Raw genomic sequence first — 144,179 nt, forward strand, 5'->3', positions numbered from 1 at the left:
AGTCCCTAAAAAGCGCCTGGTCCGTAAGGTACAAAACAGCCTGGTCCCTAAGGGCATCGGCGTATTCATAGGAGAAGCAGCGGTCGCGGTTGCGACCCGGCCCCTGAGCTGTGGGGGCCCACAGGTCCCCCTCACCAAAGTGTCGGCGCGCATTGGTGGCTCAGGGGAGCGGCTTCAATGAGGCAGCAAAAAAACCTGTGCTGCTTAGCAGGGAGCAGCGCTTCATTAGTGAAAGCGGCAAACAGTTACCAGGAGGAGAAGAGGGGGTGGGGTTAGGGGCGGGGCCAGCAGTGGGTTTCAGTTTGAACATGTGAAGACTTACCACCAGCACCGATCATCCCTCCCCCTCCTCCTTGGTAAAGGCAGTGGATGGATGAAGCACCAGGGAGGTACATGTATGGGACAGTATTCCTTTGTGTGCATGTATAAGCCTGCCTATATGTATATAGTCTATGTGGTAAACTGTGTTCTTTGTATACACTATATATGTGTATATATATTGTATGTGTACAGTGTTCTGTGTATACACTGTATATGTGTGTATATATACTTTATGCGTACAGTGCCTGTACACACTGTATATGTGCCTGTATATGTGTGTATATACTGTATGTGTAGTGTTCTGTGTATACACTGTATATGTCCCTGTATATGTGTGTGTATATATAGAGTATGTGTACAGTGCGTGTACACACTGTATATGTGTGTGTATATACTGTATGTGTACAGTGTTCTGTGTATACACTGTATATGTGCCTGTACATGTGTGTATATATACTGTATGTGTACAGTGCCTGTACACACTGTATATGTGCCTGTATATGTGTGTGTATATACTGTATGTGTACAGTATTCTGTGTATACAGTATATATGTGCCTGTATATGTGTGTATGTCTATAGGGCTAACAACACTGTCTTCTGCACCAGTCATGCTTATGATGCTCTGAGTTCAGCTCTGGAGACCCGCGGTCAGGCTGAGACACATTTCCAAACTCTGTACATAAAACAGATGGCGCAGAAGACAGCGTGGTTATTCTCTGCCAGAAGTTCATTCTGGTGTGTACCGGAACAGTGGCATCACCTGTGACAAACTCTTTTTAGTGATGGTACTGGGCCTGCAATGATTAGATACATTCTTGAGGATTTTAATGTTTGAGACTAGAGATGAGCGAGCGTACTCGTCCGAGCTTGATGCTCGTTCGATTATTAGGGAACTCGAGATGCTCGTTACTCGAGACAAGCACCACGCGATGTTCGAGTCACTTCCATTTTCTTCCCAGAAAATTTTGCGGCGTTTTCTGGCCAATAGAAACACAGGGAAGGCATTACAACTTCCTCCTGTGAAGTTCCAGCCCTATCCCACCCCCCTGCAGTGAGTGGCTGGGGAGATCAGGTGACACCGAGTATATAAACTGGGGCCGGCCTGGGCTCGCCACAGATGCACGCTGAGAGACATTAGGGAAAGTGCCGTCCTGCTGTAGCTGCTATAGGGAGAGTGTTAGGCTGTTATCTTCGTCTTCAAGAACCCCAACGGTCCTACTTAGGGCCACATCTGACCGTGTGTAGTACTGTTGAGGCTGCTTTTAGCAGTTTTGCAACTTTTTTTTTTTGTATATCGGGCATGCAGACCATAGCGTCCTCAGTAGAGATGAGCGAGCGTACTCGTCCGAGCTTGATGCTTGTTCGAGTATTAGGGTGTTCGAGATGCTCGTTACTCGAGACGAGCACCACGCGATGTTCGACTTACTTTCACTTTCATCTCTGAGACATTTGCGCGCTTTTCTGGCCAATAGAAAGACATGGAAGGCATTATAACTTCCTCCTGTGATGTTCCAGCCCTATACCACCCCTCTGCAGTGAGTGGCTGGGGAGATCATGTGACACCCGAGTATTAAAATCTGCCCCGCCCGCGGTTCGCCACAGATGCATGGTGACAGAGATCAGGGAAAGTGCTGTCTTGCTGTAGCTGCTATAGGGAGAGTGTTAGGTGTTATTTCAGTCTTCAAGAACCCCAACGGTCATTCTTAGGGCCACATCTGACCGTGTGCAGTACTGTTGAGGCTGCTGTGAGCAGTGTTGCACAATTTTTTTTTTTTTTGTATATCGGGCGTGCAGAGCATTGCGTCCTCAGTCTGCAGTCATTGTACAGAGTATAGGGGCAGTACTGGTGAGGCAGGGACAGTGGGAAAGGTGAAAGAGATATACTGTCTATATAGGCAGTGGGCTTTTTCAAAAAAATTGGGGAAAAATACTATCTTTGGGCTGCCTGTGACCGTCTTCAGTGTACTGCGTGTCTGCTGGGGGTAGTAGTCCTAATTAATACGCAGCAAAGCGTTACAGCAGGCTTGCGCAAAATTGTTTCCTGGCTCTGCTGTGCCCGTTACATCACCGCCATCATAGCGCCAGAGGGAAAGAGTATACAATATATACGCTGCATACAGTATCTGTCTGGTGTTTCAGCTCACCATTTAAACAAATTGAAGCAAAATACTTAAGGCCTTCCACTGCCCTTTGGCCACTTGACTGCTTCTGCGCTGTGAATTCCACTAGCTCAGTCATACGCACCTACGTCTCACTACAGGCGTGCGCAAAATTGTTTCCTGGCTCTGCTGTGCGTTCCATAAGCGAAGTCAGCCTCCAACCACAGGCCAATAAGCAGCACATTTAATTACAGCGTTCTGTTTCGGCTCTACTCGTAATACACCATGCTGAAGGGTAGGGGTAGGCCTAGAGGACATGGACGCGGGCGAGGACGCGGAGGCCCAAGTCAGGGTGTGGGCACAGGCCGAGCTCCTGGTCCAGGTGTATCGCAGCCGACTGCTGCGGGATTAGGAGAGAGGCAAGTTTCAGGGGTCCCCAAATTCATCTCACAATTAATGGGTCCACGCGGTAGACCTTTATTAGAAAATGAGCAGTGTGAGCAGGTCCTGTCGTGGATGGCAGAAAGTGCATCCAGCAATCTGTCGACCACCCAGTCTTCTACGCCGTCCACAGCTGCAACTCTGAATCCTCTGGCTGCTGCTCTTCCTTCCTCCCAGCCTCCTCACTCCATGAAAATGACACATTCTGAGGAGCAGGCAGACTCCCAGGAACTGTTCTCGGGGCCCTGCCCAGATTGGGCAGCAATGGTTCCTCTCCCACCAGAGGAGTTTATCGTGACCGATGCCCAACCTTTGGAAAGTTCCCGGGGTCTGGGGGATGATGCTGGGGACTTCCGGCAACTGTCTCAAGAGCTTTCAGTGGGTGAGGAGGACGATGAGACACAGTTGTCTATCAGTGAGGTAGTAGTAAGGGCAGTAAGTCCGAGGGAGGAGCGCACAGAGGATTCGGAGGAAGAGCAGCTGGACGATGAGGTGACTGACCCCACCTGGTTTGCGAAGCCTACTGAGGACAGGTCTTCAGAGGGGGAGGCAAGTGCAGCAGCAGGGCAGGTTGGAAGAGGCAGTGTGGTGGCCCGGGGTAGAGGCAGGCCCAGACCGAATAATCCACCAACTGTTTCCCAAAGCGCCCCCTCGCGCCATGCCACCCTGCAGAGGCCAAGGTGCTCAAAGGTGTGGCAGTTTTTCACTGAGAGTGCAGACGACCGACGAACTGTGGTGTGCAAGGTTTGTCGCGCCAAGATCAGCCGGGGAGCCACCACCACCAGCCTCACCACCACCAGCATGCACAGGCATATGATGGCCAAGCACCCCACAAGGTGGGACAAAGGCCGCTCACCGCCTCCGGTTTGCACCACTGCCTCTCCCCCTGTGCCCCAACCTGCCACTGAGATCCAACCCCCCTCTCAGGACACAGGCACGACCTTCTCCCGGCCTGCACCCACACGCTCACCTCCGCTGTACTCGGCCCCATCTAGCAATGTCTCTCAGCGCACCGTCCAGCCGTCGCTAGCGCAACTGTTTGAGAGCAAGTACGCCGCCACGCACCCGCACGCTCAAGCGTTAAACGTGCATATAGCCAAATTGATCAGCCTGGAGATGCTGCCGTATAGGCTTGTGGAAACGGAGGCTTTCAAAAACATGATGGCGGCGGCGGCCCCGCGCTACTCGGTTCCCAGTCGCCACTACTTTTCCCGATGTGCCGTCCCAGCCCTGCACGACCACGTCTCCCGCAACATTGTACGCTCCCTCACCAACGCGGTTACTGCCAAGGTCCACTTAACAACAGACACATGGACAAGCACAGGCGGGCAGGGCCACTATATCTCCCTGACGGCACATTGGGTGAATTTAGTGGAGGCTGGGACCGCTCACGTCCTACCCACCCCCAGAATTGCGGGCCCCAGCTCGGTGGTGGTATCTGCGGCGGTGTATGCTTCCTCCAATAAAATACCCTCCTCCTCCTCCTACGCAACCTCTGTCTCGCAATCAAGATGTGTCAGCAGCAGCACGTCGCCACCAGTCGATGTCGTGCGGCGTGGCAGCACAGCGGTGGGCAAGCACCAGCCGGCCGTGCTGAAACTACTCAGCTTAGGAGAGAAGAGGCACACGGCCCACATACTGCTGCAGGGTCTGACAGAGCAGACCGACCGCTGGCTTTCGCCGCTGAGCCTCCAACCGGGCATGGTCGTGTGTGACAACGGCCGTAACCTGGTGGCGGCTCTGCAGCTCGGCAGCCTCACGCACGTGCCATGCCTGGCCCACGTCTTTAATTTGGTGGTTCAGCGCTTTCTGAAAAGCTACCCACGCTTGTCAGACCTGCTTGGAAAGGTGCGTCGGCTCAGCGCACATCTCCGCAAGTCCAACACGGACGCTGCCACCCTGCGGACCCTGCAACATCGGTTTAATCTGCCAGTGCACCGACTGCTGTGCGACGTGCCCACACGGTGGAACTCTACGCTCCACATGTTGGCCAGGCTCTATGAGCAGCGTAGAGCTATAGTGGAATACCAACTCCAACATGGGCGGCGTAGTGGGAGTCGGTCTCCTCAATTCTTTACAGAAGAGTGGGCCTGGTTGGCAGACATCTGCCAGGTCCTTGGAAACTTTGAGGAGTCTACCCAGATGGTGAGCGGCGATGCTGCAATCATTAGCATCACCATTCCTCTGCTATGCCTCTTGAGAAGTTCCCTGCAAAGCATAAAGGCAGAGGCTTTGCGCTCGGAAACGGAGGCGGGGGAAGACAGTATGTCGCTGGATAGTCAGAGCACCCTCATGTCTATATCTCAGCGCGTTAAGGAGGAGGAGGAGGGGGAGGAGCATGAGGAGGAGGGGGAAGAGACAGCTTGGCCCACTGCTGAGGGTACCCATGCTGCTTGCCTGTCATCCTTTCAGCGTGTATGGCCTGAGGAGGAGGAGGAGGATCCTGAAAGTGATCTTCCTAGTGAGGACAGCCATGTGTTGCGTACAGGTACCCTGGCACACATGGCGAACTTCATGTTAGGATGCCTTTCTCATGACCCTCGCGTTACACGCATTCTGGCCAATACAGATTACTGGGTGTACACACTGCTCGACCCACGGTATAAGGAGAACCTTTCCACTCTCATACCCGAAGAGGAAAGGGGTTCGAGAGTGATGCTATACCACAGGACCCTGGCGGACAAACTGATGGTAAAATTCCCATCCGACAGCGCTAGTGGCAGAAGGCGCAGTTTCGAGGGCCAGGTAGCAGGGGAGGCGCGGAGATCAAGCAGCATGTACAGCGCAGGCAGGGGAGCACTCTCCAAGGCCTTTGCCAGCTTTATGGTTCACCAGCAAGACTGTGTCACCGCTCCCCAGTCAAGGCTGAGTCGGCGGGAGCACTGTAAAAGGATGGTGAGGGAGTACGTAGCCGATCGCACGACCGTCCTCCGTGACGCCTCTGCTCCTTACAACTACTGGGTGTCGAAGCTGGACACGTGGGCTGTATGCCCTGGAGGTGCTTGCTTGTCCTGCGGCTAGCGTCTTGTCAGAGAGGGTGTTTAGTGCGGCTGGGGGAATCATCACGGATAAGTGTAGCCGCCTGTCAACTGACAGTGCCGACAGGCTTACAATCATAAAGATGAACAAAGCCTGGATTTCCCCAGACTTCTCTTCTCCACCAGCGGACAGCAGCGATACCTAAACAATACGTAGCCTGCACCCGCGGATGGAAGCATCGTTCTCTATCACCATAAAAAACGGGGACCGTTTAGCTTCATCAATCTGTGTATTATACTCATCCTCCTCCTCCTGCTCCTCCTCCTGAAACCTCACGTAATCACGCCGAACTGGCAATTTTTCTTAGGCCCACAAGGCTCAGTCATATGACTTTAGTAAACAATGTTTATACGTTTCAATTCTCATTAAAGCGTTGAAACTTGCACCTGAACCAATTTTTATTTTAACTGGGCTGCCTCCAGGCCTAGTTACAAATTAAGCCACATTAACCAAAGCGATTAATGGGTTTCACCTGCCCTCTTGGTTGGGCATGGGCAATTTTTCTGAGGTACATTAGTACTGTTGGTACACCAATTTTTTTGGGCCCTCGCAGTGTAATCCTACTAATTTTTATGGGCTTCGCCTGTACTCATGCTACAGCAAGGTGTGTGGGGTTGGCCTACACTTTTGCTACATAAATGTAACTGGGGCCTTGTCTATACTGCAACTACTGAAATGTGAAAGAGACTGTTATCTCCCTAAACTGCTGCAACGGGAATGTTACTGTGGCCTGTCTTGACTGCTACTACTACTGAAATGGAACTAATACTGTGCTCCCCCTATACTGCTGCTTCGGAATTGTTACTGGGGCCTGTCTTGACTGCTACTATTACTGAAATGGAACTAAGACTGTGCTCCCCCTATACTGCTGCTTCGGAATTGTTACTGGGGCCTGTCTGGACTGCTCCTACTACTGAAATGGAACTAATACTGTGCTCCCCCTATAATGCTGCTAGTGATATGTTACTGGGGCCTGTCCCTAATGCTACCGCTGAAATGTTACCAATTCTGGGCTCTGCCTATACCGCTGCTAATGCTATGTCACTGGGGTGTGGAAACGGAGGCTTCCCAAAGACATGATGGTGGCGAGGCCATTTCCCACCAACGCGGTTACTGTTAAGGTGCATATAACCACGGACACGTGGAGAGGACACGTAGTGCCTCAAAAACATCCCCCTCCTCCTCCAACAATGAAAACATTGTTGGCAAATACCTTTGCATTGGTCCGTCTGGTGGCAGTCCAAGAATTTCACCTTTACCGACACAACAAGAGAGCCCCCCCACCGTCCCCCCGCCACGGCCCACTTACTCCTGGCCTCATTCCGAAAACCAACTAAATAAAACCGCGCTACTAGGTCCGCAGTCGCCACCACATTCCCACCAACGCGGTTACTGTTAAGGTACATATTACCAGTCTGACTGGGGCATGCACTGTGGGCCAAAGCACACCTGTATTGTATGTGACGTTAGCTCTGCTGAGCAGGGCACTGCAATGGGATTTATTTATGTACCGCCGGTGGGTTCCAGGGAGCCACCCATGCTGTGGGTCCACAGGGACTTCACATTAGGTATTTGTACCTGCCAGTGTCTATGTATTAAAAACCCCGGTCAGACTGGGGCATGCAGTGTGGGCCGAAGACCACCTGCATTTAGTCGGACGTTACCTCAGCTGTCATGGGCAATGCAATGGGATATATTTATGTACCGCCGGTGGCTTCCTGGGACCCACCCATGCTGTCGGTCCACACGGAGTTGTAACTGCATGTGTCTACTTATAAAGAACCCCAGTCTGACTGGGGCATGCAGTGTGGGCCAAAGCCCACCTGCATTAAACCTGACGTTATCTCAGCTGTGCTGGGCACTGCAATGGGAATTGTTTATGTACCGCCGGTGGCTTCCTGGGACCCACCCATGCTGTCGCTCCCCACGGAGTTGTAACTCCATGTGTCCACTTCTAAAGAACCCCAGTCTGACTGGGGCATGCAGTGTGGGCCAAAGCCCACCTGCATTAAACCTGATGTTACCTCAGCTGTGATGGGCAATGCAATGGGATATATTTATGTACCGCCGGTGGGTTCCAGGCAGCCACCCATGCTGTGGGTCCACAGGGACTTCACATTAGGGATTTGTACCTGCCAGTGTCTATGTACTAAAAACCCCGGTCAGACTGGGGCATGCAGTGTGGGCCAAAGACCACCTGCATTTAATCGGACATTACCTCAGCTGTGATGGGCAATGCAATGGGATATATTTATGTACCGCCAGTGGCTTCCTGGGACCCACCCATGCTGTCGGTCCACACGGAGTTGTAACTGCATGCGTCTACTTATAAAGAACCCCAGTCTGACTGGGGCATGCAGTGTGGGCCGAAGCCCACCTGCATTTAATCTGACGTTAGCTCTGCTGTCTTGGGCACTGCAATGGGATACACTTATGTACAGCCGGTGGGTTCCAGGGAGCCACCCATGCTGTGGGTGCACACGGAATTCCCATTGCGGAGTTGTACCTGCCTTTGACTATTTATAAAAAACCCCGGTCTGACTGGGGCATGCAGACCCTTGACAGAATGAATAGTGTGTGGCACATGGGTTCCCCATTGCTATGCCTACGTGTGCAGCTCCTGATGGAGGTGGCACAGGATTGGATTTCTCATTGCTTCTGTACAGCATTGTGGGCTATCACCCTGCCCCTTTTAAAGAGGGTCGCTGCCTGGCCCTGCCAACCCTCTGCAGTGTGTGCCTCCGGTTCCTCCTCATGGCAGACGCACTTATAAATAGACATGAGGGTGGTGTGGCTATGAGGCCAGCGTGTGGCATGAGGGGAGCTGAAGGCTGTGCAGGGACACTTTGGTGTGCGCTGTGGACACTGGGTCGTGCGGGGGGGGGGGGGGGTTGGGCAGCATGTAACCCAGGAGAAGTGGCAGCGGAGTGTCATGCAGGCAGTGCTTGTGCTTTGTTGGAGGTAGTGTGGTGCTTAGCTAAGGTATGCCTTGCTAATGAGGGTTTTTCAGAAGTAAAACTTGTTGGGAGGGGGGGCACTCTTGCCGCTATTGTGGCTTAATAGTGGGACCTGGGAACCTGAAATGCAGCCCAACATGTAGCCCCTCGCCTGCCCTATCCATTTCTGTGTCGTTTCCAGCACTTCCTTGGGTTTTGCAGATTTTCATAAATGAAAACCTTAGCGAGCATCAGCGATATACAAAAATGCTCGGGTCGCCCATTGACTTCAATGGGGTTCGTTACTCGAAATGAACCCTCGAGCATCGCGAAAAGTTCATCTCGAGTAACGAGCACCCGAGCATTTTGGTGCTCGCTCATCTCTAGTCCTCAGTCTGCAGTCATTTTACTGAGTATAGGTGCAGTGCTGGTGAGGCAGGGACAGTGGTACAGGGAAAGATATATACTGGCTATATAGGCAGTGGGCTTTTTCAAAAAAATTGGAAGAAAAATCTTTGGGCTGTCTGTGACCATGTTCAGTTTACAGCGTGTCTGCTGGGGGTAGTAGTCGCTCATTAATACCCAGCTAGGTGTTACTGCAGCCTTGGGCATAATTTTTTCTGGCTGCACTGTGCTTTCAATAACCACAGTCATCCTCCAACAGGGAACTCCATATACAGGCTATATAGGCAGTGGGCTTTTTCCCAAAAATTGGAAAAAAATACTATATTTGGGCTGCCTGTGACCGTCTTCAGTTTACTGCGCATCTGCTGGGGGTAGTAAGCGCTCATTAATACCCAGCCTTGCGCATAATTTTTTCTGGCTGCACTGTGCTTTCAATAACCACAGTCATCCTCCAACAGGGAAATCCATATACAGGCTTTATAGGCAGTGGGCTTTTATCCAAAAATTGGAAAAAATACTATATTTGGGCTGCCTGTGACCGTCTTCAGTTTACTGCGTGTCTGCTGGGGGTAGTAGTCGCTCATTAATACCCAGCCTTGCGCATAATCTTTTCTGGCTGCACTGTGCTTTCAATAACCACAGTCATCCTCCAACAGGGAAATCCATATACAGGCTTTATAGGCAGTGGGCTTTTTCCCAAAAATTGGAAAAAAATACTATATTTGGGCTGCCTGTGACCGTCTTCAGTTTACTGTGTGTCTGCTAGGGGTAGTAGTCGCTCATTAATACCCAGCTAAGCCTGTGACCATCTACAGTTTACTGCGTGTCTGCTGGGGGTAGTAGTCGCTCATTATTACCCAGCCAAGCCTGTGACCGTGTACAGTTTACTGCGTGTCTGCTGGGGGTAGTAGTTGCTCATTATTACCTAGCTAAGCGTTACAGCAGGCTTGCGCATAATTGTTTCCTGGCTCTGCTGTGTCCGTTACATGATCGCCGTCATCCCGCCAGAGGGAAAGAGTATACATATATACGCTGCATACGGTGTCTGTCTGGTTTTTCACCTCACCATTTTAAAAAATTGAAGCAAAATACTTAAGGCCTACCACTGGCCTTTGGCCACTTGACTGGTTCTGCGCTGTGAATTCCAGTAGCTCAGTCATACGCACCTAGGTCTCACTACAGGCTTGCGCATAATTGTTTCCTGGCTCTGCTGTGCGTTCCGTAAGCGAAGTCAGCCTCCAACCACAGGCCAATAAGTGGCACATTTAATTACAGCGTTCTGTTTCTGCTCTACTCGTAATACACCATGCTGAGGTGTAGGGGTAGGCCTAGAGGACGTAGAAGCGGGCGCGGACGCGGAGGCCCAAGTCAGGGTGTGGGCACAGGCCGAGCTCCTGGTCCAGGTGTATTGCAGCCGACTGCTGCGGGATTAGGAGAGAGGCAAGTTTCAGGGGTCCCCAGATTCATCTCACAATTAATGGGTCCACGCGGTAGACCTTTATTAGAAAATGAGCAGTGTGAGCAGGTCCTGTCGTGGATGGCAGAAAGTGCATCCAGCAATCTGTCGACCACCCAGTCTTCTATGCCGTCCACAGCTGCAACTCTGAATCCTCTGGCTGCTGCTCCTCCTTCCTCCCAGCCTCCTCACTCTATGAAAATGACACATTCTGAGGAGCAGGCAGACTCCCAGGAACTGTTCTCGGGCCCCTGCCCAGATTGGGCAGCAATAGTTCCTCTCCCGCCGGAGGAGTTTGTCGTGACCGATGCCCAACCTTTTGAAAGTTCCCGGGGTCCGGGGGATGAGGCTGGGGACTTCCGGCAACTGTCTCAAGAGCTTTCAGTGGGTGATGAGGACGATGACGATGAGACACAGTTGTCTATCAGTGAGGTAGTAGTAAGGGCAGTAAGTCCGAGGGAGGAGCGCACAGAGGATTCGGAGGAAGAGCAGCTGGACGATGAGGTGACTGACCCCACCTGGTTTGCGAAGCCTACTGAGGACAGGTCTTCAGAGGGGGAGGCAAGTGCAGCAGTAGGGCAGGTTGGAAGAGGCAGTGCGGTGGCCAGGGGTAGAGGCAGGGCCAGACCGAATAATCCACCAGCTGTTTCCCAAAGCGCCCCCTCGCGCCATGCCACCCTGCAGAGGCCGAGGTGCTCAAAGGTGTGGCAGTTTTTCACTGAGAGTGCAGACGACCGACAAACTGTGGTGCGCAAGGTTTGTCACGCCAAGATCAGCCGGGGAGCCACCACCACCAGCATGCGCAGGCATATGATGGCCAAGCACCTCACAAGGTGGGACGAAGGCCGTTCACCGCCTCCGGTTTGCACCACTGCCTCTCCCCCTGTGCCCCAACCTGCCACTGAGATCCAACCCCCCTCTCAGGACACAGGTACGACCGTCTCCTGGCCAGCACCCACACCCTCACCTCCGCTGTCCTCGGCCCCATCCAGCAATGTCTCTCAGCGCAGCGTCCAGCCGTCACTAGCGCAACTGTTTGAGTGCAAGCGCAAGTACACCGCCACGCACCCGCACGCTCAAGCGTTAAACGTGCACATAGCCAAATTGATCAGCCTGGAGATGCTGCCGTATAGGCTTGTGGAAACAGAGGCTTTCACAAACACGATGGTGGCGGCGGCCCCACGCTACTCGGTTCCCAGTCGCCACTACTTTTCCCGATGTGCCGTCCCAGCCCTGCACAGCCACGTCTCCCGCAACATTGTACGCGCCCTCACCAACGCGGTTACTGGCAATGTCCACTTAACAACGGACACGTGGACAAGCACAGGCGGGCAGGGCCACTATATCTCCCTGACGGCACATTGGGTGAATTTAGTGGAGGCTGGGACCGAGTCAGAGCCTGGGACCGCTCACGTCCTACCCACCCCCAGAATTGCGGGCCCCAGCTCGGTGCTGGTATCTGCGGCGGTGTATGCTTCCTCCTCTAAATCACCCTCCTCCTCCTCTTCCTCCTACGCAACCTCTGTCTCGCAATCAAGATTTGTCAGTAGCAGCATGTCGCCAGCAGTCGGTGTCGTGCGGCGTGGCAGCACAGCGGTGGGCAAGCGTCAGCAGGTCGTGCTGAAACTACTGAGCTTCCTACCGAAGGTTCACAAAAATAGCGAAACACCACCGGGACGACCAATTATATCAGGGATCAATTCAGTTACTAGCCCCTTATCCGAGTATATCGACAAGCACCTGCAAAGATATGTAGTACACGTACCTTCTTATGTGAAAGACACAGGCCACATCCTAACCCTTTTAAAAGATTTTATCTGGAGAGACACCTATGTGTGGTGCACTCTGGATGTTTGTTCCCTGTATACCAATATTCGACACGATTTGGGAATAGAAGCAATTTCATACTATTTAAATATGGACCCTTTAATGCCATTAAAACAAAAAAATTTTTTAATTGATGCTATAAATTTTATATTGAAAAATAACTATTTTTTATACAATGGGATTTTTTATTTACAGACCAATGGTACGGCGATGGGCACGAAATTCGCCCCGAGTTACGCTAACCTTTTTATGGGATTTTTTGAACGAATTATTTTTAATGACCCGAGAATTGTATTTTTTAGACGTTTTATCGACGATATTTTATTGATTTGGGAAGGTGAAATAGAGGATCTTAAAAAATTTGCTTTGGAGATAAACAACAATTCTTTTAATTTGAAATTTGAACATAGTTTGAGCAAGACGGAGGTAATATTTTTGGACCTAGTGATATCCTCTGAGAAGGGTCACATAGAAACCAAAACCCATTTTAAAAAGACTGATTGCAACAGTTTTTTAAAATTTTCAAGCTGCCATAAGAAGGAATGGAAGACGAACATTCCTTACGGACAGTTTAAAAGAATCCGCAGAAATTGTTCATCAACTGAAACATACTCCTCACAAGCTGAAATTTTAAAAGATCGTTTTAAACAAAAAGGCTACCCCGCTAATTTAATCAATGTAGCCTATACAAAAGCGCTTAATGAATCCACCGACCCAACTACATCGCTTCAGAAAATAAATAAAATAGATGCAGAAAGTAATGTGTTATTTATTACGAAATACAATTGTCAAGCAACAAAAATAGAAAAAATATTGAGAAACAATTGGAATATTTTATTGAAAGATTCTATTCTAAATAAAGAAATATATGACAGCCCTAAGATAATTTATCGTAGAAATAAAACAATACAAAATACATTAGCTCCATCCAACCCACAAAATAAACTTGCTATAGAAACAATATTAAAAAAACCTTTGGCAATAGGAGTTTACCGTTGTGGTAAGAGAAAATGTAAGTGCTGTGAAAATATCACGCAAGTGAGAAAATCAGTGTACTGTCCTAAAGAAAAAAAAAGACATAAAAATCAACCAATTTTTAAACTGTTGCTCAAAATTTATAATATATTTGATTGAGTGTCCGTGTGGACTGCATTACATAGGACGTACCACGAATGCTTTGAATATTAGGGCAAACCAACATAGATTTAATATTTCAACGGGTTATTTTAAGCATAGTGTTTCTCGTCATTTTTTAGAGAAACACAATAAAAATCCCAAGGTTATGAAAATTACACCATTGGAACACATCCACACTCTCTCGTTCGCACAATTGAGAACGAGAGAGATGTTTTGGATTTTTAGATTAAATACCCTAACCCCTTTCGGTTTGAACGAAGTTTTGGAGAAATTTTAATAGTCAAACCTGGTATTATCAATTTATATAATTTTTTTATATTTTTTTAGATTTTCCGATATATTTATAGTTATTATTTTCTTGATGTGTGGTTAATTGTGATATCCATCTGTATGTATATTTATTATATGTATTTATTGGCATTTTCCTATTTTTTGAATGTGGCTTTCACAAAATCTTTTTGAATTCGATGGTTGGTATAAGTTGATATTTATTTACATGTTTATTTATTATATATATCTATTAGTATGAATTTATCTTTGGGAGGGAGCTTTCGCAAAATCCTTTTTTTGAATTCAAATATTACTCTAAGTGTGTAAAATATATTTTTTCCATAGATTAACATACATAAGTTTCTCTATAATGGTCTATTATTTTATTTTATTTTATTATATCCTTTGTTTCGTTTTTTCATTTGAAATTAACCGAGATAATTGTAAATGGTTATGTTACACTCTTCCCTCTGGAGGTTGGAGTTCCCCTCGTTTTAATCCAGGAGATTGTGAGTTACGCATTTTGCGTGCCTCCTTCTCCACATTTACGGAGTTTACGTTCATATTGGCGTACATCTACGCCGGAACACCCTCTCCGTTACTCATTCATGACACTTTGTTACCGCGCCAGAGCGACACGGTATGGAGGCGCGCGCCAACTATCGGGAACTCCCACCTCCGGAAAGGTAAGACTTGCTATATAATGTGGGATTGTTTGCATGTTATTTATACTTGATAAAGGCGTTTTATAGAACGCTGAAACGCGTTGTAAAGATTATTGCTGCAGAGTTTTTCTTTGCAGCCTGTTTTGTACTTTTATCTTTGGAATTAAAACCAATGAAATGCATGTTTAATTACTGTCTGCCACGACAGTCTACATTCATTTTTTCACCTTAAGAGAGACTCCGATAGCAGCGCGGAAAGATTTTTTGTCTTTGAGCTTAGGAGAGAAGAGGCACACGGCTCACATACTGCTGCAGGGTCTGACAGAGCAGACTGAATGCTGGCTTTCGCCGCTGAGCCTCCAACCAGGCATGGTCGTGTGTGACAACGGCCGTAACCTGGTGGCGGCTCTTCAGCTCGGCAGCCTCATGCACGTGCCATGCCTGGCCCATGTCTTTAATTTGGTGGTTCAGTGGTTTCTGAAAAGCTACCCACACTTGTCAGACCTGCTCGGAAAGGTGCGCCGGGTCAGCGCACATTTCCGCAAGTCTAACACGGACGCTGCCACCCTGCGGATCCTGCAACATCAGTTTAATCTGCCAGTGCACCGACTGCTGTGCGACGTGCCCACACGGTGGAACTCTACGCTCCACATGTTGGCCAGGCTCTATGAGCAGCGTAGAGCTATAGTGGAATACCAACTCCAACATGGGCGGCGTAGTGGGAGTCAGCCTCCTCAATTCTTTACAGAAGAGTTGGCCTGGTTGGCAGACATCTGCCAGGTCCTTGGAAACTTTGAGGAGTCTACCCAGTTGGTGAGCGGCGCTGCTGCAATCATTAGCGTCACCATTCCTCTGCTATGCCTCTTGAGAAGTTCCCTGCAAAGCATAAAGGCAGATGCTTTGCGCTCGGAAACGGAGGCGGGGGAAGACAGTATGTCGCCGGTTAGTCAGAGCACCCTCATGTCTATATCTCAGCGCGTTGAGGAGGAGGAAGAGGAGGTGGAGGGGGAGGAGCCTGAGGAGGAGCAGGGGGAAGAGACAGCCGGGCCCACTGCTGAGGGTACCCATGCTGCTTGCCTGTCATCTTTTCATCGTGTATGGCCTGAGGAGGAAGAGGAGGATCCTAAAAGTGATCTTCCTAGTGAGGACAGCCATGTGTTGCGTACAGGTACCCTGGCACACATGGCTGACTTCATGTTAGGATGCCTTTCTCGTGACCCTCGAGTTAGACGCATTCTGGCCACTACAGATTACTGGGTGTACACACTGCTCAACCCACGGTATAAGGAGAACCTTTCCACTCTCATACCCGAAGAGGAAAGGGGTTCGAGATTGATGCTATACCACAGGACCCTGGCGGACAAACTGATGGTAAAATTCCCATCCGACAGCGCTAGTGGCCGAAGGCGCAGTTCCGAGGGCCAGGTAGCAGGGGAGGCGCAGAGATCAAGCAGCATGTACAGCACAGGCAGGGGAACACTCTCTAAGGCCTTTGACAGCTTTCTGGCTCCCCAGCAAGACTGTGTCACCGCTCCCCAGTCAAGGCTGAGTCGGCGGGAGCACTGTAAAAGGATGGTGAGAGAGTACGTAGCCGATCGCATGACCGTCCTCCGTGACGCCTCTGCTCCCTACAACTACTGGGTGTCGAAGCTGGACACGTGGCCTGAACTCACGCTGTATGCCCTGGAGGTGCTTGCTTGCCCTGCGGCTAGCGTCTTGTCAGAGAGGGTGTTTAGTGCAGCTGGGGGAATCATCACGGATAAGCGTAGCTGCCTGTCAACTGACAGTGCCGACAGGCTTACACTCATAAAGATGAGCAAAGCCTGGATTTCCCCAGACTGCTCTTCTCCACCAGCGGACAGCAGCGGTACCTAAACAATACGTAGGCTGCACCCGCGGATGGAAGCATCGTTCTCTATCACCATAAAAAACGGGGACCTTTTAGCTTCATCAATCTGTGTATTATATTCATCCTCCTGCTCCTCCTCCCGAAAACCTCACGTAATCACGCCGAACGGGCAATTTTTCTTAGGTCCACAAGGCTCAGTCATATTACTTTTGTAAACAATGTTTATGCGTTTCAATTCTCATTAAAGCGTTGAAACTTGGTTGGGCATGGGCAATTTTTCTGAGGTACATTAGTACTGTTGGTACACCAATTTTTTGGGCCCTCGCCTACAGTGTAATCCTAGTAATTTTTATGGGCTTCGCCTGCACTCATGGTACAGCAAGGTGTGTGGGGTTGGCCTACACTTTTGCTACATAAATGTAACTGGGGCCTTGTCTATACTGCAACTACTGAAATGTGAAAGAGACTGTTATCTCCCTAAACTGCTGCAACGGGAATGTTACTGTGGCCTGTCTTGACTGCTACTACTACTGAAATGGAACTAAGACTGTTCTCCCCCTATACTGCTGCTTCGGAATTGTTACTGGGGCCTGTCTTGACTGCTACTATTACTGAAATGGAACTAAGACTGTGCTCCCCCTATACTGCTGCCAATGATATGTTACTGGGGCCTGTCCAGACTGCTACTACTACTGAAATGGAACTAAGACTGTGCTCCCCCTATACTGCTGCTTCGGAATTGTTACTGGGGCCTGTCTTGACTGCTACTATTACTGAAATGGAACTAAGACTGTGCTCCCCCTATACTGCTGCCAATGATATGTTACTGGGGCCTGTCCAGACTGCTACTACTACTGAAATGGAACTAAGACTGTGCTCCCCCTATACTGCTGCCAATGATATGTTACTGGGGCCTGTCCAGACTGCTACTACTACTGAAATGGAACTAAGACTGTGCTCCCCCTATACTGCTGCTAGTGATATGTTACTGGGGCCTGTCTAGACTGCTACTACTACTGAAATGGAACTAATACTGTGCTCCCCCTATACTGCTGCTTCGGAATTGTTACCGGGGCCTGTCTTGACTGCTACTATTACTGAAATGGAATGAAGATTGTGCTCCCCCTATACTGCTGCTTCGGAATTGTTACGGGGGCCTGTCTTGACTGCTACTATTACTGAAATGGAACTAAGACTGTGCTCCCCCTATACTGCTGCTTCGGAATTGTTACTGGGGCCTGTCTTGACTGCTACTATTACTGAAATGGAACTAAGACTGTGCTCCCCCTAAACTGCTGCTAGTGATATGTTACTGGGGCCTGTCTAGACTGCTACTACTACTGAAATGGAACTAATACTGTGCTCCCCCTATACTGCTGCTTCGGAATTGTTACCGGGGCCTGTCTTGACTGCTACTATTACTGAAATGGAACTAAGACTGTGCTCCCCCTATACTGCTGCTTTAGTTTTAGTTTAGTTCCCATCACGGTGCTTTATCTGTCTGCCACTAAGACACTGAGTGACTTGGAAAGGGGGCATAGTGCAGATGGCTTTCCCCTTTCAGTGTCGATTGAGCCACCTGACACCTAGACAGAATGAACACTGTGTGGGCACATGGATTCCCCATCGCTACGTAACTCTTGGCGACATTTGCAGCTCCTGACGGAGGTGGCACAGGATTGGAATGAAGATCGAACGTCGATTTGTCAGTGATTCTCAACTGCATTGTGGGCTATCGCCCCGCCCCTTTTAAAGAGGGTCGCTACCTGACCCTGCCAACCCTCTGCAGTGTTTGCCTCCGGTTCCTCCTCATCACAGAGGCAATTATAAATTGACATGAGGGTGGTGTGGCTATGAAGTGAGCGTGTGGCATGGGGGCAGCTGAAGGGAGCGCAGTGACACTTTTGTGTGTGCAGCAGACGCTGGGTCGTGTGGGGCGGTTGGGCAGCATGTTACCTAGGAGAAGTGGCAGCGGAGTGTCATGCAGGCAGTGATTGTGCTTTGTTGGAGGTAGTGTGGTGCTTAGCTAAGGTATGCCTTGCTAATGAGGGTTTTTCAGAAGTAAAAATTGTTGGAGGGAGGCACTGTTGCCGCTATTGTGGCTTAATAGTGGGACCTGGGAACTTGAGATGCAGCCCAACATGTAGCCCCTCGCCTGCCCTATCCGTTGCTGTGTCGTTCCCATCACTTTCTTGAATTTCCCAGATTTTTACAAATGAAAACCTTAGCGGAGCATAGGTCCCATACAAAAATGTTCGGGTCGCCCATTGACTTCAATGGGGTTCGTTACTCGAAACGAACCCTCGAGGATCGCGGGAAGTTCGACTTGAGTAACGAGCACCCTAGCATTTTGGTGCTCGCTCATCTCTATTTGAGACCCATTATCACGATTTTTGGTACTAGCTTTATGACAATGCCATGAATGAAATGTCTAGCGTGTAATCTTCTCTGCAATGCAGATCACTCTAGTCTGCTACAAATGTTCAACTGGTTAATTCATTATACCCTTTATTGTATTACCCTAAGATATTGCTTAAAAGAGACATCAAAGAGGGTACAAAAGAAGGTCCTCTCTCGGGAACTTGGCATAAACATGTAGGATTTTATTTTCTATTAGAAAATAATACCAATGAATGCAAATACAGATAAACTACTGATGAGATATAGATGACATACAGAAGCATAAGCTCTGGGTAATAATTTGGCACTATACAAATAAAGATTATTACTATTATCCATATTTTAATTACTTTGCATAGACTGTAATATGCATATTTTTCAACAAAAACAGACACAAATAGTGCTTACTGTACTTTCAAAACACAGCCATGAACAATATGCCGAGGTAAATAAACACATAGATTTACATTAGTTCCGTAGTAGGCCACCTACACACAGCAGAGACAGATTTAGCATGCGGGAACATGTACCTGTCATTTCTGTTCTTCTTTACCGTTGATGGACCCGGCGGCTCGCCATTGGACATGCGCAGTACAGATTTTTTTCACATTTGTTAGACAATGGCGCAGAATCCGTGACCTGATCGCAATGTTAATTGAGGACGGGAAGTAAGTCAGGCGGCTTCCATTACAGTCTAAAAAGTATGGACTAATTGCAGAATAAAAATACGCTCATCTGAAAGTAGCCTAATAGATAATCTGATCGGTAGTGGTCAGACAAATGGGACCACCAGCAATCACAAGAATAAGGTTCCCCCATATGAATGGAGCATTAGTCAGTCCATTCATCTGAATGGGACTGCCAGAGATAGTTGAGCATTTGTACTCAGATACTGGCATCCCCACAGAAATGAGTGGAGCAGTAATGTATACATGTGAGCACCACTCAGCTTATACAGGGACACTCAGGACTCCCATTCTTGTCATCGCTGTGGGTCTCAGAAGTCAGACCTTCACCAATTATGCTTATCACCAATGATGAGGAGAGTTAGGCTTCTTCACACGGGCGTATTTTACATCAGTATTTTGTGAGCCAAAACCAGAAGCTGAACGTACAGAGAGAAAGCATAATGGAAAGATTTGCATTCATTCCGTATTTTGGGCCGGCTCCTGGTTTTGGCTCACGAAACACTTTGGGATTTCAATGCTTTCGTTTTCACCAGCTATTTTCCCTGCCCTATCTTTCCTGAATGTAGTAAACGCCACGTGCAGGAAAGATCAGGCGGACGCTAGCTTCCCGCCTTTTTCAAACTCCTACGCTCTGGAATGGAGTGTGAACTGCCGCCAAGGGAGAAGAAATCTCCCTCATTTAGGCGCAGCTGCGCTCTGTGCTGCCCAGCGTAGTTGCACCTACATCACTGTGAATAAGTCCTAACACAGCATTTTACTGCTGTGGAGCCGGCCTATTGCTACGTATGGCAGTATTTTTTGGCTGTGCATGACAGCATATCTCACGCACACCATCATGGGCAGTCTGACTTCTATTTTTTTTTTTATTTCCTATTCTGTTGGTTAGCGATGTTGCATATAAACGCTGCAAATACACAGTATAATTGCATATTTAATAGCATTTATTAGGTGCCCGTAGAGTGCAATAGAGCTCTATCGCACATAATACATGGTAAAATAGAACATGCTGGATTATTTTTTACGCACGCATCATACGCAATGTATAATGAAAAAGGTTTGGTACTGTGTTAGCCAGTAGAGCAAAAGGTGATTGTTTCCCACGCAATCTTGTAGATATGATACCTTTTAATGGCTTACAAAAATACATTATGTTATTGCGAGCTTTCAAACCTCTCGGGATTCTTCCTCAGGCTTAATGAAATAGATCCGAAGAGGTATATATATATATATATATATATATATATATATATATTGTGACAACACAGGGGTTAAATATTACCACGGTAGTTACATATCACGCCAAACGGTCGCTTTCCTTCTTGTTCACTTTATTCATACACAATCTTTAACCGAAACATAGATGACTGGGTCTCCAGGGCAAAAATAAACGTTTGGCAACAACGAAGTCTCTTAGAAACGTCCCTTCACAGTCCTTTTCAAAGTCCCCTCAGTACAATCCTCAACAGGGCTGAAGGCAACAGTAACAAGTCCACTTGATTTGCACAGAGCTGTGGATGTCCAGATTGCAGCTGGTCCTTAGTCTGTAGTGCCTTCAGACCCTTAGTCCAAGGGCAGGCGTACTCCAGGGGTCCTGCTGGAACCACGTAGTTCCTGGTCCATAACGTCTCTCTACTGCATACAACAGGAGTTTTCTTTCAACAGCAGTCTGGTCGCAATATAGCCTTAGTTGAAGTCTGGTCCTCCCAGACACACACCTCTCCTAGGTGTTGAGGTGAGGGGCATCTCCCTGTCCACCTCTGACCTTCTCAGCCACACACTCTGGGATAACAGCCCTGCAGGTCCACTGAGCTGTCTTCCTGGCCTTCTCAGCCAGGCACTCTCCTCCACTGCAGTAGGAACAACCCTTTTTATATCACTGACCACACCTGTGGGTGTTTTCCCTCTTACTTCAGGCACCAGACTGAATACTTATCTGTTGCCCCCTGCAGGCCATCCTCTGTAGCGCACCCCTACAATAATATACACACAAACACACACACATACATATGACGAATAATAATAATAAACTTTATTTGTATTGCGCCACCATATTTTCTGCAGCGCTTACATAGACAGGGGGAATACAAAAAGACAAAATACAAAAGTTACAGAACCACGGTTACATATAGTAATCAGTTGATTGATACAATAGGGGTGAGGGTCCTGCTCCAACGAGCTCACATACCAGGAATAGTGGGGTGATACAGAAGTTAAAGGGGCTGGAGATGTGCACGGTATGGCCAGGTGGAGAGTGAGCGATGTTATACACATAGACAATGGTCAGACATTTGGCCGTGTGACGGCAAAAACGGTATGACTGCAGGAGCGGTTTATGATGGCTAGCAGGAATGCAGTCAATAGGACAGAGAGCATGTTATCAGGTGGCGTACAGAGGGGTTTGTTTAGGGAATGCGGTATTCCTCCCTGAAGAGGTGCGTTTTTAGAGCACACCTGAAGTTCTGCGAGTCCTGGATTGCTTGGGTAGCCTTTGGTAGTGCATTCCAGAGGATTGGTGCTGCTCTGGAGAAGTCTTGGAAGCGGGAATGAGAAGTTCGAATTAAAGGGGCACTCAGTCTGGTTTCATTAGCAGAGCAGAGAGCCCGGGCTGGGTGATGGATTGAAATGAGGGAAGCAATATAGGGGGGCACTGCGCTGTGGAGGGCTTTGTGGATGAATGTAGCGAGTTTAAACTGAATTCTGCATTTAAAGGGCAGCCAGTGCAGTGACTGGCACAGGGCAGAGGCATCTGAGTAGCGGCTGGACAGGAAGATGAGCCTGGCTGCCGCATTCAGGATGGATTGGAGAGGGTAGAGTCTAGTGCAGGGGAGGCTGATCAACAACGAGTTGCAATAATCGAGCCGGGAGTGGATGAGCGCAACAATAAGCGTTTTTAGCGTGTCCACAATGAGAAAAGAGTGGATTCTTGCGATGTTCTTGAGGTGCAGCTGACATATTCGGGCGAGAGATTGGATGTAGGGGGTAATTGAGAGATCAGAGTCCAATATGACCCCAAGGCACCGGGCATGTTGTCTAGGAGTTATAGTGGCGCCACACACTGAGATGGAGATGTCAGGATAAGGTCGGTTAGTGGAGGGTGGAAATACCAGTAAGTCAGTTTTAGAGAGGTTTAGTTTTAGGTAGAGAGAGGACATAGTGTTAGAGACAGCGGACAGACAGTCGGTGATGTTTTGGAGGAAAGGTGCAGAGATGTCACGGGCAGAGGTGTATAGCTGGGTGTCGTCAGCATAGAGGTGGTATTGGAGGCCAAATCTCCTGATGGTTTGTCCAATAGGGGCTGTGTAGATAGAGAAAAGAAGGGGGCCAAGGACCGAGCCCTGGGGGACCCCAACAGCAAGAGGAAGAGGAGGGGAGGTAGAGCCAGCGAAGGAGACACTGAAAGAGCGGTCAGATAGGTAGGAGGAGAACCAGGAGAGAGCAATGTCCTTTAGGCCAATGGAGCGAAGCATACTGAGGAGGAGTTTGTGGTCAACAGTGTCAAATGCTGCGGAGAGGTCGAGGAGGATCAGTAGGGAGTAATCGCCCCTTGATTTGGCTGTCAGTAGGTCATTGGATACCCTTGTAAGGGCAGTTTTTGTCGAGTGTTGAGGTCGGAAGCCAGACTGTAAGGGGTCGAGGAGAGAGTTCTCTGATAGATAGCTTACAAGGCGGGAGTAAACTAGGCATTCTAGTAGTTTGGAGATGAAGGGGAGGTTTGAGATGGGTCGGTAGTTGACAGCATCGGTCGCGTCCAGAGTCGGCTTCTTTAGCAGTGGGGATATGATGGCATGTTTGAAAGAAGAGGGAAAGATGCCAGAGGTCAGAGAGAGGTTGAATATAGTGGTGAGATGGGAGATGACCATTGGGGAGAGGGATCGGAGGAGGTGTGAGGGGAGGGAGTCGCTAGCGCAGGTGGTGGGGCGAGCAGAGAAGAGCAATTTGAAGACTTCTTCCTCTGTCATTGGTCTGAGTACAGACAGTGAGCAGGAGCTAGATTAAGTATTGAAGAGACTAGGCTCAGGGCTGGTCTAGGATTGGGAAGTTATTTCCTGGCGGATGTCGTCAATTTTTTTTTTTGAAGTAGGCAGCCAGCTCTTCAGAACTGAGATTCGTCACAGGGGGCTGCGGTTTAGGGCTGAGAAGGGAGTGAAAACTATCTAAGAGCAGTTTAGGGTTGTGTGATTGTGAGGAGACTAGAGAGGTGAAATAGACTTGTTTGGCATGGTTGAGAGCGAGGTTGTAGGTTCTGAGCATGAATTTGTAGTGGAGGAAGTCTGCGGACGTTTGCGACTTCCTGCACAGCCATTCAGCACTTCTAGAGCACCGCCGGATGAAGCGCGTTTGAGGCCTGAGCCAGGGTTGCTGCATTCTACATCGGATGGCTTGGGTCCTGGGGGGTGCCACTTCATCCAGGGCATGTTTGAGAGCTGTGTTGTATTGAGCGGCAGCCAGGTTGGGGCAGGAGAGGAGAGAGATAGGGGATAGAGAAGACTGTAGGGACTCAGCAAAGTCCTGGGTGTGAATGGCCTTAAGGTTCCTGTAGGTACGGTAGTTAGGTGAGTCTGGAGAGATGTTAGGGAGCATGACAGAGAAAGAGAGGAAGTTATGATCTGAGAGCGGAGAGGGGAGTTAGTGAAGTTGGAAGCAGAGCAGAGACGGAGGAAGACCAGATCAAGAGTATTGCCATCCCTGTGAGTGGGAGAGGCTGTGAGTTGAGAGAGACCAAGGGAGGAGGTGAGCGAAAGAAGCTGAGCGGCAGATGGGGAGTTGGGGTCGTTAGTGAGGATGTTAAAATCACCTAAGATGACCAAGCACAGACATGGATGTGATTAATTTGCGCCTAAACAGAATGAGTAGATAAATAAAAACTTAAATAGTCCACTGATGATGGTTTTATGGTCCCCGAATTAGTGTTAGGAGGTCACCAGGCCAGTAGTGTTCTCTGCTATAGATTTCTCATACTTCCCAGTCATGCATGAATGCTCTTGAAGAATTTTGCCTTGTATTAAAAGTGTCAACAGTTGTTTTAAATTTATATTCCCAAATTCTTCTATGGCTTTGGGGTTTGAAATTGTCTTTAAGTATAATGACTTTCATGTGTTCTATGTTGTGTCTGTGACTAGAGTAGTGCTTGGCCATAGCTAAATCTGTCTTTCAATCCTGAATTGTGTGGCGGTGAGATCTCATTCTCGCTTTCAGTTTTTGTCCTGTTTCTCCAATAGACTGGATGATGGTGTGCTCAGGGCTTTGTGGGGGCCAAATCATCACTTCTATGACTGCTTGTTCTTCTATACATTGAAGATAACATTGACTGGATTTTTGGTATTGTTATCCCGCCGCAGAATAAATTTGGGGTCAATCAGATGTATTACATTTCTGAAAAAAAATTCTGACTTTGCAGCATTTCTGCCACACCTGCCTAAAACTTTTGCACAGTACTTTGTGTTACAGATAATATCACAACAAGATTAAGTGAATACATTGCCGTACTCAAACATTCCAGTGTATATTTTAATAATGATGTAATTCAATGGCAGCTCCTCTTAATTCTTATTTCCTTTATTTAAACTGCTCATTACATTTTGTGGGTCTACATAGATATTTGGGCAAACATTAAAAAAAGCCTGAAACTTTAATCAAAGGGAAGTTCTGGTAAAAGTGTAATTCCCCATTAGGCTTCCCTTTAGGCTTCGTTCACACGAGTGTGGTTTTAATGCAACATAGGCGCATAAAAAGATCGCGTCTAATAGAACCAATGGTTTCCTATAGAAATGTTCAGATGAAGAAATTTCAGATGCGCAAAAAGCTTGCACCTAACATAGATAGAACACGCAACTGCAATACACGCATCTAAGGTCCATTAGATATCACAGCCATGGCAGGAGATAGTGATCTTCTCCCATTGATTTCAATGGGGCCAGCAGCGCCAGCCCCACTGAAATCAATAGAACAAGATCGCGATCCTCTGCTACTGCTGTGACAGCAGTTGCAGGGGACTCTCCGCAACAAGGATTTTCGGTGGGGGGTTGAAATATAAGCCCAACCCCAAAAATAATCAATAACTGTAAAAAAAGATTAAAAAGAACAATACATCACCTGGGACGCGCTCTCATCTCTGGCACATCGTCTTGCAGGTCGCGGCACTCTTCTTCTGCTGCTCTTCCGGCCATGGATTTATAATCCCCGCCTCCAAAAGTGTTGCCTCTAATTGGTCAGAGCGCTCAGCCAATCAGAGGCAGCGCTTCAGGAGGCAGGAATTTTCAATGCACGGCCAGAAGAGCAGCGGAAGAAGAGTGTCAGGACCTGCAAGAAGACGCACCAGAGGTGACAGTGCTTCCTAGGTGATGTATTATTATTTTTTTTCTACAGATATTGATTATTTTCAGGGGGTGCTTATATTTCAAGCACCCCCAAAAATCCTTGTTGCAGAGAGTCCCCTGCCACTGCTGTCACAAAGCAGTGGCAGAGTATCGTGATCCTCACCCATTGATTTCAATGCGGCTGGCGCTGCTGCCGCTGGCCCCGTTGGATACAATCGGTGAGATTGCAAAAATAATGGACATGCCGCGATTTTGTTTTAACGCTGAATCGCAAGCGTTAAAACATCACAAATGTGCATGGAGCCATTGGAAGCCACTGGCTTCATAATTTTGCGATTTCTCAGCACTCGGAAATCGTGCAATTCCCTCACAAGTGTGAAGCCAACCTCATAGTGGAAAAACATCACCTGCTAAGATGAATTCAGATTTTTGTTGTACCATGCTGATAGGAGGGTCAGAATTTGTCAACTGGTCAGAGCAGGTCAGCACCACCATCTAATTTACAGCAACTGCAAGAAGCCTCCTGTCCACAGGGGCCAAAATTCCTGCGGAACGATATCGGTGCCTAGTGGGGTCTATGCCACAGCAAATTGCTGCAGTTGCAAAGGTCAAAGGAGGCCGAACGAGCTACTAGAGGAATATGTCTAATAAAGCAACAATTCAGTGTATAAACTCTTAGATGCTCAAGTAACAGCAGCTTAATTTACTATCCAACTGAATGTCAAAGGAAACATCACCACTAATCAGGTTTAATTACAACCCAGTAAAGCTATTCCATGCTTGAGATACAATTAAACTGTTGCTGAGTTTGTATCTCTAACTTTGAAATGTGAACATCTTGCAAATCCTTAAACCCAAATAAAATCAATCAACATTTTTCATCATCACGTATGAGAACTAGCGGCAGCACATTACTTAGTGATGACATGTATCTCTGGAAGTTGCCATCACTTTATTGAAGTTAGGAGTTTGTAATCTCTCTAGTGTTAGAGGAAATGATACGGGCATTCACATCAACTCCGTTTTGTGGAAAAAACAAAGATAATGAATATGTTAACATCTCTGTTGTGCAAGTTTTTACTCCTAGACATTAATCATTCTGTCAACCAGAAATCATTTCCCCTTTTATAGCTTAGACCAGTGTTTCTCAACCTTTTCAGCCCTGGGGCACCGCATGGAATTTTTTTTTACCATGGGGCACTCCTACTAAAAAGGGAATATGGTCAAGGCATGGTGTATCATGATGTTTGATTTTACCTCGAATATTCCGGGCACCCGGCAGCCTCTAGTGAGCGCAAGGTCATTGGCCACTTCCGCATTACCTGACCAGTTGTACTACGCTCATTAGAGGCTGCCTGGTGCCTGGAATATCCAAGATAAAATCATACATCATGATATGCCACGCTATGACCATACCCCGTTTTTGGTAGGAGTGCCCCACGGTAAAGAAAATTTCCAAAGTGTGCCCCAAGGATGCCCGGTAAAGGAGGAGCCAAGAGCGCAAAAACTTTGGAAGTGAGAGAGAGTCCTGTATCTTCTGAAATCAGTGCAGTTGATTTCAAAACAAAATCCACACTGATTCTGCGTATTTTGACTTTCTGTGGATTTTGCCGCAGAATTTTCCACAACATTTCTGCTACGTGTAAACGGGCTGGGTCCACATGGGGCTGATTAACTGTGGAATGTCTACACGCGGGTTTTATAGCATATTTTTCTGTGGAATTCACCCCCTCATTGAGAAGATGGGACTTCCACAGTGGGAACAGCAATAAAATTAACATCTTGCGGAATTTAATTCCACATGGCATGTCAATTTTCAAACAGGTTTTGTCCATATTTTTGCTTGGTTTATGGAGGAAACTTTCAAAATCCCATCCACTTTGCTGCTACTGTAAATGATGCGGAATTTCCATACGGAAATTCCACCCCATGAGGACTAAGCCTAAAGGGGTTTTCCAGACAGCACCTGCCAAAATACATCAGGGTCTAAGCAGAAGCGCTGCTCTGACCACTGAGTAGTGAGTAGTAAATGAGAGCTACACCTACAATTGGGAGCATAGGCCACTACACAGGGGTCAGAGCAGAGCTGCCGCTCCAACCCCGTTGTATCTGCGGCGTCCAAGCAGGGCACACCAATGTGGGTAAGACCATGGGAAAGCAAGATGGATGTCACGGGAGGCTCTGCGATCTCCGGCAATGGCAGCAAAGGTGCCTGACTCGGTCGTCGCACAGTGGCAAAAAGGGTTTTACTATCTATGAATACTAACAGTGGTTTGTCACGTGACGCCAGTACCTCATCCAGAACTCCAAGAGCTAATGATGAAATAACTGACACGAGTCCTGGTAGCTTTGATTAGTAAACTGGAGGTATGCAGTTTTACTTCAGCTCAATTTTATATTCACACTGTTGATAAGGAAGCTTGTAAATCCTGACTTTCCACTTCAGGGAAAAATAGTTTTTTTGACATACAGAACATACATACAGGACAAATGATTGTGTGGCTATACTGGAGGACCTTTCGGGCGACTACATATCCTGGTGGGAGCTGCCAGGAAAACCCATTTTTTGTCGGCTGAGTGAGTTCCAGTCTGGCAGCCGCGGCACCCTGGTTGGAAATCACTGGTATAGATACTTGTTCCTTGTTTTTTATATCTTATATAGACTAGTAGCATCATAAAGGAGCACTGAATTTCTTGAGGTGTAAAAAACAAAGAACAAGTGTCTATGCTATAAAAGAGCAAATCGATATGTGATTTATGGTTGACAGAATGATTAATGTCTTGAAGCAAAACCCTGCACAACTGAGATTTTACAATAATCATCTTCCTAGCTGTTCTCCATTTCATGGCACTGATGTGAAAACCAGTACGAGTTCCTGTAATATTGAGTAGGTTAGAGAATGATAACTTTAATAAAGTGATCACATCTGGCAGATATGCATTTCATCACTTAGACATGATATATGTCTCTTGTCAGTTCTCATACGTGATGTTGAATGAAAATGTTGAGCCATTGTTTTTGGTGTGAATGTTCACATATATGGTAATATACAGTATTTACAATTATAGCCCATTGATTAGTTGGAATCTGAAGCATGGAAAAGCTTTACTGGATTGTAATTACATCTGATTAGCAGTGACTCAGGTTGCATTCACATGGGCAACTGCGATATCAGTCCAAGAAATTTGTAAATCAGCAATTTCTCATGCTACTGTGATGCATTTTGCATCTTTCACACAAGGAGCTAAGCGCGCAAAAATCACACCCTTATAAAACACGCGGCTATTAGAACCAATGGTTTCCTATGGGAACTTTGGGATTAAGGAAACGTCCTCATAGGAAACAATTGGATCTAATAGCCACGTGTTTTTTAGGCGTGTGATTTTTGCGTGCCTAGCTCCCCGTGTGAATGAGCCCTAAGGCTTCATTCAGAGAGGTGCGACGATTTTCATCCGGCCGTGTCACGGCCATAGCACGTCTGAAGATCGCGTAAACGAGAGGCAGCCATGACCAAGTCACGGCTGCAAGTCCCCTTTCAACGCGCGCTCAGACAGCTTAGGCTTAGGGATACCGTCAACCGGGGTTGGGAGTTTAGCTTGACGGCTTACGACAAAGGGAAGCAGCGGGAGCTTAGCAGAGCTAGTCCCTCTTTCTCTCCACTCCAGCCTATGGGAGCTTCCGGCAAGGGGGAGTGGGTGGGACTTTAGCACAATAGCTCCCGCCTCCTCCCATCGCAGACAGGGCGGAGAGAACGGGGAGGGAGTTTGGCAGTCACACTGGTACCCTCCCTTCCATCTCCCTTCTCCGGCAGCTGCCATAGGCTCTCATAGGATTCTATGGCAGTGGCTGCCATATTCCGGCCAAAAATAGTTCCAGAACTATCTTTTCTGACCAGCATAAAAGCGTCCGTCCGCAATGCGCACCGTATGCGCTATCTTTGCCGATCGGATGTTTTTACGCAGTGGAATATGCCCATCTGAACAGATGCACTGAAAACCAATGCATCAGATGGGTAGCGCATATCGGCCGGTCATGAAAACGCAGCCGATATACATTCGTGTGAAAGAGCCCTAAAGAAGAAAATCACATCGCACACACATGAAACTCACATTCACGTGCAAGTGGGATGCGTTTTTTCTTTTTTTTCCCTCATCTTGAAAAGAATCACAAAAACAAGACATTCTGCAATATTCCTACAACTTTGTTGCACACTAAATGAAGCTTTTTGCGCGCGTATCGGCGTGTTTTACTATACGCAGTATGTCACGCACCTCCTTGCTTATTGCACGCTCATTTGCGTATGAGGACCTTCCTTTGGTGCACAAATGTACAAGAAAATAGAGCATGCTGTTTTTTTTTTTTTGCACGACCAAAATGGGTGTGCAAAATACGGAAATGTGAACCAACCCATTGAAAAAAATGGCTTCTATACATTCTCTGCGTTTTCTACATGTAAATTTTATCTATGCAAAATCGTGCACAAATACGTGAAGGAGCCCTAAAATACATAGAGGAGGTATGATATTCTAGAGAAACCAGAGCTCCGCGCTCATCATGCGGAGTCCTACATTGGGTATTAGTGCCCTTGGTTGATTAATATGGCTCACGTCTCATGATGTATTGTGTTCGTTCTGCTGCCATACTTGTGTTACAGTATGAAAACATGTATTTGCCTTATTTTTTTCTGAAGCCCTTGACACCATCATGAGACCTCTTCCAATATCACCTGATGCTGAGCTACAAGTGACTGTGGGGTTTGTGGTTGGAGGATAATTATTATGCTGTCATATTCATTTAGCAATGAATAATTCAGCCCAGTGTGACTCCCCGAGCTGCTGGAGCGAGGACGCCGTTGATAAGAAATGTGTGCGGTTGACTATTGCACCTATCTTCCAGCTCCCACTTCTGGACAGATGTGGTCGCTGCTATTCTGCATCTGCATGGCTAATTAACATGATGCATGCCATCATTTTCTATTGTGACCCGAATCTGGAGCAATCCTGCTGATAATGGCTCTCGCTGTTTGCCAGGGAAGCAGCAAGCATACAAGTGGTCCAGCTTGGGAGGCTGCCTGGGATTTTTCAGTTTTCACACTGACAAATCAGGCATGTGGAAAGGAAAGAAAGAGGAGGAGGGAGATGAAGAGGGTGTTGGGGAAGAAGGGAGGACGAGTCACACGAAGAAGCTGCTCTTGTAGAGTAAAAGTGATCTCTGAACCATTTTTCTCCTTTTCGTCTACTTTTTAGCGATAGTATTTTAGAATTCATTTCTCACTGAGTGCCTGCTACTACATCTGAATGAACTGCATTCTATCAGGGTTTTGCACATCCATATATATGGGATTTATTTAACCGAAATGTACTGAATTTTAATTTAACTTGTTACAGAAGATCAGATATCATCACTCTCGGTCAGCCTTCGAGAAACAAAAGGTTTATGTAAGTATTGCTATATTTCTAAAGATGTATGTATACATTTCACAGAATAGGTAGCTAGCTACACATTTCTAGGCTACTATGTTAGGCTTAATATTACATAGCTATACAATATTTTCTCATTGTATCAATATTTCTCAATGGAAACATTATGTACCTGTTCCTCCTCCTATTGAAAAATACTATGTGTAGGGTAATTGTTCACAACCAGGACACATGCAAGATCAATGAGGCTGTAAATGCTTCAGGTAATGAAGACCAATCTATGTATCTATCTATCTATCTATCTATCTCATATCTATGTTTCTTTCTATTATCTATCTATCTACCTATGTCATATCTATCTACCTATCTATCTAATATCTATCTGTCTCATATCTATCTATCTATCTATCTATCTATCTATCTATCTATCTATCTATCTATCTATCTATCTATCTATCTACCTGTATCATATCTATCTATCTATCTATCTATCTATCTATCTATCTATCTGTCTGTCTGTCTGTCTGTCTGTCTGTCTATCTATCTATCTATCTATCTATCTATCTATCTATCTATCTATCTATCTCATATCTACCTGTCTCATATCTATCTAATATTTATCTCATATCCATCCATCCTCTTATATCTACTGTATGTATCCATCTATAATCTTAGTTAATTTAAACACCTCTAATTACGAGACCTCACTACAATATGCTTATAATGATGCAAGTTATACCCATTTTCACACTATACGGAGGATGATCTGAGTCTATTTTCCGATTGCCCATGAGATAGTTCGTTGCTTGACTTCATAAAATGTTATCAGTTAAAAAGATTATAACCAATTCCCTAATGTTGATTCCCATTTTAGTTTAGAATATTTTAATGTTTGTATGAAGTGCAATTGACAACTATTTCCCATGAACGGCATCTGTTTTCCAGCACTTGTGAGCCACAGTCATTAGCTATGGATGCATTCATGAAAGGGCTTTCCAAAGCTAAAGAGGGAGTCGTAGCAGCTGCTGAAAAAACCAAACAGGGTGTGGCGGAAGCAGCAGGAAAGACAAAAGAGGGCGTCCTTTACGTGGGTAGGTAAAAATGGACCAAGAAACTGCCCACTATGAAATTTGGATTCTGATTTCCCTCAAGAGTAAGAGATGTTAAGAGCCCAAGGTGCATTCTGTTCTTCTGTAAGCTTGAGAAAGAGGTTTGTATTTTTCATGTCTGCACAGATAAGATTATTACCCATTTTTCATATTACTCATTGTAGCTAGATAGCATTCATTCTAGTGGACGGCTTCAATGGTATGGAACCTTGTTCAGGAATCATGATAGAATTTAATAGACCAGCTTTGATATTACTGGATGGATCATGAGTTCAGAAAATATATGTTGGTATATTGATGATAAAAATTTATTTAATTTAATAGATTTCGATTATTGGATTGCATAGATGTAAAAAAGTTGAAATTTGAAGCCTTGATTTAGGCACCCTTTCCTCGTCATGCTTTATTTGCCTAGAATGCTGGCTCTTCAAGGTTCCTCTTACACTGCGCCTGATGGTCTTGCCAATGACTATCACTCCTCTGCTTTAACACAGGACAAATAGTCATGAATGGAGGCGGAGCACTGGAGATCTCTTCCAGCCGCCTGCCTCCATTCACATTGAATAGGCGGTTTTTCAAAGATTGAACGACTCCTGTTTACACTGAGCAAGAAGTCGCTTGCTAGTGAGCTGAAATGACTAGCAACTATTCTGTTATTTCTCATTCAGTGCCCTGTGGGAGGCTGTGTGACTGAAAATCAATCTTTTAAGTGATTATTCCAGTGATAACTGCCCTGTGTAAAAGGCAGCGACACCAGTCAACATCAGCAAACCCTGCAATACGCTTAAATAAATGCTAAGAGGAACTTTCACAACCTCCCCCCCCCCCCACGCACACATACATACTCACATACACAATGCATACAGATTGCTTTCATACTTCATTCAGTTCTCTCAATGGCCCCCATAAGTCCCAATGCCAGAGTCTCCTGAAGGCCCCCTTCACACGTGTGTATTTGCGCAGACAATACGCAGAGAATATAATCTATTGATTTTAATGGGTTAATTTAAATGCACATAATTTTCCTGCGCGCAAAGAAAACACAGCGTGCTCTATTTTCCTGTGCACTTGCACTTCCAACGTCCCCATAGAAGTCAATGGGGATTTGCAAATGCGCGCACAATAAGCTGGGAGATGCGTGAAACATTACGTAACACTACATAATTGCGCAGGGAGAGGAACATATCTGGAACTCATTAGATTAATTAGCCATTTCAATTGGTGCGTCTTTGTTTGCCGCACGCAAATGAACATGCCTTGTGGACAAAAAAAGTACAGTAAAATACACCAATACGCATGCAAAAAAGCCTTGTCAGTGTGCAAAAAAGTGTGCATATACACGTGTGAAGGGGACCCAAGTGTACAGAAAGGTAATGGAATTAAATAATGTGGCACAGTTAATGCAGTTGTCTGTGATTTGAACACTTCAGATCAATCAAAATTGGAACTTGAAACTCCGGGGTCCCAGGAACAGCGCCCCCACCTGCCATGTGAGAATTTTAATAATGGTGTCTTCTTTTCTGTCTAAGAGACTTTTGGGCCCCCTCTGGCACCGGGGCCCGGGTCAGTCTGCTACCTCTGCGTCCCTTGCAGCTTTACCCAGTCCAGCATCTGAGCAGATTAAGCAACTTATAAAACCTTTGCATAATTCCCCTCCTTATTAATGTTTTCTCCATACAAATCTTCTATATTTATTGATTTTAATGATCCGCTTGCCTTGGGCAATGTGTAGTCAGACAGCAATCAGGCTGCCTGTCTGAGTATGTACCCTGCAGCGACAACGCTTGTACATCCTTTATTCTATAAAACATGAAATTAGTTATACAGTATTCAATGCCATGCGCAATATTACAAGTCAGCAAGAAACTGAAAGGTTACAATTATACAGAACACAGTTGAACTACACACTTTATTTTCTCTCTACTAAGCAATTATTACTATTCCTACCTGTTTCATCACAGCTGTCTCCTAGCACAAATTGACTTTTCTAAATTCTCTTTTTATACCATACAGGGGGGGGGGGGGGGGGGGCAAAAATATGGAAACACCATACGAAATGCATGGGATTTTAACCATCAGCATGGAGCTGCTATTTTGGCCCCTGCTTGTTTCAGAGCTTTCCAGACAAATTTGTGATTACTTCACCTCTTGCCCTGCTCTGGGTGCTTTTGGCAGCTAGCTGGCAACAGCAGTTTAGTGGCTCAAACCCCTGACTGATGGAAGCTTGTTGCTCGGGCAGATCTTGACTTCTGCCCGGGACCATCTGTGTCATATTACCTCCACTTAAAATTGGTCTCTACATGTCTTATTTGAATATGATTTATAATCCCATGTAACTTAAGGCATGCATTTCGTATGTGTTTCCATATTTTTCTCCATCCACTGTATGTACATTATTAAAGTGTAGAGCTTATAAATGTCCAGCAAAAAATGGCCGAAATATCTGCTCTTACACATTTTATCTACTGTATATCACAAAAAGGCTTTCCCAACATAGTAGCATAAGGCTAGAATTTGCCACTACTATTTGACCAGTTGTTTTCCAACCTGTAGGATCCCCAATTAAGGGCTCCTTCACACGGGCGTATGCGCATTTGCACTCACCTCAGCACATGCTCTTTAGTGCGCATTTTACTATACTTTTTCTGCCCAGAGGGCATGTTCATTTGCGAGCGCCTGACAAAACGCACCACTTGAAATAGATAATTTGTCTAATGAGTCCCGGATGTATTCTTTTTCCAGTGTAATTATGCAGTTCATTACGCATCTCCTTGCATATTGACTTCTATTTTTTGGCGCGAATCAAATGTACACGCAAAATACGGAAATGTGAACGAGCCCATTAAAAGCAGCACTGGGTCAGAAATGAAGCTGAAAGAAATCTGAATAAAATTCTATTCTTTTCCCAGTTCAAGTTAATAATATGGCTTACTTACTGTAATGGACAAGAACCGATTATAGTGAGAGAAAAATGTATACATTTTTAAAAATGGGAAACTATTGACGATGGGCCATACAAGCCAGAAGAGGTTTTTATTTTTTGTATATATTTCTTTACCATCTCTAGGCACACATAACAGGGTACGTCAGGTTTAGAAATAAGTTAAAGAGATATTCCAATCTCGGGAACCGCATTCCAGTGTACTACAAATAGGAAAGTACAGCACTTACCAATAACATGGCTGTTGCCAAAATGCCCAGTTTTCTTAAAAAAGCTGTAACATAGTTTGTAAGGCCGAATAAAGACAATGTCCATCTAGTTCAGCCTGTTTATCCTTCTGTGTTGTTGATCCAGGGGAAGGCAAAAAACCCCAAGAGCAGAAGTCAATTAGCCCTTTTGGGGAAAAAATTCCTTCCCGACTCCCTAATGGCAATTAGACTATTCCCTGGATCAACCCCTAATAGTTCCTACTTGCCTGTATACCCGGATTAACAATTAACCTAAGATTTATATCCTGTAATATCCTTCCGCTCCAGGAGGAGCAAAGTTGTTTGCTGTTTGTTCCTGGGGAAATCAAGCATCTCCGCTCTGGAGAGGAGATTGCCAGCGCTTGTGCACTGCTAACTCACTGTGCAATGATCCACTAGGTGACTGGCATCTCTGGAGCACAGGCGCAATATCTCCAGGCCAGCCACCAGCTATCACTGCTCTCTGCAGAGTAGGGCTTCTGAGCAGCGCAAACAACGAGGAATTGTTCAGGCTGCTCAGAAGCCCATAGCAGAGATGGACCGTTCCTGTAGCAACAAGGAGTAAAAAACTTTAACCTAATAAGGACCAAGTGCCATAAATTTACGGCATTTGGTCCTGGGTTTTAATCCTAGCCAGTTGGATAAATACAATACGGAATTAAAGGGGTTGTCCCGCGCCGAAACGTTTTTTTTTTTTAACCCCCCCCCCCCCCCCCCGTTCGGCGCGAGACAACCCCGATGCAGGGGTTAAAAAAACAAACCGGGTAGTACTTACCCGAATCCCGGCGGTCCGGCGTCTTCATACTCACCTGCTGAAGATGGCCGCCGGGATCCTCTCCCTCTGTGGACCGCAGGGCTTCTGTGTGGTCCATTGCCGATTCCAGCCTCCTGATTGGCTGGAATCGGCACGTGACGGGGCGGAGCTACACGGAGCCAGCATTCTGCACGAGTGGCCCCATTGAAGACAGCAGAAGACCCGGACTGCGCAAGCGCGGCTAATTTGGCCATTAGAGGCCGAAAATTAGTCGGCACCATGGAGACGAGGACGCCAGCAGCGGAGCAGGTAAGTATAAAACTTTTGATAACTTCTGTATGGCTCATAATTAATGCACAATGTACATTACAAAGTGCATTAATATGGCCATACAGAAGTGTATAGACCCACTTGCTGCCGCGGGACAACCCCTTTAAAGCTTCTGCTGTTGCAATGCCTCAGGAACATGCTGGGTCCTCAGCTGTTAGTCAGAGCTGATGACATGGAGGAGAAGGCAGAAGCAGTTTTAGAACGACTTCTGCCTTGTCTCTTGCTGGCTACATAGCACTCAATGAGCACTATGTGGTGAAGACAGTGTCACTTCTGCTCTTTGAACCAGCAATCATGTGATCACCAGGCATCCCCTGCCATTGCAGAGCTGCAGGGTCTTAGCAGACTCAGATCAGCTCTGCCAGTGACTATTGTCACTACAGGGAAATGTTTTTCCCTGTAACTGGGGCTCCTATGGATGCCCCAGTTACAGTGGAGAAGTAAGAAATAAAAAAAAAAGACCATGTGAATGACCCCCAGAGATCTTAGAAGATGTCATGGTGGATACAGATGTTAAAAAAGTAATTACAAATATAAATTTTAAAAAATATAGAATTAAATAAAAATATGTATATAAAAAAGAAAACGACCCACCGCTGATGCAGCAAAAATAATTTTGGTAGTTGAAGAAAAAAAATGTGGCCATAACACCACCACATGGGTAAAATCACTAAAGAGTGCAGGTCCTTTTGGAGCAAAACATCCTAGTCCTTAAGGGGTTAAAGAAAACTACAGCTTTTCAAGAAAATAGGGCATTTTTGCATACATGGCATTGGTGAGTGCTTTACTTTCCTATTTGCACCATATCTATAGGTCGCTCCACCACTCAACTCTCCACCGATACAATGTTTTTTTTTTTCATTAGGGGCCTCTACCAACCTTGATTCAGCTTTGAAAGTGGAAAATGGCTTTAAATATTTGTCCCCATAATGTAATACAGTCTTGGATTTATTGGTGACTATGTAGAGTCCTCTTAACCATAGTGGGATACTACTACAATGTTTTTGAACAGTTGCCCCCAACTAGGGGCTTGGGACTACTGTGTGGCTCTCCATGGGAGCTCTGAGTTATGACTATATGCACTTGTCACATCCACATTAATATTATTACATATCTATCTGTGTCTAAAATTTCAAACAGAAAAATGTATCAGCAAATTGAAATGTCATGATTATGTAGCTTTCCATATTTAATATGTTAACATTTTTGAAATGAATATGGCTCTCGAACCAACAACTCAAAGTTGAATGTGGGTCACAAGGTCTAAGAAGTTGGGACTTCTGTTTTAGAATGATGATTTCTTTTGAAATGTATCCTTGCCAGGAAGCAAAGATTGAATACAGCGCAATTCTAGCACCACAGATGGACAGCACTTGTGCTTGTTAATCTAATTCCGTACAAAAAAGTGAGAATGACAAATGAGTCATGAAATGAGATGTGAAGTGTAATACTGAGAGCTAATACAGAATTCCTGGCATCAAGCTGAGAAGTGAGAGCACGGCTAAAACATCATTTTCTCAAAGATTACAGAACTTTACTATAAAGTAGCAACTGCTGATCATTATTTCCATGACCTTTCTCAATGATCAATGAAAAGCAAATCGCTCATAAAGAGATGTGAAGTATTTCATGTTTTCCAATTACCAAGCAGAATAATTGAAATGTGTGTTTCTTCTATGTTTTATAGGCTCAAAAACAAAAGAAGGGGTTGTACATGGAGTGACTACAGGTATGGCATATGTGATTTTTCAAGGAAAACATATTTGTAATATTCATTAACTAAAGTGTGACAACAGAAAAAAAGACGAGGAAGTCTAATATTTATATGGGTTATGATGGGTCTTATGATTGGGGGATCTCAAAGATTCTCCTCATCTGCTTACATTGGTTCAATACAATACTCCAAACATGAGTAAAAAAAGATACTATAGCTCACTATGAATGAGAATGCTCATAGAATATATAAAAACCTATAACTAAAAGAGTGCGCCATATCCCAATAAAATTGCTTCTTTATTACATCAACCTACAAGATATTGTGGATATTTTGGAAATAGATGGAACCCCCAACCCTCAAATGCCCATGACCATCATCCTTGAAATGTGCATAGTGGGCCATCAGCACATTCATCATTATTAGATTGACACGATGTTCGCTACCCGAACATAAAATGTTTCAAAAGTGGAGGTTGTAAACTTCTAAATCTGCTTGGTTAGGTGATTATTTAGAGTGTCACTTTGTATTTGGAGCAGATATCTAATATAAAAAAGCCTACAGGTCTCTCTCTGTTTGTCTGTCTTTCTCTCTGTCTGTCTGTCTCTCACTCTGTCTCTTTAGCTCTGTTTGTCTCTCTCCCTTATTGTCTGTCTCTCTGCCTTTGTCTCTTTCTCTCTGTCTGCCTCTCTCTCTCTCTGTGTCTGTTTCTGTCTTTCTCTCTCTCTCTCTCGCTCTCTGTCTCTACCTCTTTCTGTCTTGGTAGTGCTCTTTCTCTCTGTCTGTCTCTTTAGTTCTCTTTCTGTCTCTCTCTGTCTGTCTCTCGCTCTCTTTTTCTGTCTCTCTATCGCTCACTCTATGTCTTTCTATCGCTTTTACTATGTCTCTCTATCACTCTCTCAGTCTTTCTATTGCACTCTCTCTGTCTATCGCTCTTTCTTTGTCTGTTTCTCTCTGTCTCTCTATCGTTCTCTCTTTCTGTCTGTCTCCCAATTGGTCTCTCTCTCTATTGCTTTCTCTCAGTTTCTCTATCACTCTCCATCTGTCTATTTCTCTATCGCTCTCTCTCTTTCTATCTGTTTCTCTATTGTTTTATTTCTGTCTGTTTCTCTATTGCTCTCTCTCTGTCTCTTTCTCTATTGCTCTCTCTGTCTGTCTCTCTATCACTCTCACTTTCTGTCTATCATTCTCTCTCTGCTTCTCTATTGCTTTCTCTCTTTGTTTCTATTGCTGTTTCTCGCACTGTCTCTCTCTATTGCTCTGTCACTCTTTCTCTAGTGCTCTCTCTCTGTCTGTTTCTCTATCATTGTCTCATGCTATTGCTCTTTCTCTAACTGTCTCTCTCTCTATTGCTCTCTGTCTCTATCACTCTCTCTCTCTGTCTGTCAATTGATCTTTCTCTCACTGTCTCTCTATCGCTCTCTCACTGTCTCTCAATTGTCTCTCTCTATTACTGTCTCTCTCTCTGTCTTGCTATTGCTCTCTGTCTCTATCACTCACTCTGTCTCTCTATCGCTGTCTCTATTGCTCTCTCTCTGTCTGTCTATCGCTGTCTCTCTCTGTCTCTAATGCTCTTGGTAGGGCCGTGTATGGTGCAGCTTAGCAGTGTATGCTGTGTTCCTTAGCAATGCTTCACTTTCTCCAGTGCATGTCTGAAGCACAGCGGCGCATGCCCATAGACTTAATATTGTAACTTTCAACCCGCCTGCCAGGTCCCTGAATGTATTAAACTCACATTTTATGATTTTACGGCACTGGTGAGCATATGTGTCATCTAATAGCACCAACATCATACACCAAATTTATAGCAAAGGGGTCAAAGTGTAGTGAAAGAAAAAGCATGTAGGCTTATTTATATTCGACTAGCTTACCCGTCGCGCGTTGCTGCGAAGACAGACAGACATACATTCATTCGTTTTTATATATCTAGATAACAACCAATCACAGCGCAGCTTTCATGTTACCTCAGTGGTATAATATATAACAACCAATCACAGCGCAGCTTTCATGTTACCTTAGCAGTATAAAATATAACAACCAATCACAGCGCAGCTTTCATGTTACCTCAGCAGTAAGAGAAATAACAACCAATCACAGCGCAACTTTTATTCTGCCTCAGCAATATAAAAAATAGCAACCAATCACAGCGCAGCTTTCATGTTACCTCTGCGGTATTATATATAGAAACCAATCACAGCACAGCTTTCATGTTACCTCAGTGGTATAATATATAACAACGAATCGCAGCGCAGCTTTCATGCAACCTCAGTAGTATAAGAAGTAGCCACCAATCACAGCACAGCTTTCATGTTACCTCAGCAGTATAAGAAATAGCAACCAATCACAGCACAGCTTTCATTTTACCTCAGCATTCTCAATATCCAGCAATTGTCTTGCGAAACGTTCGGCGGATGCATCATTTTCTGGTTGAACACTCATCCCGTTGCTCGTAATGCCTTTTGGTTTCGTGCTTGAGATGGAAATCAAACGATCTTTGTCTGGGAGGCATAACTGTCGACGATGCTCGTACGCGCGGCACCTATCGTAGGATAGTTGTACTATGCCAGTAATCTTCCCAGGAGTGTATTCAGCAACTTCCCAAAGTCTCATGGCAATTGGATGAATGGTGTAGTAAAGCATAAAGGACAGACAGACAGACATACATTCATTTATATATATCAGGAAGTGAGAGAATTAGATTCTGTACGTAAAATTTGGACGCTAATTGTTTTGCGCTTAGAATTGAATAATGGAGTTGGGACCCATTAGCTTTTCCTATTTATGACATATTCAATGCCCGTGCCAAATTTTAAGTTTCTATGTGAGAAAATTACATTCCGTACGTAAAATTTGGACGCTAATTCTTTTGCGCATAGAATTGAATAATCGAGGTGGGACCCATTAGCGTTTACTATTTATGACATATTCAATGCCCGTGCCAAATTTCAAGTTTCTATGTGAGAAAATTACATTCCGTACGTAAAATTTGGACGCTAATTCTTTTGCGCATAGAATTGAATAATCGAGTTGGGACCCATTAGCTTTTCCTATTTATGACATATTCAATGCGCATGCCAAATTTCAAGTTTCTATGTGAGAAAATTACATTCCGTACGTAAAATTTGGACGCTAATTCTTTTGCGCATAGAATTGAATAATCGAGTTGGGACCCATTAGCTTTTCCTATTTATGACATAATCAATGCTCGTGCCAAATTTCAAGTTTCTATGACATTGGGAAGCGAGAAAATTAGATTCCGTACGTAAAATTTTGACGCTAATTCTTTTGCGCTTAGAATTGAATAATCGAGTTGGGACCCATTAACTTTTCCTATTTATGACATAATCAATGCTTGTGCCAAATTTCAAGTTTCCATGACATTGGGAAGCGAGAAAATTAGATTCCGTACGTAAAATTTGGACGCTAATTCTTTGGCGCTTACAATTGAATAATCGAGTTGGGACCCATTAACTTTTCCTATTTATGACATACTCAATGCTCGTGCCAAATTTCATGTTTCTACAACATCGGGAAGTGAGAGAATTAGTGGCAATGATGGAAATCGAACGATCTACGTGGGGGGGGTCGTAACTGTCGATGACGCTCGCGCATGCGCCATTTATCATAGAATATTTGTACTATGCCTATAATCTTCCCAGGAGTGTACTCAACAACTTCCCAAAGTTTCATGGCGATCGGATGAATGGTGTAGTAGCGCATAAAGGACAAACAGACAGACAGACAGACACGCACGCATACAGACATACATTCAATTTTATATATAGGTCAAGAGAGACAACACCCCCTCTTGACCCACCACAGGCCTCTCACCAGCCAAGGCAGAAACCTACTGCACACTGGTACGGTTTGCCACCCGGACGGTAATTTACCGGCCTGGCCGGTATTTTTCCGGCCTGTCAAGTGCCGTTTTTTTTTTTTTTTACCGTCCAATATTGTGGTCGGGCTGCCGTGTCCCCCGCAGGGATGAAGAACATATCTGCCACATGCGGCAGATGTTTTCTTCATCCCCACGGCGAATAAAGAATTCCCTACCGCAGCTGTCACAGATGACGCTGCGGTGGAGGATCCAGCCGCCAGCACCCCTTAATTGTTTTTCAGGGAAGGGCTTTAAATAGAAGCCCTTCCATGAAAAACAACCCAAACTGGTGTAAAAAATGAAAAAAAAATCACACTCACTTTTCTTCAGCTGCCGGGGCTCAGTCACATCCTGTCTCCACAGTCCCCGGCTCTACAGACTGCAGCGTGTTCTCGCAAGCAGATTACATTTAGTGTGATTTACACTAAATGTCATCTACTCACGAGAACATGCTGGCCTGGATCCGACACATGCGCACACCCGCTGGACTGGATCCAGGAGATAAAGGGAAAAAAAATGCTGCAATAAGCCACGCCCCAAGACCCCCTCCCCCGACCCCTTTTTTTTACCATAGCCTGTATTTTTTTGTGACAAGGGTGACAACCTTACACACTGATGAAGGGCAAACACCCCGAAACTGCTGTCTGTGTATGGTTTTCTGACTTAGTTTCCTATTCCCAATCAATGTTATAAAGACCAGTATAAAAGAGTCTGACATAGATTTGAAGGAATGCTGCCATCCAATAGGTGGCAGGGGTACTGTTCCATCTTCCTTATTTGCACTCATATATATATTGCACCGTTGATGATGTCCTTGCTGTTCTAAAATGCACCTTATTCACAGTTTATAAGCGGATAAAAGTATATTGTACATTGTAATAGTGATTGTACACTTAAACTTTAAGGTATTGAACATTCTCGGTCTTTGGTTGCACCTGTGGACACACTAAGAGTCCGTTTACACGGGACAATTGTATCTCTACATAAAGTGATCATGGAGCCAGCCGGAATCACAGTGCTGCACTGCGCATGTGCAAGCGCAAGAATTGAGCCATTCTATCGCGCGACCCTGTACAGATACCCACAAATGTCATGGAAGCGTCTCGCCTCCCGAATCTATACTACACATGCGTGAGAGTGAACCTATCTCTCGCATGACTAATGGCACCACTCTATGTTCACAGAGCTGATCAGTGCCCTCATATTCAAGTGCATGTGCAGAGAACTCCACCACCGCTGCTCCTTGCTATCCGAAAGACTCTTCCACTGATCTGCCCGTAGGTGGTAACAAAGGGCAGTTGGGACCTCTCCTTACTTCGTGATACACGCTGTAGTAATCTCTCACGTTCACGGGCATGAGCTTTGACCCTGAGGTCTGCAATCAGATTCCTGGTGTAACCCCTCTCAAGAAATCTGTCGCAAATCTCACACAGACAATTATCTACAAAATCGTTATCCACAATCCTCCTAATCCACAGGAGCTGGCTCCACGGAAGCAAAGCCAGCATCCTGGGTGGGTGGCAGCTGCTGTAATTCAACAGACCATTATGGTTCATAGGTTTCGCAAAGAGGTCAGTTTTAAGCATGCCTTCTGATCTTAAGACTATAACTTCCAAGAACTGGATTTGGTGTGTAGAACAAGTCAGGGTGAAGCTTAGGCCTGGGAGTATATGGTTGATTTTATTATGGAAGGCACGTAGACTGGCCTCAGTGCCTCTCCATATGATGAAGATGTTGTCTATATACCTTCACCATGCCTGGACCAAAGTCCAGGTTAGGGAGGTATTTATCGGCATCTCCTCCACCTGATCCATGAAGATGTTTGCGTAGGTTGGGGCCACACTGAACCCTATGGCAGTCCTACGCCTTTATCTGTAAAATTTACCATCATATAGGAAATAGTTATTAAACAGAATGCACTTGAGGAGGGTCATAATAAACTGCATCTTGTTATTAAGCATATCAGATCTCACCAAATGATCCCTCATGGCCTGAAGGCCCCGCATGTGATCAATATTTATGTACAATGATACAATGTCAAAAGATCCCAGGATCATCTCCTCCGTGATCCTGACCTCACGGATCTTCAATAGAAAATCCGTGGTATCCCTGATATAGGATTTAGTACTCAATACAAAATGTCTTGAGACGTTATCCAGGAACTTTGAGGTATTGGTATAAAGAGAGCCTCTCCCTGATATGATGGAGCGTCCAGGGGGGTTCTCTAGGTTTTTGTAAATCTTTGGGAGGGTATAGAGTATTGGAACAGCTAAATGTTTTGGTAGCAGAAATTTTTTTAATTGGCTATCAATTATGCCTTGATGTAATGCATCCTCCAATATGAGGTTTAGTTCATTCTGAAATATTGATGTGGGGTCCGATGTTAATGCCTTGTAGACTTCCCTAACACCAAGCTGGGAAAGAATCTCCTCATGGTATGAGGACGTGTCCATCACCACTATAGCACCCCCACTTGTCCACTGCGCGTATAGTGATAGAGACATCCCCCCAAGTTCCCTGAATGCAGCCAATTCAACTCTTTTCAAATAACATTTCTTTTGACAAGACCGAAGTCCAGGATGGGGTGGTATATATCGACATTTCCTCCACCTGATCCATGAAGATGTTCACGTAGGTTGGGGCCATATTGGACCCCATGTCAGTCCCACACCTTTGTCTGTAAAATTTACCATCATATAGGAAATAGTTATTATACAGAACGAGGAGGGTCATAATAAACTCCATCTTGTTATTAGGCATATCAGATCTCACCTCAGATTTCTTCCCTGCATTGCATGGTATGGTGGCAGTGCTGCTGGGCATGCTTTGCTCCTGTTATTGGAAGGGTTTCTAGAAGTGGTTGTGGACCATGGCCCAGAGAGTCCTTGGGTGATCTACAAAAGACACCCTGTAAGTGTGACCTGAGCTGTGCTGATCAGCCAGTTTTCTACCCTGTGGGGCTGAGCTGCACTGAACAACAGTGTATACTGAGAGTTGTGTGATAAGGTCTGTTGGCATGTGATGAACCACATTGAAGACCGGAGGCAAAAGTGAGTTATGCCAATTTGGCGACACATCTTAGAGAGAAACTGCACGCTACAGTAAAAGTAAATCGGAGTGTGAGGAAGAGACTGTGCAGTAGAGACTGTTGCCGTTTCTACTGATAAGGGATAGTTGGATTAAAAGTGTTAGAGACTGTGTTGCTGCACACTAGCAAGTAATGCCTCAGTGAAGAAGTGCAACTGCCAAGTAAATTGCTGCTGAAAAGACACATAACCATTAAGACTGTTGCGCTCATTAAAAGACTGAAACTGTCAAACCCAATGCTGTATTATGAGCGAATTCCCGTTCTGGTTGACCAAGCTGTATCTAGGGAACCCTTTTTGCACCATCCTTAAGTAGGGTCCGGCTGACACACTCAGGGCTAAAATCTGCAAGGTCTGACCCCTTTATACCCTTGTCATCTCCTCATTGTGAGAACACCCCAAGATTTGAGTGGTATCAACAGGTTACATACCATTATTCAGCAAATTTAACTTGACATTTCCAATGCTATGTGATATGTTAAAACGTCAAATTAAAGTGTGCTAAATCTGTACCCCAACCAGTTATGGCCTGGAATTTATGGAATAGGGATAGCAATGCATATTTTGTGAATACTTTTTCTTAAAGTGGATCTGTTGGGTCCATATGCATCTCCAAATGTCTGGCACTATAAAATAATTGATACATATGGAAGATAAATTATTGAAGGAACCTCAGTAATACTGCGATACAGTACATTTTTCCTGCCAAAAATGCAAATAAGTTGTAGTGAGTCTAGCAGGCTGTTCAGCAGTATAGTGAGTCAGGCATATGTAAATCATCCCCATTGTTTTCCACCCCACTACAATGACTGATACTGTTCTGTTGCAGCAGCATCACATAAACAGGCACCAACATCCCACACAAATCACTCTACTGCAATCTAGCACATGTCCAGAAGATGTAGTTCAGTGTATTTCGCTAATGGTCCGGTCTATGTTCACCGCAGACAGAAAATACATAGATCAAGTATTGCATGCGTCAATGATGTAATGCTGCTGTTTGGGAGGGTACTTGGACGTGACGTGGACGCTTTAACATTTAGGCTCTGTTCACACTTGTTCTATGAGTTTAATTGAGGTCTTTGGTCATTATATCTCTCGCTGTTATAATGACAAACCCTGGTGGAGCCCCAACTAACCTTGTAAAAACAACATCATGACTTATGTTTTAAACAGATGTTATGACACTGGATTACATAGAATCTAGCTGGATAGCAACATTTTTCTTTTAGGCTAGTTTCAAAAAGCAGATTATTGGTACATTTATGTATTTGTAATACCCTTACGTGAAACTAACTTTATGGAAAGATCATTTTTTTATGAAAAATGGTGTGTTTCATTGGCATAATCCCACTACCATGCTGTCCATGCACTGGATTCCATTTTTAAACTAAAAAGGGTTTTCTGGGACAGATTGGTAGGAATCTTTTATTTTCGCTATATACTGATAATTTCCTGTAAGTAAGTTAACCAGCTGTCTGAGGAAGAGGTCTGCGTACCTCAAAATACTTTACATTGCGGTTTGATTTTACAAAGTAAAAACATTAGATTCTATACTATTGGCTTACTTCTACAAAACTGTTATTTGGCTCCACACATGGTTATTTGGATTCCATAGAGGTTTATAAACTCACTTATTTTTCAAATTCACAGACGTTGCTTAGACCATGGGTCCTCCAGTGTACTAGGCCATCAACACTTGCTAAATTCCATATCCACACTTTTTTGTCCGTTCACCTCTACCCCATTCCAACACACTAGTACACTAACTCCAATTGGCATCGCATCTGGGCGCTCTGCGATTCAAATAAAGCTGTGGCGACTTTGACTCTCAAAATAAAGTGTTTTGTGTACTTATTGCAGAGCCTTTAGTTTACCATAGTTTGGGTTGTTTTAAGATTGAGTGAGAATTCATCCCATATTCAAAAGTCATGATTTATGTACTGCCAAAACTTGCTGAAAGCCTGAGTGAGATAAGGAAGACCAGTTGTTAGGAACATGTGCAGTGAACAGGAGTTAATGAAGAGTGGATGGAGATGACTCTCGCCTGGTCACGGTGGTGGCTACTTAGCCTACGAGGGTAGCTCGAGCTGCAGGTGGGATTGCAAAGGAGTTTCTGGCTAAATGAATTGATGTTGGTTTGTCATGACGCCAGTGCCTTAATGTAATGTATTCCCTTAGTGGAATAAGAAGATAAGTCGGATGGTGGTAAAGTAGACCTGAAGGAACACAGTTAACTTTCATTTGCAAGATGAATACAACTCACACAATGCTTAGTAAAATGCTGTTAAAATCCACAATATATTCACACATGACAATGGAAGATGACCATTAAGTTTTTAGCTTTCACTATATAATAAGACTGAGTGGGACATTTGCTGGACTCTGGTGATATTCTCTCAGCTGAAATTTGTACTTTTAGGAATGGGTTAAATTTGGGTGCTTAAACTCCTTTGTGAGATGTGAAGGATGGTGCATGCTCTCTTGGGGGAAACTAACTCCTGACTGTGCAGGGACTTCTGCATTTTGGTGTGTAAACTCACAATTGTGATATCTGGTATCTTTCCAGCCTACACGAGAGTATGCCCTGGTTCACGTGTCTCCTGGCAGGGTTGAAACAGACTCCTCTCCTGCTGCGGGCTCTTTCCTCAGCCAGGCCTTGGCTTCTACTCTCCTCAGCACTTCCTTCTCTGAACACTTCTCTCCACCAACTCCTCACTTCCCTTCCTCTGTGTACTACATGTGCTTGGCTCCCTCTTCCCCCTAAAGAGTGCCTCCCATGTCAGCATAACGGTTCATAGCAAGGTCTAAAGGACCTATTAACCTTAGGACTACCCTGAAGGACCCTCTGGGTCACTACACATGCTGCCAGTACATGCCTGGCAAGCAGCATTAGTTATGTGGCTCATATATGTGTCATATCTTTTATTACTTCAGGGTATGGTTATAAATAGGTTTTTCCAAAAATTTATTAGGTAGAAAACATCTTTATAGGGAAATTACTAGTAATTATTAGGAAATTATAGCACTGAGCCACTTACTAATATGATATAGTGAAAGGGATTGGAGTTGTAACTACACGGCTGCTGTTTTAGAACGTGTGATGATGTCACCATCATGTGATCAGGGGCGGAGCTCAAAGCACCAGTGACTGATCACATGACGGTGACATCATCACATGTTACTCACGGAGTCCCTCACGCACAGGTGGTCATTAGTATTTTGATGCTTAAGGGCTCATTCACAAGAGTGTATTTGCACCGCTCATTACTCGCACAATATTTGTGCATGTATTACACAGTAAATAGAATCCATTGATTTCAATAGGTTTGTTCACATGAGCGTATTTTTTCAAGCAATGCATGATCATGTGAAAAAACACGCAGCTTGTCCTATCTTGGTGCATATTATGCACCATAGAAGCACAATGAAATCAATGGGTGTGTTTAAATACAAACAAAATGCATGGGAAACGTGCATATTTGCTGCATATTTACACTCAAGATTAACCCCAGACCAGACACTTTACCCATGTGGTGGTTTTCCTGCCTTTTTTTTTTTTTTTTAACTATCAAAATTATTTTTGCTGCATTTTTTTTCCCGTGACGTATAGAGCTATTTTTAAATATCTTTTTCACTGACTTTTTTTCCATTTTTTTTGTTTTATTGGGGATAAAAAGCTAAAAAAAATTATTTTTTAAATATTTCTAGTTTTTTTATATTAGTATAAAGTATATTAGTATATTTAGGCTAAAATAAAGTATGGTAATGGTTTTCTCGTTTTATTTCGGAGGTTTTGATATACAATATGTATGGTTTTGGATTACAGAGCGCTTATAGCGATGGTTTTGGTTGGCGTCGGTTTTGGGTTATTTTCTTTCTTATGTTTATATTGGTGTTTTATTCTGTAATATTGTTTTACTGATGTATATAATTATATTTTTTACTATCTATGTCCCCCATGACGTCATGTAAAACCTCTGGGGGACATTCACATGTTTTTTTTTTACTTTTTTATTTGACACTTTCCCACTGTAGCTGAGACATCCATAGGAACCCCCAGTTACAGGAAAAAGCAACCCCTGTAGTGACATTAGTCACTGTCAGAGCTGGTCAGGGTCTAGTACGACCCTGCAGCTCTGATACAGCAGGGAATCCAGCAGTCACATGACCCCTGGGCTCTCATAGTGGAACTTCCACTTCCACTTTTACTTTTCAGTACACAGTGCTCATTGAGCGCTGTTTACTCGAGGAAGGATAAGGTCAAAAGAGTTAAAAACTGCTCCTGCCTCCTCCTCCGGGTTATCAGCTGTTACTAATAGCTGCCAACCCGTCCTGCTTCTGATTGATTGCAGAGACAGGAGGCATATAATTGTAATTTTACATACGGCTGGGCTTTAAGCCCAGGACCAGGCACCATATATTTACTGTGCCTGGTCCTAAATGGGTTAATGTGATTTCGTGCATTCTTTTTTTGTGCACAATTATGCAGCTTATTTGCGCTCACAAAATTATGCCGGAGCGGGCTAAATTTACAAATTCACGTAAATATGCAGCATATTTATGCAACCAAAATGCGCTTACGCTCATGTGAACCAACGCTAAGGATGTATTCTAAAGCTGTTCTACCCCAGAAACTTGAGTGCAACTAAAATCAGACAGCAAACGGACACCCATTTGTCAGCTGTGTCAGCTGTGCTATACTTATGGACCCCGCACATTGCATAAGCAATTTCTATCACACAGACCATCAGTCCACGTGAAACGACATTTGTGAGAATAACCTAATAGTCTGCTATGGGTCTGTGTGCCGTCTGTGAACATGGGCAGCTCATCACATGAATTTTTGACTGTCTGAATGGGCCTTTAGAGAGCCCGTTCAGATGGTCGTACATTTGGACCGGATGCTGTCCAGGTATTCCATGTTCAGCACATGGCCCTATAACAGCCTCTGAGGATATTTATTGCAACATTCTTTTACACAGACTGATGGTCCATGTGAAAATAAATCGCTGCATGTCCTATTCTTGTTTATTTTTATGGACAGCAATGGCACATGCGATGCGCAAATCTGTGAATATTGGACATCACATGGACTAGTTACTTGGGAACAATTCGCATACAGCCATTTTACATTTTCAGACTAAAGTCTTGATATCAACAAACTGGAAAAATTAGTGAAGAACAGATCTTTATTAAGAATGATGGTAATTACACATTGTCAGAAAATCCCTCCCCTAGAAGACGCTATCAGAGAGGAATGAAACTTTCTCTGTCTGATTGTAACGCTGATATAAGTAAGTGATTACAATATCAGAACAAAAGGATGAATTATTGCAGAAAACTGACTTGTTGAAAGGAGGCTCTAGTATTCTGTTGTACCGCCTCTACCTTCATTACAAGATGTAATACGAGCGGGCATGAAGGCTCTAGTACCCTGTTGAGCCACCTCTAGCTTCGTTACAAGATGTGATACGAGCGGGCATGAAGGCTCTAGTACCCTGTTGTACCACCTCTAGCTTGGATACAAGATGTGATACTGACAGGCATGGAAGCTCTAGTATCCTGTTGGGCCCACCTCTAGCTTAGATAAAAGATGTAATATGGGCAGGCATGGGGGCTCTAGTACCCTGTTAAACCGCCTCTAGCTTGGATGCAAGATGTGATATGAGCAGGCACGGAGGCTCTACTACCCTGTTGTACTGCCTCTAGCTTGGATAAAAGATGTGATACAGGCAGGCATGGAGCCTCTAGTCCCCTTTGGTCCACCTCTAGCTTAGATGCAAGATGGGATACAGATGGGCATGGAGGCATACAGGTTCTGTATGGTATCCTGTGACATATTGGTCAACATTTTCTGTAACTGAACCTCTAGCTCATGCAAACTCTTAGGCTGTCAAAGTTGGTGCCCCAGATGGTCCAATACATGTTATATTGACGATAAATCTGGTAACCGTGCAGCCACAGAAGTGTGGTAATGTTGTGGAGACATTCCTATGACATCCTTTGTGTGCAGCAGAGCATTATCCTACTGGGAAATGCCTCTTAGAAGCCACCATGAGAGACAACACATGTGGCTGCAGGATGTCCTGAACATACCGCTGAGCTGTCATTGTCCCTTGTACCACTACTATGGGTGACCAACTGTCATATGCGATGTCACCCCACACCATCACACACAAGCAGGGGGCAGTGAGCCACTCTACAGCAAAATCAGGATTGAGGTGCTCACCCCTAGGTCTCCAGACACGAACACAGCCATTATCCATGCCCAAACTAAACCAGGATTTGCCATTTAAGACAACCTGGTTCCACTCCGTAGCAGCTAAATTTCATTGTATATGACACTGGTGCAAATGAAGGCAACAGGGTGTCAAAGACAATATATATAATGGGTGCTGTGAGACCAAATGTCCTTCAGCCAAGCGCCTGAAAATGGTTCCGACAGACATAGCGGCCAGTAACGATGAGGCCACCTGTCTCTGGATGTCAGACAAAGACACAGTTGGTGCTGTTCATGCTTGTCAGATGATCATACGATCCTTTATACTGGTGGCCTGTTGAGGGTGTCCTGAGCCCCGTCACCTTGTGTGCCCTCACACACCCACTGGTCTTAACACTTCCTAATAGTCTGGTCAGAAGGGCCCAGGTGGTGAGCAGTTGTTCAATGCGACCATCCAGCTTTTTGCATTCCAATAATGCGTCCCCTCTAAAACGCTGTTAACTGGGCAAAATGGCTGATTGCATCATAGAGGCGGCTGGTGGTCAACAAGCTCCACACAAGCGGTAGAAGAGCCTTTTTATAGGCTAAGGGTGGAACTACTTTGAGGGCTTTGGGTGGCAAGACTGTTCATCTAATCACGCCACTACTCTAATCATTTACATATCTGCCTGAGATGTAAGTGCATGCCGAGTTTTGCAGCAGAACAAGAACTTCTTCTAGGTGCTTGACTTTTTTGGACAAAGTGTATAAGTCAATGGCTCTTTCCTGCCGTCATACTCTTTACATTGTATTAGTAAATATTATATCTCATGTCATATAGTAATATTTCTTATTTTATGATTTCTAACTAGTGGCTGAAAAAACCAAAGAACAAGTTTCTCACGTGGGTGGTGCAGTAGTTACAGGAGTGACTGCAGTTGCACAGAAGACAGTAGAAGGAGCTGGAAATATTGCTGCTGCCACAGGTCTAGTGAAAAAGGATCAGATGGGTAAACAGGTATGTGTTCTACAATATGAAAAACTACAGAATAACTGAGGGTAATATTAATGTTCGGAGGGCATAGTATGAAAAGCCCTTCTTTATTTCTTAGACCATGACATCACACATTGGAATATATGAGCACATGGTGCTCATATACGCACCAGTAAAACTGTCTACAAATAGGAAATAGAGAGCAGACCGAGTTTCTATAACATTAATCAGCTTTTTCACATTAGTTATAAACAGATAATTGTACATAATAAAATAAATGAAATAAGAGCTTATTTCCCAATATTCTTCATACATTTTAATAAAAACATAAGATACAAAGATGCAGAGCTGTGTTAGAGGCAAATCTCCTATTACCGAAACATAGTTGACCAATATAAGACAATGGCTGCTAATGAGGGAATATGAAAAACAACCCGATTGCCATATATGAGCACCTAGTTCTGTAATAGCAGATTAACTGCCTAATCACTTGGGACTTTTTACAGTTTCACTCTACGGCCTCATTCACATGACCGTACGTACCATATTATCACAGGAATGAATAACTGCCACGATCAAGTCCCGATCTTATTTGCATTTTTCAGCCATTCACATGGGCCGCTGCTGCGTATTGGCAAAAAGATACGCAGAATAGATTAAAAAACAGCGATCAGCAGAAATCCTCGGAATGATCAATAATGCTTAAATCAGGCCAGCTGTGTTCCTTTCACAGCTCTGTATGCCAGGTAACTCTCTCCCCTCCCTTTTTTCCAGCTATCGGAGCTTACAGTGCATCTCGGCAAAAAATAGGGCAAGACCTATCTTTGTATCTTTGCATGCCGCGTATAAAATCGGCCACAAAAATGGTCACGTGTACGCTATTTTTCCCGGCGCACTTTTTTTTACGCAGCCAATAATCAGTCATTTGAATGAATACATTGAAAACCAATGCTTCGGATGGTTGCGATTTTTGGGTGATTTTTTATTATGCGGTTAAATACCAGTGTAAATATGGTCATGTGAATAAACCCTAAGATTGAGGTTAGGCTTTGCTCACACTTTCATTGTGATCTGTGGGGCACATTAAGTAAACTTTTTAAGCCAAGTTTCTGGTGTATTAAAGAAACACATTTTGGCAAGTGTTTAAGATTTTGCACCAGCCTGCAACTTTTTAAAAATATGGGCAGTGCCTGATATTAGGTGCTGTGGCCAATCACAGCCCATCAGATTCACTGCAATTTGCCAGAAAATAAATTATAGTTCAATTTTATGCCAGTTGGTAGCTGGTGTAGATTTCAAATTTTGTACATAGACGACCCAAAGAGGCACCAAATGTATTAAGAGACTAGAACGTCCTAATACATTTGTCACACCTCATGCTAGTGCAATCTTCATCTATAAAATGCTGGTTTAAGTAAATCAGTAAATTGAGAGTATGCATCAGGAAGTCACTGCATTCACCAAACCTATCCATTGGGTTCCATTTACACAACGGATCCAAAAGAGTGTTGTTCAGCCCCTGCTAGGTTGGTCTGCATAGGAATAAAAGTAAAAGATATACCACATTGCATACTGTATGATCTTTACAATTGGACCCTACAGGCAATACATATCACAGTATAGCTGTTTTATGCCACAGTGGAAAATGGAGCTATTATACGCATTTGAATGGGTGCCATATAATACAACATTTCCTCTGCAAAGTGTGCTCCAAGCAGCTGGATCCGACATGCCTTCAGTTCTGGTTGGGACAACCCCCTTAGCAACTTTCTTTAAAGGGCTTTTATGGCAGGGAATGGTGTAAAATAAAGTAATAATCCCTACTCACCTCCTTGAAGGGGTTGTAAACTACTGATGGCCTATTCTTAGGCTAAGCAGTCAATAGTAGATCGGTGGGGCGTGGGTCCACTGTCCAGGACCCCAACTAATCAGCTGTTCACTGGCTGGTTTCTTCATGCACTGAGCTGATTTCTGCAGGAAGCAGACACCTCTGTTCTTACTGTAGTGGGCAATCTTTGTGTTACAGATGAAGTTCCCATTCACATTAATGGAAATTCTGCTGGCAATCTCAAGTCTGGCCACTGCAGTGAGAACAGAGCTGTCTGCTTCCTGCAGAAATTAGCTTGGTGGACAAACACACTGGCCCAGTGAACAGCTGATCGGCAGAGGTCCCAGGTGACAGACCCCCACCACTCTACTATTGATGATCTATCCTAATGATAGTCCATCAGTAGCTTATATCTGGACAACCCCTTTAAGTTGTCCATGTGCATTGCAGGAGACCTGGTCCTCACTGCTCTGCTCCCAGAAGAAGCTGCAGTGGGCAGATGACCCCTCAGCCAATAACAGGCTTCAGCAGTAAGAAGGGAAGTACTGTGGCAGCAGACAGCGATGCAGTAAAAACTTCTTCCTTTATTTCTCCATACACATACGACGTTTCGATCAACACAGTGATCTTTGTCACGAATGGCATGTTACTAGTGAAGCCTTTGTTTGGCTGATAAGTCATATGCGCAATGGATGTCAAATGGAAGATGAAAGCGGCGGGCCAGGTGCTACAGTACAACTTATATTTCTGTATTCATTTTTGGGTAAAGAATTTCTGACAACTGTTGGTAACTAAGATAAAGTACATCTGGTTTGTGTTTGATGCAAATGATTTGTCAGAACGTAAATGGTTAATGTGTTTATAGATACATGTATATGGAGATGATAAAAAAGCATAGGATTAAAAAGCTTCAAGGCTGCAACTTCCGCGCATGAAATGATAAAAGCACATTGAGCTGGCACGGTTGCTTATGATTCAGATGAAGTGTCTGGTGCGAGACATGGCAAATTTCAATGGCTGACACAACAATGGCAAGTCATTCAGCTTAATGTTACTTGAATGATTGTGTTGAACAGATGAACAGCACTGAAGCATCGGTGACCCCGTCATCGGCGGCAGAGACAACAGGAGCTGCCATTTGGCTCTGCAAAATATCACAGGGTGATACTAATGGTAGTCGTGGTGGGGTTGAACGGAACAGATGCAATGTTTTAATGCAAAGTCCTTCAATGTGTTAGAAGCAAGGTTTTTATTAGATCACTATTGGCTCTTAATTGATTGAAGATTACATTCTTCAATGCGTTTTCTCAATCCAGCAGGCTGAAGAAGCAACGTGTTGAATACGAGTCAGTCCTGATAAATACATTTTTTCTATCCCAAAGCTAATGTAATGACCTTCAGCATCCGAGCCCGTAGCAAGAGCTGCGGATGTTGACCTGCTGTTACCATGTTACTCGTCGTGCAGTGTATAACAATTATAAAGGACTCGGGAAAATTAGCTGCCAGGATTCCGTAACATTGAAACATTATGGTGGATAAATGAAGCATTTGCGCTAGCTTAAGTACAGACAAATGAAATGGCAATTTAATAGATGTGTTCTTAAGTAGTATTTTAATCTGTGGTTTACAATTGTAGCTAGAAGTTACCATCTGTGCTTTGAACCTTACCATTGATTTGGGTACAATTTAGTAAAGTACATAACTGAACTAGAACCCATAGGAATCGGTGTCTTGTTGCACATCCATTGCATTTTCTGGAAGTAGATTAATGCTGATTTTATGGAAAAGGGCATCCAGGTGGGTAAAAGAGATCATGTGGCAGAAAGTTCTGAAAGTAAATAAATGAAAGTTGTAATTATAAATATATGTATAACCCACAACCAGCGTTACATAACAATGTTATCATCTATTGAATCCTTCTAACTGCAAAATACACAATAGAATATAATATATATAAAATATGATTAGTTATGTAGCACATCTACGAAAGCACAAAGCTGCTTTCCGATAGCTGAAAATGCTGCAGAATTGCTGTCAAAAATCTGTGGTATTAACAGTACAAATCATGCAGAGGGGGTGGAATTTACTAAATCTCCTTCACATAGTGTGAAAAATATCCACAGGGAATTCACAGTGTTTCTGAAAAGTGCTGCAGATTCTAAATCCACAGCATGTCTGCTGTGGAATTCAACCCTTGAAATGCAAGGTATTGCAAATCTGCAATTGAAAATGCTATCAAATCCATAGCATTTAGGTGCAGATTTTGCCACTGCAGATTCGATGCATATTTGCTATGGGAATAAACACTGATGTATATGATGACCACCTTTCTGTAACGCGGTGTAATATTTTGGTCTTACAATATAAGCAATGAAAAATCATACATAAAATACTTCTAGGGAAGAATAGCCCCACAATACGCCATTCAATGCAGCAAGCAATATTTCTTTCAGTTGTAGACATACAGAACCCAACAGAAGATTAAAAGATCTCTGTATGACTCCATATGAAATAAAAAGCATTGATTTCAATGGGAGTGAAACCAGCTAGGACACTTCCGCTGCCCCCTACGACGCACATCTCTCCTGCTGCACTGACAGTGGGCCAGGCGATTAGCCCAAGCGGCGGGTTTCCAGTGATTAACTATTGATGACCTATCCTGGGAAACCCCTGTAACTGTACAAATGGAATACAGTATATTGTATACAGTAATGACCTCATGACTTTGTGTATCTTTTTGGGTTGAGTTATATTGTATCCTGTAAAGTACCTTTTGCATCCTCGCAAGCATTTGTGAACAGGCATATGGTGTAAAATTAGACATTAGTGCATGCAACAATAATCTTTTCATCTCACTTGTTATTGAAGAAGCATCACATGAGAAGATTAAATGTGCCAAGCACTAACAAGGCAGTAACACACATTTAACAGTGTTTCTCTTCACCTCCTACATAACGGGGAAATGTCATCATTGCCTCCATCCAAATCTGCTCAGATATTTACAAAAGATATTTCTTCACCCATTCATTGCCTGTTTGGGCACTTGTTTTACTACATCAGCAAAGCAGGAGTTTTTACCCTACTGCACACAGACTTGTAGAAAGGCCTACAAAAGAGGGAAAGTGGCAACTACTAGCAGGAACTAAAGTAATATAGTTACAAATTGACAGCAAAGATTTACAAATGTACCTTCCATTAAACTGTTGAGAAACAACGTTAACACAGGCAGGTGGTGGTAGAGTCTCTCACTACTGGCTGGGATTGACCCGTGGGGGGTAGTGGGGGTGATGATAGGTGGCTCACCACATTCTGACTGTGAATCAGTCTTCGCTCATGGCATCTACAGTGCTGGATCTCCATAGGCCAGGTAGATTGTTTTCTTCTTGCCCGTGTCAATAAAAAAAGGCCCTGTCACATGGCCTCCGGGTGAGCACCCCATATGAAATATCACACTGCTCCTGGCTTCACATGCTGCTGCTAAACTTTTCTTTAACTTGGCCAAGTCTTTTGTACAGCCGTGCAGTGCTTCGGAAGCTGACCGCTCCAGCTAGTTGGACCCGCTCTACTCCTTCAGTAATGGGACACTCAGGAATCATCCCTCATTCTTCCTCCATCTCTGTATCATAATTCTGAGGTTTACTCAGTGCCTACATGGGATCATCACCTCAATGTCTAGATGCGCCCTCTCTCTCTAGACTCTACCTCCAACTAATAAAAAAGCAAAAGAACCCAAAAACATGGCCGTCCTTATTTTCGGTTCCTTCACGCCAAAGCCATCAGCCTCACAACATTATTTTTAAAGAAATATACACCAACATTATAAAATTAACTCTTTAACCTCTTACAAGTAACACTGTTTGACATTACATTGACACATTAAAGGTGTGAACATATGAAACAGGTGGGCTGTTGTGTGATAGCACAGTGGTGCAAGCTTAAATGGCCACCTCTCTAAGTCTGGAGAGGCAAACAGGGGTAAACGGACCCTATTTTCCTGATACTGTATATAGGGGCTGTACTGTGCACCATTAAAGAGGTTGGCCAATTTATGTTGGCAATTTTCTAATCTATGCGAGACAGGAAAATAGATAACTTGCACATATATATCTATTAGAGGTTCTACACTGTGTTCCTGGTCCAGAACGCCATGATCCCTGGTGCAGAAACACCTTTTCTGCAGTCAGCAAGCAACCAAGCCCATAAAATGGCCAACACAGAGGGTCATGTGATTTAACATTTCCACAACTGCTCTGAGTATTGACAGCAGAGAAAGGTTCAGGGGGAGAGGCTCCGCGCATATGCCCCAGGTCTGCTGTAGAGCAGCTTGGGCTCTTCCTGAAGGTATTAATGTATCTTGATGCCACCGTAAGGTAGGGAGGGGTGTGACAGGGCTTAGATAGAGGGACGGCCCTGTCACACCCCTACCTCTGGATTGGTTGTCAGTCAGTGTGCTGTGCCGTACCCCCGCAGCGGTGTTACTCTACAGGCCGCGGCTCCGTCGATGTCTGGTACCGCAGCTCCCGACTTCTGTGAGGCCTCCCAGTACAGCGCCTGAGGAGCGGGGAGCTGCGGCGGTGGGGAGCTGAGCCGCAGACATTGTAGCGCCAGACCGGAGCGCACAGGCGGGGGCACCTGAGGCCCTGGAACACAGCGCCAGAGTGGGGAGCGGAGACTCGGAGTGGTGAGACACCACAACACAGCGCCACAGGGGGGAACTGAGCCACGGCTGTAACTACAGCAGCAGAGCGCAGGCGGGGGGAGTTGAACAGCGCAAACTACAGCGGCGGACTGGGGAGCAGAGCCGGGGGGAGATGAGCCAACGCAATAGGTGCAGCGCAGGAACGGGGGAGCGTAATGCCGCCCCTGTGACCTAGCCCCGCTATCAGTGTTTCCTGTTCTCGGCACATCGGCTAGATGTGATACAGGGGGGTGTGGAGGTTCTAGTTCCCTGCTGTACCCCCTCTAGCTTGGATACAAGATGTGATACAGGCAGGCATGGAGGCTCTAGTACCCTGTTGTACTGCCTCTAGCTTGGATACAAGATGTGATACAGGCAGGCATTTAGGCTCTAGTACCCTGTTGTATTGCCTCTAGCTTGGATACAAGATGTGATACAGGCAGGCATGGAGGCTCTAGTACCATGTTTTACCGCCTCTAGCTTGGATACAAGATGTGATACAGGCGAGCACAGAGGCTCTAGTACTCTGCTGGGCTGCCTCTAGCTTGGATACAAGATGTGATATGAGGGGCATGGAGGCTTCAGTACCCTGTTGTACCGCCTCTAGCTTGGATGCAGGATATGATACAGGCGGGCATGGAGGCTCTAGTACCCTGTTGGGCTGCCTCTAGCTTAGATACAAGATGTGTTATGGGTGGATATGGAGGCTCTAGTTTCCTGTTGGGCTGCATCTAGCTTGGATGCAAGATGTGATGGGCGGGTATGGAGGCACACAGGTTCCATATGCTATCTTGTGGCATATTGGTCCACATTTGCTGTAACTGAGTGGGCAACCCCTTAATGCCAGCCCAAAACTTAAAAAATATATAGGATTTTTTCTGTGAATGCAAGCACTTCTAACAGGAGATCATTTATTCTCAGATATAACAATTTTCACCTGTTTTCGGCAAAGGAGAGCAACTTTGCAGTGCTCACAAATGTGTGTCAATAAATACCATGACTATATTAGTCCCCATATGTTAAAATTTGATTTATAAGATAAGGAAGAGGGTGTTATGTTGTAGGTCCTTACTAACCAAAAGTATACAGTTGTCAACTAAATCAGATGCATAATGCAGTGATGCAACAAGCAGTCATTTTTCAGTATCTCAGAATATTTGTATAAGTAAAGATTTGTGCCCCGTAGTGTTTTACTTAAAGGGAATGTATCATCAGAAAATTACATTTTTGTGTTAAATATTGTAAAGGAAATTTTGATGATTTTTTTTTTATTATTTTGGATCACATCAATATATTAAAAAAAATCCAGAATTTTTCACACTAGCCACAGAGCCTAATAATAGGCTGATACTTACTGATCTGACTGATGCTGGTTTTTATCCCAGCTGAAACTCACAATTCGAGAACCTCACAATTCTCGTCGGTCGTTCAGTCGTTGCAGCAGTTAAACTGGATGATTATCATACAGTTTTGCTCATTTGAATGCTTTTCTGAACAATAATCGTTCAGTCTAAATGCACAAATAAAGCCTATATGTGGATAACACGGGATGCACCATTCACAATAGGTAATAAGCTGTGATTATTTATTCTCCCTCCTGGCACAATCACTGCTGCACAAGTCACAAAACATTTCTAGAACAGCCTCCCATACAAGTCAATGGGTCAGCTCCTGTCCATTAGGAGAATGGCCCATGAAACTGCTCTAAGGCTGCCTGTCCACAGGCGTTGCAAAATCCCACGGCGGATCTTTCCGCCAAGGGAGCCGCCGCCGGGAAGTAGGAGTGAGCCTGACAGATAGGCTCACCGCGGAGAATTGCGGCTGCGAGCAGAGAATCGCTATGATTCTCTGCCTGTGGAAAGGGGGGCTGCACTTTCCATAGCAGAGCTACGGAAAGCGTTCACTGCGTTCCCCGCGGCCGGATAATCGCTGTGGGGAACGCAGTGAAACTTCGCCCGTGGACAGGAGCCCTAAAGCATCTCACTTAATACTGCAAATGTAGCTCAGGCAAGATGGCTGCCCCCATAGTCATGTACAGGCAACAGAATAAAAAATTCTACCATCAGAAAACAAAAACAGATTAGAAAATGGAAAATATTTCTCTAACTGGTTTTAATTAATAAGAAATTGGTGATCTGGTCCCTTTAAAATGATCAATAATGATATTTTTATGTTTTCTCACTTACATATCCAATTACGTTGCACACATGGAAAATTTAATGGTGCAAAGATCTCAGTGTCTTGGCAGAAACCCAATTCTAGAGCGATATGTAATTAGCTTATAGCAGACAAATGTTTAGCTCCTTCCTCCATCCTACCTGCCATATCCCAGCACTAATTAGAATGATGAATTTGACTCCCTTAAGCCATTCATTTCACCAGGCTGATATAAAGACCATTGAAAGCTACTGCATTTCTTGGCACTTGACAAGAATCAATCTTGGCATTTGATGATGTCTTATGGAAATTGAATTCATTAGGCTGGAATTTCCATTGTGGCTTTAATTATACTGCTTTGAACACATACTTAGGTGAGTCTATCAAAACATGGGTATTATTGGCTTAGTGTTAAAAGATCATTTTATAATAGTCCATGATATAGTAGAGCATTACTAAACACAGAACATCTAGTATAAGACTGGATTCACATATCCATATTGCGAGTTCTGCCTGTCCATGCGCCGTCCAAACTGCACAGATACTACATATCGCAAGTCTTATTCTTCTCCACCCTATTTTCATCCGTTTTCACCTTCAGCTGTGTTATAGAAATGGACCTCTCGTGCAGGTGAAAAGTGATGCATGTAAATTGCCTGAGAGGCTACAATGCTAATGTTTGCTGCCCGTAGAATACATGGGCAGCACAAGGCCCGCAAATTCAACCAAGTGTATTGACCCTACTGAACATTTACATGCTCTTCCTATGTTCCTATAGCTGTAAATAAAATGTTCATGTACAGATGCGGCAAAGTTTACCTTGATAGTGATAGTCATGTGCAGAAAGTTATCTTAACCCATTAAAAAGCTCTTGTTACCTTTACACAACAAAACCCATTGTAAAGCAATTCAAAGTGTTAATAAACTGCCCAGATAGGTTGGCATATCTTAACCCCTTCCCGCTCCAGGACGTACGTCTTGGAGCGTAGGGGTATGTATGCAGAGAGGTCGCAGGGCGGCTATGTATGCAGAGAGGTCGCAGGGCGGCTATTTAAATCCCCCGAACGTCCTGTATGGCCCCCCTGCAGTGAGATCAGGGGAGCCGTGCAGGTGTCATGACTGCCGGGGGCCTTCTGAAAAGCCCCAGGGCTGCCTCGAGAGACCGCCTATCAAGCCATTGCCGTGGGGTGGCTTGATAGGCTGCCTGTCAGAATGCAGTATGACTTAATGCTAAAGCATTACGTCATACTGCAGGAGTAATCAAAGCATTGTATATTGTAGTCCCCCAGGGGGACTTCAAAGTAAAGTAAAAAAAAGATCAATAAAGTTTTTTTAATTGTAAAAACAAAGTAATAAAGTTTTAAATCACCCCCCTTTTGCCATATCTGTAATTAGAAAATCTAAATCATAAATTAAATATACATATTTGGTATCGCCGCATCCGTAAAGGTGTGATCTATCAAAGTAGCGCATTATTTACCCCGCACGGTGAACGTCGTCCGAAAAAAAAGTAAAGAACGCCAGAAATGCACTTTGTCAATCACCCTGTCTACCAGAAAAAAACGCAATAAAAAGTGATCAAAAATTCATATGTATTCCGAATAGGTACTAACGGAAAATACAGGACATTCCGCAATAAATGAGAAAATAATTCAAAAAAATTAAATGTCTTTGAAAAAAAAAAGAGTAGTAGAGTAAAAAAAACTTATACATTTGGTATCGTAGTAACCGTACTGACCCATAAAATAAAGTTGTCAGGTCGTTTTTGTTGCAGTTTGTGCGCTGTAGAAACAAGACGCACTGAAAGATGGCTGGATGCTATTTTTTTTTCATTTTACTCTACTTAGAATTTTTAAAAAGTTTTTCAGTACATTATATGGTACATTAAATGGAACCATTAAAAACTACAACTCATCCCGCAAAAAAACAAGCCCTCATACAGCGACGTCAATGGATAAATAAAGGAGTTATGATTTTTTTTAAAGGGGGGAGGAAAAAAACGAAAATGGGGAAAAAAAAGGGGCCACGTCATTAAGGGGTTAATAACACATTGTATTGAGAGTCAGGCTTCTTTCACATGAGCGTTTTCACTGCCGGCCAATATACGCTGTGATCTGATGCATTGGATTCCAGATCACATGGGCGTATTTCTGAGATGTAAAAACAGCCAAGCCAATATAGCGCCAGCTGTTTTTACGTCGGGCCCAAAAGATAGTCCTGGAACTATCTTTTGGGCCAGAATACATTGGCCGCTGCATGGGCTCCTACTGGAGCCCATGGCAGCGGCCCTAGGTGGGAGGGAGTTTAGCAGCGTGGCTGCTAAACTCCCTCCCTCTGTTCTCCTCTTCCCCCGTGCAGGCTCACCTTTCGTTCTGTGCAATGAGGGGGGTGCGGAGCTAAGCGCCCGTCCTCTCCTCTCCCCTTGTCTATAGCGATCAATGGGAGGAGGCGAGGCGAGACTTAGCTCCATCCCCTCCTGTTGCACAGAACGAGAGGGGAGGAACGAGAAGTGAGCCTGCGATGGGGAGAGAGGAGGAATGGGCAATGGCCTTGTGAGCTTGGCGCATTTGCGCTGGCCTCACAAGGCCATATAAACGGGCGCGCAAACATTTTATTTGTGCACCCGTTCACCAGTTTTTTTTTGCCCCCCAACATAGTGTATATCGTCTGGCTGTAAAAACGGCTGGCCGATATGCGCTCATGTGAAAGAAGCCTCAAGCTAAGGTAAAATACATCTATAGGTGTTAACTGCTTTGTTGGACATTTACTATTTGTTACAGCAACAAAACAAATTTTAGTAGATGGCATACAGAATAGAGCAGACGTGCAGGACTTCACAGTAGGTAGAGGCCAAAAGGAAAATCGGCAAATTTTTTAAGGCTGCAGATAGGATTTTAGAGTCTCACTTTATAAGTAAGCCACTCTAAACCTATTCTATAGTTTAATGATTAAACTATTTTGCAAATTCCAGGATGCTCCATAGCTAGTGAATAGATATGAGCATGGACCTCAGTTGGTTCAGAAAGTGTATGCAAGCTTTTTCTTTAGAAAAACTATTATTGTGCACATGGCTGAATTATATATATTTAGAACCTAAGAAAAAGCCTAAGCAGCATCACATAAAACTTTTTACCCTGCGGTGCACTTACTGCGGCATTAACATGGCTCTAAATACCTTAGGACAGGTTGCAGAATTCTTCCATGCCCTGACTTGAGTGACATTCATGTGACTGGTCGTACGCTGCACAGTGTGGCCGATCACATGACTGTCATTCGCTGAAGGTCCTTTACCCTGCAGTCATACTATGCTAGCTGCTTTACCGTTAGCAGCAGCTAGTATGACATGACTGTGCCGTGGACCGTGGCATGACTTTGATGTCAAGAGGCTAGCGACTAACCTCTTGACATCATAGTCATGTCACAGTTTGCCAGAAATCCTCTGTCTGGGCTCATGTGGCCTGAGTGCCATATGTTGCGCAGGCCTACCATAGAGCATTCCCACGGGTGCTTTTCTCATTTTACAGACCACATACAGACCAAGTACAGCCAATTAGGAATATTTTTTCAATGTATCTTTATTGCAGTCAGAATGAGGTTTTCCATACCACTTGCATAGACAGTCAGCTATTGATGACCTATCCTGAGGATACATCACCATTTTTTTTTTAGAGCTGGAAAACACCTTTAACTACTATAGACCGCCAGGGATGTTACCATCAACCTTTTTAGTTCTACATTCAAATTAACCCTGTATCTTAGTTTAAATAATCTGGTAGCAAGTACATCTGTGTATGTTTGGAAGTGTTGCAGCGGTTCTGGGATTGCCGCCTTGCTGATAGTGTGGTGCTGGTTTTGGAGATGTTTCTACATCTTCTGGCTCAGTGGGTGTGCTATTTGGTGTGAAGTGCTTGGTCGCACCTGGGGATGATTACTTGGGCTATTTAACCTAGCTGGAGACTGAGCTGAACTGCAGTTGATCTCAATTTCTCCCTCACTGGGCTATCAGTCAGAAGGTTCCTGCTGGATCATTCAGTTACTTACTGTAGCTTAAAGCTAAGTACTGCATTTGTTTTGCATTGCTATTTTAATTTTCTGAATTTGTTTCTTTTCCCCACGTAGGGTCAACTAGGGGCTGACGTACGCGGTCGGGGCTGTCCTTATCGGGGCAATCGCCCTGCTATTAGGCAGGGCCCTTTCCTGTGTTTGTTTGCATAGGGACAGTGTTTCCCGTATTTTTGTTCCATTCTTTTTTTGTTGTTAGTTTGCATTTCTGGTGGATCTGCGAGTGACAGATCCAGCATGTCTAGGTTGGACGTAACAGGAAGGTTGCATGGAGATTAAAGAACTGCTACATTAGTAGAATTATTTGGATTTTGAATATACAATATTTCTTTCATTCAAGTTAGAAATATCACGTAACTTTCTATACAAAAGCACAAGAAGTTTTGGCAGAATAACTCACAACTACCATATGACTATAGCTTTTACAAGAAGTTATTGCTGTTATTTGTAACTAAGGGGGTTTCCCAGGTTTACACCATTAATGACCCAACTCCAGATATCTATTCAATAGTAGATCAGCATGGGTCCGATATTTAAATGGGACCGAGCCTGAAGTACTACTCCAGACTAGAGATGAGCGAACGTGCTCGTTTTGAGCAATTACTCGATCGAGCATCGCTTTTTTCGAGTAACTGCATAATTGGGGAAAAGATTCGGGGGCGCCAGGGGTGAGCGGGGGGTTGCGGTGGGGAGTGTGGGGGGGGGGGAGAGAGAGAGCTCCCCCCTGCTACCCCACGCAACCCCCCCCTTCCCCCCAGTGCCCCCGAATCTTTTCGACCGAGTAGGCAGTTACTCGAAAAAAGCGATGCTCAATCGAGTAATTGTCCTAAACGAGCACGTTCGCTCATCTCTACTCCAGACCACTACACAATATACAGTGTTACTTCTAGCACACATCAGCTCCAACAACAGCCACAATCAGAGATAACTCTAATTGTAGCTTTTAACCCTTTTGATGCTGCTGTCAATTATGGCAGTGGTATTTAAATGTCTTGATCAATCGGAATTTAAAATGTTCCAAACAACCCCGCCATGATAAGGGGTGTCATTGTAGCATGGGGGCTTCTGAAGGCCACCAGGGCTGCCATGTATTTCTAAGTATTAAGATGTGCCTGTAGCACATCTTTATCAGGCAGCCTGTTAAAATCATAATGTTGCTTTAAACTGTATAACTGAACAAATGATTACAAGTTCAATGTTTCCCAGAAAAATCTACGTTGTTTTAAATGGTGTTTTGAACATACTGGTAAAAATCAGGGTTGAATTTGTCCTGCGCCACATGCAAATTAAGGTTGATTGGTCCAGCGGGTGGGCTGAACCATCTATGGTGGGCTGGCCATGCATACCTCCCCAAACACGCCTCTCCCTGTGCCAGACATTCTCTGCATCGCACTTGCATTCTAATTCTCGTTGTTCCTTTGGGAACGGTGCATGCACGATTGGATTTGTTGAATCTTCCCACAGCAGAGATAGGTGAATGGTGCATGCCCCAGTCCCAGTGTAACGCAAGATTTAGAATGTGACGGCGATGCGTAAAGAACATCTCCTTGTGTCTGGCAACAGAGAGGGGAGTGTTTGGGGAGGTATGCAAGGCATCAGAGTCTATCTCACCAGACAACCACAGATGGTCCGGCCCGCCCACCAGACCGATTGACCTTTATTTACATGGGGTGCGGGACAAATAAAAGCTGGATTTTTACCGGTATTCTTGAAACACTATTTACAACAAACTAACTTTATGAAGTTAAAATCATTGTTTAATCGGTGTACGGAGCTTACTATGTAAAGAACTGATGACAGGTTCCCTTTTAAATTACTGCGCCTCAACATGTAGAGTAAACCAAACAATGTATGAAAGTTGTATAGCAGCTATGTGTTCGGATTTATGCTACATAAATTGTGTAGAAGGATTCATGTTCTATTTTGACTATTTAGTAGCTTCATGTGGAAGTAGAAGAGATCTTTTCAAGAATAAAGGCTTTTTCTTCTCTGATCTTTAATATTCAGCAACAATACAAGACGTTATCAGCAAGCAATAGGCCTGTGAGGGTCCGGTTAGCATTTCCATCAGCAGGGGCTTAAATTTTCTGCTGAGATAGAGCTTGGTAAGCGAAAAAGCAAATATATTTCATTTTGATGTCTTTACATTTGTTGGCATGAATATATTAACCACGACAACAAAGTACACAATATGCCAGTATATGAATTCTGTTTGCAACAAACACAGTGAGTGTACTAACCCCTTAATGACCGCCGTATAGCCATTCAGGGTCCTTCTTGTGATGCGATACCTTTTTCCAGCGACACTTCAGAGCAAATTAGCAGCATTATGCTGCTTCTAACAGTCTTAGGCCCCTTTCACACAAGCATCAATATCACACCTAAGTCTGCTGAAAATTGCGTGAATTTTTTGCGAACAAGTCCCGATTTAATTAGTATTTTTTCATCCATTCACACGACCGGGTGCAACATTTTGCTGAAAAAAATGTGCTTCTGATTAGAATTCCTTGGAATTCCCTCGATCAGCAGAGATCCCCCTAATGACTTTCTAATGGCTTAAATAAAGGCACCTTCTTTTCCCAGCATTACACACAGCTAAACTCCCCCACCCTCCTTTTTTTACAGCTCTATAGGAGTCTATGGAGGCTCCAGCGTTTTTTGGTCTAAAGATAGCGCAAGACCTATATTTTTCGGCAGCATTAAATTTTGGTCACTGATTTTGGTCTCCGATGTACTATATTTTTCGGCCCGATATTCTTGTGCAGCTAAAAATCGTTCATCTGAATGAATCCATTGAAAACCATTAGTTCTGATAGTCACGGATTTATCGCACGGCTAACATAAAAAAATTCACGTGAATGAGGGCTTAGGCATCAGGCAGCAACTGGAGACCAACACTACTGATTTCCAATTGCTTTAATTCCCCAGATGCTGCAATCAGTGCCGACCATAATATCCAGGTGTATAGAAGTCCCTTCACCCCATCTCCCCCACCCCTCATATGCGATCAGGAGTGCCAGTGGTTGCTATGGCAAATAATGGCCCCCCCTGATCTGCCATGTGCGCTGACCAAATAGGCCCTGTTGGAGGCTTGGCCTAATAGGCCTATTTGTTATTGAGAAAAGCAATACACTAATACACTAAATTGCAGAAGTAGTGCAGTGTATTATCTAAACAATCAAAGGATTGCATGTTCAAGTCCCTTTGTGGGTTGTATATATGTAGTTAAAACAATTTAAATTGTTTATACATAAAAACAAAAAAAAAACCTGTTTTCCACTAAAGACATTTATTATAGCAAAACCATAAACCGTAGAGAACCTCCAGAAAATTGGTATTGCTGCTTTAACATTGCATACTGAAAAGTGATTATGTTATTTATGCTACATGGTAAAAAAGAAAAACTGCAAGAGTTGCTGATTTTGATCATTTCACCTCCTAAGCATTGAGAGAGAGAAAAAAAAAGATCAAAAAAGGTATATGCAACCCAAAATGGTACAAATGAAAGTGTCATTTCATTCTACAAAACACAAGCCCTTAAAAAGCTCCATAGACAGAACATGTGAAAGTTAGAGCTCCCTAAATATAGCAATGAAGAAGTTTTTTTTAATGAAAAATGCTTTTATTGTGCAAAAGTAGTAAAATATATCAAAAATTTATGTGAGTTGTTGCTTTTTGTGTATTAGCGATCAAAAAAATGTAAATGGAAAAATGAAAAAAGTTATGGCTCTCTTTCTGACTTTGGCGATGCAAAAAAAAATAAATTATATAATAGAAAAAAATACTTTTATTGTGCAGAAGTAGTAAAATAAAAGAAGACTTTTTAAATTTGGTATCATCGTAACTAACCCACAGAATAAGGGTAGCATATCATTTAGGCCTCTTTCACACGGCGATAAAATTGGGCAATTTTCTCGTGATGCGACAATGTTACAAATCACATGTATATAAAGCCCATGCTTTCGTGCGATGCGATGCAACAGAAAGCAATGGTCCATAGTGAAACATGGGCTACAAAACCTTGCAAATCGCATCAATAATCAGCAACCCGCAATTTGTTTTCTCACAATGTAGCAGGCTACAAAACATTGCTAATGTGAAGGAACCCTTTGAAAAGCACGGGCTTCACATACATAAGATTTGTCGCATCGCAAGAAAATTGTGCGATTTTGTCGCCCGTGTGAAACAGGCCTTATTCACACAAATGTTTTATCGCTGCTATTTTGCCGCATTATAACGTCATCCGAAGCATTGGATTCCAATGCATTCGTTCAGATGGGCTGTTTTCTGGTCCGTAAAATCAGCCGGATGGAAAAGATAACACATACACTGCTGACAGGTCTTGCCCTATCTTTTGGTTGCGATCAGTCGGCAGCTCCCATAGAAGCCTATGGGAGCTGCCAGCAAGGATAGAGGAAGGGACTTTAGCAGCGCGAGCCACTGCTAAACTACCTCCCCCTCCCTTTGCCGGCAGCTCCAACAGGCTTCTATAAGAGCTTCTATTGCCGCGATCAGCCGGTAAAGGGAACAGAAGTGAGGAGGAGACAGCTCTGCATCATTAAACTCTCTCCCCGCAGCCCATGGAATTCTAGGCTGCAGCGTATATACGCCGCACCCGGCTGTGTGAATGGGCAAGAAAATGTGAGATTTAGTCGTGACGTTCTCTCTTCATACGATTTTCACAGAGTGCGTGTGAATAAGGCCTAAGACACAAAATAGGCTGATCACTAAGGGGTTAAAATGATGTTAAACTATTTGGTCATGAAATTAGAAAAGCAGTCTTTTTGTAATATAAATCCTTTTGTGCTTCAATATCCAGTTCTTTGAATGCAGGCAGATATGTAAGTAATGGATGTTCCTAGGCTGGTTGCTATGGCTACATCCAGGTATATGTATATATAAAAGGACAATTTCTCTTCTGCTCTATACCAGAATCCTCATATATGCAGTGGGGAGAATTTAATAACTGATTTGCACCAGAATTATAGCATCATAAAGTCACAATTTGGGCTCAAGAGTATTTGCTGTGCAAAAAAGTTGTCACCTTATGAAGGTTTACACCACATCCCTCAATCTCCCAAAAAAACTGGGTGGGACTTAGCAGGTGAGGGTGTGGCCTCCAAATGTAGAAATTTAATACGATTTGTTGTCAGAAGATGGCTCATAGCTGGCATAGATTTGTCTGTGTGTCACACAGGATGGCAGAGATACACAAGCATGTTCTATCTTTGTTAGGTGTGAGTATTGTGCGCATCTAAAGTTCCCTCATCTGAACGTTTCTATAGGAAACCATTGGTTCTATGGGACGCGATCTTTTCACGTGCCAGTAATGCGCTAAAACTATGCTCATATGAAAGAGGCCTTATAGAGAGGTTTGGCACCTAATATAATAGCTGCAGTTCTTTCCTACCTACTTATATCATCAACACAGGCACATAAGAAACATCTGTCTTCATATATTCCACCAGTATCATGGAACATTAAAAGAATTGTTAGCTAACTGGTCAGAAGGTGGAAAGATCAGATATGTGAAATGCCAATTATCTCTGGTAAGAAAGTACTATTAGCAAACTAATTACTATTTGAACTTTAACCACTTGTAAATCTAAAATTATGCCTCATTGTACAAGTACAGTGGAAAAGAAATGCTATGGAAACAATTAAAGGATGCAGAGAAAAATGAAATATGTGAGCAGACCCTAAGGCCACATGTCCACTAGGAAATTCGGGCCCGCACGGATTCCCCATGCAGAATCCTGCAGCGGGTCCCTCCTTTCCTGTGGACATGAGGCCTGAAAACAAGAATTACTCACCTGTCTGAATGCTGCGGATCTCCCTTCCGTCGTGGCCGGATCTTCTTTCTTTAGCCCGGCGGATGTGCTCAGCACGCCGGCAGCGTGCCGCATGCACGCCCCGCGCACTCTTTTTTTTTTTCTTTGCTCCAGCTGTGGGTGCACCACGGATACGGATGGCTTCCACAGGCTTCAATGGAAGCCGGCGGGAGACCCGTAAAAAATGTAGCATGCTGCGGGTGATTTCCCGCACGTGCGATCCGCGCGGCAGGTAAAAAAGACATCCACAGGTATTTACTTACCTGCGGGTGTCCAATGCATCCCTATGGGCGCAGATCACGCGTGCTTGTCACCCACACGGATTTGCTAAATCCAAGTACCCAGTGGACATGAAGCCTACGTGTGCAGAGAATGAACATTCTAATGGATACTGTTGGAAAATAGTAACACTATCAGACTCGGGTCACTTTTTGTATGTGGACTCATGTAGCTACACAGTCTATGCCCAGATGTAGCAATCGCTAACATGACTGGTCCATAAAATTGTAATTATATATATGTAAAATTTAAAATAAAGGCAAAACAGTGCAGGAGCGAAAAAATTTTTTACCTGCCCAGAATTTGCTAAAGAGAGTTATCCCTCTTTAACAACTGGTGGGCTTCTCCGATCTGCTCACAAAAAACAAGCTTTAGCAACCATACCTACAGGATATATTGAGACTCCCACAGAGCATCTGGCTGTTATCTCAGATGAGCTGGCTGCTCCCTAAGTATCCACCTGCTGGCTTACTTGATTAATTAACAGCAGGTGGTACTTCTGTTGCTCTGTATACAGCAGAAAGATGGGAAATATATCTCCCCTCTATAACCACTCTCATAGTTTTATCTCTCTCTCCTCATTGTAAAAATAAATCGCTTCCCTAAAAGTTGTTGAATGGAATGAAACTTTCTATGTGTGATTGTAATGTTGAAATAAGTAAGTGATTGCAATATCAGAGCAAAAGGAGAATTTATTGCGGAAAACTGACCCCGGTATTATTGTATCTTGTCACCCCCAGGAAGCTGGGGGTTTGACAGGGCTTGGATGAAGGATCGCCCCTGGCACACCCCTAGCTCCTGATTGGTGACTTCTCAAAGGTCCTAGCAGCACAGTGTCTAGTGATTTTTGCATTGGCAGGACGGTTAGGGATTAGTGTAGCTGTCAAGGCTTTCATGTAAAATATAAAATAATATAAGCCTAGCCCCAATACATTACTAACCCTAACCCTCCTGCCAAGGCAAACATCACGGAACAGTTAGAGGCGAGAACACGCTGCTTCTACAAGTTGGGTTACTTACAGTGCTGCCCCAAACACATTTGTCGTCCCCAGGGCGCTCTTCAGTACTGAGATGAGTGGATCAATGCCTCTCCGCTTCCTCCTTGCCTGCCGCTACAAGGAAGCTGCGCTAAGCATCTTGACATGGCAGCCACAGGGTACACCGCCGCCAGGGATGGTCACATCGCACATTCATCGCATGCTGCTGCCAGGAGGCTGCTGCCGCCGATATGGACAGTGACAGCTGGTAAGGGGAGGCCACAGGCACAGTAGCGCAAATGGCATCACCCCCACTGTCAAGCAGGCTGTATCTTGTCACCACCCACACTTCTGGTGGTGACCAGATACAATAATACCATTGACCCCTTGTATGGAGGCTCTAGTACCCTGTTGTATCACCTCTAGCTTTGATACAAGATGTGATACGTGCGGGCATGGAGGCTCTAGTACCCTGTTGTACCATCTCCAGCTTGGATACAAGATGGGATACAGGGGGGTGTGGAGGGTCTAGTACCCTGTTGTACCGCCTCTAGCTTGGATACAAGATGTGATACAGGCGGGCATGGAGGCTCTAGTACCCTGTTGTACTGCCTTTAGCTTAGATACAAGATGTGATACAGGCAGGCATGGAGGCTTTAGTACGCTGTTGTACCACCTCTAACTTGGATGCAAGATGTGATACGGCGGGAGCATGGAGGCTCTAGTACCCTGCTGTACCGCCTCTAGCTTGGATGCAAGATGTGATACGGACGGGCATGGAGGCTCTAGTACCCTGTTGGGCTGCCTCTAGCTTGGATACAAGATGTGATTTAGATAGGCATGGAGGCTCTTGTATCCTGTTTGGCCGCTTCTAGCTTTGATACAAGATGTGGCACGTGTGCACATAGAAGCTCTAGTACCCTGTCGGACCACCACTAGCTTGGATACAAGATGTGATATGGGCATGCATGGAGGGTCTAGTCCCCTGTTGTACCACCTCTAGCTTGGATACAAGATGTGATATGGGCGGCATGGAGGCTCTAGTACCCTGTTGTACCGCCTCTAGCTTGGATGCAAAATGTTATACGGGTGGGCATGGAGGCATACTGGTTCAGTATGGTATCCTGCTGCATATTACAAAGTCCACATTTGATGTAATTGATCCTCTAGTTCGTGCAAACTTGTAGGCTGTCGAAGTTGGCGTCCCAGATGGTCCCATACATGATCTATTAGCAGGCCATGGAAGTGTGACAATGTTGTGGGGACATTCCTGTGACTCCTTTGAGTGTGCAGCTAAGCATTATCCTGCTGGAAAATGCCTCTTGGAAGCCACCATGAGAGGAACACATGTGGCTGTAGGATGTCCTAAACATATCGCTGAGCTGTCATTGTACCACTAGTAGATGTGACTGACTGTCATATGTCATAGCCCTCTAGACCATCACACCAGCTGATGGTGACAGTGTTTCGCTCTATAGGAAAGGCCGGATAGAGACACTTACCCATAGGTCTCCAGACACGAACACCAGTGCCCAAACTAAACTATGATTCTCCACTGAAAACAAGCAGGCTCCACTCTTTTTTGTAGTCCACTTTCATCATTCATGATAGCACTGCAGACCAAGGTGACAGTGGGTGTGTGTCAAACACAGTACATGCAAATAAGGAAGATGGAGCAATACCTCTGCAGCGCCACCTATTGGACAGCAGCATTAATGCAAATCAATGTCTGACCCTTTATACAAGTCTTTATAACAATGATTGGGAATTGAAGACCAAGCCAGATTTCATAGACAGCTGTTTTGAGATGTTTGCCCCTCATCAGTCTGCAGTAGGATTCTGGCTTGTCTAATGAGAAGCCTATGACGTGAGTTGGGTGGGGGGAGGAGAGCACCTAGAAGGTGAGTGAGGAGACTTGGTTTTCCATTCCCAATCATTAAAGATCTGCATAAAGGGTCAGACATTGATTTGCAGAAAAGCTGCTATCCAATGGGTGGCGCTACAAAAGTATTGTTCCATCTTACTTATTTGCATATATTTCCCAGAGGAGCTTGAATGGCCTTATAAGTCTCCTCACCTTCTAGGTGCTTTCCTTAAGGAGTGATGTTACCCCAACTGACTTACATTATAGACCTCTCACTAGCCAAGACAGAATACACTGGTCCTAACATTTCCTAACACAGTGGACAGAATGGCGCAGGTGGCAGGCAGTTCATCGATACAACCATCCAGTTTCTTGCCTTACAATAATGCACCCTTATCAAACTCTGTTAACTGGGTGAAATCTCTTTGATCGCCTTGTAAAGGCGTCTAGTGGTCAAAAAGTTCTACACAAGTGGAAAAACACACAAGGGCTTCAGGTGGCAAGAACATCTAATCACACCTCAACTCTCATAATTTGCATATCTGCCTGAGATGTAACTGCATGCCGAGTTTTGAAACAATAATAATAATAATATAATAATCTTTATTTGTATAGCGCCAACTTATTCCGCAGCGCTTTCAGGCATGGATAAATGCAAAACAATACAACAATTGCAACAATTACAATGTGAGATACATTGGGTTAGACACAAATGGGTTGAGGGTGGTACAGGAGGTGCAGGGGTTCGGGGAACACAGGCAATAGGAAATTTCATGTACAGATCATTTATCAGAAGGCAAACAGGGTGGAGCACCATAGGGAGGGGCGAGGGACTAGGTCAGGAGATTTGGTATGCTTCCCTGAAGAGGTGCGTTTTTAAGGCACGTCTGAAATTTCGTGCATCGGGAATTGTCCGGATGCCTTGGGGTAGAGCATTCCAAAGGATGGGTGCTGCTCTAGTGAAGTCCTGTAGGCGAGCATGAGAGGTTCGTATTACAGGGGTGTTTAGTCTGAGGGTGTTATCTGATCGGAGTAAGCGCGCTGGGTGGTATACTGACAGTAGGGAGGCGATGTATGGTGGCGCAGCAATTCCTTCTAGGGGCTGTTTTTTTTCTTGACAAAGAGTATATATACAGTATGTATATATATATATATATATGTGTATATATATATATATATATATATGTGTGTATATATATATTAAACACACTGCTCAAAAAAGAAAGGGAACGATTAAGCATTACAGTATAACCCAAAATCACTTACATTTCAGTGATATCAATCTGTCCAGTTAGTAAGCTTAGGCAATTGTGATATAATTTCACTTGCCTTGGTGCAAGAGAAAGTAACAGGAGGTACATTGGAGAGGTGCTCTGGGACATTCGGCATCAGAGCATCTTAAGCCACTAAGAGGCACCACAAACTGTGCAGGGGTTTACTGATGCTCTAATTCAGGTCTGAGAGAAGATCCTCTAGGACACCATTCATCATCTCATCAGGAACATGCCCAGAGATTGGTAAGAGTGCATACATACGCATGGGGGCCATACACGCTACTGAGGCACATTATGAGTTGCTATAAAAAAATCATGCAAATTGATTTTCTGGGTGATTTAAAATCCAGCCCTTGATTAGTTGATGATTTTGGTTTCCATTGATCACTGACCTTTTGCACTTAACGAATTACACAATTTGTATCAGAAAAGATTTTTGACTTGACTCTTTCGTTCATTGAGATCCAAGGTGTGATTTAAGTTTTCCCTTAATTGTTTGAACATTGGTTGATCATGCATACTGCATCTCCATTCAAACTCTATGGGACCACCAAAGTTACAGCACTTGGTTATCTCCAACAGTCATACAGAGCTCTTTCTAGTCTATTCCATTTGACGATTATGTTTTCGAACTGAAATGGATGCTGAGGAGTGGATAGAGGGTTGGCTGAAGGTGGGGAGCTGAACATGGGCTACTCATAGAGATAGAAAATAAGGTGGGGGTCTAGCTGCAGGTGAGCCAAATGTGGTTGTGGCAAAGTTTTTGATGGATGGAAAATGTATCCCACAATCAGTTCTGAGGTTGTGACACCAGAGATGTTGGCATATTTATCTATGCTTTATATCAGTCCCTTGGTCAGCTTTCGGGTGGATGAAGGTTGCTTGTAACATAGTCCCTTTATTTTCAGAAGATTGAGGCAGTGAGCTGATCTGTTGGTGAGGAAGTCCTGGATGTTATGTGTCCACTGATAAGACCAAGGGAAGATGATTGCTAAGGGTTCCCTGGGCCCAGGAGGTGTTGCAATAGTGCAGGTTGCATGAGAGATAGAGTAATGGCTAATTTGATGTCTATACAAGTCAACACGGCCCAGTGCCAGTCTTTAGAGTGGCACCAAACAAAACCGAAGGTGCTGTTGCATGGACCCTAACATTTTACTGGAGGCAGAGAGCTAGTCAAACTCATCGGTGTTCTATGTGTTTTTAGAAAACTGTATCAACTGCGGTGAGAAAGGATTTTGGGTCTTGAGGAGCTTACGCACAGCTGCTCCATTCAACTTTATAGGACTGCTGAAGATTAGAGCACTTGCAAGTGATGCCCGCTTCCCAGTTTGACAAGCCCTTGCATATACAATACTCTGTAACCACAAAAAAAACAAAAAGGTCTCTTTCCATTATTGCTACTAAATAAAACCATCACATTGTAGAAAAGACGCAGGTGATTGCATTTGAACAGTTTTATTATTTAGACATATGCTTTGTATTTTGAGCAGATGACATGATCCACTACATCACAAGGTGTGTGATTATGGTATATTCAGTGGGCTGTGTGACAAACAGCAAACCTTCTCTATTAACAGACATTGCATTTCATCTCTGTATCTTCTTACTGCGGGAAACGTTAAAGGGCTTCTGAATGTAGGACGCTTATAGTAAAGGTTGAGGTATTGATGGATTTCTAATTAGTTGGAATGCAGCCATAGAAACATTTCCCTCCACAGTCCACGAGGGAGTATCTTGGCCAAAGAGCAGATGTAAAATGCAATTCGCTTGTACAGCTTTCAAATATAATAACAGATTAGGGACATAAAGAGATGCAATTAAATGCACTTGTAAACATCCCCCTTTGATTTATATGTGGGTTATTTTAGTCCTGTCTAAACGTGAGACCTCCTTCGTTACACCGTTGGGATCAGAGGAGCCATAAATAAAGCTAAATGTTATCATGGACACCGCAGAGTCAAGATGTTCTATCTTTTAAATCTTTGCCAACAACTGAAATATAATGAAACCAATTTACAAGGTTAATATACCAAGTACGAGTTAATGGACACGGTGGGCAAGATTTATTATCAGAGGTTCTTTGAAGTCAGTTTGCTGGAGGCAACATTTGGTGTTATTTGTAACAAATTTGTCACAAATGTTGCACTGTTGATATATTTGCCAAATGTTTCAATATATTCAGAGAAATGAAGTCACGTTTTATACAACCTACCGACTAGTGAGATTGCGAGGCATTTTTAAAAAGTTGCACTTTATAAACGTCTCTAATTCTGGGCCAATTCTTGGCCGCTTTTTACTCCATTTTTAAAAGCAGGTTGGCATGGCGCAAAAGGCTCTTATTTCTGGCACTAATGGTTGATTAACGTGTCCCATGGCCAATTACATTATTTTGGAGTAAAATATGCCAGAAAAAGTTGTGATATATTGATATATGTGGGCTAATGTGTTTGTTATCTGTATCCTATGACATCACTGTGGTTATTATGCTTCTATTGTGTCATCACTATTCTTACTATCCATTTGATTAGGTCTCATTGGGTACATTATTCAGGTTCTAAATCATAGGGCATTGTCAGGACCAGCGGCTCCCGGGGCTTCTGTGCCCGCACTGCTGGTCCTATCACCCGGGCGGCTGTGTTGCGGCACAGGGGAGCCCCAGTGCTGGTTACCTCCCCTGGACGCCGTTGCCCTTTTCTCCACTGGCTTGCTAGGAATGTGGCAGGCGCCGTCCCACGCCCCGTTGCCATGGTCATGGCAGCTGGGCACGCGTCCTCCATCTCCGCCCGGCCAGTTAGTGCTGGGGGCAGGCTTTCCTGTGCTCTAGACTAGCTCCTGCTGCTGTCAGACTCCCGCCCCAATCAGCTGCTGGGGCGGGAGTTCTGACAGCATTTAAACCTCTCTGTTCCTGTCAGTGGTTGCCAGTGTATGTTTGTCTCCAGGCTAAACCCGTATTATTGGATTGTATTCCCGGCTTTTGACCCTCTTGCTTCGGACCTGACTTTGTCTTGCCTGACCCCTTTGTTCTACATATTCTCCAGTTGCCGACCCGGATTGCCCAACTTGCCTTTGTGTTTGTGTGTACCTTGTTTTTTCCGTAGGTCTGAATTTCTGCCCCTCATCCCTAGCGAGGCTAGGGACCTTCGTCCAGTTGTCGCTCTAGGGCCTAGCCTAGGGGGGCAAGTAGGAAGGGACAGGGGTTGCTGGTATTTCAGTTTCTCAGACCCCAGTTCCATGACGGGCATGTTTTAGTTCTGTTATGCGGCTGCATAATGGGACAAGATGAAACCATTGATTTCAATGGTTTTGCTTTCACTATTGGAAAAGATAGAAGCTTCTGTAATATTCTTGCCCACAGTTCTCACAGCAGCGAGAGCATTAGCGCATGCGTCCATGTGTTTTTACCCTTACTATTAGAATTCTTCTTATGCAGTGATAACATTGAGCATATTCTGAGGCCCATATGTATTGTGGAGCCCTTTTTTGGCCGTTTCACATCTAAGTTGGAACCTCGGGTCAGAAGGTTCCACCGCAGATTTGGCTCAAAATACTGGAAGAAAAATCGCTGCATGCAATGCTTTTCCTTCTGGCTAAAAGCCCGGCAGCTGAGCGGAAATTGAACGAACCGCATTGTATTTAATGGGGCCAATTTCTGAGCTGTTTGCCGAGGGATTGCCCTTTTCTGCTCCCTTAACAGAGCAGGAAAGTGGAACACTGGGCATAGGTGTGAAGCCACTCTTACACATTTTGTACACCCCCCCACCTCCACCCCAGGTTTGATATATAGTGTTTGGATCATCCCCATTTTGCACTCTGATAAAATTGGCAGATGAAGCTCAACTTTTAAAGTATACTTGCAATTACAGATGACTTTTCAGAACAAGCTGATATGTGCATACATGACTAGTAATATTCCTGGCCATTATATGACTTGCTGTTTGCATTTATCCCCAGTTTCTCCAGTGTAGGTTCCAGCTCTAGCTTTCAGTTCTCTCTGAGCTTGTCGGAGGGATTGTTGTTATGATGATCTCTATACGCTTTATCTTGAGGGCTCATGTTCTCGAATGTGTTGGTAAAATGCTATCGGTCTCTCCCGTTGCATTTTACCAATTTTGTAAACATCAGGTCTGCCAGCAGAGAGTTGGCAGAGACTGCATATGGCTGTGTGCAGACTGCACATGGCCGCATATCACATGCACACAGACATGCGCAGTGTGACTTACTTTTTTTTTTATTCCCAGCTCTGTTTCAGAGCAGGGATGCATAAGAAAACACTGCCCATATCAATGTATTGCGTATAGACAGCATTTCATACGCAGCCTATACAAATATATGGGGTTCACGCTGCATGGTACACAAAGAAATACAGCATGCTGCAACTATTTCTTGTGCATACTGATACAGTGTCTACATGCACATGTGCATTGATCAATGAAAGTTCACTGACTTTCATGGACTCCACTCACTGCATATCATGCGTCCGTTCAACACCTGCGTAATATGCGGTGAAAACACAGTCTTGGACATGAGCCCTGAGAAAGAAGCAGATTCTACTTACTGTAGCACCTTCATATCAATACATCAGGTAGGACATTATACACAGAACTGAGCAGTGTAGATGCGATTCCAGTAGAAGTGGGGCACTAAATCACACACAATTATCCCTAGCTGCATACCTGTTTAACTCTTTCTGCTTTTCTCTCCCACTTTCTCCATACACTCTTTTTCTATAGGCAACATAAATCATCACCCTCCTTAACTTCATGTGTTATACCTTATTATATCTATCAGCAGAGATAGGGTTCACATGATAACAGACAGTGGAGGGCAAATTAGAAGGAAAGGAGACCAATAGTAGCTAAAGGGATTTTTCACCACAAAAACATAAGTTCAGGTAAATAAAGTGTACTTTTGTTAATTATCACATTGGCTATCACATGAGCATAAATTACCTCAAAGTGCAGTGATTATTTAAAGGGAACCTGTCACGGCCCTAAAACACCATAAACTAAGTTATGGTGCTATTAGGGGAGGTGAAAGGGAGCCACACCTTGTGGAATTTTCCTGGGCATTTTCTATTTTTATAGACTATGTTCCCATACAGCAAAGTGGAATTATTGATATTCTGCCTCATTGAGAGCATTGGGGAACGCCTATCCATCCAGCATAAGGCTATCATTTTGCAAGTCAAGAACAACACATTAGCAAGGAATATCCAATCGTGAAATTGCCAGAGCTCCTCATCCAAAACACCCAACAAGCATATGATCGGGTCAAGTGGAAGTGGCATCACCATTAACTGGCTTAGTAATTCTGTAACCTCCCGCCAGTATGCGTAAATATCTGGGCAGTTCCATATTAAATGGTTCAAATTTGCACCTGCTGCTCGGCATCGATGACATTGGTTGGTAGATACCCTGGTCATTTTATACAGAATAGTCGGCGTTAGGTAGCACTGGTGAAGTATATACAGTTGAATTAATTTATTGTTTACAACTGGTGATACCATGGTATATGATTTCGCAGCATCCCATTGCTCACCAGAAAGGGAGGGGATAAGTCCCTTCCATCTATCCAACACAGACACTGGTGCATCGGAAATTTGCAGCAGATGGGTGTACAACACAGATATCAGACCCCTGGGGCCTAGAGTGCGCATTATGCCTATCAGGGGGTACAGAGAAAAAGGTTGTCTTGGTTCTGGGAATTGTGCCGTAAGAGAGGCACGTTTAGAGCCGTAGTTGCAAATATCTATAGAATCCAGTCATAGGTATTTGGTACAGCTGCTGTGGAGTTGTTCAAAAGAGGCTACCACTCCGTCAATATATAAATGTTCTAATGTGGGGACTCCCAGATTCACCCAGAACTGCTTATCTGGTAGATTCACAAAATGTGGGAGCGCTCTATTATCCCACAGAGGAGTTTCTAAAGGGGTATCTACATATTTAGTCAGTGATTTACATGTCTGCCACACTCTAACCACCAGTTTATGAATAGTCAGCAGGTGATATATTTTTAATACTCACCCACTCCCTGGTTCCCCCAATGTCCCCCTCTGAAGATCTTTAATGTACAGAAATCTGACTCTTTATATTGCCATGTTTGCACTCTCGGCTAAGTTCGCTCATTTTCTGGCAGCTGAAAACAGCCTTTAGAGGTGTATAGAAGCTTCCTATACACCTCTATGAAGTTGTCTTCAGCTACCGGAAGCAGTTGAAAACCAGCAATGGTAGTTGAGGAGGGGCTGGTGAGCACTGCAGCCCCCTCATTCTAGCGATCATCGGAGGTCTCAGCAATGGGACCTCCACTAGTCAATACTTTTAAAAAGGTCTCTGACGTCAAAAGTTTTCTGAAAGTAAAGTACTCTTTAAAATGTCTCTGCCTTGGGAAGGTGGAGGAAGATAAATGAGTGACTAAATACCTTGTCATATTTCCCTGGATCTTAGTGAGGTTTCCTAAGAAATCTGTTGCAGACGTTTTTTTCCAATGTACTTGATAGTCAGTTCCTCAAAAATCCTGGTTCTCCTTCACAGTTACAGTATTATGGATCAGACAAACTAATTTTTCACGCATGTATATAGCATTTTCAAAGCAGATCTATTGAAACCAATGCTTTCCAATGACAGCGGTCACATGTCCGTTTTTCAAAAGCAGAAACAATTTGCATCTGCAAAAGATAGGACATGCGAGTGCAAATGCACCAGAACACGTGATTTTTCTACACGAGATGTGCAATTTTTTTTCCTGCACCTATAATGCATGAAAAATTTGCTTGCCTGACTGAGCCCTAAGGGTGACTACCTAGTAGCGTTTGCGAATTTGCTGTGTTTTTTTTCCAGGTGTCTATGGGGCTCTCTAATGTTAGAAACGCATCGCGGCAAAATTGCAATTTACTGCGAAATCGCGATTTTGTGGAATGTGATTTTAACATTAACAAGTCCCATAGACCCCTGGAAAAATGCTGCAAAAAAGAACTGTAGAACTTAGAGGGTGACTTTAATGCAGTTCCTAAGCAGGTTAGGAGTCACATTGAGCTTTTAGATTGTACAGATGCTATACATGCTGTATTTGTGAAATGGGAAATGATGGTTTTATGAGGTGTATTAGAAAAATAGATTTCAAGCATGGACTTGGTCTTACTGAATATAAATTACAGTAGAAGGTCCATGTAAAATATTGGTTCAACTGCATTTATAATAACTATATAATTATAATTAACTGTAATACCATATAATACATTAAAAGGGGTACTCTCAGAATTAACTTTTAGCACCTATCCAATCCACAAGCATGATTGCTTGTAGTCTCACCGCTGGGACTCTCGTCAATCACAGGAATGCTTGTACTCCGCTCTCTGCAGAATGTGCCATTGGAAAAAGAAATTGTAAACGTAACCCTATTGAAAACCACAGAAAAAATGCAGAGTTTTGCTTCTGAAGTTTTTGGTGCAGTTTTTACTGCATCCCTACTGCCACACATGAATACAGCCTGAACGTCAATTCTGGGAATACCCCTTTAAGCTCCAATGATGGCTAGTAAGTATTAAAAGACACCATGCCGATGGGGTATTTCGGTGTAAAGAGACTAGTTTTCTTCCAACCATTACTATCATAGTGCTTCATACTTGAGGCGCAGGAGCTGACATCTTCTGTTATCATCTAGTGTCACAGTAAGGTTATGTCTCTGTGCCGTTGTCCTGGGGCTGGACAGCTTGCAGAGTATTTCTTCATTTTTCTTGCAGTTATATCCTATTCTATATATGCATGATTTAGATTGCTATAATTATTTCACATCTCATTTAGGCTGGCTTCACATCGGCATATTAGCAGCACGCAATACACAGAGAATAGAATCCATTGAATTCAATGGGATCATACATAGTTCCATATTTTATGTGCGCGCAAAAAAAAAAGAACATTCTATTTTTCTGCATATTTGTGAACCAAAGGTCCCCACAGAGGTCAATGGGGAGTGTGCAAATGTGCACGCAATACACAAGAAGACTGTGAAATACTGCTGGAAAAAGAGCATATCTGGAACTCATTAAGGCCCGCTGCACACTGGCGGAAATTCCACGGCAGGATTTCTCACTGAATTTCAGCCTGTGGCTGCTGCCATAGGATTGCATTAGAATACGCAATCCTAGGCAGACGGCCACGGTTTGTCCACGTGAAATCACGCGCGGAAAACAAATCGCGGCAAGTTCTATTTCTGTGCAGGTCTTGCAGAGGCACACACAGAAATGTAAGGGAAGCGCCGCCGGCTCCGCTCTGCGCATGCGCTGGCTGGGTGGCAGCCGGCATATCACAGCTTCGGAGACGCCAGTAGCGGGTAAGCCGCAGGCCTCTGCAAGGGCACGGGTCTGCATCCCGCTGCGAGAATTCTCGCAGCGGGATCCGACCCGGCCATCTGCGGGCGGCCTAAGACTAATTAGCTATTTTAATCAGACGGCCTTTGTTTGCTGTGCGCAAATGAACATGTCTTGCAAGCATGAAAAGTACAGTAAAATAAGCTGATGCGTGCACAGCAAAGCATCGTTCATTCCATAAAAGCACTATACACCCAGGTATGTGCAAATATACATACACCCATGTGAAGTCGGCCTTAGGCCATCTTCAGATGAGCCTATGATCATATACATCTGCCTCAGCACAATGTATTTGCACAGTGAACAAGGATGAATTGCCCGCCTGTTCATATGCGTACGTGAAACTCCCCTGGCCGTGATTTAAAAGCTACTTAGCCTTATGAGGTCCACATGTGTTTTCTTTCATGGAATTACGCATTTGCTCACCTCCCATAGACTTCTATGGGGACCTCTTCTGCGCAAAAACGCCGAAAGATATAGCAGGTCCAATTTTTTTGCTCGTTACCAAAATGTGCTAAAAAAAAATGTTCATGTTAAAAAAAAACCTTGATATTAATGGGTTCTATTCTTTGCATATTGCACACATATATTTTATGCGGGTAAAAACACGTGCAGATATGTCCGTGTGAAGCAGCACTTTTTGTAAGGAGAATTTACTGCTGTAAACTTATATCCACACTTGTTGATATGCAGTATTGTACAATACTCAGTTCTTAAAATACTCCACCCCCACTTGTTGTTCTCATATTTCTGAGCCGTCACTGCATAGGATCTGGGGTCAGCCACAATAAGTGGACATTGTGCTTTGCTGGCTTGAATACTGCTGCCAATCTGTTCCCAATGCTGAGAAATGTCATAGCAGAATGACTCACAGCACAGACATTCTTCATGATTTCTGATAGCAAATCTAACATTGCCCATATCTAATACTAGCTGATATACCCGGCTTCGCCCGAGTTAATTTGGTGCTGGTGTTTATCTGGTGTTCACACGGAAAATCTTATGAAGTCGTGGCTACTTTAGAGATACCAGGAAAAAAATATGTTCACCATTTTGCATGGTTCTTTGCGTTACCCAGGAAACACCACGTGGAGGCAACCATGCGACATTTCCTTTATATAAAATGACATCAGGAAGGGAGAGAATTAGATTCCGTACGTAAAATTTGGACGCTAATTCTTTTGCGCTTGAATTGAATAATCGAGTTGGGACCCATTAGTTTTTCCTATTTATGACATAAGCAATGCCCGTTCCAAATTTCAAGTTTCTATGACATCGGGAAAGTGAGAGAATTACATTCCGTACGTAAAATTTGGACGCTAATTCTTTTGCGCTTAGAATTGAATAATTGAGTTGGGACCCATTAGCCTTTCCTATGTATGACACAATCAATGCTCGTGCTAAAAATTTCAACTTTCTATGACATTGAGAAGTTGGAGAATTAGATTCCGTACGTAAAATTTAGACGCTAATTCTTTTGCGCTTAGAATTGAATTATTGAGTTGGGACCCATTAGCTTTTCCTATTTATGACATTTTCAATGCTCGTGCCAAATTTTAAGTTTCTATGACATTGGGAAATGAGAGATTTAGATTATGTACGTAAAATTTTGACGCTAATTCTTTTGCGCTAGAATTAAATAATTGAGTTGGGACCCCTTTACTTTTCCTATTTTGGACATAATCTATGCTCTTACCAAATTTCATGTTTCTACGACATCGGGAAGTTGGAGAATTAGTGGCGAGTCAGTCAGTCAGTCAGTGAGTAAGTCAGTGAGGGCTTTCGTCTTTATATATATAGATTGAAATAATACCATACCTTCACTTACTGCCTCTTTGATGTTGTAGAAATGTTAATGTAGTAAGGCGGCTATGCAATGAATGCTTGCTGTAACTCTCTTTTAACATTCTGCAATGCCTTGCCTTGTATAAAATGCTATGCCACCAACATTAATTAGATATACTATAGCAGGCTCTGACTGTCCCTCAGGGAAACCAGAGGATCCAATGGTGGGCCCTGGTTAGGACGCCCCCAGAGGGCCCTGGTTAGGACGCCCCCAGAGGGCCCTGGTTAGGACGCCCCCAGAGGGCCCTGGTTAGGATGCCCCCAGAGGGCCCTGGTTAGGATGCCCCCAGAGGGCCCTGGTTAGGATGCCCCCAGAGGGCCCTGGTTAGGATGCCCCCAGAGGGCCCAGGTTAGGATGCCCCCAGAGGGCCCTGGTTAGGATGCCCCCAGAGGGCCCTGGTTAGGACGCCCCCAGAGGGCCCTGGTTAGGATGCCCCCAGAGGGCCCTGATCAGGAGTGGGCCACCAGCTCCCCATGCCTGGCATATAACAGAGTACATTAGCTGCAATATAAATACAGGTGCACACAGCTAAAACTCTTCCGCTTTATGATAAAATTGTGTGTCAGTGCATTTTTCGCCTATGCTTTGGCCATTGTAAGATATGCTGTAAATGCTACCTCTGAGATCTGCACCTAAAAGGTGAACAGGAGTGCACCAGTTGCTGCCCAACACATTCTCCATACATTTCTGTGGAGACAGGGTCATGAATCAGATAATATTTGCATGCGCTGTACCTGTACAGTGAGCCCCAGAGGGAATTTTACTGGTGGGCCATCTGCAACCCAGTCCAACACTATACTATAGTAATAATGTAGAATTCAACATTTTACTTTCAATGATGTTGCCTGCTGCACTAAAAACACTATATATTCTCTAATGTAGAACGGACTCCAGTACTCTAGGGACCTCGTAAGATCTCTCCTTGTCTGTTCTCATTAAAATAGAACCTACACTACATAATGTGACCTAGCTGTCAGAAGCAAACAAGACATTTCACCATCTCTTAGGAACATATGTTGTGTCATTCTATGTTTATTTGCTGTATTTCCATAATTAAAAAGGATAAAATATGATTTTTTCCCCAGGAAGACTTGCTAGACCTCTTGGTACTGGCATTTTTTCACCTCACAGGTATTTGGGGGCTTGTGTTAACATTGGACCATGAAAATGAAAAATTAAAATCCTTCCAAAAATATGTAGGCTTAGGTTCAAATGTTTCGTTGTCACAGGGGCAATGAAATAGGCAAATTTTCTCCTAATTACAAAAATACCCTATGTGTGAACATAAACTGCTGTTTTTGCACATGGCGGGGCTCAGAAGGAAAGGAGCTCAGATTTTGTTGGCAAAATTTTTGGATGCTATGTCGCTTTTGCACAACCCTTGGCATACCCAGCACAGTGGGTCCGATACAAAAGTGATCTCATTTTGTAAACTACACTCTTTAGGGTATTCATTTTGTGGTATAAGAAGTAATAGTTTTGTTTGGAGTTTTACTGGCATGGCAATTTATATTGTGGGGCATGCAGTGTTTTAGGGTTGGCCCATCTCATTTTCCGAGTTTGTGTCAACTTCTGTTCCCGAGTTTGTTGATTCCGAAGGAGAGGGTAATAACAGAACTTTAGACGGTTGTGGTGTACTGTTTGAGAGTTTTTGTTGGGTTGCTCTATAGAGTATAGTCCTTTTTTAATTAAAGGCACAGGTGAAACAGTGTATGGTTGTGTCTTCCAGCAAGAGTCTAATTTCCTGCTGCAGTGTTTCTTACGCAACCATACTCCATTGCCAATTTGCAAAGATGTTGTTGCGGCAGTTCTGGCATTGCTGCCAGGCTAATAGTCTGATGCAGGTTTAGCAGGTGGTTCTCCATTTTCTTGCCCTAGTGGTTGCGTATAACGTGAGACATGCTTAAGTCGCACCTGTGGGTAATTGCCACAGCTATTTAGTCTGGCTGATGCGGGACAGAATTGCCATTGAATCTTCAGTCTAGCTTTGACTGTGGTCTTAGTCAGAACTCTCTTCTGGATTGTTCATTTGCTTGCTGCATCTAAGCTAAGTTTGTTTCTTTTCTATTGCGTTTCTTATGTTTCCCCAGTCTCACATTGGGTTAACTAAGGGCCGAGGTACGAGGTCAGGTATGTCCTTATCAGGGCAAATTGCCTGCATTTAGGCAGGTCCCGTTCCTGAGGTTATTTAGATAGGGAAAGAGTTCCCATGTTTTTTGGTTTATTATTGTTTTGCCGCAGCTTGTGTGTTTATTGTGCGAGATCTGCGGGTTACAAATACAGCACATCGTGGGTGGATGTGACAGGTGTAGCATGAGCTTTTTTATTAAAATCTTTGGCTTGTTTATTTTGTGCACCTTCCAAGCGAGTATTTACAATGTTTTGCACTTCCGTGAGACAACGTTGGTGTACTTGGACCCATTCCGTGATGGGCAAAGGATTTAGTCAGAAACTTGGATTCTTAGTTTTAGATCTGCGGGTAATTTACCTTGCCTTTTTAAACATCAAATAGTACAGGGTAAATCCTGTGGAACAATGTGAGGTATTGTTTTAGGTGTTAATCAATTCAGGAAGTAGATCAGGCCAATGAGCTCTCTGGTGAAGTGGAATAGTTAACAAGTCCAAAACGGTTTGATTGGCTTTTTCGCAAAGTTCATTACCATGAGGGTGGTAGGCGGTGGTTCTCAACTTTTGACATTTGTATATATCAAAGTTTATGGAACAGTTTAGATTCAAACACAGAACCCCTATCTGACAGGATTTTCTCTGGGCAACCATAACAGAGAATGAAATGTCTCCAAACAATTGCAGCAGTGTTTTTTGCGGTTAAGTCTTTAACTGGGATAGCGGCGGTGAACTTGGTATAATGATCAATAAGTGTCAGAACATAGCTATATCCAGAGGAACTAGCTTCTATTTTGAGATGATCAATAGATAAAAGTTCAAGAGGTTTACTGGCAACAATGGGATGAAGAGCAGCCTTTTGATCATTTTTGGCTCTCCTCTGAGTTTCACAAACAGAACATTCCAGGCACCACTTGTCAATGTCATCTCACATTCCTATCCAGTAGAAATGTTGTCTAATGGTAGTTTCTGTTTTATGTATGCGAGATAGCCAGGTTGATCATGATATGCGGCTAACACTTGACTTGCATCTCATTGTGGAATTAGAATTTGGTGAATACGATTGCCAGATATAGGGTCTGTAGAATTTCTCAAAATAAAGTTTTTTTTTTAGGAACAGTCTCTTGCTTTCCCTCCATAAGCGTTGCAGTTCTGGATCTGAAGCTCTATGGGTAATTCCTTTGGGAATGGTTCCAGACAAAAAGTACTCTTCTAAATCTCCGAGCATTCTACTATCTTGCTATAACAAGAGTTATCTTTGTAGGGTGTCAGACGAATTTGGTGAGTTGTTAGATGAATTAGCAGATGAAATACCAAATTATTTTGCTTGATGTACTCCATAGTTGGGTATTTCTATTTCTTCCCACTAATCCTTCTCAGGGGAGCAGTCCACTGCTTCAGGTAACCGAGAGAAAACGTCAACATTGGTATTTGATTTGCCTGCTTGGTATTTGACATGGAAGTTGAACTTGGCTAACCTGGAGAGCCATCTTTGTCCCAAGGCACCTGGTTTTGCAGAGTTCAAATGAGCAATAGGTTTGTTATCTGTATAGGCTATAAATGTGGCAGCTGCCAAATAATCTTTACATTTTTCAGTTATCGCCCATACTAATGCAAGTAATTCCAATTTGAAAGAACTGTAATTTTGGTTGTTGCATTCTGAACCCTTTAAAGAGTGACTTGCATAAGTGACTATTCTTTCCTTCCCTTCCTGTACCTGACTCAACACAGCAACTAGTCCTTTGAAACTAGCATCAGTTTACAAATTAAAGGATAGAATATAGTCTGGGTATGCTAGAATTGCGGGTGTTACCAGTTTTTTCTAAAGTGTCTGGAACGCTTGCTCTTGCTCGTCCTCCCACGGAATGGGGAGAGGTCTTTTATGCAGTTTCTTTAAATGTCCCCTCAGCATTTCTTGCAAGGGAGCAGCTAAGGAGGAATCGCCTATAGTAGCTTACAAACCCAAGAAGCTCCAAACAGTCTTCAGAGTTTTGGGAGTGGGACAGTTTTTTTTTTTTTACTGCATCTGTTTTTTCTGGATCGGGGTACACACCGTCAGCACTAACAATGTGTCCCAAGTATTAGACTTGCGTTTGCAGCAGATGGCATTTGGATGGCTTGATTTTGAGACTATAGTTTACCAACATTTAAAAGACATCACTCAGGTGCTGCAAATTGTCTTTGTAGGTTTTTGAATACACAATCACGTCATCCAAATAGAGTAGAACTGATTCAAAGTTTTTGTGTCCTAGGCATCGTTCCATCAGCCTCTGGAATGTGCCAGGGGCATTATAGAGTCCAAACAGCATACAATTGAACTCTAGCAATCCCATGGGAGTAGTAAAAGCCATTTTTTCCCAATGTAACTCATTCATAGGCACTTGCCAATAGCCGCTACTGAGGTCTAAAGTAAAAAAATAGGCAGCAGAACCCAGAGCGGTTAGAGATCCTTCTATGCGTGGCAATGGGTATGCATCTTTATTTGTGATATTGTTCAGTTTGTGATACTCTACACAAAATCCTTCTTTTTCACCAGTTATTGTATGCTTGACAAAGGCGTCTGAGACGCCGAAACACGTTGCATATTACCTTGCTTTTTAATAGAGGTATTTTATTGCCTCTTATTTTCCTTTTTATGTAAATAAATTTTGACTTAACTTATGAAAAAATCTACCTCCTGTTTTAAACTTTGAGGCTGATCCATTGCAGCACAGTGAAAAAGGTTTTTTTTCTTGTACACTATTATCTTTTTCACCAGTACAATGATTGCAGCCCATGGACTATACCTTTCCTGGATAATATAATTATCCTTCATTTCTTTGATCATGGCTTTGACTTGTTGATAAGAAAGCGGTATAGGACAATATCGCTCTTTAATTGGGCATGACCATTAGTGGGTATGGTATAAGAAATGTCTTTTACACAGCCGAAATCCATGCTATGTTTATTAAAGGCAGCCTGCTTTTTTAATGCTACCTCTCTCACGCCTAGAATTTGACTCTCGGGGGTCTGCGCCTCTCCTATATGCAGATAAGTGACCCAGGCCTTCTGGTTGGAGGAAGTTGAATTAGTTTGTTGGGCACCCTGGGACACCTGATCTTCCTCACAATCTAGTACATCCTCGAGAGATAGCAATGAGACCTGTGCTACTGAAATATGTTATTTTAGATGAACTGGTACATTTCCGATATTTATAAGGTGGATCCGAACTTTCCTATTAGTGACTCTGATTAGACTTCTGGCAGCCATTAGAAAGAAAGGTCTGTCGATGTGAACAAGTTCGACAAACACCTCATACTCTTTACCTTGAAGACCAGGGCGAGTTTGACAACACAACAAAAATTCCAATTCGGGTGGTGCCATAACTGCTCTCACATCTTTGATTCTGGCCCTACCCACATGACCTTTTGGGTTTGAAAATTCTTGGTGTGTTGACAACGCCTTGATAGCTCTTCTCAACACAACATACTGAGTCTGAGATGCTGCGGGAACTGATTGCTGTAACGCTTCAACCATTTCCGTATAGCAGTTATGGAGAATATTCATTCTTAGCGTGATGAAAGGGGCATTTTTTATCAGGGAAATCAACTACAAGAATGCCCTGTCGGTGCATCTCAGCTCCTCCTGCAATAACTGTGGGCTCCCAAATCCTTGACTATAGGCATGGGTAGTCCATTACTGGCTATGATATTAATCAATTTTTTTCAGTGGGCAACTCGACACATCTGGTGACTAGCACTTTTAAAAATCTACATTGTGAATAGTAGTCACCTGAGACCCCGTATCCAACAAGTAGGGCAAAGGAATTCTATCCGCACATAAAGTTATTTCCGGACAAGGGCCAACACATTTAGAAATCCCATTAGAGAGTTTTGGACCTAGTCTTTGTTCAGTCCTTCTGCCTGGGAGGTGTTTGTTTAAAGCCCAGCAAGTATTTTCCTGGTGCCCATATTTATGGCAATGATTAGAGTAAGGACGTGGTAACCCAGGTAAGAGCCTGCATTCAGGGACTGCTGGAGGGGGAGATAAAGTCTTATTCTCACAGCTTTTTACAAAGAGTAGCTACATTAAGTCAACTCAGCCATTTGTCGCTGCATCTCCTGCAGAGGCTCGTGTACTTGTGTAGCTTGTCGAAACAATTCTCGTTTGCAGGAGTGGAGCAACTTATCTTTCCCTGGTAGATCAGTACAGGGTTTAGAGTCATCTACTTCAGCCAGCTGGGCTTCGGTTCCAAGTACTTGAATGGCTAACTCCGTAAACTCTATGAAGCTACTTTCAGGGTGCTGCACAGATAACCTTTTTAATTGACTATGGAGGGTTTCAGTTAGTGTCCCTTCAATGAACTGCTCCCTTAATGCCTGATCAGAACTATCAGCTTCTTTAGGGTCTGGATGAACTACAGCTTTCATATCCTCTTGCAACAATAGAGCATATTCTCTGAGAGATTCACCAGGCTTTTGCTTTTTGTTAAAGAATAGAGATGAGCGAGCACCAAAATGCTCGGGTGCTCGTTACTCGGGACGAAATTATCGCGATGCTCGAGGGTTCGTTTCGAGTAACGAACCCCATTGAAGTCAATGGGCGACCCGAGCATTTTTGTATATCGCCGATGCTCGCTAAGGTTTTCATGTGTGAAAATCTGGGCAATTCAAGAAAGTGATGGGAACGACACAGCAACGGATAGGGCAGGCGAGGGGCTACATGTTGGGCTGCATCTCAAGTTCACAGGTCCCACTATTAAGCCACAATACCGGCAAGAGTGCCCCCCCCCCAACAACTTTTACTTCTGAAAAGCCCTCATTAGCAATGCATACCTTAGCTAAGCACCACACTACCTCCAACAAAGCACAATCACTGCCTGCATGACACTCCGCTGCCACTTCTCCTGGGTTACATGCTGCCCACCCCCCCCCTCCCACGACCCAGTGTCCACAGCGCACACCAAACTGTCCATGCCCAGCCTTCAGCTGCCCTCATGCCACGCCATACTCATGTCTATTTATAAGTGCGTCTGCCAGAGGAAAAGCAGGCACACACTGCAGAGGGTTGGCACGGCTAGGCAGCGACCCTAAAAGGGGCGGGCCGATAGCCCACAATGCTGTACAGAAGCAATGAGAAATATAATCCTGTGCCACCGCCATCAGGAGCTGCACACGTGGGCATAGCAATGGGGAACCTATGTGCCACACACTATTCATTCTGTCAAGGTGTCTGCATGCCCCAGTCAGACCGCGTTTTTTAATTCATAGACACAGGCAGGTACAACTCCCTATTGTGAAGTCCCTGTGGACCGACAGCATGGGTGGCTCCCTGGAACCCAGCGGCGGTACATAAAAATATCCCATTGCATTGCCCAACACAGCTGAGGTAGTAATGTCGTGCTTAATGCAGGTGGGCTTCGGCCCACACTGCATGCCCCAGTCTGACTGGGGTTCTTTAGATGTGGAAACAGATGCATTTATAATTCTCTGTGGACCCACAGCATGGGTGGGTGCCAGGAAGCCACCGGCGGTACATAAATATATCCCATTGCATTGCCCAACACAGCGGATGTAACGTCAGCTGTAATGCAGGTGGGCTAAAAATTCATTTGATTACACTGTAGGCGAGGGCCCACAAAAATTGCTGTATCAACAGTACTAATGTACATCCAAAAAATTGGCCATGGCCAACCAAGAGGGCAGGTGAAACCCATTAATCGCTTTGGTTAATGTGGCTTAAGTGGTAACTAGGCCTGGAGGCAGCCCAGTTTAACGAAAAATTGGTTCAAGTTAAAGTTTCAACGCTTTTAAGAGCATTGAAACGTATAAAAATTGTTTAGAAAAATTATATGAGTGAGCCTTGTGGCCCTAAGAAAAATTGCCCGTTCGGCGTGATTACGTGAGGTTTCAGGAGGAGGAGCAGGAGGAGGAGGAGGAGGAATATTATACACAGATTGATGAAGCAGAAATGTCCCCGTTTTGGATGGTGAGAGAGAACGATGCTTCCATCCGCGGGTGCAGCCTACGTATTGCTTAGGTATCGCTGCTGTCCGCTGGTGGAGAAGAGAAGTCTGGGGAAATCCAGGCTTTGTTCATCTTGATGAGTGTAAGCCTGTCGGCACTGTCGGTTGACAGGTGGGTACGCTTATCCGTGATGATTCCCCCAGCCACACTAAACACACTCTCTGACAAGACGCTAGCCGCAGGACAAGCAAGCAGCTCCAGGGCATACAGCGCGAGTTCAGGCCACGTGTCCAGCTTCGACACCCAGTAGTTGTAGGTGGCAGAGGCGTCACGGAGGACGGTCGTGCGATCGGCTACGTACTCCCTCACCATCCTTTTACAGTGCTCCCGCCGACTCAGCCTTGACTGGGGAGCGGTGACACAGTCTTGCTGGGGAGCCATAAAGCTGGCAAAGGCCTTGGAGAATGTTCCCCTGCCTGCGCTGTACATGCTGCCTGATCTCTGCGCCTCCCCTGCTACCTGGCCCTCAGAACTGCGCCTTCTGCCACTAGCGCTGTCGGATGGGAAGTTTACCATCAGTTTGTCCACCAGCGCCCTGTGGTATAGCATCATTCTGGAACCCCTTTCCTCTTCGGGAATGAGAGTGCAAAGGCTCTCCTTATACCGTGGATCGAGCAGTGTGTACACCCAGTAATCCGTAGTGGCCAGAATGCGTGTAACGCGAGGGTCACGAGAAAGGCATCCTAACATGAAGTCAGCCATGTGTGCCAGGGTACCTGTACGCAACACATGGCTGTCTTCACTAGGAAGATCACTTTCAGGATCCTCCTCCTCCTCCTCTTCCTCAGGCCATACACGCTGAAAGGATGACAGGCAAGCAGCATGGGTACCGTCAGCAGTGGGCCAAGCTGTCTCTTCCCCTCCTCCTCATCCTCCTCATGCTCCTCCTCCTCCTGAACGCGCTGAGATATAGACAGGAGGGTGCTCTGACTATCCAGCGACATACTGTCTTCCCCCGGCTCTGTTTCCGAGCGCAAAGCGTCTGCCTTTATGCTTTGCAGGGAACTTCTCAAGATGCATAGCAGAGGAATGGTGACGCTAATGATTGCAGCATCACCGCTCACCACCTGGGTAGACTCCTCAAATTTTCCAAGGACCTGGCAGATGGCGGCCCACTCTTCTGTAAATAATTGAGGAGGCTGACTCCCACTGCGCCGCGCAAGTTGGAGTTGGTATTTCACTATAGCTCTACGCTGCTCATAGAGTCTGGCCAACATGTGGAGCGTAGAGTTCCACTGTGTGGGCACGTCGCACAGCAGTCGGTGCACTGGCAGATTAAACCGATGTTGCAGGGTCCGCAGGGTGGCAGCGTGCGTGTGTGATTTGCGGAAATGTGCGCAGATCCGGCGCACCTTTCCGAGCAGGTATGACAAGTGGGGGTAGCTTTTCAGAAAGCGCTGAACCACCAAATTAAACACATGGGCCAGGCATGGCACGTGCGTGAGGCTGCCGAGCTGCAGAGCCGCCACCAGCTTACGGCCGTTGTCACACACGACCATGCCCGGTTGGAGGCTCAGCGGCGCAAGCCAGCGGTTGGTCTGCTCTGTCAGACCCTGCAGCAGTTCGTGGGCCGTGTGCCTCTTCTCTCCTAAGCTGAGTAGTTTCAGCACGGCCTGCTGACGCTTGCCCACCGCTGTGCTGCCATGCCGCGTGACACCGACTGCTGGCGACGTGCTGCTGCTGACACATCTTGATTGCGAGACAGAGGTTGCGTAGGAGGAGGAGGAGGGTGGTTTAGTGGAGGAAGCATACACCCCCGCAGATACCACCACCGAGCTGGGGCACGCAATTCGGGGGGTGGGTAGGACGTGAGCGGTCCCAGGCTCTGACTCTGTCCCAGCCTCCACTAAATTCACCCAATGTGCCGTCAGGGAGATATAGTGGCCCTGCCTGCCTGTGCTTGTCCACGTGTCTGTTGTTAAGTGGACCTTGGCAGTAACCGCGTTGGTGAGGGCGCGTACAATGTTGCGGGAGACGTGGTCGTGCAGGCCTGGGACGGCACATCGGGAAAAGTAGTGGCGACTGGGAACCGAGTAGCGCGGGGCCGCCGCCGCCATCATGCTTTTGAAAGCCTCCGTTTCCACAAGCCTATACGGCAGCATCTGTAGGCTGATCAATTTTGCAATGTGCACGTTTAACGCTTGAGCGTGCGGGTGCGTGGCGTCGTACTTGCACTTGCGCTCAAACTGTGGCGCTAGTGACGTCTGGACGCTACGCTGAGAGACATTGCTGGATGGGGCCGAGGACAGCGGAGGTGAGGGTGTGGGTGCAGGCCAGGAGACGGTAGTACCTGTGTCCTCAGTGGGGGGTTGGATCTCAGTGGCAGGTTGGGGCACAGGGGGAGAGGCAGTGGTGCAAACCGGAGGCGGTGAACGGGCATCGTCCCACCTTGTGGGGTGCTTGGCCATCATATGCCTGCGCATGCTGTTGGTGGTGCCTCCCCAGCTGATCTTGGCGCGACAAAGGTTGCACACCACTGTCCGTCGGTCGTCAGGCGTCTCTGTGAAAAACTGCCACACCGTAGAGCACCTTGACCTGTGCAGGGTGGCATGGCGCGAGGGGGCGCTTTGGGAAACAGTTGGTGGATTATTCGGTCTGGCCCTGCCTCTACCCCTGGCCACCGCACTGGCTCGGCCTGTGCCCACACCCTGACTTGGGCCTCCGCGTCCTCGCCCGCGTCCTATAGGCCTACCCCTACCCCTCAGCATGGTGTATTACCAGTGATTTGATTTCCCAGGCAGGAAAAAAATTGGCGCAAGCCTGCAGCCAAAATAGAATTTTTTCCCTTGTTTTTGAAAGGACAAGCCACACTGCGTGTATTCAATGAATACTACTAAGTTTAATAACTGTGTTGTGGCCCTGCAAATGTGTCAGAGAACTGCAGTGATGCAAAGTTATTCGCTACAGCAGATCAGGGATTTCCCATGCAGGAAACAAATTGGCGCAAGCCTGCAGCCAAAATAGAATTTTTTCCCTTGTTTTTCAAAGGACAAGCCACACTGCGTGTATTCAATGAATACTACTAAGTTTAATAACTGTGTTGTGGCCCTGCAAATGTGTCAGAGAACTGCAGTGATGCAAAGTTATTCGCTACAGCAGATCAGGGATTTCCCATGCAGGAAAAAAATTGGCGCAAGCCTGCAGCCAAAATAGAATTTTTTCCCTTGTTTTTCAAAGGACAAGCCACACTGCGTGTATTCAATGAATACTACTAAGTTTAATAACTGTGTTGTGGCCCTGCAAATGTGTCAGAGAACTGCAGTGATGCAAAGTTATTCGCTACAGCAGATCAGGGATTTCCCATGCAGGAAAAAAATTGGCGCAAGCCTGCAGCCAAAATAGAATTTTTTCCCTTGTTTTTCAAAGGACAAGCCACACTGCGTGTATTCAATGAATACTACTAAGTTTAATAACTGTGTTGTGGCCCTGCAAATGTGTCAGAGAACTGCAGTGATGCAAAGTTATTCGCTACAGCAGATCAGGGATTTCCCATGCAGGAAAAAAATTGGCGCAAGCCTGCAGCCAAAATAGAATTTTTTCCCTTGTTTTTCAAAGGACAAGCCACACTGCGTGTATTCAATGAATACTACTAAGTTTAATAACTGTGTTGTGGCCCTGCAAATGTGTCAGAGAACTGCAGTGATGCAAAGTTATTCGCTACAGCAGATCAGGGATTTCCCATGCAGGAAACAAATTGGCGCAAGCCTGCAGTAAAACGTAGCTGGCTGCGTCTGATTTTTTTTAACGTTCTGCACGCAGCACACACGTACCCAGAGCCCTGAGGACTGTCAGAGGCAGGCAAAATAGAATTTTTTCCCTTGTTTTTCAAAGGAAAAGCCACACTGCGTCTATTCAATGAATAATGTATGTCTTCTGGCCTTGCCTACACAATTCTATCCCTGTAGTATTAATGCCGGGTGCAATGGTCTGCACAGCCGGTTTTGAGGAAAAAAAAAAAATGCAACACTGCTAACAGCAGCCTGGACAGTACTGCACACGGATAGATGTGGCCCTAGAAAGGACCGTTGGGGTTCTTGAAGCCTACACTCACTGCTAACACTCTCCCTGCCTAACCACCACTTCTGTCCCTATTGCAGGGCGCAATGCTCTGCAGATCCAATTTTGAAAAAAAATAAATAAATACAGTGCTAACACAGTACTGCACACTATTAGATGTGGCCCTGAGAAGGACCGTTGGGGTTCTTGAAGCCTACACTAACTCCTAACGCTCTCCCTACAGCAACTCCAGCACGATAGCACTTTCCCTCAGCTAACTCACAAGGCATCTGAGCCGAGCCGCGGGAGGGGCCGATTTTTATACTCGGGTGACATCAGATCTCCCCAGCCACTCACAGCAGGGGGGTGGTATAGGGCTTGAACGTCACAGGGGGAAGTTGTAATGCCTTCCCTGTCTTTCAAGTGGCCAGAAAAGCGCGCCAACGTCTCAGAGAGGAAACTGAAAGTAACCGGAACACCGCGTGGTACTCGTTACGAGTAACGAGCATCCCGAACACCCTAATATTCGCACGAATATCAAGCTCGGACGAGTACGTTCGCTCATCTCTATTAAAGAAATGTTTCTTAATCTCCAACATTATATGAACATCAAAGATATTTTGCAGTCTCTCACTAATATCCTATACAGCTTTTTTTATGCTCCCGGTGGCCATGTTTTGACTACCCGGGCTGCTGCTCTTTCCAATTTTCCAATAAGAATTTCCACTTTTTACTATACAGCAAGAGGGTAAAGATAGAAGTCATGAGGGGAAAGACATTTTAAACAGCTCTTAAACAACAATTCAGACTTTCTGATGCCTTTTTTTAAAGTGGTGCGCTGGCCCTTTAAATCCACAACTTTAACGCACCAATGTGCATGAGATCGCAGAGATGATTGATCTTGTTCGGGACACCAAGGCTTGTGGCGTCTGAGCAGAGGTCGGCTGTTGTGGGGGAGACCACGGGGAAACAAGGAGTGTCACGGCTGGCTCTGCGATCTCTCCCGACAATGGTGGGAAAATGTCCCAGCTCGCTCACGTGCAGTGGAACTTGCAGAAGGAAAACAACAGATCAAATAAATGGTTTTGTCACATGACGCCATTACCTTTGGGTATGAACTTGGATGAATGGTGGCGAAATAATGGAAACAAGTCCATGTAGCTTGTGTTGTAAACCGAAGGTACACAATTTACTAAGCACTTTTCAGAGTTCATTAACAAAATGACAATTCATAGTGATGCAGACTTGATTATGCAGTTGAGCACTAACACTGTTCCTTACACAGAATATCACATACAGTTTTCCTCTTCAACACTCTTTCTCTCTATTTGGAAGTTACTCAGGGAACGACTCTCTTAAGTCCTAGTTATCTGAAGGATGTCTTACATAGAGTTACTTAGCTGGTGGAGTTACTCAGAGACGCTTGCAATTTCCCTAGTTTTTTGCATTTAACAGCAGCTCGTACAACTCACTGTTGGATGGACAACTCACAGATCCTTGTAATCCACTCCCTGCTTGTCCTGACTGCTTTTATATTTCTTCTGGTAGAGCAGAAATGTTAACTGCTGCTGTGCTGCAACATACCTCCTCTCTCCTCCATGTCCCGATGACAACCCACTTCTCCCTCCTCTTACTTCCTGTCTGTTCCCACCCTTTTTACAAAGCCCTCCCCTCATATTCTGCCTCGCCCTACTCATTTTCCCAGGCTTCTTTCTTCTCCCGCCCCCTTGACCCCCCCCCCCCCTCGACCAATCAGGGATTTCTATAGCCAACAGCCAATGAAATCAAGCTGTTGCCGGGCAGAATAGTTATGGCCCATGACGAAGTAGAAAGACAGGGTCTCTCCTACGACCGTTACCTCCTATATAGGAGCCCATAGCAAGGCATTTCAGAACTCATGAAGGCGTTACTATACCGTAGGTCCCTCTGGGACACTACAGGAGGCTGGGAGTGTATGTAAGTTGTGTGAAGTACATCAGGAATTTGGGGGAGGGTCGAAATGGGCAAAAACAGCAATTCCATTATTTTGTAAGGTTCTGTTTCTACAGCATTCACCATGTGGTATAAATAACTCATTCACTTTATTCTGCGGGTCAGTACAAATACGGTGATATCAAATTCATGTTTTTGGTTTTTTTATGTTTTATTACTTTTGCTCAACAAAAGTGTTTTTCATGGTCATATTCAGAGAGACCAAAGATTTTTATTTTTCTATTTATGGAACTGTGTGAGGACTTCTGTTGCAGGATTAGCTGATGTTTTCATTGGTACTATTTTAAGATACAGACAACTTTAAAATAGCTTTTTGTTGCGTTTTTAGTCGAGCTGTACAAAAACTGCAAGTCTGACATTGACTTGCACCTTTCACTGGGCGGTATAATTTATATGTTAACCTAACTCTGTCGGAAAATATAATTGCAGAGATACCAAATTTTTTGTGTTTTTGGATTTTACTATTTTGCACAGTAAAAAGCATTTATCATTCAAAAAAATGTTTCTTGCCTCGATGCATTCAGAGACTTTTCCATCTGAGGTGCTGTATCAGATTGTTGTTTTTTTTTTTTTGCAGGATAGGATATTGATTAATATTAACTTGGTGTATAACCAATTTAATATTGGAGGAGAACGAGATTTTAGTGGGTTAAGCCAAGATAAACTCCCTGAGGTTTGTGTTCGTGCCAAACCGCAGTTTTAGCAAAGTTCAACCTGAATCAGAGTTCAGCTGTTCCAGTTTACTCAACACTATTAATAACTTTAGCGGTCGTTATGAATGTAGAGAACCCGTTTTGTTGTATTTTTTGCAGTTTTCCCACAGTAAATTCTGTTTTATTGGCAATTTTTTATTTTTACTTTTTATTGTGATTTTTATTTTACGTGAAAACCTTTTTTTAATCACTTAGATAATTATACATAGCATTACTTACAGATGTTGCAAACATTTATTTGTATGCTGTGCAGTGTATTATCTCAAACTGCCAACTTCTTTACTAGCAGCAATGCCTATTAGGACCACCTTAGATGGCAGACCCTGACGGCATTATTTGGTCTCCAGAAACCATGGCAGCTGTTGGTACTTTGCAATCGTATCATGGGGAAGTGATGAGATAAGGAAGGCGGCTCAAAATCATTTAAATGCCGTAGTCATCATTGACCACAGCTTTTCAAAGGTTAAATGACCAGGATCAGAGCTACATCCACTTTCGGTAGCTGCAATGGGACCACAGCTGTCAGCTAGAGCCACAATCCCACTCGAGTTTCGAGGGGCTTAACTTCTAAGCCCCCCTGTTACAAACACTGTACATGTACAGTGGGATGCAGGAACTGCCCCACGGTAGGTTACAAGGCAAGAGATGACAATGTAGAATGATTCTAGATACCCATAGAACCTTCAAAACCTAGGCGATTCGTCAGGGCATTGATTTCACTAGGTATTCTACAGGGATATTGGCCCATGCAGACAGGATAGGCTCTTGCAATTGCCACAGGTTAGATGGAGGTACTAATATGCTCTGAACAGCTTACATAAAGGGTTCTTCAATTCATGCTGCTTGCACCAAATTCTGACCATCAGCATGGAGAAACAGAAATCTGGATTCAGATGACCAGGTGATGCACTCCATGTGAAGGAAGCCGCAATAGATCAAATTGAAATTCAAAGAAGCTTTACTGGCAGGACCAAATAAACATTACCAGTAGCATTGCCAAGCGAGTGGAGAGTAGTGATTAAGACATAGATTTGAGGAATTGGGGCTGAGCATTTGGATGATAGGCACGCATCCGAGATAGGGGGAGCATAGAAGTCCATGTCTAGAGATGAGCGAGCATACTCGCTAAGGGCAATTACTCGATTGAGCATTGCCCTTAGCGAGTACCTACCCGTTCGGAAGAAAAGATTTGGCTGCCGGGAGCTGCGGGGGAGAGCGGGGAGGAACGGAGGGGAGATCTCTCTCTCCCTCTCCACCCCCCCGCCACCCCATGCTCACCGCCGCAAGTCACCTCTCACCCGCACTGGCAGCCGACCTTTTCTTCCGAGCGGGGAGATACTCGCTAAGGACAATGCTCGCTTGAGCAATTGTCCTTAGTGAGTATGCTCGCTCATCTCTATCCATGACATATCATTTTATTTTCAATCTATGGAAGGCACTAACGTATTGTGTTGTTGTGGTCCCTGTGTTTTCCTCTTCCTCCAGCAGGATGTAGAGTTTCTCTTCATCCTCCATGGAGCTAAGATCCAGGAAGAGATCAGAGAGTCTCTTGAAGTGAATCCCTCTCTGCTGAGTATTTGGGTCATTGAAGCAAGAAATGGGCCTCATCTTCTACAACATTCTGATCACACAGTTGGCACAGTCTGTTCTCCCAGGCCTTGTATTTCATAGAATCCTAGAATGGTAGAGTTGAAAGAAACCTCCTTGGTCATTGGGTCCAACTTCCTGCTCAGTGCAGGATTTACTAAATCATCCCAGACAGATATTTGTCCAACCTCTGTTTGAAGACTTCCATTGAAGGAGAACTCACCACCTCCCATGGTAACCTGTTTCACTCATTGATCACCCTCACTGCCTAATATCTAATTTGTGTCTCCTCCCTTTCAGTTTCATCCCATTGCTTCTAGTCCTTCCTTGTGCCACCCTGATTCAATGGCAAGGCAGTGTGTGTTCAGTCTATAGCCGCTCAGGAACTTTCACTCTTTGGGGTTTGGTAGTATTTCCAGGTATGGGGCCAGTTTGTACTCCATTTGTAGACTCTGGTATATTGTAAGTTTCTAGAATGTTCTTAGATCAATAGCTATCTTTTTTTTTTTTAGCCCTCTTTTTAAACCTATTTTTCAGCAACATCATAATTACAAAAGTTTATATTTTACCACCAAATCCATCCTGGAAAAAATTGCTAGTGAGCACTCGATGTGTTCAGTGCTGGCTGGTTGACTGCTGTGTTAGAACCTAAAATACATCAAAGATTTCCCATGTTCTATTTCTGTTCCTTTCTGAGATGTCTCACCAATTCAAGAAATACTGTAGTATTCTCTAGAGGATGATTCAACTTATTAATGGTGCAAATTCTTACTAGCGCTGTGCATATTAATGACTTCTTCATATTGATCCTGTATATTATTATTTTCTATTTCAGAATGAAGAAGGATTTGGCCAAGAGGGAATTTTGGAACATACAGATAATATGAATCTCAATGAGACGTATGAAATGCCCCCGCAGGTACATTCACTTGTATAAGACTGAACTACAATACCAGACATAGCCCATTGATAGGACTAACAATTCTTCCAGAAAAGAAGCAGACGCTTCTCCATAAACCCTTTAATTAGAAGGACCTACACCGACTGCTCGACGCGGTTATGTAACATTGTGTCATTATTTTCTTCAGGTTCTTGAAAAGAAAAAAGTATCAAAGTATCTCTCTAACTTCAGTCGCACTCAAATGTATAGACTTTCACTGCTGATGTTTTTACGATGGTTACACAGCCTATGAATACGTTTCTTATTCATGACGTAGTTTATACATATTCCTGTTTTGTTATTACTAAATTAAACTTGATGATTTTTTAAATGCACATATTGACCCAAAATGACCAGTAACAGATGCATCCAGATTAATGTTACTGTATATTGTAGCTGTTACCATAGTGATATACACAGAAAAGAAATTATGCAAAGCTACAAGTAAATGGTGTGACATATGGAGTGTTTGATGCAGCTTTTCTGCAGAACTCTACTGACTTGGCTGTACATCAAGCACAGAGGAGCTCAAACACTCAGATTTATTCAGGATTTGATGAAAATGTCTGATGGACCTTTCTATGTAAATGCCCTTATTCCCCTATTCCTTAATAAATCCTTACCTAAGGGCTCCTTCCCATGAGCGTGACATATTCACGCTCATGTTATCATGATGTGATTGCGCTCAGAATGGGGCGCTATCACATCTTCTCGTGTGTGTAATGCTCCTCTACTGTACTTTTTTTGCGCTGCCGTGACTGTTCAAGCACGAAGCGGTTTTAGCCCACGTTAGGCCTTAGTCACACGGGCGTAAATACGCGCGTATATACGCGCATAAAAACCCACGGGCGTATTTACGCGCGTATATACGCGCGTAAAAACGCACCTACAAAAGATAGAACATATTGGTGGCAATGGACATGGTCACGCGTTTTTTTTACGCGCATATTTACGCCCGTGTGACTAAGGCCTTAATGTGAACAGGCGGGACAGCTGACTTAGTAGGTGGGCCAGCCTAATAAGTCCCCAATGTTATTGTTTAACACTGCGAAATTGCGCAGTTCAGAGCACTATTTAGTTCTGGACAAGTGCACATTTGCACACCCCTTAGACATCATAATCAAACTTATGTTTTCGCCCCAAGGGAAATGTGGATGCACAGACGCTCCATGTGAGGGAAGCCAATGAAACCAATGGGTTCTTTTGGATGCGGTTTGCGGAAACTATTTTGCGTGTAGAAAAATGCGCGCAAAATCACCCGTGTGAAGGAGCACTATGGCCGATTACCGCAAAATGCAAAAGGAAAGTAGCTCATAATGCAAACCTGAGACTCGTGTAAACATAGATAATAGCCATTTTTTAAAAATTCTACTAAAACAGAATAAGGTGCGATACAGTTTATTAAAGAAAACACATTAGAAATCACAACTAATGGTGCAGATATGTTTTCCTTCTAGAAATACAGTTGCAAGAAAAAGTAATTGAGCCCTTTGGAATTACCAGGATTCCTGCAGCCATTAGTAATAAACTGTGGTCAGATTGTTATATAAGGCTTAGTGTACTCAGGACAATTCACTGCCCATGTAACAAGCACCAGCAGACAATCAGCATGTCAATCAGCACTCCTTACTGCTGTTTACAATGGCTTCGCTTTCATGAGCGTGTATCTTGTGCACAATTGATGTTACGCAGAAAGCTGCCATAGAAGTCTAAAAGAGTGATGGGGAAGGGTCTGACCCAGAATACAACCCTTGGTTCATACGCAAATGTGCTCTGTTGCAACAAGCGTATTTGCGCATACATTCGTTTGTTGAAGCCCTTGGGCAAATTATCTAGAGATGGACAAAATTCCGGACTGTTGCTACTCTCTCTAGTTATGGGCATCCTCTTAAGATCACCCCAAGAGCACAATGGTTAAAACTGCAACCAGTGAGAAGGAACCCAATGGTAACAGAAAAATCCAACAGGAGACTCTACAAACTGGACCATTTTACATATCCACTATTAGAAAAATGTTCAGAAGAATGGTGTTCGTGGAAGGAAACCATGAAGGAAGCTGCTTGTGACCATGGAGCTCACCTTCATACGAGCGTATGCACAAAATTCTCGCGTTGATCTCACTTGTGTGAAAAAGAGTAATAAGGATGAACCAATTGAAATCAATGGGTTCTGTTCTGTGTGTTGCATGCAAATACGCTATGTGAAGGGGCCCTGAAGGAGCAATGAAGGACCCATTCACATGACCGTATATACGTAGCATCTACATTTTGCCCTTTCTTGGTGCGTATTACACACTGTAATAGCCCATAGAATTTAATGGACATGCATAAATACGCAGTGAGGGCCTATTCCCACTGCCATAGACGCAACTATGTTTCCCAGTACGAAGCATAGTTGAGCCTGAACAAGGGCAATCTCTTCACTCCCGCATGCTTTTCAAACTCGGCACCAGAGTGCAAGAGTTTGAAATAAAGAGGCGGAAAGATAGGTGCCGGATGATCTTCCCTGCACATAGTTGAACTACATGCGGTAAAGTAGGGCAGGTCCTTTTTTTTTCCGGCTGTACAGATCCCAGCTGGGAAAAGAGGTGGAGACAACAAAACCATTAAAATCCCATAGCGGTTTCATTTTGGCCCATTATATGTCTGTGATTATCATGGCCGTACAAGGTGACAAAACCACGTTTGTCTCAATCTACCCTAAATACGCAGGAAACCTTTTATGTATATTTTTATTTAGGCTGCATATTCACTTGTGTAACAAAATTGCCAATAGGCAGAAGCACACAGGAGATCAGCATTTTAGGGTTCCTTCACACGACTGTATTTGCGCACGGAACAATCCTGCACGCATTATGCAGAGAATAGAAATCATTGATTTCAATGGCTTTATGCTCATTTCTTTGTTTTGCGTGCACAGTTCATGCGGGCACTGAAAAAAAAATAGGACCTGCTCTATTTTGCGTGCAATTGCACACTAAAGAGGCCCATAGAAGTCTATGGGAGGTGAGCAAATGCGCACATATATACTCGCAGGTATGCCCAATACGCTGCACAAACCCCCGCACACCAGCACCTCCTTTTAATGGCCATTTAAATTAGACTGCAGTCCATAACCTCAAGTGTAAAAGACATTGAGTAATGCAACAAGGCAATGACCCAAAGCTCATAAGAAAATCAAATAAAAATGGATGAAAAAGAAGATTTGTGTTTTGAAATCGCCAAGTTAGAGATGCAGTGTAAACCAGAAAAGAATGTACCTCCAAGGCATTCCAGAAATATTGATGAAATGAAACATATTTGCAGGAAAAAATGCTCAAAAATTACACTTCAACATTTTGCAAATCTTATTTGCAGCTAAAGGAAACATTTGGTGGTGGTGACTGCTGTTAAACAGGGATCTACAGGTTATTGAATTCAAGGGTTCACTTACTTTTTCTCCCTGCACTGTACATGTTTACTCAATGTGCCCAATAAAAGATAAGAGCAGTACAATCGGTGTATCAGTAGTTTAGTTGGATTATGTTTTTAGAATGCAGAAATCCAGGTAATTCCAAAGGGCTTATGTTCTTTTTCTTGCAACTCGAAGGCTCCGATCACATTGTCATGCCATCAGGTTTCTTTCCATTACTTTTAAAAGACAGTTACATAGTCTGCTGCACTACTAGGCTCATTAAGAAAAGGACATCTGATAAATGCATCAATTATAATGCAGGATCTGCTGCAACACATAGCAGAATGGATCTGCCATGGACATTCTTTATCCTTTTAATGCAGAATTGCAGTTCCACATACCAGGTCCAGTCTAATGACAAGTCAGTTGTTATTTCATAGCCTCTTTACACCCCAGTTGCCACTAGAAGGGGGTCTGATTTAGCAAATCAGGGATATGGTCTTCCAGGTCTGTCGGATTTACTATATTGTAATGTAAATTATAGCTTAAATGTATGCCAACTTGTGCCTGGTGTAGATTTGAGTGTGGTGGGCTGACTTTCCAAACATGCAACAGGTTTATTAAGAGGTGTGTGCCTTTTAGTAAACTTGATGTAATTCACTTTAGGGCAAGCTTTAATTAGATCCGTGTATAGCATGCCGATCTAAGTAAATTCCTTCTAATGGATATCCAAAAGCAGAAATTTGAGCTGTGACTTTGTTAACCCATTAAGGACCAGGCTGTTTAGTACCCCTCAAGGACCAGACCCTTTTTAGGGATTTTACCCATGTGGTAGTTTAACTGCCCTATTTCTTTTTTATTAGCTAGCAAAATTATTTTAGCTGTGGTTTTTTTTTCTTGACATATAGGGCTAATTTTTTAATATCTTTTTCACTGACTTTTTTCTGTTTTTTTAGTTTTATTGGGAGTAAAACGCTAAAAACTTTTTAACATTTAGAGTTTTTTTTTTCATTAGTATATTTACGCTAAAAAAAGGAATAGAACGGATTCCTCATTTTGTTTTGGACATTTTGATATATAATATGTATGGTTTTGTATTACAGGGCACATACAGAAACAATTTTGGTTGGCGTTGGCTTGGGGTTATTTCCTTCCTTATGAATATATTTTTATTTTATTCTGTAATTTTGTTTAAATTATGTTTGTATTTTTTTTTAACTATCTATGTCTCTCATGACATCACATAAAACATCTGGGGAACATTCACATGGTCTTTTTTTTTTTATTTAACATTTTTTCCCTGTAGCTGGGACATCCATAGGAGCCCCAGTTACAGGGAAAAACATCCCCTGTAATGACAATAGTCACTGACAGAGCTGATCAGCGTCTGTTAGCACCATGTAGCTCTGCTGTGCCAGGGGATCCCGGCGGTCACGTAACTGCTGGCTCGTGTAGTGGAAAAAATACTTCCACTTTCACTCATTAGTACATAGCAGTCATTGAGCACTGCGTACTAGTGAAAGGAGATGGCAGAAAGGGTTAAAAACAACTTCTTCCTCTTTCTCCGGGTTATCAGCTGTTACTAGAGATGAGCGAGCACCAAAATGCTCAGGTGCTCATTACTCGGGACGAAATTATCGCGATGCTCGAGGGTTCGTTTCGAGTAACGAACCCCATTGAAGTCAATGGGCGACCCGAGCATTTTTGTATATCGCCGATGCTCGCTAAGGTTTTCGTTTGTGAAAATCTGGGCAATTCAAGAAAGTGATGGGAACGACACAGCAACGGATAGGGCAGGCGAGGGGCTACATGTTGGGCTGCATCTCAAGTTCCCAGGTCCCACTAGTAAGCCACAATACCGGCAAGAGTGGGCCCCCCCCCCCTCCCAACAACTTTTATTTCTGAAAAGCCCTCATTAGCAATGCATACCTTAGCTAAGCACCACACTACCTCCAACAAAGCACAATCACTGCCTGCATGACACTCCGCTGCCACTTCTCCTGGGTTACATGCTGCCCAAGCCCCCCCCCCCCCGCACGACCCAGTGTCCACAGCGCACACCAAACTGTCCCTGCGCAGCCTTCAGCTGCCCTCATGCCACGCCACACTCATGTCTATTTATAAGTGCGTCTGCCATGAGGAGGAACCGCAGGCACACACTGCAGAGGGTTGGCACGGCTAGGCAGCGACCCTCTTTAAAAGGGGAGGGGCGATAGCCCACAATGCTGTACAGAAGCAATGAGAAGTCCAATCCTGTGCCACCTCCATCAGGAGCTGCACACGTGGGCATAGCAATGGGGAACCTATGTGCCACACACTATTCATTCTGTCAAGGTGTCTGCATGCCCCAGTCAGACCGCGTTTTTTTATAAATAGTCACAGGCAGGTACAACTCCGCAATGGGAATTCCGTGTGCACCCACAGCATGGGTGGCTCCCTGGAACCCACCGGCTGTACATAAATGTATCCCATTGCAGTGCCCATCACAGCTGAGGTAACGTCCGATTAAATGCAGGTGGGCTTCGGCCCACACTGCATGCCCTAGTCAGACTGGGGTTCTTTAGAAGTAGACACATGCAGTTACAACTCCCTGTGGACCCACAGCATGGGTGGCTCCCTGGAACCCACCGGTGGTACATAAATATATCCCATTGCAGTGCCCAACACAGCTGATGTAACGTAAGCTTTAATGCAGGTGGGCAAAAAATAAATTGGATTACACTGTAGGCGAGGGCCCCAAAAAATTGGTGTATCAACAGTACTAATGTACGTCAGAAAAATTGCCCATGCCCAACCAAGAGGGCAGGTGAAACCCATTAATCGCTTTGGTTAATGTGGCTTAATTTGTAACTAGGCCTGGAGGCAGCCCAGTTAAAATAAAAATTGGTTCAGGTGAAAGTTTCAACGCTTTAATGAGCATTGAAACGTATAAAAATTGTTTACAAAAATTATAAGACTGAGCCTTGTGGGCCTAAGAAAAATTGCCCGTTCGGCGTGATTACGTCAGGTTTCAGGAGGAGGAGCAGGAGGAGGAGGATAAATATTATACACAGATTGATGAAGCTAAAAGGTCCACGTTTTTGATGGTGATAGAGAACAATGCTTCCATCCGTGGGTGCAGCCTACGTATTGTTTAGGTACCGCTGCTGTCCGCTGGTGGAGAAGAGAAGTCTGGGGAAATCTAGGCTTTGTTCATCTTGATGAGTGTAAGCCTGTCGGCACTGTCGGTTGACAGGAGGGTACGCTTATCTGTGATGATTCCCCCAGCCGCACTAAACACCCTCTCTGACAAGACGCTAGCCGCAGGACAAGCAAGCACCTCCAGGGCATACAGCGCGAGTTCAGGCCACGTGTCCAGCTTCGACACCCAGTAGTTGTAGGGGGCAGAGGCGTCACGGAGGACAGTCATGCGATCGGCTACGTACTCCCTCACCATCCTTTTACGGTGCTCTCGCCGACTCAGCCTTGACTGGGGAGCCGTGACACAGTCTTGCTGGGGAGCCAGAAAGCTGTCAAAGGCCTTAGAGAGTGTTCCCCTGCCTGTGCTGTACATGCTGCCTGATCTCCGCGCCTCCCCTGCTACCTGGCCCTCGGAACTGCGCCTTCGGCCACTAGCACTGTCGGATGGGAATTTTACCATCAGTTTGTCCGCCAGGGTCCTGTGGTATAGCATCACTCTCGAACCCCTTTCCTCTTCGGGTATGAGAGTGGAAAGGTTCTCCTTATACCGTGGGTCGAGCAGTGTGTACACCCAGTAATCCGTAGTGGCGAGAATGCGTGTAACGCGAGGGTCACGAGAAAGGCATCCTAACATGAAGTCAGCCATGTGTGCCAGGGTACCTGTACGCAACACATGGCTGTCCTCACTAGGAAGATCACTTTCAGGAGCCTCCTCCTCCTCCTCAGGCCATACACGCTGAAAGGATGACAGGCAAGCAGCATGGGTACCCTCAGCAGTGGGCCAAGCTGTCTCTTCCCCCTCCTCCTCATCCTCCTCATGCTCCTCCTCCTCAACGCGCTGAGATATAGACAGGAGGGTGCTCTGACTATCCAGCGACATACTGTCTTCCCCCGCCTCTGTTTCCGAACGCAAAGCGTCTGCCTTTATGCTTTGCAGGGAACTTCTCAAGATGCATAGCAGAGGAATGGTGACGCTAATGATTGCAGCATCGCCGCTCACCATCTGGGTAGACTCCTCAAAGTTTCCAAGGACCTGGCAGATGTCTGCCAACCAGGCCCACTCTTCTGTAAAGAATTGAGGAGGCTGACTCCCACTACGCCGCCCATGTTGGAGTTGGTATTCCACTATAGCTCTACGCTGCTCATAGAGCCTGGCCAACATGTGGAGCGTAGAGTTCCACCGTGTGGGCACGTCGCACAGCAGTCGGTGCACTGGCAGATGAAACCGATGTTGCAGGGTGCGCAGGGTGGCAGCGTCCGTGTGGGACTTGCGGAAATGTGCGCAGAGCTGGCGCACCTTTCCGAGCAGGTCTGACAAGCGTGGGTAGCTTTTCAGAAAGCGCTGAACCACCAAATTAAAGACGTGGGCCAGGCATGGCACGTGCATGAGACTGCCGAGCTGCAGAGCCGCCACCAGGTTACGGCCGTTGTCACACACAACCATGCCCGGTTGGAGGCTCAGCGGCGCAAGCCAGCGGTCGGTCTGCTCTGTCAGACCCTGCAGCAGTTCGTGGGCCGTGTGCCTCTTCTCTTCTAAGCTGACTAGTTTCAGCATGGCCTGCTGACGCTTGCCCACTGCTGTGCTGCGATGCCGCGCAACACCGACTGCTGGCGACGTGCTGCTGCTGACACATCTTGATTGCGAGACAGAGGTTGCGTAGGAGGAGGAGGAGGAGGGTGGTTTAGTGGAGAAAGCATACAACGCCGCAGATACCACCACCGAGCTGGGGCCCGCAATTCTGGGGGTGGGTAGGACGTGAGCGGTCCCAGGCTCTGACTCTGTCCCAGCCTCCACTAAATTCACCCAATGTGCCGTCAGGGAGATATAGTGGCCCTGCCGGCCTGTGCTTGTCCACGTGTCCGTTGTTAAGTGGACCTTGCCAGTAACCGCGTTGGTGAGGGCGCGTACAATGTTGCGGGAGACGTGGTCGTGCAGGGCTGGGACAGCACATTGGGAAAAGTAGTGGCGACTGGGAACTGAGTAGCGCTGGGCCCCCGCTGCCATCATACTTTTGAAAGACTCCGTTTCCACAACCCTATACGGCAGCATCTCCAGGCTGATAAATTTGGCTATGTGCACGTTTAACGCTTGAGCGTGCGGGTGCGTGGCGGCGTACTTGCGCTTGCGCTTCAACACTTGCACTAGCGACGGTGCGCTGACAGACATTGGTGGATGGGGCCGAGGACAGCGGAGGTGAGAGTGTGGGTGCAGGCCAGGAGACGGTAGTGCCTGTGCCCTGAGAGGGGGGTTGGATCTCAGTGGCAGGTTGGGGCACAGGGGGAGAGGCAGCGGTGCAAACCGGAGGCGGTGAACGGCCTTCGTCCCACCTTGTGGGGTGCTTGGCCATCATAAATAATAATTTTGCGCAAGCCTGCTGTAACACTTAGCTGGCTGCGTATGAATTAGGAGGACAACTACACCCAGCACAGACCCAGAACACTGAGGACAGTCACAGGCAGCCCAAATAGATTTTTTTCCCCAAATGTTTTTGGAAAGGCCCACTGTCTATATACACTGTATATGTCTTCTGCCCCTGCGTCACCACTACTGGCCCTGGAGTATGTAAAATAACTGCAGACTGTTGCACTGTGGACTGGAATGTGATGTAACAGCCAACACAGAGCCAGGAAATAATTTTGCGCAAGCCTGCTGTAACACTTAGCTGGCTGCGTATGAATTAGGAGGACAACTACACCCAGCACAGACCCAGAACACTGAGGACAGTCACAGGCAGCCCAAATAGATTTTTTTCCCCAAATGTTTTTGGAAAGGCCCACTGCCTATATACACTGTATATGTCTTCTGTCCCTGCCTCACAATATATGTCTTCTGTCCCTGCCTCACAATATGTCTTCTGTCCCTGCCTCACAATATATGTCTTCTGTCCCTGCCTCACCACCACTACTGGCCCTGGAGTATGTATAATTACTGCAGGGCGCAATGCTCTGCACTAGAGATGAGCGAACGTGTTCGGCTCCGCCCCTTTTCGCCCGAACACCGAACTTTGCGAGCAATTCCGTGCTCGGGCGAAAAAAGTTCGGGGGTCGCCGTGGCAGCGCGGGGGGGTGCGGCGGGGAGTGAGGGGGAGAGGGAGAGAGAGAGGGCTCCCCCCTGTTCCCCGCTGCTGCCGCCCGCGCCGCCGCGCCTCTCCCCGCCCCCCGGCGCCCGCCGAAGCTTTACGCGCGGACACTGAAGTCCTCGGCAAAGCCGGTGTCCGGGTGCGTAAGTGTTCGTTAAGAACACGTTCGCTCATCTTTACTCTGCACGGCCGATATACAAAAAAAAAAAAAAGTGCAACACTGCAAAAAGCAGCCTCCACAGTACTGCACACGGTTAGATGTGGCCCTAAGAAGGACCGTTGGGGTTCTTGAAGCCAAAAATACTCCTAACACTCTCCCTATAGCAGCTCCAGCACCAACAGCACTTTCCCTCCTCTATGTCAGAACAAATCTGTGGCGAGCCGCGGGAGGGGCCGATTTTTATACTCGGGTCACATCTGATCTCGCCAGCCACTCACTGCAGGGGGGTGGTATAGGGCTTGAACGTCACAGGGGGAAGTTGTAATGCCTTCCCTGTCTTTCTATTGGCCAGAAAAGCGTGCTAACGTCTCAGAGATGAAAGAGAAAGTAACTCGAACATCGCGTGGTACTCGTCACGAGTAACGAGCATCTCGAACACGCTAATACTCGAACGAGTATCAAGCTCGGACGAGTACGTTCGCTCATCTCTAGCTGTTACTAAAAGCTGACAACCCGACCTGCCTCTAATTGATTGCAGAAGCAGGGGCTTTAATTCCACGTCATATTTTTTCACTATTGGCTGGGATTAAAGCCCAGGACAAAGAGCCATAAATTTACTGTGCTTGGTCCTTAATGAGTTAAACAGGTAACTAGACCCCTGAGGGTGTAACAGTGATAATGTAGAAGTTTGTTGGATTTCTTGAATATTTCCTAAAATTTTAAAATAGCTAGCAAGGTAAACTAAACCTGTCCATACACATAAGAGCGAAGTCAACCAGACAACTGGCTTCATTGTGACCAGCCAACTATCTTGGGTGTTTAGTGGTGTGACGACTCTTACCTGGTGGATGAAAGAAGGGTCGAGCATTTAGAATTTCAACATACCTGATCTCTTCTCACAAGAGAGGTGTCTGACAGCAACTTATCTCCTCTCAAGGTAATAAGTTGCTGTCAAACACTTCTGGCAACAAGTTAGTTAAGCCATCATTTAGCCAATGACTATATAAGGCATTATAAATTTGGTTCCTATCATTGTGCTACTCTATCTTTATCCCCATCATTCTGTCAATAAAAATCAAAAGAAACGCATGAAAGCACAGAGTGACTGTACAAACATCAATTAAACAAAATTACAAACATTTTAGTGTCAAGTCAGGAGCCATTAAATGTCAGTTTCTTCCACAGCTCCAACAATTTATTGCCAATTTTACTGACATAACAGCACAAGTACAAAATGATATAAATGTAATGTCTTCTTGCATTCAGTTTTAAATCAAGATATAAAGATTAAATAGAACTGTCTTTTGTTTTTAAACATACATAATAGGGGATGCTAAATATTTTAGCAAGATGTCTAATCAGCCTATTATGTACATCTTTAGTAGAAAACTTGCTATTCGGCTATGCAGCTAAGAGAAGCAATTGCCAAGCTAATCCGACTATAGCTAGCTGAATAGCTGAATATGGAGCTCCGTTCTTCAGTGTGCCTGCACTGCCATCTGTAGTGCAGGTATAGTGCTTTCCATATAAGAGTTTGTCAGCCTTTTATTTCATTCCTTTATCGAAATATTTCCCATATAGCATAGTTTGCAGATCTTCCTGCCTCCTGTGTGCTGTGTCCATGGGTGCAGTGTGAGGAGAAGCTGTCCAGGGCTGAATATGGCTTCTCCTCTGCATATTACGTCTTCTCACCACTGGGACTTGATGCACTGCATCAGTGTCTCACTGCTTCAGGTTTGACGTCTGGATTAGTGGTGGAGCAGTGACCACTATCCATCACTAGGAGTCCAAGCACTGTGCCACTTCAGTTTTCATCCACTTTTTAGAGAGCTATGTCCCAGATCTATACTTTCAGTGTAATATCAAAATTTACTGAAGAGCGATGACAGATGCACACCAGTCAGCAGCTCTCTCCACTAAGCCATCCAGGACTTGGACAGCTCCTCTGCTGAACACCTAGCCATGCTCCTGTGTTTCCCTGACTGGCTCGACCCTCTGTTTTTCCTGTTCTAGCTCTGCCCAGTTCTTAGTCAAGCAACCTATAAAAGCCTGGCCCTGGCCCTGCCCCTACCTCAGTGCGAGATTATTGTGCTTGCTGTTTTTAGTCTATCTCCTGCTGCTACTACTGCTCCTCTCAATACAATTACTGAGACTTACTGATGCCTACCTCTGGCTTCCCTCCTGACAACAATACCTGCCTCCTCCATTTGTACTGTGAACCTGAGACCACCTATTGCCGACTCCTGGCTCTCCCCTGACTACTCTCTGGACCTGCACAGTTGCTACCCCTGTGGCTCCAAACCTAGTGCCGAAAACTCTACATGCAGTCATGAGGCATACAGTAGGGAGGCAGCACTTGTATCCCTTTTTTTCTAGCTATACATGGGCATCTCAGTTTCTGAAAATGCCAGTGACTCTTTAATAACAAAATAAAATTGGCATATGAATTGCATATATTTGCAATGAGCAATAAAGTGTCAATGATCAGGGGTGCAGGATAAGTTTAAAGGGGTTGTCCTATGAAAATAATATCAATTATTTGATCAAGGGAGGTACAACTACTGGCACTCCATCTGATCAAGAGAACAGTGGACCTGAGTGTCCATAAATAAATATATTGGTCACGTGTGAACTACCACTCCATTTCAATGAGAGTGCTGTAGACAGCCAATTATAAGCGCTCAGCTGCTTCAAGCAGTCCCAGTAAAAATTAATGAATTGGTAGTGCACATTCATGACCATCAATCCGTTCACTTGAAGACACTCAGCAGCCCTGTTCTCATGACTGGTGAGGTCCCAGCAGTCGGACCTCTACTGATCAGATGCTTAAAGCATTCAAAATGCTAAACATAGGTACAGAGAAAGAATTGACAACAGCTTGTTGACTATTTTTTCTTCATTACACACAGCAAAAGCTAACTGAAACATATATATAAAAACTGCAGAAAGGATCAAAATGAAATATTACAAAGTAGCTATATTTGTTCACTATAAAAGCAATTGTATATTCATTTTTGAACATAATAAACCCAACAACGTAGTGTATAAACTTCTTTCAAAGTGCCTACATACACTAACTATTTGGTTACTTATAGACCTTCCCACCAATGAAACATCATCGAAATATGCATATTTATCTCCACCATTATGTGACCACAGTTGGTCAGTTAAAGTGCCAACTCTTATGGAGAAAAGCACTAACAATCAGCTGGGCAGGTCCAACTCAGCAAACTACTATTTCTCCTATATTGGCTATAAGCATTAAATGATTATATTGGTGGACCATACCCACTATCTAATATTATTGAGATAGGTTAACAGGTAAACCGTCCCAAAATCTCTTTTTAGTGGGAACAAAAGTTGCACAGGACTTGGATGTGATATTTTGTTTCCTCTAAATATCAATATGTTTGCACAACTCCTTTTTCGCTTCCTATTAGAATTTTTTTTGGAGGGGAGTTTGGTGGAGAATGCGGACAGTTGGTGTGTACCTTTCATGTAGCTACAAATTTTATCTATGGTTTGTGTTGATGTTCTCAGTATGTTAGCAATGACAATTTTGTAACTTTTATTTTCAACTCTAAATGGACGTCTTCCATCAGGAAACAAAGTCAAAGGCATCCTCATACCCGATATACTGCCTAGAAAATGAAAGACACATTGTTTTGTAATAAACAGACATGTAATTGTAATTTTGTTTTCTGCTACACACTGAGAGCACGTCTTTACAGACACAAGAGGTCTATTGTTGGCACTCTACTAATACACTGTTATTCTCATTTGCGTAGGAGGAATATCAAGATTATGATCCTGAAGCATGAATATTGTGAGAACGTGTGATACACATAGAATATTCTACGGATCATGATACATTCCAATATACCGAATCCTCGGATTTTATTTATATTTTATTTTCAACTCCAAATGGAAGTCTTCCATCAGCAAAAAAAAGTATTACTAACCTTGATTTCCTTTTGGGTTAGATAATTCCACTCGGTCAGCGATGAGTGGCTATATTATGCTATGGATGTTGTGGCTTCAAATATTGAGAAAAAAAGAAACAAAAAACACCTAAGTGTCTATTAATGTCTAACTTTCTATTTGTAATATTGTGTTTTCTAGTGGTTTTGTATGGTTTCTATTTTCCCATACTTTTGTATGTTTTGTATGTTATTACTGTCTTCTGTAACACAACGTTGTAAAATCTGTTTCTAAGTATCTAGTATTTCTGACTGTAAGCATGATCTATGCACCAAACTATTTTACAAATCAATCATGTGTTTCAATGGTTTATGTCTCTTCAATGATAATGTTGGATAATGCAAACTGACATTTACTAACAATGCAGTTTAATTAAAAAATAAAGTGTTTAGGTTCCCTATTAAAAGAGTGGACTTGGCACAATGATCTGTTTGTGGGCATGCATATTTGGAAATGTCATATTATACAGTACGTGAGTAAAATATTTTTGATGCATCAATAATGTTGCTTAACAGTTTAGATTTGTACACTTACTAGACTTGGCTGAATATGTTTACTGTCCATTTGTGTTCTATAGTTTAAAAGGCAAAGCACAACAATTATTATATTTATATACGATTCTACCTATACTCCATGAATGATTCATCTGCCTTCTATTTGAGACAACGTTAATGCTGTATGGCTATGTTATCTCCCAAGACATAATATAGTAAGGCAATCGCAGCACAACAGATGTATAGGAGAAATATACTCACTAGAGCTTAATGGGCTGATGGGTGCCAAGCTGAGAATGGACGCAGACCTTACATCCAAAGTACATCAGGATACACAAACATGTCATCAGCAGCATCCAGGGTTGTTTGAATAGATATATAGAATTCCTTGAGTTTTAAAACTTCACCTTTAATCCATTTCGCATAAAAGTACAGCAACGTTTCGACTGTGCAATATACAGTCTTTATCAAGCCAATGCATAAAAACATGGCTGCACATGCAGCCCTTAAATATCCCATCACCATGAATCTCACCCAAAAAAATAGTCAATAGTATCTAGAGTTTTGTTACCTGTAACTCCATAGGAGCTCTCACGGACCGTGCAGCTGTATCCAATCCATTAGTATCAGTGCCTCATGATGCCGGTCATGTCGTCATTAGTATGCGTGACACCCTCATTAACATACACACGTAACGTCATTACGTTTGCGAGGTGGTATGCTAATGAACTCCGGAGGCCCAGGAGAGACGCCGGCACGTCGCATCTGCGACGTGGTAGGCGGGCTGTTGAACGTGGTGAGCTCAGCGGTGACGTCAGCGCGCCGCATAGACGACGCTGTGGGCGTCCACACATTGATCCGTTCGCCTGGATAGTACCGGAGGGACGCTGACGTGTGGGGAACGCCCCTAGAGTGACGGTGAAATGCCCATGGGGAGTAATACCCGGAACACGCATACTAATGACGACATGACCGGCATCATGAGGCACTGATACTAATGGATTGGATACAGCTGCACGGTCCGTGAGGGCTCCTATGGAGTTACAGGTAACAAAACTCTAGATACTATTGACTATTTTTATTGGGTGAGATTCATGGTGATGGGATATTTAAGGGCTGCATGTGCAGCCATGTTTTTATGCATTGGCTTGATAAAGACTGTATATTGCACAGTCGAAACGTTGCTGTACTTTTATGCGAAATGGATTAAAGGTGAAGTTTTAAAACTCAAGGAATTCTATATATCTATTCAAACAACCCTGGATGCTGCTGATGACATGTTTGTATCTCCCAAGACATGATTGAAGTCACTGTCTATTCCTAATATGAATGAGGCAAAACAAAGGAAAGGTAACATTTCCACTTCACAGCTTAGAATTCTGTTAATCATGTTCAAAGGCGTTAACCCATGACAAACTTTTATCACCTATCCACAGGACAGAGAATAAGTGTATAATCGTTGCGGGTCCTTTTAGCTGGGACCTCTCAACATTCACTAGAAGGAAGGTCCAAAGCGCTGCGTTCTGGAGACATTTGAATGGAGTGATCATGCACGCACTCTGCTTCTTCATTCAAAGTTTTCGGGACTGATAGAGATGGATGAGTGTTGTAAAAATATTCCTAAAGGCTCATGTCTACAGCTCCTATGTAGAGCAATGTGCCTCCCTTATTACAGTCTACAAATGAGTTCTGTTTGCAATCTAATCATGTAATCTCTTTCATCTCTTTCTACTGTTAGCAAAAAGAGGAGAATGATGGAAGAGAGTAAAACATGAGTGCAGGATAAGACTACAAACAGCAGGATATTTATTATCCTACTTGCACCAGAATTCTGGTGTCAAAAAGTTACAATTTTGGCACAAGTATCATTTTGCACCAATTTTTGTGACTTTTTCAATGTCTATTACCTCCCCCAATTAAAAAAAAATGTGTGGGGTTTAATTCAGGGAGAATGGCCTCCATAGCCTAGCATATTTACTATAATTTATGTTGGACATTAGTGTAAATTGTAGCTAAACTGTCTGAGTGGTGCAGAAGGTGACTAGAGATGAATTGATTAATTTATTATTAATCTCAGCCCAGCACAGCTAATATCAAGAGAGGCATAGAAAAACCTATCTTTATATATTTACTCCAGGGTTTCTATATAGTCTGTAAACATGAAGACCACATAGATGAGTTCTAGAGCTATAGATGCAAAATGGTACAATATTTAAAAAAAAAACTTCTGGTTTGAAGACTTGCATCTAGAGATACCCCACCTAAAAACCCCATTAAAAATAGCTCTATTTGAGAATTTACGGTAGTTAAAGCAGCAACCAAAGTATGTCAGATGACTCAAATATCAAAAACTAAACTGATCCTATGTTGGAAACCAAGAAGGCGAAGAGCATCTTGTTGCTTTAAGTCACGGCTTCCCCTTGCTAGCTTGAATCGTTCATCTCATTCAGCTGTTATTATAGGCCCTGCAATTCTCTTATCTCACATCATCTTAATGATATTGTCTTTATAGCTCCAAACTACGTTATGAACCATCAAACTTTAAATTTTCAACACGTGTGTGAATGTAAACACAAAGCGGGAAAATCTGAATGTAAGTTCCATTGTGGATTCATCTAATTTGCAATTCTAAATATAATCTATCTCTTTTTATAGTTGCCAAACGGAACCTTTGAGACTTTTTGTCTTCTTGGAGGGGGGGGGGGGGGGGGGGGGAGAAAATATATATTTTTGGTCTATAACGTATAATGGAAAAAATGCTGCAATGCTACAGTATATCAAACTGTTACTAAAATATAGAATACAATTCAAGGAGATCTGTAAACTTTATGAAAAACTCACTTCTAAAACATTATCATGCTGTACATTCATTTTCATTTACCGAAAAAATAAATGTCACCAGTGTGATCCCAACGCTTTGTTACAAATTATTTCCGGATGATAGTAATGACACATATGTAGATGTGAAAGACGTGCATGTAATGGTGAAAGTGAGAGCAGAGATGTAGTAACTTACAGTACAAGTTGTGTTGCTTGTGTGCACAGTAGTATCACCAAAAATGTACATAATCATTCACTATATGATGATGGGGCTGTCTGGAATTAGACAGAACGTTTTTTGGATGCTTTTTTCAATTGGCTGTGTCTGGTATTGCAGCTCATCTCTATTCAAGTGAATAGGACTGAAATATAATACCAGACACAGCCCAGACAAAGATATTTCTAGAAAATAAGAGTTTTTTTCTATTCCTGGGTTACAATTTCAATGAAGATGAGTGAACTGAACCTGTAGAACCCAAATTCGGGTCAAACGTTTCTAAAACTTTGTTTTGGCAAGAATCCCAACCTCAGGCCATTTGTTTCAGCCGAATCAGAAGTTTATAGAAACCACTAAAACTCGTATAGAAAATTGCATGCAGATGTTGTTCAAATTTGAACCTAGGTCACTGAAACTGCAAAGCAACAGTGCTAACCACTGAGCCACCATGCGTTATCCTTTGCTGTAGCAGAAGAAACGTAAATATGGATGAGAACAGCAAAAAAAAAAAGCATGGTGGCTCAGTGGTTGTAACTGATGCCTTCCAATACTGGAGTTCTGGGTTTAAATCCTAATGAAAGACAACAACTGCATGGAGCTTTTCAATTCCATGGAAATGTTGCACTTGGTCAGCTTTAAACCTTGGACCCTTGACAATGGAGGACATAAAAATAAGTGATATTTTTTTCTTGAATCTTTTGATAATTTAAGTCAGTGTATTAATTTTTATAATTACCTATTCCAAATAGTTCTCTTAAGGAAAACCAACCTAAAACAAAGCCATCTTTAGATGGCATTAGAGATAACCCTTTCTTCCTGCAGCACTTTTTTTTCAGATTTTTCGTTTTTATTTTTCTAATTATTATCTTTCAAAAGGATGCTAGCTTTTGTTTTTCCTGTGACGGACACATGAGGGCTTGTTTTTCGCAGGACAAGTTGTATTTTTGAATAGTGCCATTTAACATAGCATATCATGTATTGGAAAATGTAAAACTTTGGGTGTTAAGTGGGGGGAAATGGGAAAAAAATTGTAATTTTACCATTAAGGGCGCCCACCCACTGGTGTTTGCGTTTTCCGCGGAAAAAAAAACGCAGCGTTTTTCGCGGCGTTTTTCGCGGCTTTTCCGTTAATTTCCATTGACATTCATGGGTGCATTAGGAGAAAAATAAGGACACATATGCAACTGACAGTTCCTATGTTAAAAACGCAAACGCAACGCAAAAAAACGCCAGTGGACAGGAACACATGTTATCTCTATGCCTGTGCAGGAAAAACGCAAAACGCAGGTAGAAAAACGCCAGTGGGTGGGCGCCCTCAGCGAGACTTTACAGCATTCACAATGTGGTAAAAATATATTTTTATTCTGTGAGTCAGTATTAGAGATAACAAGTTTATGTAGTTTTTTTTTTTAATTTTAAACTCCTTAAAAAATACTTATTTAAAAAAATAATAGCCTTCTGTCGCCATCTTCCATAACTTTTTTATTGGTTCCATGCAGAACAAAAAAGTGATATTTTAATAAATTAGACTTTCACACATGTGGCAATACTCCTTTTTTTTAATTAGTACGTTAACAGAGAAGTTTTTTTTTTTGCTTTTAATATTTTTAAAATTTACCAATAATTATAAAAACTTTATTAACTTTAATTGTATTTGTTTTAGTCCCCATGTGGCATTTGTCTGATCTAATGTACAATATACTCCTTTAGTTCAATATTGAAGCATGCGATAGTTTTACAGGCAGGGCTTAATAGAAGCAAAACCATGGTAGATTTGGGGGCCATCACAACGCCCTAGATTGCCGGGGTAACTGAACGGTAGCTCATGATCATAATGTGGCTGGGCTGTTTGGGTGAGAGAGGCAGCCCCCTCTCCCTGTCAGCCCATTTAAATGCAAGTGATCAGGACTGACAGTGGTGTCTATAGGACTAATAGCAGGCATCAGAGTTATTGCTGATCCCCACTGTTGCAAACGCTTATAGAAAGGGTACGACACCTGAGCCCCACTGTACAATGTAACAAAAATCAAACTCCATCAACACATCTTACAAGTGAATTAAATATAAAGAGGCACATAGGTCATGGCTGCAACAATATAGTAGCAAAAACATGTATGCCAACACTCAATACATTTATTACCTCTACAAAATTGTATCAGTATTGTATTTACATTAACTGCATGAAAGTTCAAGATTCTTTTCCCGCTATACAATGACAACTGGTGTCCGCCGTAAATGTACAGCAGACGTCTGGAAGGGGTTAAAGGGAGATGCTGAGCAAGTGATAAGAAGAAAGACTAAGTATGTGTGACCAGCATGGAGCGAATATGGAGGTTGACTGGGCACAAAAAACCTCTTCAATAGAAACAGCAGGTGGCAAGTGCAAAAATGTTTAGAATTATGTATTTAACTATTACCAATATTTCATGAGAAAACCCCTTTAAGATCCAATGTCCACGGGCGGATTAGAAATGCGGAACTTGCTCGGATGATCCGCAGTTCAAGCCCCCCACAGGGAAGCATGGGGCATCCGCACTTCAATTAACACCTGCAGATTTGATTTGTGGATGCCACACCCGGAAAAGAAGTCGTAGCATGCTCCGTTTTACTGCGGATTCTGCATAGATAGGCTGCGTAGATCTCTATGGAAGCGAGCGATCCGCAATTTGTAGGCAGATACCCCCCTGTTGCTTGGAGACCAAGCAGGAAGGTGGGGAGGAGGAGGAAGGCAGGCCCTATGGGCCTGTTTTTTTTCCCACGCTTAAGATCTGCAGTATATCCGTGTACATCCACGCAGAAAAATTAAAATCGCATCCGCGATCGCCGGCAAGTATTTCAAAATAAATGCAAATTTAATCCGCCCATGGACATTGGCCTAGACTTACTAGCGGGAAATGAAAATCTGTACTTTCCGTGATACTATTCCTCATGAAATCTCCTCAAAGAAATCTGCAATTAATAGTGCACAGAAATGCCTAGAAATATATGAATATAATATATCAAACTGACGGGAAGAGAGGAATAACACAGATATGACTACTGGACAAAAGACAGTAGGGAACATGAACAAAGAAAATATGAGGATAAGCAGCAAGACCCACGGGGTTTCTAGAAAAAGAGTGGAAGGAAATAATTCTATACTTATCTGCCTTCGACAACCACTACAGTAATGTAACGGGTTATGTCTTGTTGGTACTCTCTAATATAAAACTATCCAGCTTGACAAAGACTCTGAGGGTCAAACGTAGCATTTTTCTATTCTTGGCATGAAGGAATAAATCTACTTGATTATTTTTCACCATTTGATGCTGCCACTTTCTTCTTTTATATAGATGCCTCTAGTGAGCCATTTAAAGTGATCCAAGTTGTTTTTCGACTGAGGGATTTTGGGGCTGAGGCATCACTGCACTGCAAGATGACTCAGCCAGCCGTGAAAAATCGTGAATAATAGTCATGACTTAGTTGTGGCTATTCTTCGCTCACACAATTTTTTGCTCTGTTAGTGCGACTAACTGAGCATTAAAGTAACGCCCGTGTGAAAAAGAACTAAACGTGAGCCAATGATGAACAAGAATCATTTGTTTTTCGCTGATCGTTCATTTTATGCAGGCATGAAAACCATTGTTGGCTCGTTTACTTAATGTTCAGTTTAAGCAGCGCTCGTTCATTCTTTCACATTCACTTATACAGTGAATGTGAAAGACTGAATGATGCTTATTTGAATGAGCCAATGATGGATTTGCCTTCTAAACAAGCTGCATGAGAGTGAATGAGCTAGCAGTGACGTCAGTCGCTCGTTCAAACGGGAATCGGTTTGTTTAAATCAGTCTTAAACCCCATTTATACACAACGATTATCACTCAAAATTCGTTCAAACGATAATTTTTCAGAGATAATTGTTGTGTGTAAATGCTTCCTTCTTTCACTCTCTGGCTGAATGATGATTTTTTTAGGTGAGCTTAAAATCCATCGTTCAGCTGGAGACAGATAGCAAGGACTGTGTTCTCCACAGGAGCAGCTGATTACTTTGATTTCAGCTGGCAGCCTACGGCAGCCCGTGCAAAGACTGTGCAGCTGAGTGCAAAGTCCAGACCACATGCTGGGATTTGCAAACAGCTGCTGAGGGCTCATATATATGCAAATGAAGGTAATAAACTGCTAATAGACATTAGTATACCTTAGCAGTTTATGCAAAATGATCACTAAAGGCCCATTTACACACACAGATATCTTTCAAAAGATTGAAAGATAAGCAATCGTTTTGCATAAAGAACTAATAGGCACTAATTGCTATCAGTACTTTATTAGCTTCATTTGCATGCAAAGGAGCTTCTGAGAGCTGTTACATAATTCAGCATGGGGTCTGAGCTCTGTAATTAGCTCCATTGTTCAGCCCCGAGCTCCCTGTGGAGAATTTAGCACCATGGACAGCAGACACAGCTTGCAGTCCTGTGTAACAATGTTATCAGCTGTTGTCAGCTCTCCAAGAACACAGCCTAGGGTCCTGCTTATCAGCTGGTCTGCTGAAGGACAGTTTTCAAGCAGAACTGAAAACAGTTGTTTGGCCAAACAGTGAAAGGTGGGCACATTTAGACACAACAATTATCACTCAAAAGCCGTCTTTGAACGATAATCGTTGAATCTAAATGAGCTCTTAAACTGTCATTCTTTCACTCGTTTGCGTGTAACTGGGCCTTTAAGTTGTGGTGTAATTACATTGTTTTATGATTCAGCCTGAGATTGTCTTTGTCTTCACTTTATATCCTCGTCCCTTTTATCTTGTAAACAGAACTTGATGACAGCGCCTTGTGAAGCGACTGACAATACAAACACATAGTCTGTCAATGAGATGCTAATGTTATATGGCTCTAATCAAATGAAATTTGCATGATGCAAGATGCTCAACCACTCAATCAGTTTTTGTATAGCCCTAACCTTTACTGACAAAAAAATATTCTCCTCCACATGCACACAAGCTTTGTTCACCTCCGTATTATTTTACAGCTTAGTCTGGGACTATTTTTGTTGCTGTTTACATCTTCTTCATCCCTTTTCTCTAAATTAGAAATATAACACTTGTATCTCTTGAGAATTTACTGCCAAGGCATACTTAGGGTTGAGATTTTAATGACATACAACTTGAAGAAATTCACTTGGAATGATAATACTACGCTTCCTTTCGCATTTTTAGAGCTCCATTTTGCATATCAAAAACTCCTTTAATTTAAATAACATTATACGGAAGATAGACAAGGCTCTCTTCCTGCAGTCCTTTGAAAAAAAACACAGCTTACCTCACATGTCATCATTAATATGCTAAAGTAGGACAATTTTATAAATAATTTTAAAAAGAATCATGCAAATTAACTCACGTCAGCTAAACCAGAGGCTCCTCCAAAAAGGAAGAGAAACCCGGTCTCTGGTTTGGCTGACATGAACTAATTTGCATACTTTTTTCCCATGAAGCAGGAAAATATAGTAAATTTTAACACACCCGTTGGGTCCCTTCAATGAGCGCTAGTATCTCTTCTAATCTCGAAATAGGTACAATAGAAAAAGAAAGGAGATGGTGTCCTCTCTTATTGAAAAAGAGTGTTTTAACTCCATCATTCATCACACCTTACTAGAAATTACCAAAGGGTAAGATTACTGTAGAACTGAAACGCTCCCAGTGATATCTGCTCTGCTGAAGTCTGGTAGCCGCTAGCAATTGGTAAACCTTACAATGAATAATCCAATCAAGTCCAGGATATTTCAGGCCTTCAGGAATAAGCACAACACTATTAAGTCCCCTTTAGCACATTTACTGGTTATCATTTCTTTATTTTAACATTAATATCCCTCACTCACTACATCTAATCTATACACAGGGTTTATTAAAGGCTACAGAAAACTTTGTGAGAGAAAAATCAAAACAAGTAGCTGCAGAAAAAAAGATGCACTTATGGTTTTTTGAATTTAGTTTTCTTTCTCGTGCATTTAGAAAGCCGCATACTTGGATTGCAAGCTCTCCTACATTCAGGTTTTTGGCTGAGGGGCATTCACAGCACTGATCATCTGGTATCTCTCATGAAGGAGCACAAGCACAGCTTCCCCTCCCCTCTCTTACAGAGGCTATGTAGCCATGAACAATCAATACTACACATTGCTATCTCTAGGTCTATGAGATTTACTAGTGGGGAAAAATTAGTGGTGGAACAGATAAGCACAGTATAGTTGAGCACAATACAGTGCTATCTCTAGACAAGATGGTGGGAGTTTAACTGGACTAAAAACAGAGCCTTATTTATGATGGGAATTTGGGAGGGGGTCAAATGATCTGGTTGGAAAGCACAACAAAACGGGTGCAGCATGCTAGCGCATTGGGCTGGTGAGATGATCAGCATCTCCTCACATCTCCTGACACTGTCCTATAGCCCTCTGTAATGGTAGTTTTCATGCTCTGGACATATCACAGGTTTCTTAATCTTCTTACTACTTATGACTTGGAGTGAAGGTAGGAAACAAAGATAGGCTGCTTTCCATAGACTGCAGTTCCCTGTATGAAAGACTTACATGAACTTACAAATGACAGACAATGCACTGCCTTTCTTCTGTCACTGCAGAAAACCCCTGAGCAGTGTCTCTCATTGACTGTATTTGCTAGGATTTCAGTTTTCCAGTCTGCAGCGCCTTAGAAAACAATACAATCCATAGGCATCAAACAATCAGAAATTTGTAATGAAAACCAAATACAAAAATCTTAATTTCCAAAAGCAGATTGATTACAGAAGAAAAAAGGAGTGCAAATGTGTACATAGCTTTAAAGTCTCTGTGTGTGCACTCTGCCATAGACTTCTATGGGAGATCATAAAGCAATCTAAAAAGAGTTAGGGGGCTTCAATGTGTGACAGCGCTGTAACCGAGGAGCAGACAAGTATAAAAAATACAGCACCTAGCTCCTCATCACCTCCCCTATCCACTCCATGACGTAGTTCATAGTGTTGTAGGGAGATGAGAGATTTCCTTTAAGTATGTCAGAAGTAGTAAAATCACATTTCGATACATCTGGCAAACTCAACTCTGCATAATCTGCTTATTACTTCATTAGAAATCAAATCCAGTACTGTAGGTGTATGTCATGTTTTGTGTGTTAGCAAAATTACAGTGGTCGTCTGGGGTTTTAAAAAAGTTCCATAAGAACGCTCTGCTCCTAAAATAAAAAATAACCATAACTTACAGGATAAGTCATTCACCAATATACTGCTTCCACTTCAGTGATGCTTACCAGTACTGCAGTGATGGCGGGATGTACATCATTTACTTGGCCACTTCACTGGCCTTAATGGTCTGGTGCTGTACATGCCAGCTTCACCTCTGAGGCTAGTGATTGACTGCAGCAATCACATGAATTTTGTACATGGAATCTTTGCTACAGGACTCCTCAGGGCCACTGGGATGGTAGAGTTTTTAACTGATATGCAATTATTTTTCAAATACCATTTCCTGTTATAGGGCAATTATTTATTTTCTATCCAGGACAATTCCTTTAAACTACATCAGTGAAAGCTGGTCAAAAGACACCTACATTTAAAGGCATTATGCCAAGATATAAAGCTACCCCCCCCCCCCCCCAATCAATAGGATAGGGGATACTTTTATGATGAGTGAAGGTCCAAACACTAGGACCCCCACCGATCCCAAACACTGGGTGGAGCAGTGGATACATTTGCATGCCATCCCTCCATTCATTTTAGTGGTAGCACTGGAAATTGCTGAACACTTGTACTTGGCAATTTCCAAAGCACCTATTGACATGAATGGAGCTACAGTCCACACCCTACGATCCATTTGTGTAGAGACCTGCAGGATCCATGGTGGTCCTAGCAATTAGACTCCACCAATCATGAAGTTATTCCTTATGTGGATAGGGGATAATGTTATATCTTGCACACCCCCTTTAAGAACAAAGTAACATTTCGCAATTTTCAGATGGCTTTCTCTCAGAACTAAAATATTAGAGTTTATATAATAAATATGGCTACAATTAGAATCACATAATCTAAAAAAAATTAAAAGATTTAGAATGAATGGGGTAAAGAAAGACCCTGATGAATTTGCACATTTCCCCTCCAGCTCAGTCTCAAATCCTTTTTGTGGATCTGCAATATTATCAGCCTTCTGAAGCAATATGCTGATTTTCAACAACTACAGCCTCTGAAGATAACAGAAGGTAATGTGAATCTTTTTTTAATATCAGCGTATCCTCCTGTCCTTATCACAAAGAACACATCCTAAGTGAATGAACTCATAAATGCATTATAAATACAATACACACATATAAAACACATCCTGATATAAAAGTGTAAATCATATTACTTCAATGAAGTGCTGATGATATACCAAGAATCGGTATTCAGGTTCCAAAACCACTAGGTGAAGAATATGAAGAGAAGCTACTTGATTTAAATAGTAAATAACTAAGTAACACTGGAAAATAAAGATCTAATCTGTATTTCACCTGTCGGAAACCCATTTGTGATGTCACATTATTTACCTGATGTAGTTATGGTGTTACAACAGCTTAACAGAGTGAAACCAACTACAGATGTTACAGCAGCTTACCTCATAGAAACACAGTTGTGATGTCACGCCACCTTACCTGGCAGGAAGACAGCTCTAATGTCAGAGCAGTGTAAGTGAGTGGAACGCACTTGTGATGTCAGCTTGCCTGAAGGAAACATACTTAAAGATGTTGGTGCAGTTAACTTGATGTAAACACATTATTATGATGTCACATTATTTACCTGATGTAGTTATAATGTTACAACAGCTTACCAGAGTGAAACCAACCAAAGCTGTTACAGCAGCTTTCCTGACAGAAACACAGTTATGATGTCACACCACCTTACCTGGCAGGAAGACAGCTCTGATGTCACAGCAGTGTAAGTGAGTGAAATGCACTTGTGATGTCAGCTTGCCTGAAGGAAACATACTTAAAGATGTTGGAGCAGCAAACTTGACGTAAACACATTATTGTGATGTCACAGCTAGTCTTGCTCATCTTGCTCAATGAAATTGCCCCTTCAGCTTGCCTGAAGGAAACATACTTAAAGATGTTGGAGCAGCAAACTTGACGTAAACACATTATTGTGATGTCACAGCTAGTCTTGCTCATCTTGCTCAATGAAATTGCCCCGATTTTAGCAAAAATCAAATCGGGTAAGTCTGGAGTGTTTTTTTTTTCTTTCAAAAATCACAGGAAAATCGGACTTCACATAATGCCTGCTGTGGTTCAATGATGTCACCAAATGTGTCCTCCATCTTGCATATAGCTAACAGTTTCATTGGATGCCTGTATCTAGCTATATATAACATAGGCACAGTGTATTTAGCGGCCAATTTACATTTAGGTATAGGACATAGAAGCTGCATCATGTTTATATGCCCATTTAACATGTGGTGTGTTAGAGCCAGATATTATACAGAGGATATCTTGCTGATGATGTGAAAGCTTGTATACCGGGGATATATTGGAGTGACAAAAGAAAGAAGCTGCATCACATTTATCTACCTATATAACATGTGGTCCGTAAAGGACAGATATTCTGCAGAGGATATATTGCTGCTGGTGTGACCAGGGTTTTATTGGAAAGACCAGAGAAAGAAGCTGCATCAAGTTTGTATGCCTATACAACATGTGGTCTGTTGTTAGGGACAGATATTTTACAGAGGATATATTGCTGCTGGATGTGAAAGCTTGTATACCAGCAGAGAACCTAAACGGGGATCTATTGGAGGGAGCAGAGAAAAAGATTCATCACATTTATATGCCTATATGACACATAGAGAGTGTATATTTCTGCTGCTGTCAAAACTAGGGATGAGCGAGCGTACTCGGAAAAGCACTACTCGCTCGAGTAATTTGCTTTATCCGAGTATCGCTGTGCTCGTCCCTGAAGATTCGGGTGCCGCTGCGGCTGACAGGTGAGTCGCAGGGGAGAGCGAGCGGGAGAGAGGGAGTGAAAGATCTTACCTCCGTTCCTCCCCGCTCTCCCCTGCTGCTCCCCGCTCCGTTCCGGCACCCGAATCTTCAGGGACGAGCACAGCGATACTCGGATAAAGCAAATTACTCGAGCAAGTAGTGCTTTTCCGAGTACGTTCGCTCATCCCTAGTCAAAACGTATATAGCAGCAAAGCCAAACGACAAACTATGATTTGGTGTGGGGAATATTGCATTTCTCTGTTTATGGCCTCAGATGTCATTCAAAGTCGCCAGTCCGGCCACTTCAAATTATTTGCAGTCCTTACACAGCTAGCAGAGAGGTTTGGGGAATTCAATTACACTGCACCATACAAGGACAGTGCACAGATATAAAGCTGTAATATTTGGGACGTCTCCAGCTTCAAGTAGTAAGTGTAGTAAACATTTATTGAACCATGGTAAAAGCAATGGGGTTGGCAGCCCATAAAAAAACGGCAAACGCGTTTCAAGCATGAAGCTCTTGATCATAGCATACATCAAATGGAAATCAAACAATAAGTCAAAACACTTGTGAGCTATATAGAAAATTATAGAGTGGACTACAAGTCCGTATCAGGTTTTGCAAGCAAAGCAATCTATACAAACAATCTTATAAAATAACTTATCAATAAAAATATTAAAAAAGTCATGTCTAGAATTCATATGCAAAGGAAAACGAGTAGACATCTCTATAATCCAGTACGCTTCTCAGGCCAGAAACATTTTTTTTGTCAGTCTCCTCCTTGCACTGGCCGATTAACTTTTTCACTACCAATCACATGCTGATGTTGTGCTAAGTGTAAAGTGGCAGCAGACTGATTACATGTTGTGACGCGGGAAATTCGCGAAAGATTTTCTAACTTACGTGTGGTACAGCCCATGTATTGTGCATGACAAGAGGAGCACCCTATAAAGATATACTGTGTAAGGAGTATCAGAACTAGTATATTTTTTGATGTAGTGACATATGACAAATGTGATACATTTTTAATATACTTGCAAGTAGCACATCGGCTCGGACAATGCCTATAGCAGCAACCTTTCTGCTGTAACTACGTAGTAGACAAATAGGAAGATGAAAATAAGTAAGGGGACAATAAATTACCTAGAGACGTGATTTTTTTTCCCCCACACATTGGATTCTGACTTTGAGTAAGTTGTATAGAATGTTATCCTGATATAACAATGGGGCATTTCACAATATTAATGATGTGAGTATATTGAGGACAGTAGGAAGTACCGGTAGAAAAAACTATTTTTGGAATTGGTGCTTGAATTTTTCGGAGGAGGAAATAAATTGGCAGACCTAAATTAAGAATCGACTATAAACTTAGCTCTAGCAAGAAAAGGGAAATAACCATGGTACTCAAGTTTAGTGCTTCGATGACTGTACAGGGATTCACTAGAACAAGCCCTCTCAGCTTTAATAAATTCACCAAGAGATAAATCTTTTACTGTATGAAAGGGATGTAAACTCTTGTGGAAATAGCTTTTTTTAAGCCAAAATTGTCATCATTATTGTTAATATAGGTCAAAAATCTGTTATCCATATTCATATCAGACTTTCAGATGAGGAGGAGGTTGTCTATATACCGACCATACCACTGTATAAAGTGGCAATGGATGCGGTTGGTCACATATAGACAATGCACCTCCCACTGCACAATTTATAAGTTGGCCAAAGAGGGGGAAAACGTTGTCCCCCATAGGACAACCAGATTTTTGGAGCTAAAATCTTTGATCAAATATGAAAAATATATTTTTCAATACAAGATCTAGAGCTGAATGTATAAATGAAGTATGAATAACACGGGAAGCATGTTATAAATCACATTCAAATGGTTGCTGAAAAAAGTCCATCCCAGGAGTACGAACCTGTATAGCATAGAAAATGTATTTTCTTTGCCCAAATAGCTGTCCCTGTCCTGCGCTACCATGTGAGTGACAATATGTCCCTGGTGTTGAAGAGCAGTGTCAGTGGCAGGGTGCACATGATACATGGACACATGGTACAGCAAGCATGGCCAGGGGTGATACATATCCTTAACAGTACACAGGGTCAATGTGCTGCAGGTGGGGTATGAAGCCAAAAGTGGTGATCCACGTTTTATGGTAGACTTGTAGGACACTCATCCTTGGAGCAGGCCCATGCTCGAGTGCCAATCTGTTTTACACAGAGGCCAGTGGAGAAAAATAACAGATAACACTGGGGAACACAACGTCTGGTGCCTGAGATGTTAGCACATCTTTTGGATATTTCTGGGTTGTAAAATCTGAAAATAGCATTAGTTTTCGCCCATCAGGTCTCTTTTTCACTGCAAACTATTTTATCGCAATATTATAACTATTAATAACTAGATTTTTAAAAATCTATGGTATTGGAAGAATATATTCCATGAAGCTTAGAAAACTAAATAAAAACAAAAATATATATCAATATTTATCAGTAACATGTAGTGCGGCTTTGAACGCAGGGTGCCAGTGCCAGCAAGGTACACCTATGCAGTGCAGGGCAGCCTGCTGGATTGAAATATGGGGTCGTTAATAGGTTGTAAACCTGCATGGTTGTAACCGGACACCCTGTATATGCTTTATCTATGTGCAAGAATGGTACTAAGCAGCTGCCCCCCTCAATATAAGGAAGGTGTATGAGTGGCTGTTCATAAGTACCTTCACTTGTGCTATCAGCTCCTCCATTTAGCAGTTAGCCTGTCTGCATGTTTGGACTGTGGTGTTTGTACCTGCCCTCTTGTATCAGTATATCAGTAAGAATATGGCTGCTTTCTGTGAGTTTATTGTCTGTTTATAGTTCCCTTTTTTCTGTGATTTTCACATGCACCACAAAACCAGTACTTGCCAGAAATTCCTGCAGCTCCTTTAATGTTGCTGTTGGCCTCTTGGCCGCCTCCCAAACCACTTTTCTTCTGGTCTTTTCATCAATTTTCAGAGGAAGTCCAGTTCTCGGTAATATCACTGTTGTGCCAAATTTAATCCACTTCATGATGACCGTCTTCACTGTGTTCCATGGTATGTGTGAAGCCTTTTGGTCCCCTTCTCCTGACTGATACCTTCCAACAATCGTATCACTTTGATGTGCTGTAAACTCTTTACGGCTTAAATCATCACTTCCAGGACTCCTTGTTCTTCTGTACGCTGAAGATAGTTCTTAATGCCATTGGAGGGATATTCGGGATCGCTGTCCTGCTGCAGAATAAATTTGCTGTCAGACTTTATTTTTGAAAAATAGCAGCATTTTTTCACACCTGCCTAAAGCTTTTACACAGTACTGTACCTTAGCTCCATATTATGGTCCGCAGAACACAGACCCAACACGGAGTTAAAATACGCGCGTCTGAAACTGGCCTTAGAATATATATAAAATAATAATTTTAAATGTTTCTATAATTGTTTTTTTTTTATAATTAATATAACTATTTTCTATCACAGTTTTGTTTATCTTATGTAACTGAAGCATCTATGCATCCTTTTCATAAAAGTTTCCTGGTCGTCATGACAACTCAGCTATTTGATCTGTCATGACAACTCAGCTATATGATCTAACCACACACATGGTCAAAATTGAAGAACACAACTTGGCAGATCATTTTACTGGTCTACAATAATTAAAATGCATGCAAAAATTTGAAAGTTTATAGGTGCACTAACTGCTATAACTACTACAACAAAAGAAGCCCAATCACTTTAACCCTTTAAGGATCAAGTGTAGTAAATTTATGGTGCTTAGTTCAGGGCTTTAATCCTGGCTGATCGCAAAAGTACGACCTGGGATTAAAGCTCCTGCTCCTGCAATCAAGCAAGAGCAGGCCGGGACCTCGGCTGTCAGACACAGCCAAAGACCTAGAGGAGAAGGCAAAAGCATTTTTCTCCTTCTCCTTTACAGGCAACATAGTGTTCATTGAACGTAGTGCAGTAAGAAAGCAGAAGTGGTATGGAGTGACCTGAAGTGTAGCACTGCAGTAAAAGTACTTAACTGCAAGTCAAGATCAACTGTCCTAACTACAGCTCATTTAATAAAGGGTATTGAAGCTGGATTTCATTTAATAGAAATTGGGGCTAGAATAGAGAACGAAATAGTTAATTCATCTTAGTCATTTCACTCTAAAACAATCGTTTGTGGATGTGGAAAACTTTCATAATGCAGCAAAAGGATTTTGCACTGCCATTGGTCCACCTTACCAGAAAAAGGAAGGAGCTCTTGGATTGGTCAAAGGGCAGAGCTAACAGCAGCTGATTTGAGACGAAAGTTCCAGATTGGAGGAGACTGGGGAATTTCCTTTTCCCCTGATCTGTGGTGCAGCACAGAAATATAAAAGTCTTGAGAGGCGGGAAAAAGTTAGTTAGTGCTGGACAGAGAGCTAGAAGGAGGGGGGAGGAGTAGCTTAGTAGCCATATGAAGCAATCTGTTTCCATTGGCATCCTCCCCTATCCAGTCTCTGGAGGAGCTACTTAATCTTCCAGCAACCCCCTATAGAGTTGATCATTCACCCACTACACTGAGGGAAACCTGTGCTTGTTTTTAGGACCTGAAATTCTTCAAAGCTGTGCCTTCCCTTCATGCTTTCATTGAACAGTCAGAACAGACACAGCACTAGTGACCGGAGAACCTCCAGACAGCCGCACTGAGTATTGGAGAATTTCAGTTTGTGTTTCCAGCTGGCAATTACTGTTAGTTGGTTATAGGGGTTTTCAGTCCTACTCCATCTCTCTATAACTTTCCCATATCTCAGTTGCTGCCCCCAAAGCTTATTCATCAATGTATTAAGGTTTAAATTGTTTACATGCAAGTTCTAGTGCTTAAGATTTCCAGACGGCCACATTCAACAGTAAATGGTGTGCCTGCAGTTTACTCAAATGTGTGTGATAGTCTTATTTCTCCACCAAGTTCTTTTAAATCAGGAACTGGCATCATGACTTTCTCATTTCACCACAAGGCCAAATCATGTTGCATACCTTCCCCTGTGTACAAGATTGTATAGAGCGAATTGCACTCATCACCACCGTGACAAAAGCCACCCCTTAGAAATGCTATGAGTGTGCAGGCCTCTTACCACTTCTTGTAGGCTGCAGATGCTTCTGGTATTCGACCAGGCGATCTCAGCAGAGTCCTATCAGATCCTGAAAAGCTTTGTTAGTAACTGCTGTCACTACTAGGGGATATTTCTCCCAGTAACTGGGGCTCCTATGGATGCTGCTCTTCAGAATACCCCAGCTACAGTGGTAAAGTCTGAAATTAAAAATATATATATATTAGACCTCTGGGTTTCATTCACACTGTATGATGGGAGACTGATGTTAAAAAAACTAACAAAAATAGGTTGCAAAAAATTACAGAATAAAATATATATAATAAAAAGAAAATGAACCACTGCTTACACCAACCAAAACCATCGCCATATACACCCTGTAATGTAAAACTATACAAATTATGTATAAGATCAAAAACAAAATGAGGGACCAATTCCTAATTTTTATACTAATTTTAAAAAACTTTTTTTAGCTTCTTACTTCTGTGTCACAGAAAAAAAACGCAGCAAAAATAATTTGGGGTGAAGAAAACAAATAGGGCAGTAAAACCACCACAGTGACCAAATATTTTTCTGTTTCTAAAATGTATTGTGTTAATGTGATCTTAAATAAATCACACTATTTTTTCAAGATAAAACTTGCCTTGAATTTGCCTTGTATTTAAATTGCCTGCGAGTACATATTCTCATGATCCTACTTAAAAAAAAATCAGTCAGTGAGATAAAAAAAGGCAATTTTTTCAATAATAAGGAACCTGCCTCAGATCGTCTGTCAGCCGAATACTATAAAATGTTGCAGCAACATATTACTCTTGACTTAGTTGATCCCTTACACACAATATATGTGCAAGTGAGGATGAAAAGGAGGACTGATATGATGCTTTCACAATTGTGTTGACAAAACCAAATAAGGACCCAATAAATGTCGGCTCATATAAGCCAGTTTCACTGCTTAACATTGATTACAAAATTCTGACAAAAATCCTGGCACATAGATTGCAAACATTTTTACCTAACTTACTTCTTCCCTCACAATTAGGGTTCAGCCAGGAACGTTACTCTACTCTGGGTCAGCTATTTCCCATAATTATGCTTCTCAGCCTGGATGCTGAGAAAGCTTTCAATTCGATTTTCTGGCCATTTCTGAGTACCTCCTCGCATTATATGGGCTTTGGGGATATTCTTTTTCAGCTTGACGCCTTGAGGACTGGCAAGCTGGCAAATACATGACTCCCCCCCACCCCCCAACTGAGACCAGCCTTTATTCTTCAGACATTAAATATGACTCTTAAACTTATGCCTTCCATTTCCTATTGGAAAATGACCTTAAAAATAATTCATAAAATTTCTTTTCCCCAAAAGAAACTTTCACGTTGGAAATATCTCAGATCCAACCTGTTCCAGATGTGGGGAGGCAGTTGCAGACCACATGCATTGTTTATAGGCATCCCCCAAATTTACTCCTTTTGGTAGTGTTAGGGGGGGTCTTTGATCAGACCGTTCAGCTGATGCTGTCTGCTTCCGAATTAGTCTTAAGTATGAGTACTCAGACGACGCAAATGGACAGCCACATGCACCATGGGATTGTCAAAAGTGAAGTGGTTTATTATTTGCTAAGTACTGAATTTAAAGACAATAATTTGTTACGCAATGATTCAACTACTGCGCATGTCCAAGGTCGCTGGACATCTGGAGATTATAATGAACAATATTTCTTTCAAAGACGTCTTCTACATAAACAATATATCAACGCTCGGTGACAGTTGTATCAAAGCAAAATATGTCCTCGGATAAAATTCTCGGAACATGTACGGAAGAACAGGATGACATGGGAAGGTTCAGATAAGACAAGATTCAGGGTCATATAGTGAGAAGAAGACAGATAAAGAGTAAGTTGGAAGAGAAATTAAATGTATTTTTCTTATTTAATTTGAGACAGGGGAAAATCTAGAATTAACCCCTCACATTCCCCCATTTGGACATAGGGTCCACCATCATGCTAGGTACTTCACCCGAGTGGTGCCGGCTCCTGCCAGATTCCCTAGAGTCATGTGGTGGTCCCAAAGTCCATCTGGGTTAAAGCTTAGCAAAAGCCTTTTCACTACAACATGTGATACAAGACATGATTAACTTTAAAGCAACATATATGACGAGCAAAATCATTACTACTTGAAGCATACTTTGTAAAATTCCCATGAACCACCCTCCCAGACCAGAGAACCAATTGGCAGGGTTCAAAGAACTAAATGTGTTACCCCACCAGCTATCCCAGGTTTCTGAGTTTTCATTTGTCCATGTAAGCAATTCTTTCGGCGGAACAGGAACAACCAGGAAAAGAAAACTAGTGGCACCAGGTGCGTGTGTGCAAGTCCAACAGTCCTTCACCTGTGCGGTGTTCAGTCCATCTACCAGTATTTGGTGGTGTCTAACAAAGTGGTTCTGGGCATTGTCATTTTGCACCCTCTCATAGGGGCGAAGCATGGAGTGAGGAGTCCAAAAAGTCCATCAATAAAAAAAATGTCCTTCATTTTCCTTCTCATGGGGGGGGGGGGGGGGCAAAGCAGGGCGTGAAAAGTCCCATTAGTCTCAAGACAAGCAACAGTTCCTTCAACTTTTACTGAAGTAGGTGTGGTCAGCAGGACTTGATAGGGCTCCTTGAATCTGGGCCCTAGGGATTTCTGGACACGCCTCTTTACGACCACCCAGTCTCCAGGTTGTAGATAGTGTGATCCCTCTAAGTTGTCTGGGTCTGGAATGGAAGAAAAAGACTAGATTCTGTGTTATTGTTAGTTGGTCACACAGGTGCTTTACATATCTGGCTACTGTGTCATAGCCCTGCTGTAGGGCCTGTGGATGATACAGCCCCAATCTTGGCACAGAGCCAAACAACACTTCTTTTAACTCAAGTGTACCATTTTAGTCTCTGAACTCTGCGGGTGGTATGGGGTGTGAAACGCTTGTTCCACCCCAAGGGCTGACATCACCTCTCGCATTACTTCACCTGTAAAATGTGTACCTCTGTCACTCTCAATTGTCTCTAGTACCCCGTACCTGCGGATTACCTCATTCATGAGCTTCTGTGCGGTTACCTGCTTATTTACTTTAGTAACAGGGTAGGTCTCCAACCTGAAAAGAAATCAATAACAACAAGCACATATTCATACTTCCCAACAATTGGGAGCTGAATGTAGTCAATTTGCAATCCCTGAAATGGGTAGAGTGGTCTAGGCAAGTGTTATGTGGCAAATTTACTTCTGCCCTGTTGCTTAAGGCAAAGATCATGCAAAATTGGACAAATGATGCAGCAGCTACAGAAAACCCAGGAGCCACCCGTCCTTGTTCAAGCGTCGACATCATTGCTACTTTGAGAGGTGCGTCTTTCCGGGCATCAGCTGGGCCATCATGGGGCACAGGGACTGTGGTAGGCAAGTTCTGTTGACTGTTCGCCATACACCGTCCTGTTTCTGCTGCTCCCATATTAAGTCCATTTGTCTTTTCCTTCCTTGCTGGCTTGTAACTGTAAAGTCCAAAGTTTTTGTCAATGTCCAAAGTTTAGTCAATGTCCAAAGTTTTTGTCAAATTCTTCTTTTCTTCCACGGCTTGAGGGACGCTGCCTTTGCTAAGTGGTCTGTGATGACGTTGCCTCTTGCTTCTCTGATGTAGGAAATGGTGTGAGCGCTCCACTTTGTCAGGTAGAAGTAGGGCTTCCAAGAGACTCTGCACCGCTGCACCATTCTTAATTGGCTGTCCTGCTGAGGTAAAAAACTGTCTGGCCTTCCATGTTGGGCCGTAATCATGAGCTATGCCAAATGCATACCGGGAGTTAGTGTAAATGTTTGCCATCTTACCTTCTGCCACTCTACACGCCTCAGTGAGGGCCTTCAGTTCCGCTTCTTGTGCTGAGACATGCGGAGGCATTCTGCTTTTAGGACATCTTGTTGTGTGACCACTGCATATCCAGTGTGGAGTTGTCCATCCTCACCCTGGAACCATAGCTTTTCTATTCTTGATCGGCTTGCCTTGAGCTGTGAAGCTCTGTGAGCGCCAGATAGGCCCATAGTCGTGTGCAATACCAAAGGCGTACCTGGAATCAGTGTAGATGTTAGCAGTGGTATCCTTCGCGATTGTACAGGCCTGCGCTGACATGTGTGGCGGCAGTGGTTTTTGTCACACGTATCTCATTCAGTGTGACTACTTCAAAACCTGTTACAAACCTTCCTTCGTCATTCAGGTATCTGGATCCATCCACAAACAGCTCAAACTGGGGGTTCTGCAGGGGCTTGTCTGTGACATGCGCAAACCCAGCCGTTTCCTGGGCCATGAGGGCCACACAGTCATGCTAGTTTCCGGTGTCAAATGCCTCCTGTTCGTCAGTCAGGGAGTTGTAAAACAACTGGTCCCCTGTACTTACTCCCCCATTTGAATCTACGTCACCTAATGGAAGTGAGGTGGCTGGATTCAAGGTGGTGCACCTTTGGAATGAGATGTTCGAGGAGGAATGCACTGCGAGTTCCATTTTTATCTGTCTGGCAAGAGACAGATGTCTATGGCTTACCTGAGTCAGGATACCATGTATGTCATGTGGGGTGTAGATCACCATGGTGTGATCTAGGACAACATCAGAACTTTTGTCCAGTAGTGCCTGGACTGCTAGAACCGCTCGGACGCATGATAGAGATCCTCTAGCCACCGCGTCAAGATGGGCACTGTAGTATGCTACAGGTCGCTTTTTGTCACCATGCATTTGTGTCAATACAGCGGTGGCGTGTCCTGCCATTGACGTACATCTGGAAAGGTTTGTCATAGTCTGGCAGCCCCAGTGCGGGTGCACTGGTTATCTGTACTTTCAGCTGATGGAAGGCTGACTCGGCCTGCGGGGTCAGGGCAAATGGCCGTGAACTCAAGCAGTCATACAGAGGCTGCATGGTCATGGAGGCAGAGCGTATCCATGGCCGACAGTAAGAAACCAGTCCCAAGAAGGTACGCAACTGGGCATGGGAGGTGGGAAGTTGCATGTCACCACCTTCATGCGCTCCGGCGTCAGGTGTTTAGTACCTGGACCTAGGCAGTGGCCCAGGAACACTATGTGTGATTTGCAGAACTGAAGTTTGTCTTTGCTGGCTTTGCAGCCATTCTACTCTGATGGAGGAAACACAAAAGGCTTAGTGATGCATTGAGGTAACTATTTGGGTCAGGAGTACATAAAAAAAAAGTAAATCATCAACATATTACAAGAGGGCGGTGCCCTCGGGAATTGGCCAGGCGTCTAATACCAGCTTCATGCATCTGGTGAACTGGTTTTGGGCTATTCTGTGCCCCTTATGGCAGCACTGTCCAACAGTACTGCTTTCCTCTGAAAATAAATGCAAACAAATACTGACAGTCTGGCTGGCCCTTTAAACTCTTTCTCTTTAACGGGGAACAAAGGGGTATTGGCTGGGAAGACACATTCCTTAAGGGCTTTAAGTTAACATAAAGAAGAAACAGTGTCTGCAATTGTATCTTCCTGGACATGTGCCAGGGGGTACTGACGGACCAAGGGGGCTTTTTCCCCTTCCTTTAGGTAGACCATTACCAATGAGACAGACAGTCTGCCGAGGTCCGTCTGTCTGGTAGCCCAAAGGCTCGAAGGAACGACACTAAAAACTTGCTCCTCTGCGTGCATAAGAGTGAGGACAGGGAGAGGTGTCGCTTGGTCTGCTGCCATCCGACAGAAGGTCGGGTGACTTTCCGACCCGGGGTGTATACGAGCCTCACCGGACGGGTGAAGTTCGTTACAACATCCCAAGGGTCCCATCACATCGGTTCCCAATATGCTTTCAGGACCTTCCAGCACAAGGAAGCGCGTGAGGCATCGCGACCCTTTAAACATTACCTCAAGTGGTTCAGTTTCTGCCAGCTGAATTGGCACTCCTGAAACCCCTTGCACCGATTACTGCTAAACAATGAGGCTGGTATTCTATTTCAAATAGATCAGAACCTTGTTGCTAGAAATAAAAATAGCTGACCTGCAATACCTAGATCACATATGTCTTCTCCTCCCCCCCTTTTGAACTAGGATACTTAATTGGAAGAACAGTAGCCGGGTTCAAGGTAGTAGCAACATTGAAAAGAATGACAAGAGCACATTGTAGCTGGATTTGACGGGCCAGAAATAAGTGCTTGGGTTGCACTTGCGTGTATATGCTCCGGATGTCATGAGGGGTGAGGACCACTAGGGGGTAGTTCAATACCAACTCCGAAGATTTGTCAACCATTGCCTGTACTGCTGCCACCGCACACACACATGATGGAGCTCCTCGAGCCACTGGATCCAGCCTCATGGAGTAGTATCCAAGTGGCCGTGGTTGTCCCCTGTGCTTTTGTGTCAATACTGTCGTCATATGGCCAGAAAATTCAGTACAGAAAAGAATAAATGATAAAGTGTAAAAGGGTGGAGAGCTGAGAATTGAGCTTCAGGGGTGAGAGAGAAAAAAGAATGATTGAAAGACAGTCATAGAGTAGTTGCATAAGAGAGAAAAAAGAGTGGATCCATGGGCGGCAGTGTGAAACAAGGCCCAGAAAGGTGCGGAGTTTGGCAGCAGGTGTAAGTACAGGTATGGCTTTTGGACAGCAGCCTTTTGTCCCTATGTCAGATGTCCAGTTCCTTGGGCTAAGCGATGACCCAGGAGAACAACCTTTGTTTTGCAGAATTGGAGGTGGCTTACTATTTGTCAGGACCTGCGGAAAGCTGAGTTTCTGCAGTAGCTGTCAAGACAAATACATGAGCCGGATCCACCAAGAGAGCAGTTAGTTTACAAAACTCTTCTGAACTGGCACCTGAGGTCTCAACCCGTACCGATCCATCTGGTGAGAATTTGATGGATGCAGATAAGGCTTGTAAGATATCAGTACAAATAACAAAGACATGAATTACAACAAGCCCCTGCAGACCATTTTCTCAGAGACAGTACAGTACTAACAGCATTCAGCAGTGATACAGACGTCCAACCAATCACAGAACTGACATTTACCCAAAAAGCAAAAACATACCTCAAAATCCCTACATGCTTTCCACTTTCAAGACAATTAATTCACGTAATTCATTACAAGTTTCTTATTTCATCAACGTCTGTCTTTCTTCTATGACCTTGAATTTTATCTCTCTATGAAATAGAACAACAACCAAGACTCTAGAAAGTGACCAGAACATTCAAACTCCAAACAACACCAATCATTAGCAACAAGAGGTATATTTCTCTGCACAGACTATGAAACAGACGGCAGGGGAATAGTTAAACACATAGAAAAGACAACATGCTAAGCGCTTCTGACAGCGCAACATTCGCTGCATTCTTAACCCCTGTATTCTTAAAAGCCCCCACAGATGTGAGTAGGCTATAACTTTCTTACATTTATATGAAGAAGACTAAGACGTACAACAAAGATTAGATTACATAACATCAAGACAGACAAGACAAACAATGATGGTTATTTGTCACATAATTGTCAACAGATTCTGCATGAACTTGCTTTATGTCCCAAAGGAACACAGACTATAAAGGATTCCCTTTCTCTGATAACTGCCGCTTCTACACTTGCCTCAATCCATCTGTCTATCATACTTTTATCCAACCTTTGACTATCTCTGAATCTTTCCCAAACTCGTTGGTCTAAGATTCCCAAAATTCTAAACACCTGCTTTTCTCAACAACTTACTACATTCTCTAGCTGTTTTCTATATTGTCTGTTCTTTTTAAGTCCTATCTGTTTATATATTTTATAGGCTTGCCTACAAATGTCCTTCCCTTCCCCCAATCTTATTATTTCAATGGGTGTCAGGAATGTCTGAGACTGGTCGGACCCCATTCTGACTATGGACTTACCTCTCGATTTACCACTATTGTCCCTACTGCCGAGTCCTCAACTGGCAGGATACTTATGGACTTTTCAGTCCCTTCTGCCACGTCCGCAACGGGCAGGATATTTATTTAGGGCCCTCCTGCCAAGTATTGGCAGGATACTTCTCTTCTGCGAGTCCGCAACTGGCAGAAATACTTATGGACTTTTCAGTCCCTTCTGCCACGTCCGCAATGGGCAGGATATTTATTCGCAATATCTTTACTTCTTACGGGGATAGAGGAAGGACCACGGCTTGCCTTGTTGGGCGGCTTTTAGTAATCTTATTACAAATTACAGCTAACATTATGAGTCCGGCAAAAAGCAATAATTTCTACAGCACACAGCATGGCAATATACACACAAGGGTTCTTCCGTCTAGCACGGTTACTAAGAACACCATAAATAACAGGCAGAAGCATCCTATAAACATGCAGCGACTCACCTCCTGTCAACACGTGACCGAAGTCAGGGGAGCCCAGAGCTGAAGTGGTAAGTCAAGAGCTTACCTTACACCGGTGTTTTGTAGATCTGGGGTCCCGTGGCCTCTGGTTCGGCTGGTCGGCAGGTAGGGTCATCAGGTATCGGCTGCAGGTAAGGAGTTAACTTCTGCCCCACGTTCTGGCGCCAAGTAATGTTAGGGGGGTCTGTGATCAGACCGTTCAGCTGATGCTGTCTGCTTCCGAATTAGTCTTAGGAATGAGTACTCAGACGACGCAAATGGACAGCCACATGCACCATGGGATTGTCAAAAGCGAAGTGGTTTATTATTTGCTAAGTACTGAATTTAAAGACAATAATTTGCTACGCAATGATTCAACTACTGCGCATGTCCAAGGTCGCTGGACATCTGGAGATTATAATGAACAATATTTCTTTCAA

At 43.8% G+C, this 144,179-nt stretch overlaps 1 protein-coding gene across 1 annotated transcript; it reads left to right on the plus strand.

Annotated features, from left to right (window-relative positions):
- The first annotated feature begins 31,020 nt into the window (after positions 1-31,020).
- On the plus strand, positions 31,021-117,694 carry SNCA (synuclein alpha). The gene is made up of 6 exons (XM_066574897.1): positions 31,021-31,291; positions 32,219-32,364; positions 38,343-38,384; positions 52,407-52,552; positions 102,942-103,025; positions 116,648-117,694. Exons 2-6 carry the CDS (start codon positions 32,244-32,246, stop codon positions 116,678-116,680), a joined length of 426 nt encoding a protein of 141 aa, XP_066430994.1. The 5' UTR covers positions 31,021-31,291; positions 32,219-32,243; the 3' UTR covers positions 116,681-117,694.
- Positions 117,695-144,179: the final 26,485 nt, after the last annotated feature.

This window comes from Eleutherodactylus coqui, chromosome 7 (assembly GCF_035609145.1).
Source record: "Eleutherodactylus coqui strain aEleCoq1 chromosome 7, aEleCoq1.hap1, whole genome shotgun sequence".
NCBI lineage: Eukaryota > Metazoa > Chordata > Amphibia > Anura > Eleutherodactylidae > Eleutherodactylus > Eleutherodactylus coqui.

Excerpts from the sequence above, each read along its gene's own strand:
- SNCA (XM_066574897.1), top strand. The coding sequence starts at position 32,244 with ATGGATGCATTCATGAAAGGGCTTTCCAAAGCTAAAGAGGGAGTCGTA. Across the intron at positions 38,385-52,406 it reads TGTACATGGAGTGACTACAG|TGGCTGAAAAAACCAAAGAA; the intron begins GTATGGCATATG and ends ATTTCTAACTAG. Across the intron at positions 52,553-102,941 it reads AGGATCAGATGGGTAAACAG|AATGAAGAAGGATTTGGCCA; the intron begins GTATGTGTTCTA and ends TTTCTATTTCAG.